General features: G+C 47.3%; 1 protein-coding gene, 2 long non-coding RNA genes and 1 pseudogene across 12 annotated transcripts; 3 read left to right on the forward strand and 1 right to left on the reverse strand.

Moving 5' to 3' along the window:
* The first annotated feature begins 10,702 nt into the window (after positions 1-10,702).
* Positions 10,703-11,678, forward strand: LOC106966562 (proteasome maturation protein-like; annotated as a pseudogene).
* A 17,971-nt stretch (positions 11,679-29,649) lies between these two features.
* SLC25A37 (solute carrier family 25 member 37) lies at positions 29,650-69,977 on the reverse strand. 8 transcript variants are annotated; one of them, XM_027077380.2, is made up of 5 exons: positions 69,602-69,725; positions 63,043-63,163; positions 35,070-35,298; positions 32,922-32,978; positions 29,650-30,829 (listed from the first exon to the last, which is right to left on the reverse strand). In XM_027077380.2, the coding sequence occupies exons 3-5, from the start codon at positions 35,290-35,292 to the stop codon at positions 30,309-30,311; spliced, it is 801 nt and encodes a 266-aa protein (XP_026933181.1). In that variant the 5' UTR covers positions 35,293-35,298; positions 63,043-63,163; positions 69,602-69,725; the 3' UTR covers positions 29,650-30,308. The 8 variants fall into 8 exon arrangements, with proteins under 8 accessions (XP_026933181.1, XP_026933180.1, XP_053072393.1 ...); XM_027077379.2 differs by lacking the exon at positions 63,043-63,163 and having other exon boundaries at positions 69,602-69,977; XM_053216418.1 differs by lacking the exons at positions 63,043-63,163; positions 69,602-69,725 and adding an exon at positions 61,433-61,455.
* Positions 69,978-70,189: 212 nt separating this feature from the next.
* On the forward strand, positions 70,190-98,001 carry LOC106981105 (uncharacterized). 2 transcript variants are annotated; one of them, XR_008295949.1, is made up of 4 exons: positions 70,190-73,231; positions 80,014-80,129; positions 83,912-84,024; positions 96,751-98,001. It is a non-coding gene; the product is annotated as an uncharacterized LOC106981105 (long non-coding RNA). The 2 variants fall into 2 exon arrangements; XR_008295948.1 differs by lacking the exon at positions 96,751-98,001 and adding an exon at positions 87,377-87,543 and having other exon boundaries at positions 70,191-73,231.
* Positions 98,002-100,454: 2,453 nt separating this feature from the next.
* On the forward strand, positions 100,455-104,863 carry LOC113604719 (uncharacterized). 2 transcript variants are annotated; one of them, XR_003426744.2, is made up of 3 exons: positions 100,455-100,635; positions 101,429-101,603; positions 104,750-104,863. It is a non-coding gene; the product is annotated as an uncharacterized LOC113604719 (long non-coding RNA). The 2 variants fall into 2 exon arrangements; XR_003426745.2 differs by having other exon boundaries at positions 100,455-100,631.
* Positions 104,864-112,044: the final 7,181 nt, after the last annotated feature.

The following is a 112,044-nucleotide window of genomic DNA, read 5'->3' on the forward strand; positions in this document are numbered from 1 at the left end:
GGTATTCACATGGAGCAGAGAGCTTCGCAGTCCCATCAAGTTCAAGGTTGTAAAGGTAGACGGTGGGTTCCACGCTTGCATTCACCTGTTGGAGCACTGAATGAAAGTGCAGCAAGGCCACGAGAATGCAGAGACCGTTGGTAGCCCCTCGAGATCTGGGGACCCAGCATCACCACAGGACTTTGGGGTAGGTATTCTGGCAGAGAGGATGAAAGCTGCTCTATGAGGTCAGGGCTACTGACAAGGAGGATAAGATGAGCAAATCCAGATGGCCATTCTTGAACCATTTAAAATCCTAGGAATTCTGAAGGACCAAAGGAAGGCGTGAGGGGTTAGAATACCCAAAGTTTTGGGGCTCCTGGGTGGCTCAGTCGGTTAAGCGTCCAACTTCGGCTCAGGTCATGATCTTACAGTTCATGGGTTCGAGCCCCACATCGGGCTCTGTGCTGACAGTGCAGACCCTGGAGCCTGCTTCGGCTTCTGTGTTTCCCTCTCTCTCTGCTCCTCCCCCGCTTATGCTCTGTCTCTCTCTGTGTCTCAAAAATAAATACATGTTAAAAAAAAAATTAAAAAAAGAATACCCAAAGTTTTGAGGAGGAGATTAAGTTAAAGAAATATTGATTTGTTGCAAATATGATGCCTCTGCTGGACACCCCCAACACCAGCTGGTCATTCTTGGGAAACACTGGTGTGTGTGTATATGACTGGATTTACTGAGTTTATAAGGAGGACACATTCACATCTGGACAGCTGGAAATCCCACTCCTGACTGCTTACATCTTGAGTGTTTTTTAGACAGTGGAGAGAGACGTAGACAGTTTGCTCATCACGGGAACACTCATCAGCTACATTTGGAGAGAAGTTTCACTGATGGAGGAAGTTTCACATCCTGGGGGTTCTGGTCCTGATGACATCCAGAATACCCAGCTTGATGCAGAAGTGACATGAGAACCTTCAGGAAGGCAGAGTAAATGGGTGTTGACGTGATCAGAGGTTCCGAGTTCTCAGGGAGCATCCCAGGATTTAGAAACATTTCTTTCATGTATGCCCCTGACAGAGGTATCTGGGGTCTGAAATCCTGCCGTTACAGCCACACTCTATGGGTCTTCAATGCTGTTTGTGACATTTTAGAGTATTTTTCTGGGTGGAGGTTGTTTCTAATAGGTACTGCATCCGCATGGCTGGGAGCTATAGATGTAACCTCTTAATTGATACACATGAAAGTCTCCCTCCCTCCCCCGACTCCGCACCCCACCCCAGTTGTTGTTGGTTCACGCCACCGTTGTCCCTCATATTCTGTGTATCCTTCTACCTTCTCTTTTCACACAAACAAGCGATATAAATGCGCATTCTCACCTCCCTCTTATACTCAAAAGTAACATATTGTAGCACTTTGCTTTCTTTTATTTTTGTTTATTAGTGTGGTTTTTAAAATTAAAACATCTTTTTTCTTAAAAATGGGTGTCTGACCCACTTCCGTATCAGAAGTTTCCCTATTAGCAAACAGCTAGATGATATTCCATTGTATGAATGTACCACGATTTTTAAAACAGTTTCCTATAATTGTCATTTAGGTTGTATAAAATATCTTGCTGTTACAAATAACTTGCAGGGCACCTGGGCGGTACAGTCGGTTAAGCAACCAACTCTTGATCTCAGCTCAGGTCATGATCTCACAGTTCGTGAGTTCAAGCCCCGCATCGGGCTCTGTGCTGTCAGTGTGGAGCCTGCTTGGGGTTCTCTCTCTCCCTCTCTTTCTGCGCCTCCCCTGTTCACGTCCCATCTCTCTCAAAATAAATAAATAAACTTAAAAAAGTTAAAAAATAATAACTGGGCAAGAATGAGTCCAGGAGAAGCTTGTCACAATGGTCATCCTGCATGTAGATCTGAAAAGCAAATTCTCAGAAGTAGATTTGTAATTCTGATAGATATTGTGTGTCTGTGGCGACTTTTTATTTTGGAATCACTTTAGATTTCTAGAGAAGTTACAAAGATAACAGAGTTCCCCTGCTCTTAACAATACTCCATATGTTTACATACAGACATTGAAAATTTTTTATGTAGTCACCTCTATCTATCTTTGGCTTGTTGTACCAACTTCTGCAGAAAAAAAAAAAACTATCTCGTTGACTTATTTTTCAGTTGCCTCTTTTACACTGAATTCTTTAATTCATCTGAATTTATTTTGGTATATGATATGGAGAGTGATACCTCACTATTTAAAAATTTAATTTTTCCTTTTTTATGAGCATTTCCAAATATCCTAGCATCTTTCATTGGCTAATTCTTCCCTTAATCTTGGTATGCAATTCTGCTTTTATTATATATGAAATTTTTATTCATACTTGGGTTTATTTGTGGGCTTTCTATTCTGTTACACTGATCTGCTTTTAAGCATTGGTACTTTGGGGACAATTTCATATTTTAATTAACAATTTTTTTTCACTGATGTTTTTAGCTGATATTCTTGGGTTCCTAGGGAAGCAATTATGTTTGCTTTGTGTTTCTTAATAGTGGTAATTTTGTCTCCTTTTTAAAGAATATTTGTTGTGGTGCCTGGCTGGCTCAGTCGGTGGACCATGCAACTCTTGATCTTGGGGCTGTAAGTTTGAGCCCCATGTTGGGTGTAGAGATTACTTAAAAAATAAAATATTTAGAAAGAGGGGCGCCTGGGTGGCTCAGTCGGTTGGGCGTCTGACTTCAGCTCAGGTCATGATCTCGCGGTCCGTGAGTTCAAGCCCCGCGTCAGGCTCTGGGCTGATAGCTCAGAGCCTGGAGCCTGTTTCAGATTCTGTGTCTCCCTCTCTCTCTGACCTTCCCCCATTCATACTCTCTCTCTGTCTCAAAAATAAATAAACGTTAAAAAAAAAAAAAGAAAGAGTATTTATTGCTCTTACTTTCATCCTTTGTTTTATTCCATTGGCCAGAAATGAGAAGGTAGAAAAAACATGGAATCAAGTGCACAAACACCGGGGCTTCACCTCAGAAGGAAAGAAGGCCCCTTTCCTTGGGGGCAACAAGGAAGGACAAATAGGTTCAGAGAAGTAGCAAATGAGAAGGCAGGGAGTTGAAGGCCTTCTCCTATGATGGTTCATATCTCTGTGGAGTGGGAGGCAAGACTGTCTTCTTAGAGAGTGTGGATGGTGAGGTAAAGGAAGAGGATGATTGAACATTCTGGGGAGGATGGCAGGGGCATAAGTGTTCTCAGGTTAAGAGCCAGGTTTTAGTTAAAGATGAGATGATAAAAGCACCTATGTGAGAAGAGACGGGACATAAGAGCATGTGTTCTAAACGGGCACTGTAGAAATCTTTAGGAGTGAGAGATGCCATAGAAGTTTGGGGCATGGAAAAGAGGCTCCCACCACTATGGGCATGAGAGCATCGGAGAGGGTAAGTGGTCAGGGAAGTCTCCAACTGGGACCCGGCCAAGGATGACAGGGCTATGCGACATGGACATGTTAGTTGGTGCAAAGTTTCCAAAAGGAGCAAGGTCAGAGTCCCAAGGTGTACAGGCAAGTGTGGAGCTGGAGAGGAGTTGCCGCAACAGGAATTGGTTATTCTTCTAAGGGGGTCCCCATCCAGGAGGCTCAAAAGCAATAAGTCCCTCTTTGTGTGTTAAAATTCAGCAACCCAAGGACTTCCAGTGCTGGCCAAAATGCAGTGTGCTCACTACAGTCTTTCTACTCTACTGATTACAACAAAAATTCTAGACAAAATAGAAAAAGCAAATACCTGAGGGCTCTGAAAAGGAAATTGTATCAGGCAGATTGGGGAGGGAAGTCCAGACTTAAATGACAGTGACTTTACCGGGTTTTTGTTTGCTCTGTTTTGTTTTCTCCTTCGTCCCCTGGCTTTGACCTGAGGGTGGTCAGAGTTGCTTAAGCTGCACAGCAGGTACAGTTAGCAGAAGTTCTGAGAGAAATTCCCTTTTTCTGGCCATCAGACCAGGGAATAGGGCCCCGTGGCCCAGAAAGGGTGGAAGAAACTCTCATTGCTTTCACGTTCTTCTTTCCCTCTCTTTCCTACCCTCATTGCAGAGACAGGACTGGTATGGACAAGAAAACTGGAGAAAGAAGCTTTTCTGATCCTAAGATTGGGACCAAAAAAAGTAGGGACAATCCCTACTATTATCTCCTCTCTTTTCTCTTGCCACGTTTCCCTTACGGTGGCCTCATGACATAGAACTGTGAGCCAGCACAGACGCATTGGGAAGGGGTGTACTAAAACTCTTAGAGACACCTATATTTCTGAGCTACACATGTCTGGAACAGACCAAAAGAAACAGAAAAAGCTTTTAGAACTGAATTATGACATAGACACTAAGTACCAGACTAAACTCTGAGGAGCATATGCATGGGGAAGAGTCACATAGCACAGCAAAGGCTTTGAATAGCAAACTAACATTGGACCCATCACCTGAAGTAGTTGAAAGTGAACTTACAGTCTGAACATAATCAGGTTGATTACCCGTTGAAACAAAATAAATGTTCTTCAGGAGATTTTAATAGGACTCAGAGTCTCACAATATAATATTTAAAGTGTTCAGAATACAATCTGAAATTACCCAACATGCCAACAATCAGGAAAATATGGCAAATTCTTAAGAAAATATAATTAATGGATGCCAATCCTCAAATGATTGAAATGTTAGAATGATCAGACAAAAACTTGAAAGCAGTCTAATAACTATACTTCATGAGATACAGGTATACAGGTTTGAAAAGAACATAAGATAGACATTCTGTCAGAGGAAAAAACCCACTTTTTTAAGAGCCGGAAAGTTTTAGTGTAGGACTAAAAGAAAATAATATCTGAAACAAAGAATTCACTGGATGGGCTCAATAGCAGAATAAAGATGACAAAGGAAAAAGTGAGTGAACGTGAAAATAAATCAATAGTAATTTTCTGATCTTAACAGAAAACATTGTAAAACAAACAAATTGAGCTTTAGGTACTTATGGGATATTAAAAGTTCTACATGTAAATCATTGGAATCTCAGAATGAGGGGAGATCAATGCAGAAACAATATTTGAAGAAATAAGGGTGAAAATTTTCTAGATTTTGTGAAAGATATATATTTACACATTCAAAAACATCAGTGGGGGCGCCTGGGTGGCTCAGTCGGTTAAGCGTCCGACTTTGGCTCAGGTCATGATCTCGCAGTCTGTGAGTTTGAACCCCGCGTTGGGCTCTGTGCTGACAGCTCAGGGCCTGGAGCCTACTTTGGATTCTGTGTCTCCCTCTCTCTGCCCCTCCCCCACTCATGATCTGTTTCTCTCTCTCTCTCTCTCTCTCTCTCTCTCTCTCTCTCAAAAATAAACATTAAAAAAATTCTTAAAAAAAAAAAATCAGTGAATCCCAAGCAAGACGAAGACAAACTCAATGAAAACCAACAAATCATAGGGGTGCCTGGGTGGCTCAGTCAGTTAAGCGGCCGACTTCGGCTCAGGTCATGATCTCGCGGTCCGTGAGTTCAAGCCCCGCGTCGGGCTCTGTGCTTACAGCTCAGATCCTGGAGCCTGTTTCAGATTCTGTGTCTCCCTCTCTCTGACCCTTCCCCGTTCACGCTCTGTCTCTCTCTGTCTCAAAAATAAATAAACGTTAAAAAAAAAATTAAAAAAAAAAAAGAAAACCAACAAATCATAATCAAACAGACAAAAACAAAATACCAAAAAAAAAAAAAAATCTTGAAAACAGCCAGAGAAAATGGCATATTGTGTATATGAGACACGAGTCAAAGACTGCAGATATCTCACTAGGAACCTCGGAGGCCAGAAGACAAGGGAACAGAGAAATGTTCAAAGAGAAGAATTGTCAACCAGGCTCTATGTACATTGAATATATCCCTCAAAGCAAAATAGAGACATTTTCAAATGAAGGAAAACTAAGAATTTGTCACCAGAGGATCTGCTCCACAAGAAATGCTAAAGGAAGTTCTTCCAACTGAAGGGAAATGATAGTGGGGCGCTTGGGTGGCTCCGTCAGTTGAGCTTCCGACTTTGGCTCAGGTCATGACCTTGCGGTCCGTGAGTTCGAGCCCCGCGACAGGCTCTGTGCTGACAGCTCAGACCCTGGAGCCTGTTTCCGGTTCTGTGTCTCCCTCTCTCTCTCTGCCCGTCCCCCACTTGCACTCTGTCTTCTCTGTCTCTCTCTTTCAAAACATAAATAAAAATCGAAAAAAATGACTGTGAAGGGAAATAATATTAAAGGGAAACCTAGAACTTTGGAAATGAAAAAAAGATGAAGAGCCACAGAAATTCTAATAATCTAGATAAACAGACTATTTTTCTTGTCTTAAGTTCTTAAAAATATGTATGACCATTGACAGCAAAAACCATTTCATATTGTTTAGTGCAACTGGAATTGGTGGGGATAGAAATGATGCAGCTCTTTGAGAGAACCATCCAACAGTTTCTTCAAAAGTCAACCATATGTGTACCACAAACCCCAGCAATCCTGTTCCAAAATATTTACCCTAGGGAAATGAAAACTGTTGAGTATGTAAAAATAATGTGTTGAGTGGTTTTACTTCTAATCACCCAAAACTAAAAGCAATCCAAATGTCCTTCAATTGGCAAGTGGATACAGGAAGCACAGTACATCCATACGGTAGACAATAGTCTACAATTTATATGACACTCTGGAAAACACAAAACTGTAGAGATGAAGAAGTGTGTCAAGGGTTAGGGGTGGAGGGAGAAGTCGAATGACAAAAGGGCAGCACAAGGGAATTTGGGGGAGCAATGGAACTATTCTGTATCTTGATCATGATGGTGATTACAGGACTCTATGCGTTTCTCAAAACTCGGAACGGAACACCAAGACATTTCATTATCCTTTATGTAAAGTTGTAAATACATTTAAAAAAATTAGCAGTCTGTTAATGCCTTCTATTTCTAAAGTCTCTCCCTTAAGTCAACATACATATTTCTAAAAGCTGAATGCAGATTGGACTCTTGTAAATTTAAATATGTAAAAATTCACTAAGGGAGCTCCCTTTCAATAAGAATCTTAGTGTGAAATCTTCTGCAAAGTAAACTTGGTAATCTGATACTCAGTATTATCTATGGGAACCAAAGTTCTGAGTTTCATCATCTGATTAAAGGGAGGTAAGTGTGTAACACCAAGTCCATCAACAGATGAATGGATAAAGAAGATGTGGTATATACATACAATGGAGTATTACTCAGCAATCAAAAAGAATGAAATCTTGCCATTTGCAACTACATGGATGGAACTGGAGGGTATTCTGCTAAGCAAATTAGTCAGAGAAAGACAAAAATCATATGACTTCACTCATATGAGGACTTTAAGATACAAAACAGATGAACATAAGGGAAGGGAAGCAAAAATAATATAAAAGCAGGGAGGAGGACAAAACAGAAGAGACTCATAAATATGGAGAACAAACTGAGGGTGGCTGGAGGGTTGTGGGAGGGGGGATGGGCTAAATGGGTAAGGGGCACTAAGGAATCTATTCCTGAAATCATTGTTGCACTATATGCTAACTAACTTGGATGTAAATTAAAAAAATAAATAAGTTTTTAAGAAATATGTAACACCAAGATTTTTCAGGATCTTCTTTCTTTCTCTATAGTTCTGACCAAGAGTGGGTTGGGTGAGTTATTCTCATAGCCTTTCCCAATGTCACGACTGGAAGAAAGAGAGCGCACTCAGGCAGTTCATATTCCCCCAGGACCTGCCACTGGAGAAACCCATGCTGTTAACTTACGAAAGAGGACACCAGAAGGAGGGGCCCAGGGGGCCCAGGGGGCCAGGACTCGTCCTTTGTTAAACGGTGCTTGCAGCCAAAGGTCACTGGGGCCTGAGCCCCATTGAGCCGGATCACTCACGGCCACATCCCTGCTCTCACTGTGCCAGCTTCAGAACGCCCAGATATCAAGTGCAAACAGCAACACCATGAGAAGGAGGAAGTCCCCTTTGTCTCAGCTTGGTGGTTAGTGATGTATGTCAGAGATGACACCTGTTCAACAAACCAGGTAAACTTTGCGCACCTTGTTCTGGCTGCCTTCGAGCCTCACAGTTAGCTCAGGTGCTCTGCCCTCCCATTGCACATCCTGGTCACATTTGCTCGGGTCTCACTTTCCCAAGCTGAGTTTCAGGTTCAGTGGTCTTTCAAAAAACTCGGACAGCTCTGCCGTTGCCCCCACTTGGAAAGTGTTCCTCACTTGGCTCAACAATTTCCTGAAAAAACAATGGATGCAAATCTCATTGTTACCAATCATGGAGCACGAGAAATGCCTAGGGGAGTTCCCTATAGAGTAAGCCCAGTGTGGCTCCTTCTACAAATTGAAGTCTCCTTTTGTAAAGGAGCGAATCCACCCCTCTACACACACACACACACACACACACACACACACACACACACACACCAATTTCTCTAGCTACTAAATCCTTACTGGCACCAAGTGGGGTTTTTATCTGTGGGGAGTCTCATGGTCACTCTCCTGGCTTCTTAAACTTACCTATGATTTAATACAGTGATTCTGGGAGGCATAAGCCTGAACTGAACTGCTGGATATGAAAACCACTCCCGGGAGCTCCAAGCTCCTGGCAGAAGTATTTCTTCTTCTCTCTGCAGCACACAGCTGCTGCTGCTGGTCTCCTGGCCCCGTCCAGCAGCTCCCACTTCCACAGAAGAAGGTAGTGGCATAACGAAGGAGGGCATACTAAGTAAAGCGTGCAGTTAGTAAATAAGAAGACACCGATTGTAATATAAGTGCCCTCTCATTGAACCAAAACACAACTAGAGTTTTTCTGGGGCTCTCACTCCAACTGGAAGGGGTAACTGAACACAGCTAAAACGTTAAAATAAAGTCCAGTATAAGTCCAATTTAATTCGTTAATCATCTTATTATTGGCAAGCCAAAGAGTATCCGCTACAAAGGAAGGTCCAACCCATTCCTCATCTTGTTCCGGGCTCACCCTATGCTATCTGATCTACCCATTGAAGGGGGGTAACAGGTCAGGAGGGCTCATTAACATCTGCAGACCCTGCTTCATCTGGCTGCCGAGCCAGGCTCATCCTTAAAGACCCCATGGCTGGGGCGCCTGGGTGGCGCAGTCGGTTAAGCGTCCGACTTCAGCCAGGTCACGATCTCGCGGTCCGTGAGTTCGAGCCCCGCGTCAGGCTCTGGGCTGATGGCTCAGAGCCTGGAGCCTGTTTCCGATTCTGTGTCTCCCTCTCTCTGCCCCTCCTCCGTTCATACTCTGTCTCTCTGTCCCCCAAAAAATAAATAAACGTTGAAAAAAAAAATTTTTTTAAAAAGACCCCGTGACTGCACCAGCCGTAGGAGCAGACCGGCTTGAACACCTTTATAGGCCGGACTTCCTGTGTCCTCATCCTACATCGAATCGAACATTTTAAATTTACCCACATCCCACACTATATAGGACTTCCACATGGTCACACAAGAGCTAGAAGCAGTTAACTCATTGATACAATGTTTTATAGACATGTAATGAAGCAGCCACTTTTGAGTTGGTGTTTTTCTGGTCACAGTTTGAAACGAACACATTTCTTTTTGGGTTCCAAACATTCCCACTGTCCCTTACAAAGCCGGTCCTCTGAACGCAGTGTGTTTAATGCAGACAATGCCTTGCACAGAGGAACACAGAAATGGCAGCGCTGGGCCAAATATGTGGTATGTCCAGCTCAAGATGTCTTCACCAACCATGGGCCAAAATGTTTGAAATGAGGAAGACATCCGATTTCTAACACCTACTGGCCGTCAGTTTAATTTATATTATCTATTCCGTTTTCACAACACTCTTTTGTGTTTAGAATTATCATTCTCCTGTAAAGAGAGGGAAAATAAAACCCAAAGGTTCTTAGTGACTTGTCCAAGGTCCCAAGGCCACAGAGCAGACTTTTGAACCCAGGGCGCATGGCCCCCAAATCCAGTTTCTGAGTCCCATCTCCTGCAGAAAGTCACAGCTTGTCCTTCCTGACATTTAAAGTTAGAGAAGTGTTGCCAATTTTAAAGATTACTTAATACTCTGTCCTTCGGAGATCTGCTTACATTGTTTAAAAGCTAAGTCATTCATCTTTTTCCTGTCTTTATCTTTTTGTCCAAAATGACTTTGTTAAGCTCTAAAAGGTACTCCTAATACAAGGGTTGTTTGTTTTTGTTTTGTTTTGTTTTGTTTTGTTTTGTTTTAAGGGGCTGGATTCCAATCACCTTCTCTTCTGTCTCTCAGCCTTACCTCTTATGAGGAATTTCTCCACTGGATGCTTACATCACACACCATCTGTTGAACTCGTTTGTCACTTGGACCCCAGGGGTCTTATGCTTCTTGCTGTCTCCCTTAGCAGGGGGTCTAGTGGTAAGTTAGCCCTGGTTTCCAATTCCCTCTGCAAAGCTAACCAGTTATGTCACCTTGGGAAAGTCACCCAACTTCCACGTCTATTTATAACATGGAAACAATAGTTGCCCTGCTTAGCTAAAGATGAGAAAGCAAGCTGATGCACACGTAAGTGCTTTGCAATCTAGCAAGTACTACGCACGCATGCAGGGTGGGTGATTAGCCAAAAGTATTGCTGACTGACGCTGACAGGAAAAGCAGGTTCCTGGGGTTGTTTGCCAAACTGAGAAAGTTCATAGACTCTAACAATTTGACTACTACTGTGCTGGGCTTCCCAAGATCACAGCAGGTGAGTGAGCCAATGGATCAGCTATGATGCGACAGCCAGGTCAGTAATTGGGTCCCAGGAGAGCAAGGAAAAAATGTCAGGCGGTTGCACCCTTGTGAGACCCTTGTGAGCCTCCTGGCCCTCTCAAGAAATGAGATTGGAACTCAACCCCTGAGTGGTACTGTCTGATTGCCAAGCACCTAGAATGTTCTGAGAGGTATTGCCAACACTCAGGCACCTTGCCCTCAGCACTTACCTTAAGAAGGCATCACAGGTGCAGACACAGATGCCAATACACTAAGAGGGCATTTTGCCGAATCCTTTCTGAAAGCCCCACATTGTCTGAATGAAGAAAGGACTAACGCACGATGAAAACTGGAGGAAATTGAGACAGGGGAACCTGACAGGGAAGGAGGCTCCTCGGCCAGAAGGAAGGGACAGGAAGGGAAAAATCAGATTCTCCAACTAGTAAATCTGGGCTTAACAATTCACCAGGAAAAGGTGAGCAGTGGGGCCGGGCTGAGAGGCTGTTCACAGAGCAAGTTGAAGATAAATGCCAGAGAACTTGGATCTCTGCTAAAGGACAGTATTCCAGTCACTGAACTCTCAGCAAGTGGACCTTTGGAAAGTCATGATCATCTTCGAAAAGGTCTTCCTTGTGTGAAAAGTGAACTTTTGCCTTGTCATCCTCTTGAATGATCAGGAAAAGAAATTTCCAGCTCAACCAAGATAAAATGAATTTTTCCCCCCTGAGGATCATCCAGGGTCTGTTTGCTCTGCTCGAATTACAAACGGAATTCCAGGCAATGTAGCAGGTTCAGCGTCTTCCATTTCCTCCAAGCTCACACCTCTCACTGGATATTTTGAGGGGTAATTATGAGACTATCAGATTTGAAGATATTCTTAATGACCCGTCACAAGGTAAACTAATGGGAGAGCCACACTTGATGGTGGAATCTAAACTGGGTTCACTGTAACCTGTTGGGCTGTGCATGAAAATAGAGGGACAGCACCTTGTTTATAGTCATCTTGTTACTATGATTTGATGCACACAACATTAAAAGTACTGACACATGAGAAAAAAAAAAAAATTCACCAGGAAAATGTTTGCAATGGAAAAAGAATTCCCTCCGCAGCCTGACTCCAAATAAAAGCATTGCCACCACCTGTAATAGAATCGCGAGCAAAGAAAGCCACCTGCGCTCAAGGCCCAACACAGCCACACCCCAGTCTGCCCCCCCGTCTAAAACCCACCTCTTTGGGGCGCCTGGGTGGCTCAGTCGGTTGAGCGTCTGACTTCGGCTCAGGTCATGATCTCACAGCTCTGTGGGTTGGAGCCCCACATCGGACTCTGTGCTGACGGTTCGGAGCCTGGAGCCTGCTTCGGATTCTGTGTCTCCCTCTCTCTCTGCCCCTAGCCCACTCGCATTCTGTCTCTCTCTCTCAAAAATAAATAAACATTTTAAAAAATTAAAAAATAAATAAATAAATAAAATAAAACCCATCTCCTTGCCCTAGTCTACCTTCTACTCCAGCCAAGCAGCCCTCTTTTGGCTCTTTTCCAAACCTGCAGCTCCAGCTCACCATGGTCCCAGGTCTCCTAGAATGGCCTTCCCTTGACCCGCCCCCCTCAAAGCCAGTGTGCCCCCCAGTGGACAGTGGAAGAAAGAAAAGCAGCCAAGGACGCATTATAAACCTCACACCCACGGGGACCCTCTGAGGAACCACGGAGTGCGTGCCGAGCATTGTCCTAATAAAGAGGAGAGGCTGGGGCCTGTGGCCAAGGAGTCCTGTCTCCTTGGAGGCTTCAACTCCCCCACCTTTGTCCTCCAGGCCATACCTGTCACAGCCGAGTGACCTTCTTCGGCTTCAGAGAAAGCCCTGAGGTAGCTAAGGGTTGTCTCTTTTTTGGTACCATGCATCCCAGGTCATAAGATCTGCCACAATGAGCATGAGTGTGCTTTCCCTATGCAACTAGACTGCAAGCTCCTTGAGTGCAAAGATCCTAAAAGGGGAATAAAAATGATGTAAATGGTTCCGATTGTAAATTAACATGATCTTGACTAAAAAACTTTGAGATCGTTTCCTCTTTGTTGTTTTAACTTGATGGCATTTTACCAATTTTTTACGCCTATGCTCTCATTGAAAAATAAAACCCTTGGACCATATATGGCAAAAACATCAGGGCAAAAACATCATGCATGAGTCTATTACTGCCTTTGGGCTGTAATAAGACAGAAAGAGAAGTGGGGAAATCTTACTTTGGTCTATCAGATTCTTGCTAACTCTCACTTTGCCCCTCCTTCAATACGCAGGGTCAGAGCAGAGGGCCAAGTGACCTTGGGCAAGTCATTTCACCTCTCTGAGCCTCAACTTCCCCATCTGTAAAGCAGAGATACTAACTGCGCTGACATCACAGGGATATTGTCAGTATTAAACGTGCTGGTGTTTGAAAAGACGCTTGGTAAACTGGAAAAGGCTATTCAAATATCGGGCATGATTGGAGCAGGCCTTACTAAGGGACCCTGGTGTGATCAGCCAGGTGGATGGCTTCCTGCTCTGAAAGACCCAGTCAGGCTCTATACCACCTAAGTAAGGCCAGGTGTCCCATATTGCCTGGTATTGTTATCTACATAGGCACCAGGGGTCTTTCTCGGTGTCCTCTCCATGTCCCGCCGTGTACTTTGCATTTTGATAGTCCATTAAAAATGGTTCTCAACATCCCCCCGGAGAAGGCACGGCCCTCAGCAGGGCCCCAGTGGTCGTGCTGACTCCCCAAGTCGCAACACACATCCCCACCTTGACTTTCTCCATCCGACCTATGCTCATAGTTTAGAGTCAGCTTCACTCCAACTCTTCCATAAAACACTTTTCGGGTTTCTTCGCCCAAGCATTCCATAAGTTTTGTTGTTGTTTTTTGTTGGTTGGTTGGTTTTGAGCACCTACTAGGAGTTAGTACTGGGAGAGGTAAAGGGGGAGCAATGGTGAACCTATCAGGCTTGATCCCTCCCCTCGTGGATCTAGAGACCTTACTCATAATAATGGTCTGGAACATAGACAGTTGGTCTTGTGAGTTTTTCCTTTACGGTTATTTCTTGCATGTACCTTGTATAGACCCAGCTTGAAAGGTAGATTTGAGTAGGCCTTTTTCGTACCCTCCTTCTCATAAGCAAAATGGTATGTGTGTGGCACATAGGTCAAAATACTTCGTGCCTCCTCTCTTGGCTGAAAGGCAAAGAAAGACATGGGGAAAGTTCCCAATCTACAATAGGTACTCAACCCAATGATCAATTGCAAAACTTAAATGCACGAGCACACCTTGATTCAGATACGACTTACCAGATAAAAAAAGGTTTGCTTCGAGTCCCCTAGACAAACATAAGTTAATGCAATTTCCTTTAGAGATGCTGCCATTTGAAAAATGTTCTGGTACAATAAGCTTCCAGAGGCTGAGCCAGAGGCGGGTTTCCAGTGTGAGGGGTGAGAGGAGATGTGGGATTCCTGCATTAATGAAAATCAGATGCCACCTTGTGGCCAGAAATAAAAATTCAAGAATTCCGTTGGGCAAAAGAACGGATTGCTCTGGGAATCAAATATAGAATTGCATTCTTCAAGAAATCTGCTCTGTCCCAGTAGGGCTAGTGTGTTCCCACATTAACCCACAAAGCACTTCTTTGCTCTAATCTATGATGTCTTACAGCCACAGTGCTTAATCATACACATCTGACAACTGCAAGCCTCCTAAAGCCCTCCTGCTGGGCTGTTATTTATTTTCTATTATTATCATTATTTTTTTAATCGAGCTGGCTGTCACCTCACCCAAACTCCAGTGTTGGTTAACCCCTGAAAAACTCTCAGGAAAATTCTGGGATCTGAGGAGTAAAGATGACACAGAAGATATTTTCAAGGATATTAGGTGAAAGACCATTTTGTGAGCAAATAAAATTTCAGTAACAAGGGAATGAACGCTTTGCCAAAAGTTGTCTACATAGGAAGCAATTTTTAAATGTTTTATAATTTATAATATTTATTTTTGTGATACTTTATAAATTAAATATTTACATTTTGTGACATTATTTTAAATTATTTTTCTTTTGTAAAATTGATCGTTTGTGATGGTCTTTAGCCACATATAAGTGACCGATTGTGACAGCATTGCAAAGTTCAGAATTTCTCTAAACTAAGAATTATTCAATAGAAAAAATCAATATAAAATAATCATGCCTTGTTGCAAATATCATTTGGATGACTTTTTTAAGTTTAGAAATGTGTCAATTACAGGGGCACCTGAGTGGCTCAGTCAGTTAAGCGTCCGACTTCGCCTCAGGTCATGAGCTCCTAGTTCGTGAGTTTGAGCCTCATGTTGGGCTCAGTGCTAACAGCTCAGAGCCTGGAGCCCGCTTAGGATTCTGTGTCTCCCTCTCTCTCTGCCCCTTTCCCACTCACACTGTGTCTTTGTTTCTCTGTCTCTCTGTCTCTCTCTCTCAAAAATAAAGAAACATTTAAAAAATTGAAAAAGAAATGCACCAATTACAAAACAGAGACTGTCAGAGTAGATCAAAAACAAGACTCAATTGTATGTTGTCTACAAGCAACCCACTTTACATATACACATATAGATTAAAAGTAAACAGATGGAGAAAGATATACTGTGCAAAATTAATCAAAAGAATAAAGAAATAGCTATATTAATTTCAGGCAGACAGGACTTCAGAGCAAGGAAAGTTATCAGTCATAAAGAGGGGCATTACAAAATGATTAAGGGATCAGTTTTCCAAGAAGAGAAAACAATCCTTAATGTATGTGTACCTAACAACAGAGCATCAAAGTACATAAGGCAAAAACTGAAAACGAGAGGAGAGATAGATAGATTCCCCTACTAAAAAACTGAAAACGAGAGGAGAGATAGATAGATCCCCTACTACGGTTCGCGGTTTCAGTACCCCCTACCAGAAATAGATCTAGCAAGCAGAAAATCAGTAAGGACATAGTTGAACTCAACAACACCATCAACTGGATATAATGTGCATCTATAGACTAGTTCAGCCAACAACAACAGAATGCACATTCTTCTCAAGCTCACATAGAACATTTACCTAAAGTAGAACACATCCTGGGCCATAAAGCACATTTTCACAGAACTGTAAGAACAGAAATCACACAATGTCTGCTCTCAGACCATAGTGGAATTACCTTAGAAATCAATGACAGAAAGATAGCTGGAAAATACTTGGAGGTTAGACAACACATTTCTAAACAACACATGGGCCAAAGAAGAAATCTAAGAGAAATTTTAAAATATTTTGAACTAAATGAAGATTAATTAAAACAATTTATCAAAATTTGTGAGATGGAGTTACAAGAGATCTTATTATACAACATCTGATAAAAGTCTCCATTCAGATAGAGCTGAAAGAAAGTTAGAAGAAACTTCTCTTCCTCATGGCTCTGGGAGGCCCTGCCTGCCAGATCTTAGCTATAGCAGGAGTTGGCACCCTTCACAAGGTGGCTGATTCTCACAAAGTGCATCATGAGCAGGATGATGCTGGGGCTTTTCCAAGGGGTTCTGCAGACCAGAGAGCAGGAGCAGAACAGATAGAAACAAGACACACCACACCATGGACCTCTCTGATGCAGGACAGAAACTCCACAAAGGCAATGTGCTTCCCAAAGACTTCTACAATGACCACCACACCCCAATCAGGTACTACTCACTACCTATGATGCAAAAGTTCTCATCACAACCACTGAGCCTCTGATAACACTAAATCATTACTGAGTGCTTAAGAAGTATTCCAAACTTGAAACTCCTAATTTCCCATTGCATCACATTTTCCTCCCTTTTCCCCAGCTTTATCGAGGTATGTTCAGCAAATAAAAATTGTATATATTTAAGGTGAAAAAAAGTAATGGGATGCAGCAAAAGCAGTGTCTAGGGGGAAATTTATAGCACTGGATGCATCTGTTAGAAATAAAGAAACTTCTAAAACCAATCATCTAAGTTTCTACCTTAGGAAACTAAAAAAATAAGAGCAAATTAAATCCAAAGTAAGCAGAAGAAAAGAAATAATAAAAATTAAAGTATAATTCAATGAAATAAACAAATCAATAAATAAGAATAGATGAAACTAAAAGCTAGTTCTTTGGAAATTAAGTCTCTAACCAGGTCAACTAAGAAAAAGAGAGAGGACATAGATTACTAATATCGTAAAAGAAAGAGGAAACATCACTACAGATCCCATGGACATTAAAAGAATAATAAAGCATTACTATGAAAAACTGCATCTCCATAAATTTGATAACCTAGATAAAATGGGCCATTTCCTTGAAAGACACAATCTACCAAAACCCACACAAGAAGAAATAGACTATTTGAATAGACCAAATCTACCAAAGAAATTAAATCAATAATTAATAACTTTCCAACACAGAAAATACCAGATCCAGGTGGGATTGCTAGTGAATTTAACCAAACCTTTAAGGAATAAATTAAACCAGTTCTCTACCATCTCTCCTAGAAGATAGAAGCAGAGGGAATTCTTCCTAATTCATTCTGTGAGGCCAGTAGTACCCTAATACTAAAACCAGACAAAGATATCCCAAGAAAGGAAACTACAGATTAATGTCTCTCATGAACATAGATGCAAAAATCCTCAACAAAAGTTTAGAAAATAAAATCCAACAATGTATAAAAATAATTGTAAACCATGACCAAGCTGGTTCAACATGTGAAAATCAATTAATGTAATATATCACATTACCAGGCTAAAAAAGAAAAATCCCACTGATCATATCAATAGATGCAGAAAAAGCATTTGACAAAATCCAACATTCATTTGTAATAAAAACTCTCAGTTAACAAGGAATAGAGGGGAACTTCCTCCACTTAATGAAGAATATCTACAAAAAACCTCCAGCTAATCTCATAATTAATGGTGAGAAACCTGAAGCTTTCCCAATAAGATCAGGATCAAGGCAAAGATGTCTCCTACCACCACTCCTTTATAATATTGTGCTAGAAGTCCTAGCTAATGCAATAAGAGAAGAAAAAGAAATAAAAGCTACACTGATTGGGAAGGAAGGAATAAAAGTGTCTATGTTCACAGATGATGTTACTGCTTGTGCAAAAAATCTGAAAGAATTGATTTTTTAAAACTCCTGGAACTAATAAGTGAGAGAAAGGTTGCAGGGATACATGGTTAATATACAAAAGTCCATCACCTCCCTATATACCAGCAATGAAAAAAAAGGAATCTGAAATTCAAAACACAATATCATTTACATTAGCAACCCCCAAAATGAAATACTTAGGCCTAAATCTAACAAAATATGTACAAGACCTATCTGAGTTAAACTACAAAACCCTGATGAAGGAAATCAGAGAATTGAATAAGTGGAAGGATATTCTATATTCATGGATAGGAGGATTCAATACTGTTAAGATGTCAGCTTTTCCCAATGTGATCTATAGATTCAATGCAATTTCAATCAAAATCCCAAGAAGTTATTTTGTGATATCAACATACTAATTCTGAAGTTCATAGAGACAGGCAAACCCCAGAATAGCCAATTCAGTATTGAAGGAGAAGAAAGAACAAAGCCAAATGATTGACATGACAAGATTTACTATAAAGCTACAGTAATCAAGACAGTGTAGTATTGATGAAAGAATACGCAAGTAGGTCAATGAAATGGAATAGGGAGCCCAGAAACAAAACCACTTAAATATAGTCACCTGATCTTTGGCAAAAGCACAAAGGCAGTACAATGGAAAAAAAAGACAGTCTGTTCAACAATGGTACTAGAACAACTGGACATCCATATGCCCCAAAAGTTATCTAGACACAGACTATACACCCCACCCTTCACAAAAATTAGCTCAAAATGGACCATAGGCCTAAATATAAAATGGAAAACTCCAAGGTTACATAGGAGAAAACCTAGATGACACTGGGTTTGATGATGACTTTTCAGATGTGACACCAAAGGCACAATCCATGAAAGAAATAGTCAATAAACTGGACTTTATTAAAATTAAAAATTTCTGGGGCGCCTGGGTGGCGCAGTTGGTTAAGCATCCGACCTCAGCCAGGTCACGATCTCGCGGTCCGTGAGTTCGAGCCCCGCGTCAGGCTCTGGGCTGATGGCTCAGAGCCTGGAGCCTGTTTCCGATTCTGTGTCTCCCTCTCTCTCTGCCCCTCCCCCGTTCATGCTCTGTCTCTCTGTCCCAAAAATAAATAAATGTTGAAAAAAAAAAGAAAATTAAAAATGTCTGCTCGGAGAAGGATGCTTTCAAGAGAATGAAAAGACTAGTCATTGACTGGGAGAAAATATTTCAAAAGACATATCTGACAAATGACTGTTATTCAAAATATACAAAGAGCCCACACAATTCAACACTGAGAAAATAAACAGCCCCGTTAAGAAATAGCCCTCAGACCTTAACAGCTCATCAAAAAAAAAAAAAAAAAAAAGATACACAGATAGCAAACAAGTGTATGAAGAGACGCTCCAGATCATGCCATCAGAGAAGTGCAAATGAAGACGAGGTACAAATACACACCCATTGAAATGGCCAAGATCCAGAATACTGACAAGGATGTAAAAGCAGCAGTAACTCTCCTTCACTGGTGGAAATGCAAAATGGTACAGCGGGGCGGTTCTTTTGGAGGACAGCTGGGCTGTTCCTCACAAAACGAAACATACTCTTACCAAACAATCCAGCAGTCACGTTCTTTTCAGACCAAAAGAGTGAAAAACTATTTCTTTTATTTTTTCAGTTTATTTATTTATTTTGAGAGAGAAAGCACGAGTGGGGGAGGGGCAGAGAGAGAAACTGGGGGGGGGGGGGGGAGAGAGAATCCCAAGCAGGCTCCAGGGTGCCAGCACAGTGAGATCATGACCTGAGCTGAAACCAAGAATCAGACGCTTAACCGACTGAGCCAATCAGGTGCCCGTGAAGTTATTTCTACACAGAACACTGCACATGATGTTTATAGCGGCTTTATTTGGAAGCAACCAAGATGTTTTTCAGTTGGTGAATGGATACATAAACTGTGGTACGTCCAGACAATGGAGTATTATTCAGCATTAAAAAGAATGAGACATCAAAGCCATGCAAATAAATGGAGGAAACTTACATGTATATGAACTAAGTGAAAGAAGCCTCTCTGAAAAGACTACACACTTGACTCCAAGTATAGGACATTGTAAAAAACGGCAAACTATGGGAACAGTAAATAGATCAGTAGTTGCCAGGGGTTAGGGGAAGGGAGGGGTAAACAGGCAGAGCACACCAGATTTTAGACCAACAAGACTACCCCACATGATACTATAACAATGGACACACGTCATTATGTCTGTCCAAACCCATGCTCAACGCCAAACATGATGTAAATAAACTAAAGTCTTTGGGAGATATTGATGTGTCAGTGTAGGTTCATCAATTGTAACAAATGCACCACTCTGGTGGGATGTTAATAATGAGGGAGGCTGTGCATGGGCAGGGGCAGTTGGTAGATGAAACTCTGTCCTTTCCTCACAATTTTACTGTGAACCTAAAACTATTCTAAAAAATTAAGTATACAGATACATAAAATTTTAAGTTTAAACGTATAGTCTCTGCAATAAAAAAGAAGCCACAGAAAACCCACATGGTGCCTTCCTAGTCATACACTAGGTGAAAACAAGGGTATTACTACTATCACATTCCCCAAGCTGCAGGCACTTGATACATTATGACCTATTTTGTTTCAAGCATTGTGCTGAGCCTAGAGTTCAACACACAGCAACAGTCCTCAGAATTTAGGTAGACATATAGGCAATTAAATTATTTAATTCCAGTTGTCCAGAGATGTAGCCATTGAAAGCATATGAAAGAGAAGGATGCGAAGTACACTTACATCCATCCTTTTCCGACACCAAGTTCCTGGATTTCTGTATTTTATTTGTACAGGAAATGAGAAGCAAATGGTGGTAAAGAAAAATGATAATGAATGATTCTTTGTGGCAGGTGGGCTAAAAGGTCGGTGAAGATCCTCTTTCCAATCTCATATAAAAAGCATGTAATCATACTTTAATTACAGACTTAGAGACTGCTTAGAGCCCATATGATATGAATATAAACTGTTGCAGCTTAAGGAACTATTACAGGACATCTGGCCCAACCCTTTCATTTTGCAGATGAGGAAACTGTAGACCGGAGAGATTAAATGATTTGCCCAAAGCCCCTCAAGATTGCCCAACCAGTCAGCGACCTGCAGGACTGGTGTCCAGGCCTTTACACATGCTGACCCATCTACTGTGTGCGCAATGGTTAAAATGCACCAGACCAAATAAATTACTTCATTATAGCAACAAATAAAATTAACCGCGTATTAGCATTCACTACAAGATAATTGTATGCTTTTCACGTATGTTTTTTTTAACTTGCTGATCTTAAAAACAAAAGAGTTCTAGAGGCCAAGGTGGAAACCCAAGACAGCTTCATAAACACAAAGGTTTTGATCTAAGTCATACCAGCAAAAAGTAATCTCTTCAAAATAGGAAGCTGGATCAGATGAAGCATGACGGTAAGACTCTAAGAACATTTGCATATGAGTGCTCTTGGCAACCCTCCCTCATTGGAACACCACCATGAGGCTTAGAACCTCAGCCTCCATTCTGTGTGAAGGAAGTTTTTCTACCATGTGAATAATGGGCTCAGGGTCTGGTGTAGTCTTTCCATCTAGAACATTCTTTTTTCCTGGCTGCTCCTCTCAGTATGATTGCTGTTTCAGTACCATTTACCATGAACCCCTTAATGTATAATTTAACCAGATTAAGAGATGAGGTCATACACATACAACTGCCTGAAGATTGTGAATTGACCATAAAGTTTCACTATTATGGACGTAAACTAAACCATGAATAGGATCGTTGGAAATGCTAGAACATGAGCAAGAACCAAAGGAAGCTGTTGGCACTTGGGTCTTACCAGCTTCTAGGCTGGTGATGTTTTATCAGTCTTGGGCCCAAGGCAATTGAAATTTGGACATTGCCTTCAATCCTTGGGTATTTTTGTTGCCTGGGACTCTCATGATTGGAAGCACGTACCATAAAGTGGTACTCCTTAAAACCTCGTGAAGCCCAGTGCTACACAAAATTAGGGCATTATGGGTTTTTCAGTAAAGTTTGCACATTATTTTATTACAACACAGTTACAATTAGGGAAAGGGAGAGAATTTGCTGAAATATTTCACTCACGTGGTTACATTAAGCTCAGAATATGAATCTTGGGATAATACTTGTCGCCTGTCAACCTAAGCTAAAGGCATCCACCAAGAAAATATTCTCACTATTCAGCAGAAAGCCAGAAAGCCAGAATCCACTTCCACAAATCCATAGACAGATGAGAGCATATGTTCACAGTATTACTCTTCATTTCTTCTTCTTAAGCTACCTCTTCCCTAAAGGCAGCCACCACAAGGGCCAGTATGACAATAATGAGGAACCCAGATATCCACGGTGCCTCCCTCTGTGGCTCTGGGCCTCATGAAGCTTCAGCTACGTTCTGCTTCATTCAGGAAGAGCTTTCAGCAGCGAGTCCTTCACAACAACAGAAAGTCATGAGGACTCGAAAGCAATGACAGGCTTCAATGGCCATGGGTCAAGGACAAAAAACACTGCCAGTATCATCTGGATTTATATTTTTTCTTCTCATAGAGGAGTTTCAGTAAACAGTGAACACGGGCTGGGCTGTCCCTCCTACCATGGCACGTGTGTTCTCTTAGCCCATGGTTCCCCCCAGGTTCCCCACCAACAATGGAAAACGCAAGGTCATGACTGCCACGGGTAAATAAGAACATAAGCAAAGAGCTTCCTTACGAAGCTTTGTCAACAGAAACCTGGAATTCTCAAGTGTCACCTCATATCCACATGTTCACCAAAGAAAGCACACATGTTCCCCCAAATAATACTACTTTTAGGAGGCAAGGCTAGAAAAGTAAGCTTGGAATTATTCTCAAATTGTATACACATACTGGGGGGTCCGAATTTTAAGTGTCTGGCTGGAGACCCTTCATGAATTTTCCTTCCTTCCCACTAAACTACTAGGATAGCCCGAATGTTCTGCAAATCATTTAACTTCTTGATAGATAGATATCCAGTTTGTTTCCAGCTTTTGACTTTCATGAATAATCCTGGGAAGTGCATTTTAGTGTCCTTCTCTGCTTATCACCTTGGGAGGCTACTGGAATTTTTTTTTTTTTTTTTTTTTTTTACATTTACTCATTTTTGAGAGACGGAGACAAAGCATGAGTTGGGGAGGGGCAGAGAGAGAGGGAGACACAGAATCCGATGCAGCCTCCAGGCTCTGAGCTGTCAGTACAAACTGACTCGAGGCTCGAACTCATGATATGTGATCATGACTGGAGCTGAAGTCGGATGCTCAGCTGACTGAGCCACCCAGGTGCCCCATGGCTACTGGAATATTGTGTCAGATACATTAGGAACGGCGGTGGGAGGGAAAGCAGCTTAACTGCAAAGGTGGGGTTTAGAAGGGAACCAGAGAAGGCAAAAGTAAGGAGGGGAAAATAAACCAAGGACAAAGAGGACAAGAGCAAGGAGAAAAATCTGGGAATTTTTAAAAATGGTTTTAGCTATTTTTACATTACAAAGAAACAGGTAGAACCGATGACCCCTCCCCCTTCGTGGAAGCCTCACCTCTTGGCAACCTTTATCATGTTCTGACCACTCCAGTGTCTCCCAGTTCCTATTTCTCTCATGATTACATTTTTTTTTTTAATGTTTTATTTTTGAGAAAAAGAGTGCAAGCCGGGGAGGGGCAGAGACAGGGGAGGGACAGAGGATCTAAAGTGGGCTCCGTGCTGACAGCAGTGAGCATGATGTGGGGCTCAAACTCCCAAACCGTGAGATCATGACCTGAACCAAAGTCGGACGCTCAACCAATGGAGCCACCCAGGTGCGCCTACTTCTCTCATCATTAAATATGAGCATTCCACAAGGTTCTTGTTCTCTCTCCGGGCTCTCATCTGTGTGCATGGCTTCTTCAGCCATCATACCCCTTCAGGTAATGGTCGAATCCTTAGCCCGGGTTCCAGTTTTTCTCCTGAGCACTGTAATTAATTCTGGGTAGGTATCTCCGCCTCTGATGTCCCACAGGCCTTCCAAACTCAACAGGACTTCAGAAGCTTGCTAAATACAATTAACAATGATGGTTGCTCTTATGCAGAATGGGGGAAATGTTAGTTTGGGGGGCTATGGAGACAAGAGTGAATGAACAGCAGTCTCAGTTCTCATGGGGCACCCATTCCGGACAGACGGTAACAAAAGTGCAAAGTGAGGTAGGCCCCAGCGCTCTAGGCCAGGTGCTGATGAGAAAGAGAGAGATCACATTTGATACAAGAATCAGGATGGACCGCAATGGGGTAGTAAGTGCCATCTTCAGGGCACCTTAAAGATAGGACTTGGATGGGCAGAGAAGGGAAGTGGGGAAGAAGCAGGAGAGGGAGGAGGACGTTCCAATGAGAACAAAGTTCTGGAAGGAAGGTAGCACTGACCTGTTCAGGAGATTGAGACCTAGGATCTCAAACATCCATCCTGCTATCCTATCCCGTTTCTCTTTATTCCTTTACACAGGAAGCTAAATCGGACACTGGCATATGTTGGGGAGCCTATTCTTAAGTTCAACAGGCCACGGGGAACCCTCAAAGGTTTTGAGCAAGTGAGTAGCATGGTAAGCCTCTGGTGGCAGGAGAAAGGAGTCTCTTGGGGCTGGGGAACAAGTACTAAGATCTGAGAGATCTCCAGTAGGCACCTGGACATTGGGATCTGGAGTTCAGGAGAGAAGTCGGGGTGCTATATCCCATATCTGGGAGTCATCTTTCCAGAGGGCCCAGCTGAAGCCGTGAAAGCAGACCAGCACCAAACAGGGATGGAGAGACAGGAGGCCCAAAGGCAGGAGCTTCCCGAGTAGCCATCCCTAGGTGGCCCAGAAAGGAACCGAAGCTGGTAAGGGGAGCCAGAGATGGTAGTAAAGGTGGGTGGCCGGGAGGAAGGCAGGGAAACAGAAGCCAAGAGAGGGAAGCTAAAGAAGCAGCTGTTAGCCAAGAGCTCGGAGCCATGGGCTCGCACATGCCCAAGGAGAACCAGGACTAGGAGAGCCGGGTGGATGTCGAGACAAGGCACCAGCTCGGCCACCACCTGATATTTCTCCCAGCCAGTTCTCCCTCTCGACACCACCGCTGCTCTCAGACAGCAAGTCCTCGTTCTCATCTTGCCCTACAGTCATGCACCTCCCAAGCCCCGCTGATTCCACACTTACCCTCTCATCAGCTGCGCACACTCTGTCCCAGTCGCCCTTGCCTCTTCCCTTCACTATCCCTCTTCTGGGCAATTTCACGGTGGCACCAAAGTGACCGTCTCCTGGCCTCCCCAGTATTCCTTCTCCACTCCATCCTCTCCACTTCCTCCAGATGACTCTTCCTAAAGCCGAGCTCATGGTGTCCTCTGCTCCAAGACCCTTCGTGGCTCCCCGTTACCTACTGACGAAAGGTCAAAGCTGACAGCAGTCAAAGCTCCTATTTGCAATTTACCACTAGGGCACCCTGCACGATGCTCAGATGGCTGCAAACTCAGCTGTTTTCCCTACTTGTCCTCATGATTCTTAAGCCACTCACCGCATTCTGCAATCGAAGAGTTGAAGGCAACTCTTCATTTCCCTGCGAGCAGTACTAGCACTCCCTGCTCCCGGAGGTTGCGTCTCTCTCTTGTACAACTCTGGGCTTGCGACATTCTTCTCTGTTTGTTCATTAAGGTCCCTCTTGTGGGTAGTACTGGCGTCTCTCCCGGAAGGGGCAGCTGACCAACTGGAGGCCACGGGAACTCAGACGGAGACGAGACGTAGGCCCAGCAGGAAAGGGAACCCCCTTCCCTTCATGGCTTTTCTTGGGCTGGAGTGTGAGGAGCGTGGAGGTGCTGGAGAGGACTCCTGAGTGGTGAAGATGGCCTCTGCCACAGGAGGAACCGAGGGGGCCAGCACTAGAAGGCACGCAGGCTGAGCATGACAAGTTTATCTCCTTCCCTTCTCTCGGCACACGTTTACTAAAACACCTGCCACGTGCCAAGAGCTGCGTGCCGGCCGTGGTGGGCTGGGAAGAAAAAGCCCTGATTCATAGCATTTGCCTATTTCTGTGGCTAAACATTCCTACCATTGCTGATTTCAAGCTAGCAACGTGACAGTACTGAAGGCGAAGCTGGGAAGAAACGCACTGTGCGTCACTGGTGGGGACACAGCCGTGAGTAAGAGGCTCAAGTAAGCCTTGGTCGCGGAGTCTGGTCTAACGGCATCTCGTTTCTGTTTTACTTCCACGTCTTCCCTTCTATTCTATGAGCTCAGGCCGGAGAGGGCGGAAGCCACACCTCACGCTTGGCTATTTTCCCCACAGCACCAGGCACGGTGCCCTGCTCGAGGGACACACTGCAGACTGGCGGCAGATGGATGTCGCGGGGGCAGGGAGAGGATTGTCTGCCGAATGGATCCGCATGAGCTGCAAACGCATACCGGCCATACCTGCCCCCCATCCCAGCGGAGTGCAATCACCCACCAGCCACGGGTGAACTTCGAGTTGGCCTTCGGTAAGATTACACAGCTGCAAGTTTATCTCACGCCTTCTGCGCCCTGTGGCCCCTCTTCCCAGCTCCCGCACCCTTGGCCATGGCTGGTTCTCAGGCCTGCCCTCAGTTGGGACCCTCCTCCCTCGCCAAGGCCTTCGGTGGTGGGGCTGCGAGTAGGTTCCCTGACCTTGAAACCGTGTGAACAGTCAAGACGCGTCCCTGGCTTTTCAAAGGGGTCTGAGACCTCTCTCCACCCTCTCCTACCTCCAGAAAGGGTTTAGTTCTTCGGCTTAACCTATGATGTGTAGGAACTACGTGTGGATTCTGGTCACTTTTGGGTCTTCCAGAAAGACGGGAGGTGGGCAGGTGCACGTATCAGGTACCCGGGCTGAGAGAGAGAGACAAAGAGAGACACACACATACCAGGTACAAGGGCAGAGAGAGAAATAGGCACGCGCCAGGTACCAAGGCGGTGCATACCATGTTCTTGCAGCCTGTCACCCTCACACTCCCGCACCAGGAAACAAAACTGCCACCCTCTCCAGCATGGAGAGCAAAGCCAGAGGCAGCTCTTCGCCCTGGCCCCAACATCATAATGTGACCGTCCCTGGGCCAGCCAATGTGGTAATCTGTTTCCATTTCTTTTCTATTGCGATGTTTATTTATTTTTGAGAAAGAGACCCAAGATCCAAAGCAGGCTTCAGGGTCTGAGCTGTCAGCACAGAGCCTGACGTGGGGCTCCAACCCACGAGCAGCGAGATGATGACCTGAGCTGAAGTTGGACGTTTAACCGACTGAGCCACCCAGCGCCCCCGATCTGCCTCCATTTCTAAGCGAGCGGAAATGGCACTTTCTCTCACAGCCACGGGTCCGGTTTTTAATGAGCGGGGCTGGACGAGGCACCAGCCCCATGGATTAGGCTCCTTCTCTCCGTCCATTCTCCTCTTTTTTCAATATTCCCACCACAGAGCCCACAACACTTCAAAGATCAAGACTTTTATTTTCTCTAGCTCCAGTGTCACCACCGTAGCAGCAAGCCCGAAATATCCCCACGCATGAACGTATATTTGTCCCTGCTCCGAGGAGCTGGCAACACGTGCCGGCAGAAACTCTGCTACTTCCTTCAGGCATGTAGGAAACGACACCTGCTCACTCTCACACATGGTGCATCTCACAGGTCAGAAGCAGCAGTACCTTCGCCCGCAACAGACACGACATCCTTAAGTGAAGCTAAATAAAACCTTCCTAGCGTTACAATGGGTTGGAGATGCAGCGTTAGGGGGACGTTGGAGGACAGGGCTTGGAGTAAGGCATCATCGTTAAAAAAAAAAAAAAAAAAAAAAACAGAAACAGAAGACACACAGAAGGATGTAGGCTAGTTAGTCGCTAGATTCGATCCAAAGGTAAGAAGATGTAGTCCTGGATTGAAGCTTTATAGCATCTGAAAAAGATCAACTTTTTAATTCTAAGATAACGCTCTGGTCTACAAATGATTGCATCGCAAGTCACGGTCTGGGCTTTAGCGTTCACACCCGTGTGCACGCACAGTTATCGAGCACTGTACTCAAGTGGCATTGCCTGAGTACAATGTCCAAGCACATGCCGTAATCACGCGAAGGTGGTCGTCACTGGGGTGCAGCGAGAACATTTTCCTATTTACTTCTCAATGTCAAAGTCACAGTCTGCACGGGGCAACAATACAAACTCTGGAGCCCAGGGCAAGGAGGAAAGTCAGTTCCCGCAAAACGCAGCCCACTTCTATTTGTTTAGTGCTTCACAACCTTCAAAACTCAGAAACATGGCTTATCCAGCCTCACAAAGACACAGTGGGGAAGGCACCATTTCCTAGCCAATCCACGTGTACGGTGAGAGGACAGCCACGGGCCGACTTTCCAGCTCAGCCCCCAGAGCGCTCAAACTCCCTTCCTGCCTCTCCTTGCATCCCAAGGAGATCTCCTAGTGAGGGGAACAGTTTCTTTTCTGAATAACATCGGAAACAAAATCCTGCAAGAGATTAAAGAATATTTTGCAGCCTATCTTACGTGGACAAAAAGTGGTTGGATAATTTAGAATTCTCTCTAGTTTTCTTCCTTTTGCAGAACTTAACAGTAATGCACAGCATGTTCACAGAGGATGTGAACACTTCCCACAGCACCGTGGTCTCCGTGGACTTTTTTGCACCCACAGTGGGGCACAGGCTTGCTGCAGCTGGTTTCCAACTGGTGTGGGGGGGGGGGGGTGGGGGGGGGGGTAACTCCAAAGTGGACAGGTCAGCAGCGGAGCCCTCCCAGGCCGGGAACACGGTCCTGTTCATGGGGCACAAGTGGGAGCTCCCCGACAGGGCACTCCCCTGTCCCTGACCTCAAAATTACCCCTGGAGGCAGTGTGCAGCGTCTCCAGAGGAAAACTGTCCCTGACTTCTCGGCAGGAATAAGAGCCTCCAAAGGGGCCTGGGTCTGAGCCTCAGCGAGATGCACTACATCGACCGTGCGGAAGGTGAGGGGCAACGGGGCAAAGGCTGAACATACACGTGCCTCCTGCTCCTTTTTAAAGGGCTCTACAAGGCAACTGCCATCTTCCCTTGGAGAGGGCTGGCAAAGGGCGTGGGTGCAGGAAACAAAGTTGCACTTTCTTAGTGATAATCTGGCTCAGATGCACCATTTCAGAAAACAAGGCAGTGAGGCCTCGAGTTCTCAGCTGATGCAGACTAAGTGAGGCTGAAGATAGTTCTAGAGAGGCATCTTGACGTGTGCATTAGAGTCCAGGCCTCACTTCAGCAGCTGGGTTCAGCCCGAGCTCCTGGCCTCTGTGACTGTGAGGTGAGAGGCTCTGTGACAGGTGAACTAAGGGTGGCGGAAGGATGAACAAATACCATAGACATACTTGCAATGTTTTTAAAAATCCCTAAAATGGCACCAGGAAGCAGATTTAGCCAACACACACACAGACAATATCTGAAGTGCCAGTTAAAGGCTGAAGCAGAAAGAAGTCCCAGGAATATGGGGTAGGATTTATCCCAGCTGCCCGCCCAACAAGTAAAACGTTGGCATTTCAAGAGCTACTGAGTGCTGGCCCAGAGAGGCGTTCCCGTCACTCACCACAAGGAAGGGAATGGTCTCAGTAGGTATAAGACTAGTCATCCTAACCCTATTGGGGACCACGGTCCTCCAGTGTGACCGTGCCACATTATATATGTGCCACCATTATATACGCATGCGTGCGTGCATACAGCAAGACAAAGTGCCCCAGGGCCAGATCTTTGGTCCTGGAATTTTTAGCACAAAGGTGACTGACTGAACAAAAGGAGAAAAAAAGTAGCTGGAAGTAATAGCTCATGATTTCATTTTCCACGTACCTTTTTCCCCCATGAAAAGAGAAATTCAAAATATAAACTTTATTATTTTACATTCAAGTGAAACTTCCATCTGGGGGGCTCCGCACAATTTTAGGCCGCATTCAGCAATTTACCACTTCGGTGCCTTTTTAACTTAACCCGATGGAAGCCTTCAGCCCTCTATTTTTTTTAAAAACAGCTTCATAGTCCCAGCTGTAACACCTATCTGTACACACACACAGGCACACACACAAATCCAAAAACGTCTACGTAGAAAAATAAAGGATAAACATTATCCATCTATTTTATACTGTGTGCTGGAACTTTTATATACAGAACTCTCTTTTTTTTCTTTAATGTTTTCAGTCACTGCACATTTTCTCCCCTCTCGTGCGAACTGTGAGCCTAGGGCAGGAGACTGCTACAGTGAGGCAGAAAAGCTACATTCTTGCCAGAGGAAGGGAGACAAAAAGCCATTTCTCCCTTCCCTTCCAGTCTTTCCCCACCTACCACCTCGGATGTCCCTGCGGACGGCCTTCCAGTAAGCGGCTGTCCCCTCCCTCTAAGGCATCAGGGGAGCGGAGGACTCATCCTGCAAACACCCCGCCAAAATCACCTCGGTGCGAGGACAAGGGAACGGAGGCAGGCAGGGAAAGCCTTTTAAAAATAAAAGATTCTGGAACCACTGCCCACAGCCCATTCCTTTAGTATGGAGTTCGATTCTCCAGCTTGTGCTTGGTGAGGAAGTACTTGAAGAACTCATAGACGGACCAGGAAATGGCAGTGGAGGGCATCTGGTAGATGACGCGGGCCTGCATGCCCTTGAAGTAGCCGGGCAGGCCATTGAGCTGGTACACCATCCGGAAGGCGTTGGCCATGCCCGACAGCCGGCCGCTGATGTTGGCCAGGTTGAGGGCCATGTTCTCCTGCGTGTTGAGGAGGGTCTTGCAGACGTCCAGGGGAGTGGTGGCGGCTGCGGCGAGGGCCCCGGCCAGCCCACCTGAGATGATGTGGGACTGCGGGTTGTAGCCCCGGTGAGGGTTGACTTGCTCCTGCAGGAACTCATAGGTGATGAAGTGGATGGACTGGAAGGGAATGTTCATGGTCAGCTGAGTGGTGTAGCTCCGGTAGAAGGCCCCCAAGCCCTCGGTCCTCCACACCGTCCAGACGCAGCTGAGGGCCGACCGGTGTGGCGAGTTGTACATCTGCATGCGCTGCTTCACGACTGTGGTCGGGGCCGCGGGCAGGCAATGGGTTGGGATCGGCCCCACCCCAGGTCGCAGTGAAATGGGAAGCCAGGCCATAAAGAGAAACAAGCAAGTTTAGACACACTGGTAACAGGTCACGGAGAGCTAGCACACACGCAGCCCCCAGCCTGAGGACCCAGAGCCAGCTCCGGGCACTCCCCGTTTCCAAAGGTGGCCCCAGGCCCCAGCGCCTGGTTTCTCCCGCCTGAATCCTGTTCAGGGTGGTCCCCAAACAAGGCAGCCACTTCAGACTAGATTCACTGATCTGATTCCCCCCAGAGCCCGCGGGCCTCCAGCATCACATCCACCACAAAACCGAATCCTGCCCCCAGGTCTCTCCGCCCTCCTCCCTCCTGGCTGCTCCCGCGTCCTGTCCTTTATTCTCTGTATGTGGTCCGGACTCAGCGTTTCTAGCTTCTGTGTGTCACAGCGCTCTTGGAAGACACACTGGAATTATGTCAGCCCAAATTCAATGACAAAGTCCAATGAAGACCCGGGCAGCTGCTGGTTCAAAGGATGAAGCCAATGAGGGCCAGCTGTGGTCCCTCAGGCCTAAGGGTCTGAATAGCCCCCCACGCACCACCAAATGAACACATACAGTGTGCTGGCTTTACTTTGAAAGAAATGAAGTCCTTAAACCATTATGTCAAAGAGGAGAGAGGGTGCTGAACCTCACTTGTTCCTCCTTTAAAAGTAGAAACAAAATTCTTGCCGGGATGACATGGTCTAGTTAACCGGTCACTCACCAGGTCCCTGTCCACACTGCTTTAAACACATAAAAACAGAAGCCCACCTCCCAGTCTGACCCATCTAGTCCCTGAAGGTCAGAACAAGGAGTCCCTGTCTGCCCCGGCATGGGAGGCAGCAGAGAGCAAATAAGAAATTTCAACCTTAAGAGACAAAAACAGACAAACTCGGAACACAAGACGTGAAAGGCTGACATTTTACCTCTGATTTTTCCCTTCTGGCAAGGGACCATTTTCAGATGGGGGGAAAGGTGGAGAGACTCATACATGTCACACAGAGAACAGCCCAGCTGAGAAGTGGCCCAATACCAGGTCCCAAATCTCCTCGCTGTGCGGACCCGAGTCGGCTAAGGGCTCAAGTCCCCACAGCCGACAACTGTTTCATAGTTTTATAGTGCTCCCAAAATTCAAAATAAAAAAAGATAACGTGGGAGGAGTTGGCTAAGACAAGATGGCCAAAGGTTAATTCACAAAGTAGAGTGATGTGCACGTGGTCGTTCCTAACACTCTTCTCTCTACACTTGTGTTACGTTTCAAAGTGTCCATAATAATTCCAAATCTCTTTTTAAAAAGTAAATTGAACCAAAGCCCGCATGATGGCCTTTGATGGGTTCCCCTTAAATCTGCCTAGGGTTAATAAAGGTTAACAAGGGCCAGAGGGTGGGTGTGTGTGTGTGTGTGTGTGTGTGTGTGTGCATGTGCGCCCGCATGCACCTGTGCGCACGTGCACACATACACGTACACACAGGTTTTAGAGGAGTGCAAAAGGATCGCCCAGAGAGCTTGTTAAGACAGATTCTCTGGGGCGCCTGGGTGGCTCAGTCGGTTGAGGGCCTGACTTCAGCTCAGGTCATGATCTCACGGTTTGTGGGTTTGGGCCCCATGTTGGGCTCCGTGCTGACAGCTCAGAGCAGCAGCCTGGAGCCTGCTTCAGATTCTGTGTCTCCCCCTCTCTCTCCTCCTCCCCACCTCATGCTCTGTCACTCTCTCTCAAACAAAATTTTTTAACTTAAGAAATTAAAAAAAACAGACTTTGTCTATACCCCCAGAGATTCGGATTTAGCAGGTCTGAGATGGGACTAGAATTGGCATTCCTAACATGGTCCACGGATCACAGTCCCAGTAGCTCTGTTTAAGAGGAACACCATAAGCTCAAATGCTTGCCTCTTTTCAAGGCCTTTGCTAACATGGTAAAGAATTCTCCTACTTATTCTGACTGGAGGCTGGAAGTCCCCTTGCCCGACCTTCTGTCCCCACCACCACCTTTTTTTCCTGCCCCTTTGCACATCCCCTTCTGCCATTCCCTGGGACCATGAAGCATTACCTTCTGCTGGATTCATTACCGCATCGTGGAGCAGGGTGGCCATACTCCCAGCTATCCCTGCAAAACAAACTCCAGAAAATTACCCTCAGGGACCAGGTGTTCTGAGGAAGTTCCTGGAACCTAAAATCAGATGGAACCCTGCACCGCTTTCTAAGAAGCAAAATCTACAACCAGCTCCACCCAGGTGAGCACAGACTCTTAAAGACATAAAGTGACGATCGAACTGTTGGGGGAAATGGGGAGAAGGTAACACAGGCACAGGTACCCACATTTTCATCTTGCAGATCTGTAGTCAATGCTCGGAAAGGCTAGACCCGCCGATGTTGGATGGTACCCGGAAACCACACTTCGTGGCTTTCTCCAGCAGAAAACTGTCCAGCTTTTAATTCTCCCCTGTCCCTCACCTTTGTCTACAGACTAACCCCCTCTGCCCTTGAGCCAGAGCAATCAAAGGGAATGGTATTATGTACACAGCTAAGAGGGGAGAAGAAGTCAGAAAAGACATTTTTTAAAAAAAAATCCTTAATCAAATCCGGGTGTTTTCAAGAAAACAGGCAGGGGAAGCAGGCATCAGGAAGATCTGCATGCGGCAGATTTCCAGGATTAGTTGGCAAAGCTAGGACTTGTCTCAGGGACGACAGACCCCATCCGAGGCTCCCATCTGGCCTGGCTTCAAGAACCAGGCACTTCCCAAGTCTGATTGGGGCCTGGAACTTTGCTTTTGGCTCTGGGTTTCCTCCCCAGGCAGGTGCCACTGCCCAGCCAATTAAGACGAGCACCCAAAGGTGGGAGGAATGAGAAATAGCGGGATAACGCTTCAGAAATGCATACACAGCCCCCTTCCCCCTCCGCCCACACTTACGATCACCACCAGAAAGGTCAAAATGCAACCCGGCATACGTCGCAGCGAAGCCGTAACAGCGCTGGGCAGAAATGTGTTGCATCAAACCACCGCCACGGGGCTCAGTGACCGAGGGACTAAACATTACACAAGGCAGTTGCAGCAGAAGTCGAACCCCAAGGCCACAGACTCAGGGACGGCATCAGAGTGTGGCCCGCAGCGCCTGTCTTAATAAATGCAACCAGGGGCATCAGAGTGTGGCCCGCAGCGCCTGTCTTAATAAATGCAACCAGGGGCCCGTTTTTAAAAAGCGAAACGAATGTCTGCAAACCAGCCGGGGGGTGGGGGGGGTTGTTATTACCAGGGTTTGCTGATGGGGCACTCTCAGTAGAACAAAACGAGAAGGGGAAAGGTTGGCCGCTGGTCACTCTACCTGTCCACTGTCGAAACACGAATTTTGTTAAAGTACACCTTAGGCTGCTCTCCGCAGTCTCCTTCCCCACCCAAACGAAACCCGACAAAAGCCAAACCCACAGGAAAGGTGAAAAGAGCCGCTGAGCTGGGCCCGGGAAAACACGGCTGTGTAGGAGCCCCGTGCCAACTCGAGCCCCCGCCCGCCTCTTGCCCTCAAAACAACAAAAGAAAACTCCTCCTCCACAGAGATGCCACTGAGACCAACGGAAGAGAATGGGGGTGAAATTCCCAAATCCCCAGAAGCTTAAGGTGGGAAAGGTCGCCTGTGCTGCCGCAAATCCTTTGTCAGCCATAAAACTTCTTGACCTTTTAAAGCTTAGTTAGATCTTGACGTTGTAGAGACCTGTTGAACCAGTTTTTTAAATAGTCTCAAAGAAGCTGTCCAGATAACTTTTTTTTTTTTTTTTTTTGGAATCCAGTATTGAAAAGTTTTGTTTCTAGTCAGGGTTTTTTTTTCCTAGATCTGATCATTAAGTGCTTTTGCGTGTTTAAAAAAAAAAAAAAAAAACCAAACCAAAACAAACAAAAAAAACCAAAACAAAATGGAAAAACCCACACAACAATGAAAACTGAAACACCTCTGTCACCGACTGCCCCCAGGCTTTAGAAAGCGAAGGAGGGGAACAGAAAAAGCGTGTGCGTGTGTGTGTGTGTGTGTGTGTGTGTGCATGTGTCTGGGTGTGTGCGCACACACGACTCTAGAGTTCTTTATTCATAAGCAAGCATGGCGGAGATGAGGCGTCAGGCTGCTGGGTCACAGGGAGGAGAGCCCTGGGGAAGGGTCTGTTGAAGGAGAGAGCTCTCTAACTTCCAGACAAACGCTTTCAAAATACCGTTGGCTAGGTGGCTGTTTCCTTGGTGGTGGAAAACGGCATTTAAAGTCCTTTTCATGTTTTCGTAGCAGGCAAAATACAAGGCGTGGGCCGGCCCCGCACCCATCACCATCACGTTGAGGCCTCGCAGGGGCCTCCAGAAGCCTTCAGTCCGAATGATTTTCTTGAGGGCTCCGTAGACGCTGGTGTACTGTGCTTTGGGATCTGGATTCAAACTCTGCATTCGTGTCTAGGGGAGGGTGAGAAAACAAAACGGTGGAAGTTAACAAGGACGGTGAAGAGGAAAAAGAAGACCCGGGGCGGGGAGAGGGAGAGGAAACGGCCCGTTTTCAGAGTTCCACAGGATTTCTCGGTGAAGAACACATTTATTCCCTCCTTCCGCCTTCACATACACACGTGGATTTCGTTATGCCCAACAAAGGGGGGAAATGGTTGGGGGGGGGGCAGGATTGGGAAGAGGCAGATGGCAAGCTGTGTGACCCCTGAGGAATCCCTTAACCTCTCTGGACCTCGGGACCCCCAATTAAAAAAACAAAAACAAAAACAAAAAACAGGATTCTGGCTAACGTCAAACGAAATCATGTATATGAAACCCTTAACTCAGAGACCTAAGTCAAATGGAAGTATTATTATCCTGTGGTTCCCACTCTGGTCCTAAAGCCTGTGTCCTCACTTATCTGGGACCTCCATGGTCTGAATGCTCCTGCTGTTCAGCCCCAAACAGGAATCTCCCAGGGGCCCTCTGGGCTTCATCCCACATCTCCTCTAAATGCACTTCACATTTTGTCTTCTGAAGTTAGCACATAAATATAAATGGTCTTGTTCATAATTTCTTCCTGTGTATAGCCTTGCCTCCGTGAGGCAGAAGCTCGGCTTTCCCCCATCTTTGTTATCCCTTCAGATTTCCTGGGCACTTGCGTAGGTGTGACAATTAATCTACACGTCCATGTAGCAAGACCACAGTACCCACGCTGGCTCCAACTATAGCAAACAGTACTCTAGATGTCGCTATGGAGGCATTTCTTAGGTGTGATTAACATTGAAACCATTAAATCAGACTGAGCAAAACAGATTACCCTCTGTAATATGGTGGGCCTCATCTAATCAGTTGAAAGCCCGAAGAAGAAAAAACAACCTGTTGTCCCCCAAGGAAGAAAGAATTCTGCCTCCCGAAAGTCTCTGGACTGGAGCTCTTCCCTGAATCTCCAGCTGGCCTGCCTTGCAGATTTCGATTCCCCAAGCCTCCATAATCACATGAGCCAATTCTTTCCACATACACACACACTCTCCCCACCATCGCTCTTATGGCTTGGTCTCTCTGGAGAACCCAGTATCTCCCAGGTGAAAGACCCACCCTGCCTCAGTCCTGCAAAAGCAACAAACAGCACGCCTTCCTCCACTCCCCTCAACACACACACAGCCTAGAGGAAAGGGTCTCCAGTCATTAGCATGGATATCCTTCTACCACACCAAGCAAAATCGTACCCAAACCTAACACGTAAAACTGAAGAATTTCTCTAACTGAGAATGGGGTGAAGGGCCCTGGGCCCATGTCTCAACTCCGAGGCAGAGACACCCCTACCTCCCCACCCAGCAACTCAAGGGCTCAGAGGAACAGCGTGAAAACCAATGATCTAAATTAATGCTCATATGTAGTATTTAAGAAACAAATGAAGGAACAAAGAAAAGAAAACCAGAGAAACAAAAAAGCAGGCTCTTAACTATAAAGAACAAGCTGGTGTGTTCGCCAGAGGGCAGGTGGGCGGAGGGATGGGTGAAGTAAGTGATGGGGATTAAGTGGTACACTTATCGTGCTGGGCATTGAGTAATGTGTGGAAGGGGTGACTCATTATACGGTACACCTGAAACTAACATAACACTGTGTGTTAATTACGCTTGGATTTTAAAACAAAAATCAATAAAATTTTTATTTTAAAACTTAAAAATAGAAAAAATTTTCAAATTCATAGTAATTTTCAGATTTCACCAGCTTAGTAAAAACCACAAAGAAAACGGGCACATCGTGGGCAACTTTTCATTTTGCCAAGAAAGGACATCAAACAGTAATGATGTGAGTGGCAATCACCACTGCCCTCTATTAGGATCATTCTCTATGAGAAAAGACATTTTTAATGCTTAAAGAAAGCAGAAACAAAAACAAAGACTACCTCTGGTCATAAAACTGTTCTTTAAATTAAATTTAGCTTTATCAAAAATGTACCACTTTAGCCCAGTGAAAATACCCCCTGGCCCAGCCAGAGCCATTCCTGGACACTGGGGCCCACACTCCAGGGGAGTGCCGGGTGGGAATGGATGGGGTCAGTGTCCCTGTGCCTTTCTGTTTGTTTCCTATTCTGACATGTTCCCAAAAGTATCTGAAGAGGCTTAATGATGGAGGATACATTATAAGCAAACAAGAGCAGGGGAAGAGACACACACTTGTCAACCAAGAGAGCACCTGACTCGCAGGGGTGAATACTCCCACCTTGCTCGGAATATGCAAAGCGTTTACTCCGGAGGGGGCAGCACTGCTTCTTCAAGGACAACACAGGTTATCTTTTAAATTCTAAAAGACACTTGAAATCGCTCACATTCTAGAGCAAAGAAAGCTTTGCATTCTCCCTGGCTTTTTCTTATCATTGCCCCTGATAAAAAAGCTGGAGTACAATGCAGGAGGTGGTATAGAGAGAACAGGGATGGGATTCAGATTCTATCACTTCCGTGTGACCCTGGGCAAGATGGTTAACCTCTCCAAGCTTTAGTTTCCTCTTCTGACAGAATGGTTAAGAAAATTAGAGGTCTAGGACCATCATTACTGTAATAACAAAGGAGGCACCAAGAGGCTACGTAATATGATTCTAGTATATAACCTGCAGACGTCTAAGTTCCATGGAGGGGGGTGCTGCAACACCTATTCTGGTGTCTAACTCACACTGGGGGCCCAACAAATATTTGTTGAACAAATGGATGAACAAACAAATGTGTGCAAGTAAGGGTACCAACTGGGGCAACGGGATATGTCGCTTATTTCACTTCCCCCTAAAACATGAGTAGCTTTCCTGGAGTTACCTTTTCCTCCTATCGTCCGTTCCCTATTTCCTGTTTTTTTTTCCTTTTTTAATTTTAGATGGGGGGGGGGGCAGCACAAGTTGGGGAGAGGGGCAGAGGGAGGACAGAGAGAAAGAGAAAGAGAGAATGAATCCCAAGCAAGCGCCACACTCAGCGCGGAGCCCAACACATGGCTCGATCCCATGAACCCTGAAATCCTGAACGGAGTCAAAATCAAGAGTCAGACACTCAACCGACTGAGCCACCCAGGTGCTCCCATCCTTTCCCTATTGATAACAAGCCCTCATTTTGCTGCATTTCTCAAGCCCAGGTGTGATCTGTTGAGCCACAGGCAGACCAGAAGCAGCCAGTCCCAGGGGCCTGTCAATAAAGGGTGGCTCCTGTCACTCCCATACCCAGAGGAGAGGTCCTTGGGGATCCAGAAGTCCATTCTCCCCCTTCCCCCACCACCACTCCTAATTTCTGGCCTTGGGCAGCAAGGCTAGCCTATGGTGAAGCTCCTTGGGTCCTAGTGGGTAGCCCCTTGTAAGCGGGGGTGGCAGTGTGAGAAACACACAGGACCCAGAGGGAGAGCTGAGAGGCTGGATTCTGGGCTTGACACGGGCTCCAATGGGGCCAAGTGGCCTTGGCTATGGCATCTCATCTTCTGGTCCTCAGGGTCCTCAACTGGAAAATGCAGGACAGGGTCAGAATAGTGACTGATTACCAGAATCACCAGGAAATGTTTTAAAATGTCTTTCCGGGCACCACTCCAATACACTGATTCAAAACTTTTTTTTTTTTTTAACTCCCCAGATGATTCTGATCATCACGCAGTTTGGAGAACCACTAAATAAAGGGCCCGCTCAACTCCAGCACTTTCTAGAAACATTCTGTGTCCAGCCTCGGTGGAAAGGCAGGCACTTGGGTTAAGTGAGGAGGGGGTGGCCGGGGAGGCAGTGTGTACAGAGGGGAGCAGAGGCAGGAAGCTTCAGGGCCAGCCAATGTGACGTTGTTGGTCTGAACTCCAGCTCTGGGACCTCAAGCGGGTTCCTTAACGTTGCGGCGTGGAATAATCCTCCGGGGAGCTGTTGGCAGACGGGGTGAGGTAACTGTGGGAAAGACCCAGCCCGGGTTGGCAGGCAACCGTGACCGTCCCTTCTCCCATCCACCCCTTCCATACACGATGATGTCGGGCAGGTTCCTCCCTTTCAAAGCCACTCACAGAGGCCAGCCCTCGTAGACTTGCAAGGGAAACTCGAGGTTGATTTCTCCCCTCTCCCTTTTTAAGGGGGCGAGGCAGCTGAGGAAGCAGTACTGAACCAAAATGCACCACCCCCTGTGGAAAAGAAAAGGGCAACTGGGTATCTCTGCTCAAGCAGCAGACTTCTCTGTCCCCGGGGCCCAGGGGTCTACTCAAAAAGGCCACGTTTAATGACACATACTTGGGACAGAGACAAGTGGCCCCTGAGCATGGAGGAGGACCCAGTCAAGGCCTCTCTGGGCCCACCGTGGCCAAGTTCCGGGCCAGAGCCACTTCAGTCCTACGGCACCTTCATTTCTTCAACCTGCCCACAGGGAGAGCCCACCCTCGACGGGCACCAGGATGCAGAGAGGAAAAACTGACGGGGAAGTCAATAACAAAGAATGCAAGGGGCGCCTGGGGGTGGCTCAGTCGGTTAAGCTCTGACTTCGGCTCAGGTCACGATCTCACGGTTCGCCTGTCTGAGCCCCGCGTCGAGCTCTGTGCTGACAGCTCGGAGCCTGGAGCCTGCTTCGGATCCTGTGTCTCCCTCTCTCTCTCCCCTTCTCCCGCTCGTGTGCACCCCACCCCTCTCGAAAATAAAGAAACTTAAAAAAAAATAACTAGGAACGTGGGAGATGAGGGGAGAATGACCCATACTGACCGTCCAGGTGCCACGAGGGGGCTCAGGGAAGAGGGAGGAGTGGCCAGCGTGCACCAGTATGGTCTCCGGAGCCCCCTCACAAGGGAGGCTGACGGAAGCCAAGGTGGCCAGGCAGTGGCCAGAGTGGGGGCGACCACCAGTGTAGCCTCTCTTTCTTCTCCAGTGACTCTACTTGTAAAATGTACAACTGCGAGCCAGGCACTATTTTAGCTTCCTGGGGACCAGAGGAGAAGTTGGGGGTGAGTGGAGACAACCCAAGCACCCCTCGATGGATGGATGGATAAACAAGTGGTCCACACAGACAACGGAACAGTACTCAGCCTTAAAAGGGAAGGACATTCCTGACACTGGCTCCATTAATGCTGAGGGAAATAAGCCTGTCCCTCTCTCTCTCTCTCTCTCTCTCTCTCTCCCTCTCTCTCTCTCTCTCTCTCTCTCTCTCTCACACACACACACACACACACACACACACACAATACTGTATGATTCCACATAACAGGAGGTACCTGGACTTGTCAAAACCATAGAAACAGAAAGTAGAATGGTGGTTGCCAGGGGCGGGGGGGGGGGGGGGGGAGGGGAAGGGGGTTGTTCAACGGGCACAGCGTTTCACTTTTGCAAGATGTACACACTTGTGCGAACGTACTTTAATGCCAGTGAACTGTATACGCTCAGAAATGGTCAGGATGGTACTTTCACTGTCTGTCACATGTGTTTCACCGCAATGTTTTCTTAAGTCAGGGTGTGAGGGTGGAGAGAAGGAAAATGAATGCTGTAGGATCCACAGAGAAAGGACAGAGATTAAAAAAACGCAACCAAAACAAAGCAAGAAGACGGAGACGGAGAATTTCACCAACTGCCTTTCCTGCCCCGGGTTTCAGTTCCTGCTCAGGCCTGGCTGCGAGGCTCTCCCTTTCTTTATAATAAATCCCCATCCTGCGCATTTTAATTCTCCACACCCTTGGAAGTTCAGAATGCATATGAGCAGATTAAAGGCTCTGGGAAGTCCTTCAGGAAAGCAGCCAGTGGATTCTGTTCCACAAGGCACTTCTTAAACGTTTGTCTTGGGCAACAGAAACCTTATCTCGCAGAATAACCAGTTCCATCTTGGGGAACACACGTTGAGAAAACAGCTGTAGCTGGCGGGGGCCCTGGAAGCAGGAAGCACAGAGATCTGATCCGGGGGTCGGCAGGACCTCCGGGGGCCCAGGCCCAGAGTGGCTGGCAGGAGTAGGCTGGAAGACGGGCCTGAGAGGGGAGCAGCAAGGAAAAAGAGCCCGATGAGCCTCTGGGCCTGTTACTCCAGCACCCCAGCCAGAAATCAGGAGACCTGGGTCTCTGGCCTGGTTCTGCCACTCACTGTGTGACCTGAGCAAGTCTCCCAGAGCTCTAGAAGGGCAATTCTAGATCAGACTCCATACCAATGACACAATGTCTGTATTTGCATTAAACCAGCTCCATACGCTTCCGGAAAGGCCAGAATGGAGCGAGGGGTCAAGCCCCTTGCCCCAACTACCCCCTAATGAGACAAATCAGGACGAGCCTGCCTTGTTGGCCTGTTCTCTTCTTGAGAGGAGGCAGGTGGAGAGAGAGCAGAAAATGTGTGCTCTGCCCCAGGTGAGCTCACAGGATCATATGACAGGAGCTGCAGGGGCCCTGGGCAGAGGGCACACGGAGCTCAGCACCTGCCTTTTCAGACAGGAAACTGGCACCCAGCAAGAAAAGCAAAGCGGGCAAGCTGGGCCTGGCAGGGAGACCTCTGCCCTCCCTGGGTCTCCTGCAGAGGATGGCCCAACCCGAGGACCTGTAGCATCACTCGGCCACTGTCCTCCCACCTGCCCCAGATTCCGAGTCCTCCTTCCCACCTGCCCCGGATTCCGAGTCCTCCTTTCTCGGTATTTCTCAACAATAAGGAACAAGTGGGGGGCCCCTGGGAGGCTCAGGCGGTAGAGCATGTGACTCTTGATCTCAGGGTCCTGGGTTCAAGACCCACACTGGGCACAGAGCTTACTTTAACAAGAAGGAAGGAGGGAAGGAAGGAAGGAAGGAAGGAAGGAAGGAAGGAAGGAAGGAAGGAAGGAAGGAAGGAAGGAAGGAAGGAAGGAAGGAAGGAAGGAGAAAGAAAGAAAGAAAGAAAGAAAGAAAGAAAGAAAGAATATAAAAAAAAGCCCGCATCGAAAAACATGCACTTTCAGGATCAGTAGAAGATAATGCGAAATCTACCCATTCATCCATTCAAAAGCGTCTGCCAAGCTCCTACTCTGAGGCAGGTGCAGAGACACCGCAGCAACGGGCATGTGAGGGGCTCCCAAGTTCATGGTGTGAACATCACAGCACAACGGGTGGGCACAATGCCCAGACCAGGGCTGCGCCCCAAAAGGCTACGCAGGGGTCTCTGTTCCAGACTTTTCCCAGAGAAAGGAAATTCAGTTCAGGCACCCACTGAATGCCAGGAAAATGCCAAATAGTAATAGCGTCTGCCACCCGGTGTCTGTTGCAGAATCAGCAATCAAACCCGTAAATTTAACTCTATCCCATGCGCCAACTGTTCCCAAGTCGCATGGATAGTCACTAAGTAGAAGCACAGGGAAATGCCTAGGCCAGACTGCAGGTCCCAACCGCAGCCCCCTCCCTATCTTCCAAGCCGCACAGCCAGCCTGCCACAGGTGCACGGCCTCACCCTCCGGCCCAAGGCCTAAATCTCTCCCACTGGCACCCCCTGCCCATCTATGGTACTGTGTACCCCCTGCACTGGGGCCCGCTGATGCCACTCCAGCTTCCCGTCCACAACTACACAGGGCAGAGAGTGTCAGGCCAGGAGCCTCTTCCCATGCAGGCACACAGATCCCCGCAGGCAGCCGGGAGAGAGAGGCCTTTTTGGCACAGTGCTTTGTCGGGAAAGAACTGCCTTCCGGAATGAAGCCACGGACCTCATCAAGGGCCTAGAGAGTCCTATCCTCACCTGCCAGAATCCTTAGGAGGCATGCACAACAGAGAAGAAACCCAAACCACATCAAGGAGAACCATGCACACACAGTAAAACCTTCAGCACAATTGAGTTCAAGACTGCCAGCATTCCGACTCAGAATCTGGGTCCCAACTCGGAATGTCGTCCTTCCATGTTTGACACAGAAGGCGGATGATTGTGCCCCGGCCCTTTGAAAAACACTGTCAAAATCGTAACAAAAATGAGACATGACGATGGCCCTCAGTACCATTCCCACGCACACACTAACCAGGAACAGAGCACTGCGGGAAATGCTTTACAGAGAACCACGCTGTTAGTGACAAGCAGAGGCACATCGAAGTTTATTCTCCAGTTCAAGATTCCAAATCATGTCTTTTTAAATCTCCCAAACTGGCAAAGGTGTCCACATGAAGAGAATATACCTTGTCTCTCTCTTTTGTTAATCAAAAGGAAAGCTTGATCCTCTTAAGTTTTTTAACATTTTTCATTTTTGAGAGAGAGAGACAGGGCATGAGCAGGGGAGGGGCAGACAGAGAAAGGGAGACACAGCATCTGAACCAGGTTCCAGGTTCTGAGCCGTCAGCACACAGCCCCACACGGGGCTCGAACCCACGGACCATGGGATCATGACCTGAGCCGAAGCCCAGGCGTGCCCAACCGACTGAGCCACCCAGGCGTCTGTCCCCTTGATCTCTTCAAGTTTAGGAACCAGCAGGAGAAAAATGACTCCTTCAAAGAAGTCCTTGCCTCCGTCTCCCTTCCCCCCAGATAAAAGGGGGGAAGGGGGGAAGGAGAAAGAAGCATGTGGTGGCGTGGTGATGGGGAGTTCCAGGCACATACATTCCGAAAGCCCCTGGTGAAAACCAGCATTTTAGAGCAAGAAAAAGGGCTAGTTCATTGTGCCATCGGTCAGAAGAGCGGTACCAAGACGAGGCGGAAAGATGAGAGTGGGCAGGAACACGCGTCTGCATCCATTTCCCTGCCCCCACTATGGGAAGGTCCAGACTCCCCTCAGCTCCAGGCCACCCAGATGCTCAGGGGAGGCGGGGAGGGAGCAGGCTCGCTCTCGCTCTCTCTCTCTCTCTCTCTCTCTCACACACACACACACACACACACACACGCACACGACAACAAACCAGCGAGGTGGCTGCTCTGCCTTTTGGCTTACGCCCCACAGGAGGCCCGTTTTCAGAACAGCCACACACCAACGTTCCTGGTTACCTGCTGCCTCTAAAGTGTGGAGCCTGGCCTGCGGAGCGTTTGAGACATCTCTCATTCATACTCGCCAGACGAAATCCTGAAACCTTCAGGGCCCATGAGGGGTGTGCTTCAGGGTCACTGCTGTTTCTAGGGATAAAATGACTCAGTATTCGGTAGAAAATACAAATTCCACCAAGACCACCAAAACCAAGTTCCTTGGCCTTCCAGGGAAGGAGCCCCAGCACTTCTCCTGAGAACAGGCCACAGTGTGAGGAGTCAGACCCAGAGCACATCCAACTCAGAAAGAGTGGCCCAAGAGGGGCCATGGGACCTGTACCTAGAGAGAAGAACGGTACCTCAACTGCTGAAAAAAAAATGGAGCTGTCTTTACGATCCCTTCTATTACGATTTGACTTTTTGACTTCGTGTATGTGCTACTTTGATTGCAAAATAAAAGGCAAACAGGGCAGGGAGAGGAAGTGAACAATTCTGCCAAGGGGGACGCGACTGTGCAGTGGCTCTGGGAAACGGGAAGGTATGGCCCAAGGCTATGTTCAAGGGTAAATGCAGAGGTAAGGTGCAGGTGGAGAGGTCGCTCTGGACTCAGGAGGGTGGCTGGGCGCTAGACAATCAATAAACGTTTGCTGAGAGAAAGGCAGGTTGGGGCTGGACGATGGGAACGGCTTGCTCAGGAGCTTGGAATTTACTTTACAGTCAAGTGTTTTCCATGGTTACGTATTGCGCGTGACGGCAGCTACGGAGAGGCACGCAGTAAGCAGTACAGATGGGGTCTCTCGCAGCCGGAGCAGGGATCAGGCCCAGGCAACGGAAGCCCTCCCTACCAGGTCTCATCACAGGCTGGCCTCTCTCCGCTCTCTCCAAAGCCACGGCCACAGGCAAGGCCACCACAAGGCCACCTCACACCCACTGGCAGCGGCGCACCGCATTCCCACATCCCTTCGTCCTAGGAGCTAACCCTGGTCACTCCTGCCCTTCTCTAGAAAACTCTCCAGCAGATGGAGGCAGGGATGAGAGAATCCATGCCTGGCTCAGACCCAATATACCCAGGAAATACTCAAAACATCCAGTTTGTGGCCAGCCCAAAGGATTAAATTATTTCTGCCCTACACGTGGGAAAATTCCCAAGATTCCAGGTAACAGGGCTCGGAGTTCACGGACGGGATGGGTGACCCTAGCAAGACGAGCAGGGGCCCAGGGTCCGGCGTTCTAGTCCTACGCCTGATATTAAGGACTATGGTGGCCTTCAACAAGTCAGCTGGCTTCTCTGAGCCCCCAAGCCTCTATTCACAAGATAATTATAGTAATAAAAGTCATACCAACAACTATCTCCATTTTACAAACAAGGAAACTGAGGCACAGAGGGGATAAGCAACTTGCCCCAAGGTCACAGAGTACACACAGGAATGGAAGCCAGGCAGATGGGCTCCAAAGCCATGCTCTGAACCAGGAGGCCACACGACCTCTCCCTGGGGGGTGGACAGTAGGGATCACAGGTGATCTCTAACTACCTTCCTGTCTCTGATGTGCTCTGTTTCTCCAGTCATTCTAAGTCATAAATGTATACTAGTCCTTATGTGTCCGACTTCTTTGAAGAGGGAATAGTACCCTGACTATGTCAAAGTCACCTAAATCTTCACTGCTTAAGACCGCGATGCTCCTGAGGGATCTGTGTCCAGCCTGCCAGCTTACAGACAGTCACAAGCCCAATCACATGGAGCTCACATAGCTTCCCTGTTTCCCATCGCTGGCCATCAGCCTGGCCGCTGATTCCAAGGGGAACAGGGTAATAGGGGCTCGTTCGATACGAACCTGTTGTCACTCAAAAAGAGCTTGAACCATTTGCCCGCCCAGGTTGTGGCCAGGAGGGGCATCTGGATGGATGAAAGCCTGGCGCTCTCTCAGTATTCAAAGGCTAAGACTGAATATTCCAAAGTTCAGGCCGCTTTCAGGGAAGAATTTAATTCACTGCTATTCCCTGGCCTCCCCGGGGCCTCCCTGACTCAGCAGCCTTGTCTATGTCATTGGCTTATAAACACCCCACCTACAAGTAAGGACAAGATGTCAGAGGCAGAACTGAAGGAACGCCTCATTCTCAAAAGTGTTTTATTTTCCTCGTATAGAGGTAAACTCGCTGAAGCACCCTAACGCCACATCAAAGAACAAATTTAATGCAAGAATCCACATGGAAGTACCCTAGAAGAACACAAAGCCACCCCATGGCACCAGGACGACCTGGGTACAGAAGAACAGGATGCGGCCACTGATTCTCCACATGACCATTCTGGTCCCTGCTCGCTCCTTCAGCCCTGGCCACTCCGCCATTGTGGCCTTGCGTGGTGGGGCTCCCTGTGGGCTTTTGTTTGATTTCAGAGTTCTGCCACCTACCTATCCCCCAACCTCCACTTAGTTTTCCCTAACTAGGAAACAGTTATGGGATTTGCCCAAGCTCCCAGAGCTGGTCACCACTGTGCCAGGACTGGCCAACACTCCCAGACCCAGCCCTGCAACCACACTTCGCTGAAGTTTCCAACTGTGGAAATCTCAAAAATACCTTGTTCACCCACCCGCTGGCTTGATGCTTGGATAGTCTCCTGGGGTGCGGAGTTCATCCATTCAATCAACAATGACATTTTGGGCTTCTACTCTAGGCCTGACTGACTCTGTGATTAGTGCCCGAAGACACAAAGATGTCCCCTGTCCCCGACCACCTCACAATCGAAGTCCTATTCTATTTTTCAGCTGTATGCTCTTCGAGGAAGTTACTCAACTTCTCTGAACTTCGGTTCCCTCATCTGTGAAAACCCCGACGTCACGTGCTTCCTGCAATGGATACGTGAGAAAACTTTTCAGCGCACAGATCACCTAGCACAGTACAGGAGGTGCTCCACAAATGTTTATCATCTTAGTCGTTATTTTTATAAGGGCTCCAGCACATTCCTTAACCACCACCTATGTTAACACAAATGGCTTTGAAATCTTAATAAGAACCACCACCAAAAACTGACCTAATCTTGCCAAGAAGGTGTGAGGCTTTTCCTTCCTTCTGCTTGCTGACAAATGGCTGTTTGGCACGAAGGATCTCATTGCAGGTCTGAACTGAACATCAGATGACAGAGTAGGATAGGCTATAAACCACTCACACAACAGACCCCAGGGTCCCAGAAGGAAGCTGCCAGCCACAGGGCACAGGCGTTGAGGACACCAGGCCACAGTGCCTACGACCACACAAGGTACGGACAGGAGTGAAACCTAACCCCCAGCCCCTCTGATCAGAAAGAGGCTGGGTGGGGGTGCCTGGGTGGCTCAGTCAGTTAAGCATCTGACTCTTCATTTCCGCTCAGGTCATGATCTCACGGGCTTATGAGTTTGAGCCCCACATCAGGCTCTGTACTGGCAACATGCAGCCTGCTTGGAATTCTCTCTCTCTCTCTCTCTCTCTCTCTCTTTCAAAATAAATAAAATGAATAAGCTGAAGGAAGGAAGGAAGGAAAGAAGAAAGAAAGAAAGAAAGAAAGAAAGAAAGAAAGAAAGAAAGAAAGAAAGAAAGAAAGAGAGAGAGGCTGGAAAAAGCAAGGGGCCTACCCATTCCCACTGGCGTCCAGGCCCACAAGGCCAGCACCGCAGACTCGAGGGCCCCGCCTGGGTCTAAACCCCATTCTGCTGCTTCCTTCTCGTACCTTTGCACCTTTGGCAAATTATTTCATTTCTCTGAACCTGTTTCTTTATCTGTGAATGGGAGATCATAATAGCACCTATGTCTAACGTCTCTGTGAGGATTAAAGGAAGTAACAAATGAATGAAAAGCCCTTTGCCTGGGGTCTGGCATACAGATGCTACTGCTCTCATTCATGTCTGGGTTTTTGGATGGTTTTTTTGTTTGGGTTTTGTTTTGTTTTGTTTTGTTTTGTTTTTGGAGAAACAGCAAATTCCTAGGAAGATCTAACTTCTAATTCCTTCTTAAAATTCTCATTCCCTTGGAGCAGGGTGCCCTCAAGATCAGCCCTGGTCAGGAGCAACCCCCTGCCCCCCACAATGACTGCACACTGAGACTAGATTACCTGAGTCATCATCTGGACAGCCCGAGCAGCTTACAGTTCTGCTGCCCTCTTAACTGAAGAGAAACTGAGGACCGGAAAAGCCAGGGGACTTGCCCACAGCACGCACAAGGGACTCTGTCCCTCCCACCCCACTTCCACATTCACCTTTCTTGGCTCTCGGTTTCTAGACTGGACCCGGCTGCTTACATTAATCCTGATTATGTAACAAAGGGAAACTGGGCAGCCTGAAAGGGAGAGGGGAAACCACCAGTGTCAGTTTACAGAGGTGCCAAGGGTCCAAGATGGCAGTGCCTTGGGAGGCTCGCTCACCTGGCCTGGTTACTCAGAAGCAAGGGCGGTTCTGGAGACCTTTAACCAGTGTGAAAGTCCGGGCTGGGCTGAGCAGGAGCCTTAAGTCCCAAGGTTCCCTGACACTGCTGGCTGCAGCCCATTTCCTGGAGGTCACCACTGTGGAAAGGGCCCTCCTGTGCTCAAGGACTTGCTCTTCTCTGAACTGCAGGGAAACAGCCAGATGGGGCCAAGAGGAACCAGAGAACCCTCTGTGGGCTCTGCCCCCTCTCCTGTGGTCCACCGCCACCCTGCAGGACTTGGGCCCCCACCGTGGGTGTGGGCAGGTGCTCAGGTCCCCCGGATTCCGGAGGATACATCCACATGGTGCTACAGGGCACAGATGTCTCCACCGAGGATGTCTCACTTTCCTAAACAGGGGCAATCCTCCCAAACTGTGCATTTAAATGTGAGCATGAAGGGACAGAGCCCTGTTCCAAGAGTCAGAGGACCTAGGCTCCTGCCCAGCCCTGCCCTCAAATCCCTGAGGAACTGGGAGCAATCTAGCTAACTGGGTGTCAAAACAGGTTTCCACCAGAAGGTAAACACCAGAAAGGGTGAGAAATTTCCTCTGTTTTGTTCACGGATCTATTACAATTGCAAATTATCTGTCAAACGGATAAACGGGAGTTAATAGTGATGTCTCTAAGGATGTCCTTTTTGGCTCACATAGTCTAAATCTACGAAACTGGAAAAGAATCCTTTGAAAAACAAACGTGTGCGGGTGTGTTTTACTTGCAGGGAGATAAATCTATATATCTACCTTACTGGCCATCAGGCCTACTTGCAGTGTTAAAACATTTACCTGTATTTGAAAGAAAGAAAGGAAGGAAGGAAGAAAGAAAGAAAGGGAAAGAAAGAAAGAAAGAAAGAAAGAAAGAAAGAAAGAAAGAAAGAAAGAAAGGGGAAAGAGAAAGAAATAAAGAAAGAAAAAGAAAGAAAGAAAGAAAGAAAGGGGAAAGAGAAAGAAATAAAGAAAAAGAAAGAAAGAATGAAAGAAAGAAAAAAGAAAGAGAAAAAGGAAAGAAAGAAAAAGAAAGAAAGAAAGAAGGAAAGAAAGAAAAAGAAAGAGAAAAAGAAAGAAAAAAGAAAGAAAGAGAAAAAGGAAAGAAAGAAAGAAAAAAAGAAAGAAAAAGGAAAGAGAAAGGAAGAGAAAGAAAGAAAGAAAGAAAGAAGAGAAAAAGGAAAGAAAGAAAAAGAAGGAAAAAGAAAGAAAAAGAAAGAAAAAGGAAAGAGAAAGAAAGAAAGAAGGAAAAAAGAAAGAGAAAAAGGAAAGAAAGAAAGAAAAAGAAAGAAAAAGGAAAGAGAAAGAAAGAATGAAAGAAAAAAGAGAAAAAGGAAAGAAAGAAAAAGAAAGAAAGAAAAAAAGAAAGAAAAAGAAAAAGGAAAGAGAAAGAAAGAAAGAAAGAAAGAAAGAAAGAAAGAAAGAAAGAAGAAAGGGAGGGAGGAAAGGGAAGGAAAAGAAACCAAAAAATGAAATGAAACGCAAGAGAAATTGCAAGCCTTGTGTACTGTGGGTAGGAATGTAAAATGGTGCAGCCCCTATGGAAACAGTACAGTGGTTTCCAAAAAAAAAAAAAAAAATTAAAAATAGAATTACCATATGATCCAGCAATCCCACTTCTGGTTTATAACAAAAAAAAATTTTAAAGCAGGGTCCCAAAGACATATTTGCACACCCGTGTGCATAGCAACATTATTCGTAACAGTCAACAGGTAGAAGCCACCCAAACGTCCATCTGTGGGTGAACGGCTGAACAAAATGTAGTATCTTGTACAACACTATCATTCAGCCTTACAAAGGAAGGAACTTCTCACACATGCTACAACATGGATGAACCTTAAGGACACTATGAGACAAGCCAGTCACAAAAAGACAAATACTGTATGATTTCACTTACACGAGGCACCTAGAATAGCCAAATCCAGAGACAGAAAGTGGGATGGGGGCTGCGAAGGGCTGCGCTGGGGTGGGGAATGGGGAGTGGCTGTTTCAAGGGGACAGTTTTACTCTGAGAAGATGAAAACGGTTCTGGAGATTGGTTGCACAACATTGTGAACGGATTCGACATTGCTGAATGACACACTTAAGGGCATTAGGATGGTATCAGACACCTGAAACTAGCATAACACTGTATGGTAACGTCACTGGAATTAAAATTTAAAACTTCATGAAAATGAAAAGAGAGAAAAAACTGTTAAGATGTAAATTTCAGGGGCGCCTGGGTGGCTCGGTCGGTTGAGCGTCCGACTTCGGCTCAGGTCATGATCTCACGGTCCGTGAGTTCGAGCCCCGCGTCGGGCTCTGTGCTGACAGCTCGGAGCCTGGAGCCTGTTTCAGATTCTGTGTCTCCCTCTCTCTCCGCCCCTCCCCTGTTCATGCTCTCTCTCTCTCTGTCTCAAAAATAAATAAATGTTAAAAAAAAAAAAAGATGTAAATTTCACGTTATATGTATTTAACACAACCTTTTTAAAATCCTCAATCTAATCAATAGCTCATTCCACATGCTGTTCACAGTCTGAGAGCCTGTCACAATCATGTAATGCTCTAACACCTTTAACCTTCCTCTAACCCCTGAAATAGTGTTTTTTGGTTTGTTTGATTGCTTGCATGTTTTTGCTAAAGGCAACCAGGGGTCTCAAAGGCACAGCGTGATCCCCTAGACACAGTAATATTTCTGGCTCCAGAGTCCGCCTTGGAAGGAAGCACCCGGAAGGTGAGCCCGGGGACTCCTGGACAGAAGGCAGAAATGGTTAAGATGTAGAATCTGAATCTCCATCCCTTCCCATAGGTGGCCCCCAGCCTCAAGGATGCAGTGGTTCCCTGTTACACTGGCCCATGCCGACCCCAAAAGATAGTATCCCAGGAATCAGTACCCCAACTGCTCAGGCCAAAAACCAGCCAAGTGTTTGTATGTTATGGACCGGGTGACGACACCGATGGCAGTCCATCAGAGCCGGGGAGTTCAGGGGACCCCCTGAGCACCATGGGTGACGGCTCTCCTGGAATCCACTTCCGCAGGCCCAGGGAGCCGGGCACCTTGAAGCCCTGCATACAGTTCTCACGTCAAGTGTGGTCCTGTCAGCTTCTGCAACAGCAGCTTCCACACCCTTCACAGAGGCCACACCTTCTAAAGCATGCCCCACTATTAGCCTATTAGCCACAGGAAGAAAAGACTTCCAAGCAGCCCTGTCGCCAGCCTTCTCTTGCTCATTTCTCTACTTATAATTACATCAGGTGATGTGTCTGCATGCCTGTCTTCCATTAACGTCTAAGGGCATGAAGGAGGGGACAGCCTCGTGGCATTTGTGATCTCAGGGCGCTGGCAGCGTGCTTTATGCAACAGACAATCAATACGCGATTGTCGAGAACTCAGAGGTGCACAAAATTTTACCCGCAGGCACATACAAAGTAGGCACTTGAAACCCTGCCGACAGCTGTCTCCGGGCTGTGTCCTGCTATCCACGTGCTGTGTCCTGCAGCACGATGCACATCATCATCTTCTGGGGCCTGCCACATAGAGGGGCCGCCCCATCAGAGCCGAGCTCCAGAGCGTATCCTCAGCATACGCTGGAGGTCTCAGCAGGGCTTCAGGGGAAACTTCCCAGATGTTACTGAAAGCCAGATTTCACACAAATGCTAAGATCAAATTATCTCCATAATGCTGGATGATTTACAGGTGGGTCGGGTCAGGTCACAGCCGGAGACGATGGTCTCCTGTGCTCTTCACACACCTTGCACACCAGCCAATAACAGAGAAAGAAAACCAAACGCCAGAAACACCAGGCTTGAAGTTCTAAGCGTCTCAGGGGAAAGACACCGAAGGAAACATCCTGAAGATTCACATTCCAGCCTCTGGAACTCACTCACATGCACAAATGTCTGCATGTACAAACTGTTTCATAAGCTTTTGGGGGAGTCATATTTAAGTTTTACTGAATGCCGAAGGGAAGGGCAGGAACCTACAATCATGGGTGAGCTTTCATGCCGACTAAACCCTCATCCTGGAAAAGAGAACTTGGGTGTACGATTTAAACTCGAAGCCATCTTGGGGCGCCTGGGTGGCTCAGGCGGTTAAGCGTCCGACTTCGGCTCAGGTCATGATCTCACGGTTCGTGGGTTCAAGCCCCGTGTCAGGCTCTGTGCTTAGAGCACGGAGCCTGGAGCCTCTTTCGGGTGTCTCCCTTTCTCTCTACCCCTCCCCCACTCGCAATCTCTCTCTCTCTCTCTCTCTCTCTCTCTCAAAAATAAACAAACATTAAAAAAAATGAAAAAAATATAAGCCGAAGCCATCTGATGAGAAGGGTTTCCAGAAGTGAGAGCACAAGACTGGCACGGGGGATGCGAGTGAATGGCCTGAAAGTGGTAAAACAGCAGGGTTTTTCTCCCCACTCCATAAACGTCGTCAGTGTGCCAACAGGGGTCCTGGGGCTGAGTGGTGCAGGGCACCAGGCCCTTGCCTGCAACGAGTCTGTCGTCTAGCAGGCACAGGCAGAGTAAACCAAAAGTCGCACAAATAAAAAATGGCAAAGCCTAAGGACGCTGAAGGAAAGCAAAAGGACAGCAAAGGCACGAGACCTAATTTATACGTGGGGAGCGGTCCTGGAAGTGACTTGGAAGCCAAGAACTGAGGCTGGGTGGGTCAGGCAAGTGGAGCTCAGGACGGAGGGGCTACCTGGGGCACAGGTAGTGCAGGTGGGGGGCGGCCAGAGGCCCTGAGAAGGCTGTGTCACTGGCAGCCTGCTGAGTTCCAGGGGATGAGCCCAGAAAGGCACAGAAGGACACAGAGCCCACGGGTGTCCTGAAAACATCATTTTATCCTTCAGTCTGTTCGGTCCTGACCTCCTGCCATGGATTTGCAAACAGAAGAGGAGGAAGAAAGGAGGTGAAGAACACAGGAGAACGTTTCTCATTGTGAAATCCAAATAGGAGTGCCAACCATGAGGAGCAGAGGTGTTCCTGTCACCAGGAAGGGACACGCCTGACAGCCTCCCAAGTGAGGAACCCCCCCGCAACCTGTCATTCACCACAACGCTCCCCCCAAATGCTTGGGTCATCTGGGCTAACTCATCCGTGCTTCTGGCAATGCTGTGTGACCTTGGCCATGCCAGCTGACCCCTCAATGACTCAGCTTCCTGGTAGTGAACTTGTAAAAGGTCCCCAGCAGGAAGGAGTCAGAGTCATAAACAGGGCCTTCCAGAAGCATCTGCTACATGTCTCCCCTTGATTCCAGGGTGGGGCTGTGACCATTCAGCATTTCTGGAATTGCCCGAATGAATGGTTTGCAGCCTTTAAGCATTGTACTTGGAGGTTTAAGTAAATCAAACAAACTATAATTTCTAGGCAGGCACTCTGGGATGCAGGGACCCCAAATGGTATATTGGCAGCTGACTCTGGTCCCTGCTCCTCAGCCCCCCTAGCATTCCAGGGCAGGGGTCTTCCGGTGTCCTCCTACAAACAGAAGTGCTTGTCCCTCTATACATTCCAAGTCAAAAGGGGGTGCCCAAAAGTAATACTGCCCCATGGAAATAAAGAGTGGAGGGACACCTGGGTGGCTCAGTCGGTGAAGCGTCCGACTTCGGCTCAGGTCATCATCTCACAGTTCGTGGTTTTGAGCCCTGCGTCAGGCTCTGTGCCGAGAGCTCAGAGCCTAGAGCCTGCTTCAGATTCTGGGTCTCCCTCTCTCAGCCCCTTTCCCGCTCACACTCTGTCTCTCTTTCTCAAAAATAAACAAACATTAAAAAAAAAAAAGAAAGAGTGGAAAAAATTTAGAATCTTGCCATTTTACAGATGAAGAAACTGAGACTCGGACAAGTGACATGTTTTTCTCACGGTCACTCAGCTGGTGGGCCCCTGGTTATCTTAAGCTAATTATAATTCACCCTAAAATACAAATGTTTCATGTGCCTGTGTTCACAAAGAAAAGGCTTTTTTGCCTTGCCTTTTTCTCAGTTCGTTCCCTGCCCTCCAAGCTCAAGTCCTGAGTTGACAAAGTTCTCCCTGTCCCTTAAACTGGCTGCTCACAGATCAGAAATCTGTTTTCAATTTAAAGCAGTTCCTGGTAAAAGTCCAGCTTTGCAGTGACTTTCGGTTCTTAGGGTCTAGAAGAGAATTTCAGAAACTTTCTTGTGACTGGATTATCAGAAAATACAAAAGATCCCTGAAAGAGACACCCACGGGAGGTCTGAAACGAGACTTTCCAACTCAGGGTCAGGGGCAGCACCACCAGTGGGCTCAGCAGCCTGTGGAGGGACAGTAATGGAAGGTGCTACCACCTGAGGCCATCCTGGCTACATCGCCATCACCACAAACTGCACGCACTTCAGCCCCTCCTCCACCTCCTTCGGAAACTTGGAAGATTCTTCTAGAAGCACTGAAGAAGCTAGGAGTCTTCCAACGTGTCAATATACTCCTTGTTGTTATTACACTGTTTTTACAGTGAAAAGTCACTTTTGAGGCTGATATTCTTAAAGCTCTAAGTGCCAACCATAAATACTCAGTAATTTGCAAAGCAAGTTCACGTATGCTTCACCCTTCCTGGCCTGCGTGAATACGTGTTCGTTCATTCAGTTTATTATCTGAGAAGCCGGGAAAAAGTTTATTATCAAAGATTCCAGGGGAAAAAAATTAACACAATTACATTAAGAGAGAGCTCTCTAGTCTCACGTACTTTTTAGGATTTTAACCATTTCACTGATGGCTCCTGTCCCAACTGGGCACTTTCTATGGTATAACTTGAACCAGATCAAATCTTGGCTTCTATCCCGACCATTTCTTCTGGATAACAGCTCAGCATTGTCTAACGACACTGAAAAGGCCCACACACGTCCTCCTTCAAAACACTCAGCAAATAGATTTGGTAACAAAGACCTCCTGTGCCAGGGGAATCCGCAGACACAGAAACAGAGGGCTGGCCTCGGGGTCAGCCGATTCTTGTCCATGTCACCGGACTGGCCTTTTACAGAAACAGGACTTGGTTTCCAGAAGCTGCGAGCTCCAGGAGCTTCTGTCTAAACCTGGCCTCATACAGACACCAGGGGAACATTCCTCAAGTTTCAGGCTCTTTATCAAAACTGCCAGAGACTGATGGACGAGCCGAGGGACTGTACTCCGCGTTTTATAGGAAGCACCACCACCACCGGAGCCAGAGAGGCTAAAAAGGAAAGAGAGGACAGGGTAGAGTGTTCAGCTACATAGTTGCCTTTAAAAAGTGCTAAGGAGGGGCGCCTGGGTGGTCAGTAGGTTGAGCGTCCGACTTCAGCCCAGGTCATGATCTCGCGGTCCGTGGGTTCGAGCCCCACATCGGGCTCTGTGCTGACAGTTCGGAGCCCGGAGCCTGTTTCAGATTCTGTGTCTCCCTCTCTCTCTGACCCTCCCCCGTTCATGCTCTGTCTCTTTCTGTCTCAAAAATAAACATTAAAAAAAAATTATTAAAAAGTGCTAAGGAATGACATGAGAAACTGAGTTTCAAGAAAAGGTCCAGGTGCTATGGGGCTCCAGATCAATCTCACTGTTTGTTGAGTCTTTCTCTCATAACCCTACAAACTGTGACCTGTGCCAGTAAAGGTCATTCAGGCAAACCCTAAACCTCCACGAGTCATGTGACTGTATTTAATTTTTAGCCACTTCTCTGGCTGCTGCTGCTGCTGGCATTTGCCACTAATGCTACCCATTAATTATGAACCAATTATGAGCAGAAATGCCTTTGACATGACAGCTTTCCTCCCTTCCTCCTGGTTTCCGCCCTCCTCGGGGCTTTAGCGCTGCGGTAAAAGTTCCTACTCAGGGAGGAAAAGCCACCAGGCAGTCGCTGAGTGGGCCAAACGGAATTAAAATCCCAGAACACGGGGGAGGAAAAGAAGAAATTTCAGAAAACAGGGGGAGAAAATTTCAGAGCGGGGGGGGGGGGGGGGGCAGGTCCCCTGTGGAGGCCCCAGTGTGGTGACCTCAAACCACAAAAACTGTCTCTGCAGATTCTGTAGTCAGGAGGCTCAGGACAGAACCCCAAAATCAGAGTGTCAGAGGGGTGCGAGTGTCCTGCTTATGGCCAGGCACCTCGGGGACAGGAAGTGACAGCCTAGGGGAGAGAATCACATGGTTTTGTTCGAGTATCTCTGTCTCCTTTGGTCTAGATATGGATACTGAGCCATTGCCCCAAGGGGCCCTTTCCTGACCCTTCTGGATGAGGTTCCGGGCCCCTGAGGACAGGCTCAACACCTCCTACAGGAACGACTCATCCATACGTCTGTCCTCCGGGCCACACAGGGACTTCCGTGGGCAGAGACCACAGAGGTGTCTCGAGCCTTCTGGCTCCCTCATGCCCAGCACCCGTGCTCACTCTCCACGTGCCCCCCTCCTTAATTAATTTGGTCACTGATTGAAGTCCAGGGGCCGAAGTTACATTTTTGCAAATGCCTTTCAGCTCTTCCACGTTTCTACGAACCGAGCTGACACAAGCCCACATTTACCAAATAAGCTGTGGAGACAGTGACTAAGGAAAGAGACCGACTCAGTTCTTCAGTTAAAGACATGCCCCGGGTTTGCCACACACGTACACACGCACCGACGTCTTTCCTTTGGGAAGGCTTCCCTGCTCTGGTCGGACTCCTTAGATCTGCTCGTCAGCTCCTTTCGTCCAGGCTCGTGACGGCCCTGGGACATCCCCGGGACATGCCCCGCTCCAGGGGAGTGGAGCAGTGCAAGCCAGAGGCAAGGCCTGGCGCGTCCCCCTCCCGAGCAGGCCTGGCTGGCAAGCTTCCCGCGGGCTGCTGGCGTCTACGGCCAGGCCCCGGGCAAGCGAGGCGCCAGCACTGCCCTCAAAGCGGGCAGCACGAGGAGACGAGGACCGGAGGACCTCGAGACAAAGGCGTCTGTGTCCTACCTCCTTCCCCTCTTACTTTCCTGTGACCACAGTCGTGAACAAACAAGGAAAACCGAGACACGAGGGACCGAGATGGGAAAATCCCCAGCCCCATCTGCCTGGCACGCAAGGGGCGGACTCACTTAAAAAAAAGGACAAGCGAGCACGTAAAATGCAAACCCTCCCGAGATGAACGGGGCCCGACGTCCCCTGCACGTGGCCTGGTCACTCACTAGCCTCAATCTCAGGAGCCACACGCAGCTCCTCTCCGTGCCAGCCCGACGGGAGTCAGTGTTGGGTGCGTTGTTTTGAGCATGCTCGGAGTACTACCCGGGGAAAGAGGCGGGAGCAGGCTCCCGCCTGCTGGTCTTTCCTCAACAGATGGGAGACACTGTGTAAGGAGAGAGGTGAAGTGCCCGCGGCCATGCAGCTGCGGCGAATCCTACAGCGGCTGGAAGAAGAGCCCGTATTTTCCATTGCAGGCAGCAAACCTTACCCCTTTAACAGGATCCCAGTCTGATAATAAATACCATGACCTGGCACCTGCAGACAGCTTTATATCTTTTCAGCAGCAGAAAGGCTCGTTCGCTGCAAGCCTGACCATCCTTTCTTCCTGGATGCACTAAGTAGACCTACCAGGAAGGTAAGTCAGGCATCCCTACTCTTCCCCGTGTAAGGTAAGAAAACTGCTGCCCTAGATCACGGAACTCTGATGTAGAGCTCATCCCAACAGGCCATCTTTATACCATGATTTGCAAAATGATTCTCAGGCCAGTCCAAATTCAAATCACTATACTGAGCCCAACTTTTCAACTCCCGGCTGAAAAGAGAAGGTGCCTCTGCAATTCACTCCAGAGAGTGAAGCCACGACTTACCTACAGCAACAACCATTTGTCATCATCCCCTTGCCCTCTGTACTGGAGTATCTGACCAAAGAACTCCTACGTATGTGTTGGAGCCCTGCATTCCACACCATACTTTCCCTGCTGGCTCTCCCTTAATTCCAATCCCTCCCTCCCAATAACGTGGTTGGGGCCGCATCATCTGCTCCTCTCAGAACCCAGCCCAGGGGCTCTGCTGCCATTAACATGTGAGTCTACTCCCCACCTCACTTGTTGCTCTCACCTGCTCCCTTCCACATTCTCTCCCCTTAGCTCTGGTGTAGCAGAAAATGCTATTTTTCTGAAGCTGAGTTTTCTCATCTGTGAAACGTGAAACAGTTCATGCCTTTTCCCACCTTCAAAGGAGAGCTAAGAGAATCAAAAGACAGAATGCAGATCGAAACAATACAAAAATACTGCAATATACAAGTGCAGAAACGACATACAGGCATAGGCAGGCCTTCAAGTAATAACGCTTTTAGAAACGATATAGGAGCTAAAACGAACTGAGTGCTTACCAGGTACCCGACGCTATTCTTAACACTCTAGGTGTGTCATAATTCAATATCATAATTCTCATAGCAACACTGAGGTGGGTCCTGTTATTATCCCTGTTATTACAGATGAGAAAAATTAGGCACAAAGAGGTTTGTCTGGGCACCGTCCCCAGGCAGTCTGGCCCCAGACCCTGCGCTGTTAACCTGAGCTGCTCTCAATCATTAAGTGTATTGCCTCTGATACGATCTGTCATTATCTGGGCAGGTCAGGGTTTAGAAAAGCTGCTCACAAATGGGATCCCACCTGATCCCAGCCCCGTCAAATAGGGAAACAGCAATGTTAGTCTAAGACTAATATTAGGGGAATCTGGGTGGCTCAGTCAGTTGGTTGACCCTCCAATTCTTGATTTTGGCTCAGGTCATGATCTTACAGTTCCTGAGATTGAGACCTGTGTCCAGCTCTGCGCTGAGAGCTTGGAACCTATTTGGGATTCTCTCTCTCTCTCTCTCTCTCTCTCTCTCTCTCTCTCAATGCCCCTCCCCCACTTGCACATGCACGCTCTCTCAAAATAACTAAACATTTAAAATAAAAAACAGGGGCGCCTGGGTGGCTCAGTTGGTTAAGCATCCAACTTCGGCTGAGGTCATGATCTCATGGTCCGTGAGTTTGAGACCGGTGTCGGACTCCGGCTGATAGCTCAGAGCCTGGAGCCTGCTTTGGATTCTGTGTCTCCCTCTCTCTCCGCCCCTTCCCCGCTCACACTCTGTCTCTCTCTCAAAAATAAATAAACATTAAAAAAAACTGGGGGGGGGGAGGGGCACCTGGGTGGCTCAGTCAGTTAAGCATCCAATGTTGGCTCAGGTCATGATCTCATGGTTCATGGGTTCAAGCCCCACGTTGGACTCTGTGCTGACAGCTCAGAGCCTGGAGCCTGCTTCAGATTCTGTGCCTCCCTCTCTCTCTGCCCCTCCCCTGTTCACATTATGTCTCTCTCTCTCTCTCTCTCTCTCTCAAAAATAAGTATTTAAATTTTTTTTTAATTTCTTAGATAAATAAAATGAAATAAAACATAAAAAGAAAAGACTAGTATTAGTCTATTAGACAAGGAGGCACTAGCCTAGAGAAGTAACTTGGCCAACGTTTCAAAGCTGGCCAATGGCAGGACCAGGACTTAACTTCCTATGGCCTACCCTGCCCCAGTTGGGTGCCCTTTCTAGGGGCCTCAAGGCCAGCACAAGCCTGAACGCACACACACCCCTGCCCAAAGGAGCATCTCAAATGTAGCCCTTATAGCCAGACCAGGGAACAAAAAAGCAGTCACTATGAGAGATCAGGGCAGGGCTTTTGCCAGCCAGACCTCAGGTGCCACTGCTCTGTGTCTCTCGCCCGATGTGTCCCATGGATCCAGAAGCCCCAGAGAAAGTCCCCTCAAGTGACACAAAGCTGCAGCCCCTCAACTTGACCCAACAAGGGCCAGACATTTCTAAAGCTGTTATGCAATTCTTGCTTCAACCAAGCTGCTGCTGGGATCTCTATTTCAACACGTTTTGTTTTCTCTTCAGAGAGAAAGCATGAATGTGAAACCATAACACCTCTTAGTGACCAGACAACGGCCCTTCCCGACCGTCTGGGATTACTGGTAGGGTGGAGGATGTTTTCAGAGTTACCTTCTGGGAGCCGATTTCAGCTTCCAGAATGACTAATGACCTCAGGAGCAAGGAAGAGGACGGGGGGGGGGGGGGGGGGGGCGGGTGGTACAACTGAGGGCCACTGTCTCCTCCAGGGGAAGAAGCCAATTCAAGATTGCTCAGCAAAGAAGCCCAAAACAATGCTTCCCGGCAGGCTCCAGACCTGCAAGATGGCAGCCTGAGGTCCAGAGTCCAGACACCCCAGACCTTGTGCCTATTTGAAAGCAAATACCAAGTTGGGCCATTCTTCTTTTTAGAGAGAGCCAGTCCTGCCACCTTAGCTCAAGGTCTAATTATAGGGAGCAATGCCCTGGGAACAGGGGCTGGGACTTATTTTTGTTGCCTGATGTCTAGCACCGAGCCTGGCAGGGAAGGAGCTCAGTAAGTGGGGAATGAAGTGGGTGGCCAGATGAATTAACAGCCTCACTGGGGGAAACACTGAGACTTGCGAGTTCTACTGCAAAAAAAAAAAAAAAAAAGACAAAAGGGCTGAGAAAGTCTTTCTGTGTATAAGATCCACATGGATTCAAAAACCACACACACACACACACACACAAATAAAAGTAAAGCTAGCATTTTTTAATAGCATATTTCAAAGCACTTTCGTCCCCACGTCTCTGTAAAACAACCGTGCCTGCATCCATTCAACCGGTATTCACAGAACAGAATACCTTTATCTGTCTTGCTCTGGCCAACACGTCAGAGCAGGAGAGGCTCTGGGTATCTGCACACCACTCAAGGTTCAGGCTTTATTCTGAAAGCAGCTAGGACAGCTCGGGGAGTGGGAGGAGAGAGACACCATGTGACATGAGAGGCAGCCGATGGGGCTGGGCCTCAGCCCCCCTTGTGGGCTCTGCGGCACTTGAAGAACAGGCTGGATTTTCCATTCCAATCAGCTAACCTTACCTTTTAACAGGATCCCAGTTTGATAATGTCATGCCCTGGCACCTGCAGAGAGCTTTATACTTTTTAAATTGTGTTCACTGTTTAAGCGCGGTTCACTGCAAATCTGGCTGCATTTTCTTTTTAGAGGCAGTAACTGAACCTGAAAGGTGGGCAGGACGGGCACTGTGACTCTTCCCTGCTTAAGAAAACTGCAGCCTGCCTAGAAGCTGGAGGCCTCAGAGGTGAGGATGACCAGGAGTGACTGACAGTAATTCATTCAACAAATCCTTAACTGAGCACCTACTATGTGCCGGGTGTGGTTTCTGGCAATGGGAACAAACGAGAGAACAAAAGAGCTAAAAGATTCCCGCCCACCGGGAGCTTACATTCAAATAAGGGGAGACGAACCATAAATAACATATGAATAAATGTACAAAGAATACAAATAATAAATAAAAGTAAAGGGCACTGTGTGTTAGAAGGTAACACACGCGGTGAAGAAAAACAGCGGAGCCCGGCAACGGGGAAGTGGGGGCGAGGAGAGGGAGGGCGTACTCAGTCGTGACTCGGGTGGTCAGGGAAGCCATCACTGCAAAGGAGACAGTGAGTCCCCTGAACCGAGGTGGCCCCAGCGGGAGGGAGAAGAACAAATCAAAGAGCTATCACAGATGCAGAAACGGAAGGGTCTTGGAAACATACAGGGGGAGGGGGGAGAGTGGGCAGAGGCGAGAGGAAAGCTGACCACAGTCGCCACGTTCCTGAGGGAGGGGGCCCAGGCGGGAGCGTGGCCATCATGGACACCGAGACAGCCAAGTGTGCGACATGGCTGTGAGGCAACAGGACGGCCGGCTCCAGGGAAGACGGGACCGGAGACACCAGTCCGCCAACTACGAGTTATCAGGACCCAGGCAGAAACGGAGACACGTGTCCTGACGGAAGAAAAGAGGGTGGTGGGCTGGCTTCCAAGGAAGACCAGGCGGCTGCCCCACATCAGAGGGGCCAGGAAAACGACGCCTGGATTTATTAGCAAGGAGATCACCAGCAGCTTCCGTGAGGGTGCAGCAGAGCGGTGGGCACAGAGCCAAAGGCCTGGCCGGTGGGGGAGGGGGGGAGGGGGGGACAGGTGAGGAAGGAGAGGCCGAGTGCCCGCGTTCCTCTCACAACGCTTGTTCCCCTCACAACGCTTGTTATTTTACGGAGAAAAACCCTCGGGGCACATGGGGTCAAGGTGAGATGTCTGGGGTCTGTCTGTTATTTAAGACGGGACAAGTCTGGGCTGTACCGATGCTTTTAGGAGGGAATCGCTGGTCGGGGGGGAGGGCGAAAGATACCGAAACTGAGTTACTCAGGAGACGACCGAAACGACTCCCATCGTGACCATTCATAGAGCACTGGTGCAGCAGACACTGCAGCACGGGCTTTATCTGCACTGCCTCGTTTAAGGCTGTCCCAGCCTTCTGTCCGGGTAGGCCTCGGCATTAACCTCCCCACTCTGCAGACAAGGAGACTGAGCTGAGACAGGCCCCAGGTGCAGAGCCAGGACTGAAACGCAGGTGTATGTGGGAGGTCCCCACACACCCCCTTGCCCTAGGCCCGCTGGTTCATCTTTGACAGAGGAAGGGCCCTCTTACCTTAACGACAGTAGGAAGGTGGGGAACGGCACACTGGTTGGAAGGACAGTGACAGGAAGGTGAGCTTGACTGGGGTCCTGGTTTCTCTATGAACTAGAGCAAGCAAGATGCCACGCAGAGGCTGAAAAAGCAGAGGGATGGGAGTTTGAGAAGCACGAGCATGGTCTGGAACGGCTGTTGAGACCAACCAGAACCCACAGCAGGACAGGCTGAGGGCCCCGGAGGCGTGGGCATACACGGCACCAAAGGAGGCAATATGGGGCTTTTCTCCGGAAGGGCTCGGTTGCCCCGTGGGTCGATGGGTCATCCAAGACTGGGGTGTGGGCAGGCAGGTGCGGGAAGAACCGAAGGCAGGAAACGAGAGGCCCCGGGAGTGGATGCACGGAGTGGGTCATAGGCCCCGGTCTGGATGAAGGCGACAGGGACAGGCTGAGAGGGAAGAGAAGAGGCCGAGACCTAGTCCAGTGTGGCCTGGCTGAGACATCTGGACTCAAGACCTCCAGGTGGAAAAGGTGGGGGTTAGGACGAGGCCCCATGGAGGTAGACGCCATCAGCCTGAGGGGCATAAAGAACGCAGGGATTTGGATGTTAGTCGGGCAGTGGCCAGGAGGGGACATTCTCGGGTGATGACAGCATTCATTCAAGGTGGGAGCAGTCTGTGGGCCAGATGCCAAAGCCCCGGGGGTGGGGGGGAAGGGGCTGCAAAACCACATTGGTGCCTATGACCCCTGGGGAGCACTCACTGCACCGCAGGTACTGTCCTCGGTGCTTTAGGGACTTAACCCTCACAGTCACTCACAGGCAGCAGTACCGCCTGCCTCCTTTTCACAAACAGGGAACACAGCACAGACAGGAGAAGGGACTTGCCCAAGGCCACACTAAGGGGAGCCAGGGCCCAGTCCACACAGTCTGGCTCAAGGGTCCCTGCTCCTCACAAGTCCGCCTCCTGCCCCTCAGCGTAAGTCAGGCTGGAGGCGGAGGCGAGCAGGCGACAGGAGAGAAGAGGGAGGAGAGGAGCATCAAAGGAGGAGAGGCTGATAAGAGGCTGGTGGATAACAGTGCCTGGGTTTGAGCTGATGGGAATCCTACAGGAAGGAGTGGCCTCAGGAGAAGAGCTGAATTTCTCTCAGCTCAGGCAGGCAGAAGGAGCACAGGGTGAGGCTATGAGGGAGTTTGTTACAAGGAACTTCCGTAGGGTCTCACCGATAACGAGGGAAGAAGAAAGCAATGGACAGCTGGGTCAGGAGAAAGAAAGCAGCAAGAAAGTTAGTGTCTGCCTTTTACAAAGAAATGACACCTCAGAGAAGCTAAGTGTCCTGCCCCAACCAGTAAGTCAAAGACTGGGCTCTGAATCTCCCCAGGATAGTTCTCTGAGGGTGAGACATCGGGCTCAGAAAGAGATGGAGGGAAGGCTTATATAGTTAAAGACAAAGGGATGAGATACTTCTCCCCTATGAGAAATGTCAGCCGTGAACACCCCAGGTGGAGGAGGGGAGGGGAAGGGCTGGCTTAGGGCTCACGGTGCTTCCTGAAGCGCCCGGCAAAAAACAGCATGACTGTAGCGATGTGTCTGCAGCCAGCACCCATGAGGCCAGAGGGCTCACTGAGGTTTAAAAAAAGAAAAACTCTCTGAGAAGGAAATGTTGGGTACTAGGAGAGATATGAAGAGAGCCAGAATGTTCTGGGGTTTACGAGAGACTGCCAAAGGCTTCATTCAACACACAGAAGCCAGTTCATCCAGTGGGTTGGGGAAGGGCAGCCCAACTGGAGTTGGAAGGGGGGGTCAAAAACCCATAAAAAAAAAGGGGGGGGGAAAGTGGGACTATAGTTGGTCATTGCTCCAAAGAGCAGATGGGACAAAAGTCCTCATGAATGAGATGGCCAAAGGTGGTGAAAACAGGCCCAAATGAAAACCAGGAAAAGGCAGGGGAAGAACACTCCACAGAGCAACGCCCTCTCTTCCCCTGTGACATGTGCACACCCCTGAGTGCTTTAAAGGACCCAGTCAGTGAAATCCCCCATGAAGCCCCCACTGCCCCTCTCTAGAGGTGAAGGCACCTTCTCTGCCCACTAGAATCCCAGGGGCACCCCCTCGAGCCCTCTGCCCCAGCCCACCCCTCCCCCACTTCCGGGCAGACAGGGCTGGGTCAGATCCGCCCCCTCCTCCAGCAGCAGGCCTGCAAGGTGCAGATCCCGGCTCTGGGCTCTGGGCAGCAGCACGGGTGCTCACGAGGCAGAGAACAGGACCCGAGTTCAAGGGCACTCCTTTCTTGACTCCCTGGCCCTCCCAAATGCACCTTTTAGAAAAGCACCTCCCACTTAAGGACAGAAAAGAACGGAGGGGAGGGACGCGAAGGAGACAAGACAGGAGAAGAGAGACAGAAAAATCATTGTAATTTTCTCGCAAGAACTAGAGCAATTTGGGATTTCACGCCCTTTTGAAGCTGAATGGCATCTACTGAACTGCACTGGGTTTTGAAAGCTCTGACGTGGGTGGGAGGGGACTCTGCCTGAGCACCCTTCCTACCAGTCAGCCTGCACGGCTAGGCCCCGGTGGAGCAAACTCCGGGGTGAGGAATGCGGAGCCCTCCTGGCACCTGCCTGGCTCACTCCTGCTGAGAGCTCAGCAAGGCCAGCGACGCAACCACCCCCCGCCCTCCCCGAGGCCAACCAAGCTTTCCAACGGGCTCAGCACCCACGGGCTCCTAGAGAGAAGCCTGAGCCTCACACCCTCGCCATCAGCGCCACGGGCCCGGCTGGGCAGGAGGCCTTCTCCCAGCAGAGTGAAGGGCAGCATTTCCCTGACTAGCAAAGCAAACGAAGGTCTGAGAAAGGGTCAGCGGAAGTTCCCTCGCTTCAAATCTTTCCTGTTTCCTTTTGCCCCTGCTTTCACCACCACGGGACTCAGCATGGTCTAGAGTGGTGTGCCTAATCTGGATGGAATTTCCTCCTCCACCCACCTGGCATTCTCCCCACGGTCTCGAGCGTTCCCGACCAGGGCTTTTCACCGCCACCCCCACGTGCTGGTCTAGGTGACCATGCCCCTTGCCACTGTGGAGCGCCGGCTAGAGAATCGTGGGGAACCTGCTGCAAAAGTCCCAGTTGGAAAGGAATGAGTCATCGCTACCAGTTGGCAAAAGCCCTGCAGAACCCTCGTGTTCCCTACCTTGGTATGATGCAGGGGCTAAGAACGGATGGGAGGGCAGGGTGGCTGGACCCTTCATGGGTTAGTAAGCACTCACACTCCACCCCTGGGGACTGAGAGAAGAAGGCACAGGAAGAAGCAGTGTAAGTTTGCGGAAGGTCTTCCAAATAATGCTTTAATAATCACAGGCTGTCGCGACTGGAGCTCAAGAGGCATTAGTGCCCATCAGGTTCAGTGTTCTTCATACTTTCTGGGGCCATAAACCCCAGTCGGAAGAGCGTTTTGCACAGCCAGCCAGGGAATACATACACACACACACACACACACACCAATTTCACTAAGCAACACTCTCCTTACTGCATGGCACACGCACTTAAATTCTGAACTCTCACCAATCTTTCTTAAAATGTTGATGCCATTAATGAGTCACAACGCACAGTTTGAAAAACACAGGTCATTAAAATGACACGGGGGGGAGGAGGGGATGGGACTTCATGAGAAGGCATAGTGAACATAATACTTTAAGGCATTAGTAAGGCTGGCCTTCTGCCCCTGTGACCACAAAAGCAAGGAGGACAGGCTCAGTGGTGAAAGCGGCCAGCACCAGGTTCCATGATCCCCACCATCTAGGACAGAAAAACTAGAAAAAGCAGGCCCACTCGATACTCTCACTTAACGTCACATGATCAAAGTTCAAACTGTGTGCCTTATAAAATTAAAGAAAACGTTTTCTTCCAACCTACAGTTCACACTGACTTGGCTTCAACTGTGATAATTATTGGGAATGTCAAGTATCATAAAGGAGGACGATGGGTGTTCTGTGTACATACAAAGGGGGACAGGTTAAGAATGGGGAGACATACTGAACTGGTCCACTGCCCCCACTTTCCAATGACAAAACTAAGGCACAGAACAGTGCCTAAGTCATGAAGCAAGTTAGGGGCAGGGCTGCAAACCCGACCTAGGGCTTCTGACTCCATTACTCACAGTCTCCATCACCCAAAACATTTAAGCACACAGTCGAGGTCTCCCCAAATGGAGCATTTTTCCATGACTGAAGCATGGACGCATCCCTGATAGGTCATGCTGGGCACGGACAATTCTGCTGATCTTGGCAGACCTTGGCACTCTGCTGCAGCCTCCCCTGGGCTCATGCAATGACTCATGCCACTTAACTTTCTCTGTGCCTTTTTTCTCAGCTGAAATATGAAAAGAATAATCCTTGCTACCCGCTTCCGGGAAAGTGGTGGTGAAAAGCGAGGTGCTCTAAAAGCAAACCTGCATGCTAAAAAACAGAAGAACTCCTTAATGATTAGCTAACCCAGGCCTTCAGTTTACAGTCAAGCCAAGTAAGGCGAGTGACTTATCTAGGACAGCCAGACCAGCTCCAGCTACCGCATGCACCCTGTTACCTCTATCCACAGGTGAAAACTGCTAAGTAAAGTAACACTAAGTACACAGTGACATCTGTAGCCAAACAGACAACGTCTACAGGGCAGGAGGAGGGGCAGGGAAAAAACTAAACAGAACACACAACTTAAACATGTAAGACAAATGCTTCTTTAGGGTGTTGAAAAGGGAGTTGAAAAGGCATGACTAATTATTTCTAATCCTAAAGATAAGCTACAGTGATGCGCTAAAGCAAACTCCGCAAAATCTCTGAAACGGTAGAGTTCCTCGATACAACGTTCATCTCTGAGATGCTGTGGGTCTGGTGCCTGCTCCAATAACACCTCCCTGCCCCCAACTTTTTAGATACTCTGTCCAAAGGCACTGGAGACAACAGCTTCAAATATGGGAAATTTTATTACATGTGAGGGATTCTTTGCTATACAAATGCCACCTGGTATCTGTCCAGGGTCTTCCCTGGAGAAGCTTTGAAAGCCTAAGAGGCAAGATCTCCCCGCTGCCCTCCATAACCCTGGCAGCAAGGACCATGCCCTTCATTCCCTGCTAGGATGCTGGACGAGCCAAAGGTGTGATGGCTCAGGCTCAGCGGCACAGTTAAAGGCTTGGACCTCACCTTTCCTCAAAGGCTCACGCTTTCTCTCACTGCATTGGTGTCTATCTGTCCACTGACGGCTAGCTCTAGGAGAGCTGTCCAGTGCAGGGAAAACCCTCTGAGTCAGACATTCTGGTCCTCACACCTCCAGTGTGGGGCCAGCATCAGCAAGAAGATAACAGCTGCAGTGAGGGAGCGCTGTGAGCCCTGCCTTTCAAGATAAGTGCCACCAAAGCACACTGGGGCTGGAGTCCGAGGAGGCAGGTGGAGTATCAGCCTGGCAGGTTAATCAGTTCGCTATCTCTTTGCCTCAGTTTCTTCATCTGTCAATCCCTGGGTTGCTGGATGAATTAGTGGAGTTATGCTTACAAAAGTGCAAGGTGTCAATACCCGTATTACCTTCCTGCCACTCGGTGTCCTGGATAGGCGGACAGAAGGCAGCTCTCGGTCTAACAGGAAAACTCCTGGCTAACGCTGCCTCCTTGCAGAAATGCATGTAAAACTACCTGGGGAAGTGACGGGTAAACCGAGTGCCTATTACACAACCCACAGTAAGAGTGGTAGAGCTCACGCTCTCCTTGCCTGCCCGCCTCCCTGCAACAAAAAGAGAAGGCAAATGTCAACGCAGGGCTCGCTGCCTCTAGGCTGCTCAGCTGCCCGAACTCCTGGGGAAGAGGTGCAGAAACCCCGTGAGAAGGGGATCACCTAAGGGCGTCGCTGAACCGGTATCTCCAAGAGAGCTGCTAAGGACCAAGAGAACCCCTACCACTCCTACGCCTCCCCAGAAACCCGGGGAGCAGGAGCAGGAGCAGAAGCACACTCGGGCCAGAGGGCGCGCGGCCGAGCCGGAGCCACGTTTCTCCGCGCCAGCGTGGTTAGCGCTTCCCGGCGGCAAGCTCCCTCGGAAACTGCGCACGTGTGGGCAGCCTTGGCCGCCGCCCTGCACCGACCAGAGGACACCTCTCGCCGCGGCTCGGACAGGGGGCGCGCCGGCGGGAGCCACGAAGAGCTGGGACCCCCCGAGCCCTACGGTCGCGTGGACAGACGTGGTAAGACTGTGCAGAGCTGCAGCGATCGCTTCCTCGGGCACTCCGCCGCCGCCGCCGAGAGCAGGGGCGCTCGCCAGTTCCCCCCACCGCAGCGCCGCGAGCAGCCCGCGGCGGAGGCTGCGGTGCGGGGCGCCGGCGGGAGCACCCCCGTGGGCAGAGGGGCGCCCCCCGGGGCGCCGGCGCGCGGCGGAAGGAGTGGCGAGCTCGCCGCGAGAGCCGGGGCGCCGGGCCCACGCCCGCCACAGCCCGGAGGAGAGGTGTTTTCGGGGCGCTCCCCCAGGCTGCTCTTGCGCGGGATGCAAACGCACGCGCGCACGCTCCCCTCTCTGCGCCCTCCGTGCCTACAGTCTTCTCGCGCCTCACCTTCACTGAGTCTACCGGGTACATGACCGAGTGCTCCAGGATCCCGGCCATCGCTCCGGCTGTCATGTGGGTGGATAAGGAGGCGCTGGTCGGCAGGTTCTCATAGTCCTCCGACCCGCCGTCCTTGCAGCCGCCGCCGCCGCCGCCATCTCGGCTGTCCCCATCCATCCTGCGCCCCACAGCCTGGCTCCCTACGCCGCCGCGGCGCAGCTCCATCCGCCAGCTCCGCGGGGCGCGGGAGGCTGCAGGAGGTGGGCAGGGAGGGGGAGGGGGCGAAAAACTTCACTTCTTAAAGTGGGAACCACCTCCCCGGTTTTGCGGCGCCTGACGCCATGGCGGGCTGGGGTGGAGCAAAGGGGCCCCAGACACCAATCGCTGGAAAAGAAGAGGCCAGCCGCGGCCCCGCCATTGGTGTACGGGATAGTGGGGACCCGCCTTCCTGTGTGACGTCACTGTCCAGTGCAAATTTCCAAGCAACCGGACGGGGGCGAGAGAAGACATGGGGGTGTCCCGGGAAGTTGTACTACCTCCAGGGTGCTGCTGCTGCTGCTGCTGCTGCTGCCCTTGGGGCGGGCGGGGCGGAGGGGGGCGGGTGGTCACTGGGCAGCGTCAGCCGGACCGCAAGAGGGACGTGCCCAGGGCTGAAGGGAGATCAGGAACAACGGGCAATCTTCCCCCAGAGCCCGGAGTTTTGCAAACAGTGTTACTCAGCACGCGTTGGCATTCCTAAGGCCTGGAGTGGGGGCAGTTCCTGTGGATGCCATCTATGGAGCAGTTATGATGGCCGGATGGGGGAGGGGGGCACCCGGGGCGGGTGTGTGTGTGTGTGGAGTGAAGTTCTAGAAATGAGGACGCACTGCGCGGTGTCACTGGAGCACAACCTCCTTTTGTGCAACACGAGGGCATATACCGTGGAGGTGACAGAGTTTAGACTCAAGGGCCTGTGCTAAGCTGCTTTGTTGGGGAGAGCGCCCATTTCATCAAAAATTTTTCTTTCACTGAAACACGTAATATAGAGGTAAATTTGTTCTCTTATTCTCACGAAGAGGCTAACACCACCTTGCCCTGGACTGATCAAGGCATGGGTAGTCATCAGAACGCCTTTCAGCACGTTTTCCTCAAGACTGACAGGCCTGGAAGGTCTTTAGAGGCTGATCTCTGGGTGGGGTGCAGAGGGGCCCCGAGTAATATCTTGCAGCATCGCGTCTACCTGCCTTTTAAGACTCTGCTCTCCTGGTTCTTAAACTCATCCGAAACGGACTCCTTCAAGTGTAACCAGGCTGCTTTATTTCAACCTAAACAATGTTGTCTTGCTCTGTCTGGGGGAAGGGGAGGAATCAGAGAGTAGGAGAATGACCTGTCTTTGGAAGCCTCCATGAAAGCATGGCATCTGCATATCTAAATGTGCTCATTCTGGGGCTTAAGACCTGGCACTTGTGAAGCACCAGACACCTTATCCCGGGAAGCCTTCTGGTCAGGAAAGCTGTGCCTTGAGAGATAGGAAAGGGTGGGGGAGATCCTGAAGATCTGCACCGACTCTGCCCTCACCCTGGTTCCAAGATTCAGGTCACAGCAACCCAGCCCCCCCCCCCCCCAGGGGTTTTAGGTACAGCGATGTGAGTATTGTCAATTAAGACTTCAAGGCCAAGGGCACCAGTTTCCCATTTTGGGTAGCAGCCAGTAGTAGCCCCCAAGATGAGTGCTAAGGATGTCATAGGTAGAAGAAGCAAGCTCTTTGTTTAGTGATCGCCAGAGAAAAAATTGTTTTTACTGTAGGTGATTTTTAAGAAACGTTCATCAAAAGCTGTTGATACTCATTTAAAAATGATACTTTTGGGGACGCCTGGGTGGCTCAGTCGGTTGAATGACCAACTCTTGATTTCCGCTCAGGTCATGATCCCTGGGTCCGGGGATCGAGCCCCATGTCGGGCTCTGCGCTGTGGAGCCTGCTTAAGGTTCTTTCTCTCTGCTCCTCTCCCCTGCTCGTGTTCTCTCGCGCTCTCTCTCTGAAATAAAATTAATTAATTTTTTTAAAAGAATTTTAAATGATACTTTTTAACCAATACATATTTTTGACCCATTGTCCCTTCTGGCAATGTGCCACAAAAGTTTAAATATGCGTAAGCTCCCCTTCAAAATATTATTTATAGTACTAAATAATTGGAAACAACTGAAATGTTCCACTAGAGAGGAATGGATGAGTAAACTATAATTTGTATCTTAGTGGACTATTATGGGACCATTAAAAATTGTGGTTACATTACACCATAAGATGAGAAGCGATTATGATACAATGTTGAGTGAAGAAACAAAACAAAATTATATAAAGATGACATTTACAAAGATGTAAATATGCACATGGACTGAGTGAAGTGGTCATTGTGATAGTGATGTAGGATTATAGGTATTTTTACTGTATTTTTCAGACCTAAATAATGCTTTTTATTATCTCTATAACTTAAAAAGTGGAAAGAACGAAACTAGATCACTCTTTTTTAGGAGACAGTCTCCTAGTGGATGAGAAGCCTTCTGAACTTGGCAATGGTGATGCTGGTGGAGAGAAGCCACCCTCTGGATGATTAAGAGGAATCTTGGCAAATGTGGACATGCCCATAGTTTTCAGAGACACCAGACTTTTTTTTCTTTGAACTTTTTTTTAATTTTATTTTTTATTTTATTTTATTTTATTAAATTTTTTCAAATGTTTTATTTATTTTTGAGAGAGAGAGAAAGAGAAAGAGAGAGAGAGAGAGACAGAGCATGAGTGGGGGAGGAGCAGAGAGAGAGGGAGACACAGAATCCGAAACAGGCTCCAGGCTCTGAGCTGTCAGCACGGAGCCTGACACGGGGCTCAAACTCACAAACCGTGAGATCATGACCTGAGCCGAAGCTGGACGCTCAGCTGACTGAGCCACCCAGGTGCCCCTATTTTTTATATTTTAAAATTTACATCCAAATTAGTTAGCCTATAGTGAAACAATGATTTGAGGAGTAGATTCCTTAATGCCCCTAACCCATTTAGCCCATCCCCCCTCCCGCAACCCCTCCAGAAACCCTCAGTTTGTTCTCCGTATTTAGGAGTCTCTTCTGTTTTGTCCCCCTCCCTGTTTTTATATTATTTTTGTTTCCCTTCCCTTATGTGCATCAGTTTTGCAGAGACACCAGACTTTTTAAAATGTCATTAAATAAATGTTAAGCTAGAGCCGTTTAGAGAATCTGGAAAATTTACTATAAGTATTCAATACTTTTTCTCATCATGTAAGGAAGATATGGTGGTTTGGCACTTAGCATCCATCTTAAACTCCTTCTTGTACTGCAGTGGCCAGAAATTTTTAAACCACATTTATCAGACCCTTGCAGCTAGGAGGCCAGATGTGAGTTTGATTCTGCTAATTAGATGAACTGGAGAGATCTGGGAGGCAGTAAGGAGACAGAAGTCACCTTCCTGCTTCTTTGATGCTTTCTGATGCCTTGCGAGGTCATAAACGCTCCGGCCAGGAGCAGCCGGGGTGGGCAATGGCTTTCCTCTTGCAACAGCACGCCAGTGTCTGGTCACAGGATCCATGGATGTCAAGAAGCAATTGTGGCAATGGGAGTGGCAGCAGGAATGATCCCTGAACCATAGCTCCCGTAAGTGGCCTTCCTCACTTACCAACACATGGTGGAGATTCCCTTGGGAAGCCAGTTAGGCAATGTGGATCTGAGGGTTCTCCCTGGAGGCCCAGCCTTGGTTTCAGCTCTCACAATATTGTATGTACTAGCAAAAGGGTCTGATAATGAAGGAGCCATTCCTGGATGTCAGAATACAGACACCAGCCCCGGTCCTAGACCGCCGTGAAGGCTTGTTTAGAGGGAGTTGACATCCCAGACGCCATCACCCAGTGCTTTGGCCACCACTGTCAACAAAGAGGGAGCATAGGGACCTGGGAGCAGAGCAGTGATCCTGTCCTGTAGGGTGGGCCTGGAGACTCAAAATGACACGCCGACTCCACTGGATTCTTACATAAAGTTCCTGAGTCTTGAAGTTCTAAGGATGTCATCATACTGCCCTGACCTAACTGGGATCCAAGCTCCATTTAGAAAGGGGAGGCCACAGAGGCTGTATGGTGAAGAGCACATCATGGATCTGTGTGGCTCTTGCCCACTGGTCGGCATGCTTCACGTCTACTTAACACGTGGTGAATGAAACACAGACAAAAATAAAGGGGCACCTGGGGGCTCAGTAGGTTAAGCGTTTGACTCTTGGTTTCAGCTCAGATCACAACCTCACTGTTTCATGGTTTGAGGCCCGCGTCAGGCTCTGTGCTGACAGCCCAGATCCTGCTTGGGATTCCCTCTCTCCTTCTCTCTTTGTCCCTCCCCCACTCACGCTGTCTCTGTCTCTCTCAAAATAAATAAATAAAAACTTAAAAAGAATGCCTGTAAAAAATAAAATCCCATGGCCAAGTATATATAATTTGGGAATACTGAGGGGAAAGAAATGGAAAGGAGTTAACAGTACAGAGGTAAGAGGTCCAGTCTGTCTCCAGAATCTGTCTTTTTTTTTTTTTTCCCACAATAATTGCTCCAGCCCTGGCATCCACCTGCCCACCTATGGAACACACAGACATATTAATGATCCTATCCCGATTTCAGCCAATGCTGTAGCTCCCACCGGGGACACACTTGTCAGGGACGAGGCTCCATGCCTTGGAGTGACCACAGCTGGAGTGATGCGTCCTAGAACACCATGTGGAGCTGGTGTGGTACCAGGATGGGGGGCTGTGCATTTTGTCTTTGTTTTTCTTGATGTACACCCTTCCGTCTATCCGTTCACTTCAAGTCAAGTTTATATGTTGGAAGGGCTGCAAGGGCCTCTAAGTGGAGGGATCCCTCCCTCTTATACATATGTGGCCCCGTATTCCCAGAATCTCTTGCCTTCCCAAGCTCAGCACCGTGTTTCCTAAAAGCTCTATCTGTGATTCGTCCTTTGGGATGAATCTCCCCATAAGATGGGAGAAGAAATGAAGACAAAAAGCTAGCCTTCCTCTACAGCCCCATGTCCAATAAGGAAGGAGTGAGAGAGAGCCATCAGGCCCGGAGAACACAGAGCTGCTTCACTTTACCAGGCTTTTCTTTTCAAAGGATGGCGATGGGCGAGGGTCAGAGCTAGGGGTTGAATCGGCAGGTTGGGAGAGGAGTGTTGACACCTGCTCTACCTCTTGAGAGCCTGCCCTTTGTTCACACTTCTGCAGATTCTACTGCTGGAGTCCACCGGTGATCATCCATGTGATGTGGCTGCGCCCCACCACTGTGGGACAGTCCCCTGACTCCTGTTCTGTGGATGCCTGGGCCATCCTCTTTAGCAGCTGTCCCACGCACTTTCACTGAGGAGACCCAACCATGCCAGCTGCCCCCTCCCCACGTCGCAGGCCACACCGTCTATGCACTGCCCCCATGCCTGCTCTACTCAAGAGCCCATGCCCTAGTGAATGGCTCAGGGCCCCAGAACCGGACAGGGGTTGTGGCAGAGGAGTGCTGAGGCCCCATTGGAAGCAAAGCACTGGCTCAATTCTGGGCGAGAAGTACCACGTCTGTGTGTCCACGTGGGTGGATGCTGGACCATCCATTAGCCGCCCACTGTGATAGCTTCCATCTGTTAGTTTTTCCCTCTCCTCACCTTTCTCCATAAATAGACTCAACTCTCCATGGCTTAAAAAAAAATCCCTCTCCCCTGCTTTACACCTTAAGCGATTGCCCTATCTCTCCCTCCATCCAGAAGTCCTTGAAAGAATAATCTCCCCTTGTGTTTCCATAGTCACAATGCACTCACTCCTGAAGCCTCCACATGGTTTCTAACCCCTGCGGTTTTCCAACAGAGGAGCTCTCGAAAAGGTCACCAGTGACCTCAGTTCCAAATCAGCCTGGTCTAGTCCTGACCTCTTGACTCTGCTTCCTCTAAAATTCCTCCCTCACTTCCTCTCTCTTCTTGCCCTTCCAGCAGTGCCCTCTGCCTCCTCTCTACCTTGCCTTTCTCTCCGCACCCTCTCCTCAGACTTCCTTTCTCCTCTTCCCTGTGGTCCTTTCTTCTATTCCCCCCTTCCCACTCCCAACCCTGGCTCTGTTTTAATCCTGACCATTCCTCTGCACTCAAGCCCCACATTTCCTTGTGTTTCCCAGACAGTGACATCTGAATATCCCACCTGAACCGAAAGCTCGGGAGGTGTATCAGTGTCCCAGGGCTGCCGTAACAAAGTACCTCAAACTGGGTGGCTTAAAATAACAGAACTGTACTCTCTTACGGTTCTGGAGGCTACAAATCCAAAATCAAGATGTTGGCAAAGCCACGCTCCCTCCAAAGCCTCTAAGGGAGGATCCGTCCTTGTCTCTTCCTAGTGTCTGGTGGCTCCCGGCTATGCTTGACCTTCTTTGGCTTCTAGGTGCATCACTTGGATCTCTGCCTCCATCTCACATAGCGTTCTCCCTGTGTTCTCCATGTCTACCATCCAGATTGTCCTCTTCTTATAAGGACTCCTGTCATATTGCATTAGGGGCCCATACTGTGCCAGTATGACATCATCTTAGCTTGATTATATCTGACAAAGACCCCACTTCCTAATAAAGTCACATTCATAGGTTTTCAGCAGACATGAATTTAGGAGGGACACTATTCAACTCAGTACAGTGAGGTAGAGAGAGCTGCAAAGAGGGGCAAGTGACCTAGGTTCCAGTCCTAATGTCCTTTGCTCCATTTCCTTTACCTGTGAAAGGAGGGGTTGGGGTCACTGGTGTGCGGACAACTCTATCTGTCTGATCAAAAACTGAACTCATCATCTTTCCTTCTAGTTGGCCACTCCTTCTGATGCCATTTTTAATCTGTATTTTACCAGGCAACCAGCTGGCAAGCTTAGTCATCCCTGACTCCTCTCTTTTTCTTTCCTTGTTTTAATTGAAGTCTAACTGACATGCGATATCTTACTAGTTTCAGGTGTACGTTATAATGACTTGATATTTTTATACTTTACAAAATGATCCCTACCTTAAGTCTAGTTACCATCAGTCACCACACAAAATTATGACGATATCATTGAGTATATTCCTTCTGCCGTACATGACATCCCGGTAACTTGAATCTTTTATAACTGGAAGTTTGTACCTCTTAATCCCCTTCACCTATGTTGCCTGCTCCCCCACCCCTCCCCACTCTGGTAGTCAACAGTTTGTTTCCTGTGGCTAGGAGTCTGTTTCTGTTTGTTTTGTTTTGTTTTTATTTTTATTTTTTGATACAGTTTTAAAAATTTATTTATTTATTTTGAGATAGAGAGCACGAGCAGGGGAAGGGCAGAGAGAGAGGGAGAGAGGATCTGAAGCAGGCTCCGCACTGTCAGCGCAGAGCCCCATGTGGGTCTCGAACCCACGAACCACGAGATCATGACTAAGCTGAAATCCAGAGTCGGATGCTTAACTGGATGGGCTGCCCAGGTGCCCCTGTTTTGTTTTTTAGATTACACATATACGTGGCCTCTATTATGTTGATGTACCTTCCTTCTATACCCACTTTTTTGAGAGTTTTTAATTAGAAATGGGTGTTGAATTTTGCCAAATGCTTTTTTCTGCAATTATTGAGATGACCATATGATTTTTATCCTTTGTTTTGTTAATGTGGTGTGATTTGTGGATGTGGACCCAACCTTGCATCCCTGGAATAAATCCCTCTTAATCATGGTTTATGATCCTTTCAATGTGTTGTTGAATTCAGTTTGCTAATATTTTGTTAAGGATTTTTGCATCTATGTTCATCAAGGATATTGGCCTGTGATTTTCTTTCTTGTGTGTTGTCTTTGTCTGGCTTTGGTATCAGGGTAATAACTTGCCTTGAAAAATGAGTTTGGAAGCATTCCCTTCTCTTTAATTTTTTGGAATAATTTGAGAAATACATGCACTAACTTCTTTCTTTTTTTTTTTTTTAAGTTTACTTATTTATTTTGAGAGAGGGCGCACGGGCGGGGGAGGGACAGAGAGACATAGAGAGAGAATCCCAAGCAGGCCCCCCTCTGTCGGTGCAGAGCCCGATTTGGGGCTCGAACTCACAAACCGTGAGATCATGACCTGAGCTGAAACCAAGAGTCAGACGCTTAACCAACTGAGTCACCCAGGCACCCCTGTACTAACTTCTTTAAATGTTTGATAGGCCTCACCTGTGAAGCCATCCAGTTCTGGATTTTTGTTTTTGGGGAGTTTCTGATTCAATTTTATTACTTGTGATCAGTCTATTCAGATTTTCCATTTCTTTGTGATTCAATATTGGAGGTTGTATGTTTCCGGGAATTTATCCATTTTTTAAAAATTTTCAAATTTGTTAGCATATCATGGTTCATAGCAGTCTCTTATGATCGTTTGTATTTCTGTGGTGTCAGTTGTAACTTCTCTTTCATTTCTGCTTTTGTTTATTTGGGCCCTCTCTCTTTGTTTCCTGATGAGTCTGGCTAAAAGTGTATCAATTTTTTTATCTTTTCAAAGAACCAGCTTTTAGTTTCATTGCTCTTGCCTATTTTTTTTTTTTTTTTTTAGTTTCTATTTCATTTATTTCCTCTTTTGTCTTTATTATTTCCTTCCTTTTAACTTTGGGTTTTGTTTGTTCTTCTTCTTCTACTTCCTTTAGATTGTTTAATTGGTATTTTTCTTGTCTCTTGAGGTAGGCCTGTATCCTATGAATTTCCCTCTTAGAACTGCTTTTGCTGTACCCCACGGATTTTGAAAAGTTGTATTTTCATTTTCATTTGTTTCAAGGTATTTTCTGACTTCTTTGATTTCTTCAATGACCCACTGGTTGTTTAGTAACACCCCTCTCTTTCTTTCCCTCTCAGATCCTATTAGCCATGTGGATATTTGGCCTCTTAAAGAGTATCACTTATAGCTATGGTGACAATATAGTTTATCATCCAAATTAGATGATTTTTGAGAGCGAAAAGGGGGCGCCATTAACAACTACACCAGGACAGAAAATATAAACTGAAACTGTCTTGGGAAAACTAGGACATATGATCACCCTGTGTATGGCCAGCCCCTGCTTTCCATCCCCAAACCTTGGTCAACCTGTGGCCCCGTCCCTCCTCTTCTAAGGGAAGACTCTCCATGTCTCCACCTGCTGGAACAGTACTCATTTCTCAGCTCAGACAGCTCTGCTTTCATAAAACCTTATCTGACCCGGAAGAAGTGAGCTGAACCCTGTCACTTTCGTGCTTTCTTCATCGCTCTTGCTACCTCTCACTTTTAATGTTTATTTATTTTTGACAGAGAGAGAGAGAGACAGAGTATGAGCTGGGGAGGGGCAGAGAGAGAGGGAGACACAGAATCCGAAATAGGCTCCAGGCTCTGAGCTGTCAGCACAGAGCCCAACGCGGGGCTCGAACTCACAGACCGCGAGATCATGACCTGAGCCAAAGTCGGATGCTCAACCGACTGAGCCACACAGGTGCCCCTCGCTACCTCCCACTTTGCATCGTAGTTCTAGTAGCCATGTCTTAGCTTTCCCCCTACAGTCTAAGTTCTTGACGATGTAAATTGACTAGGCAATCAATATTTGTTAAAGGAGTAAGGGTTTCTTTCAAAAACGTTCCATATTCTTACATAACATGAAAATATTTCAGACACTCATGGTCTCCAGGAAATTAAAGCACATCCTTCACTTCACATGAGCGTAGCTCTGAACACAGTTTGTGAAGAAGAGAAAAAAAACCTGGCATTTCCTTTTCTTCCAAAGGACATGTCACAAATGCTAAATTGGGTCGCTACTTTCCAGGAACATGAAGTTACAAAGCCCAGGAACTGGAAGAGATCAAGAATGGGATGTAGGCCGTAAATCTCATCTCACAGGTAACAAAAGAGATCCAAAAGGTAAAGCAGCTTGTCCCAGGACACAAAAGTGGTTAATGGCAGAACTGGGATCCAAACCCGGGTGTTTCATCCAGTATTCCTTTACTCCACACCTTTGAAATAAACCCTGAGGCTGATAAGATTTACTGCTGCCATTAGTCATATCTCAGACGCCTGTTCTGTAGAAATCAATTGTCATCAGTCCTCCACTCTGGCCAGGTTTGTCTGACACAGCACATTAGCACATGGCCACGTTTGCCAAATTCCACACGTGAGTTTTACGCTGAGCTCTGTACCTCCTGAATAAGAGATCGTGATCCTCTGGACAGTATAGTTACCATTTTCAAAAACCTCGAGTAGACTACTGAGCATAGAAGGGCCTTTAAGGGAATATAGCAGATACAGAAAGCATGTGCTTTGGAGACAGATCAGAATTAATTAAATCGATACCTGCTGCTTCCAAGAATTGTCCTGGAGCAAAGCAGCCCCTTTGCAAATTGGAGCACCAACATTGTGATTTTTCATTTGAGTTTCATATTTGTTTTCTCTGTCCATAGTATCCTGTTATGCACGGCGTGTCTCTCCTGACCTCTAATCACACGTGCGTCTCAAGGGTGGACCTCAGTTTCAGCTGCTGTTGGAGAACACTTGCAGACCAATTGTGAACTTACAGGTGAAAGACACACAAAGGGGCACCTGGCTGGCTCAGCTGGCTGAGTGGTTGAGCATCTGACTCTTGGTTTCAGATCAGGTCATGATCTCGCGGTTCGTAGGTTCTAGCCGCAGGTCACGCTCTGTGCTGACAGTGGGGAGCCTGCTTGGGATTCTCTCTCTCTCCCTTTCCTCTCCGCCCCTCTCCTGCTCATGCTCTAAGTAAGTAAGTAAATAAATAAGTAAATAAATAAGAAAGACACACAAAAGTGCCCTAGTCACTAGTGAACAAAGCAGGGGCTGGGTTAGTACTCGAGTCTCTCAGATCAAGGAGAAGTGTTAACCAAGGATAACCACTGGATTTTCCGTCTCCACAGTCCCCTTCAGAAATGGAGAGTAGAGGGAAAGGGCCCAGTGAGTGGCCTCGGAGAACAGCCAGTCTGAACCCCTCAGCGATCATCTTGGGAGGGGGAGTACCAATATCCGAGGCTCCCAACTTGGTCATGCTTAGAATAACCTGGAAGGTGTGTTTTCCCTAAATTAAAGCTCCGGACTATGGGAAAATCCCACCGCACATAAACGGTGAAGTGTTTCATTTCGCTTTGTTAATTAGTAGTTAATTAATTAATTTGTTAATTAGTAGTAAAAATATGAAACTCTACTAATTAACTCACTTGATATGAGAAAGGCATCCTTCTCAAGTTAGCCCAAATGTAATTCGCAAAGTCTGTCTGGGCCGCAGTAAGCCGTGTAACAGTTTTTCCCAAGAAATCTGCCTACCCAGGACAGGTTATCAAAAACCAGACTATTTGGTCAATATAATCAGAAAGCGTAATTTCAGTCTGGTTTTTAAAACTAACTAAACCGATACAACCAATTTGGAAAACTGTCTGACAGCATCTTCTAAAGCTGAACATACATACACATAACCTTTGACCCAGCAATTCTACTCCTAATATATACCCAGCAGAAATGTATACTTTGAGTACCAAAACGTACAAAATGTGCATGTACCAAATGCTCATGGCAGCACAATTCGCCACACAGCCCCCAAATGGAAACAACTCAGATGTCCATCAACAGCAGAATGGACAAATCAGCTCTAGTGTGTTCACACAATGGAATGTTGGGCAGTGGTAAGAATGGATGAGGTCTAACTTGAATGCCTCATTCTTAGAGAAAACAATCCAAACCAGCCCCCAATCACTTTGTAAAAAATTTATAGCACCCGTTGCTCTGTCAGATTATCTTGTTTGTTTATTTTCTCTCTGCCTTCCCACTATCTCCCTTCTCTCTCTCTCTGTCTCTCTGTCTCTCTCTAACACACACACACACACACACACACACACACACACACACACATACACACACACACACTGTAAGCTTCAGGAGAACAGACACCGGTGTCACATCTTCACAGTTGCATTCCCAGGGCTTATGACTGGCACAGAGTCAGCTATGATATGAATGGTGTGAATGAATAAATTAAAATGTCACTTCTTCCAGGAAGCCTTCCCTGACCCTGACAGCCCACACATACCTCTCTCCACTGAACTTTCCTGGGATTTGTTTGCCACACCACCCACATGACATTTATCCTTTACTACCTTGCACTGTGCTTTGCTTCAGTACACACCTTAGTCCCCTTCTAAAGTCCCTGGAGAGCAGAATTTCTGGCTTATACTCTTTTATATACCCATAAACTAGCCCACAGGAGGCTCCACACACCCTGCTCATAACAGGAGAGCAATAAACATGTGCTCAATCTATTGAAGAGGAAGCAGGGCATAGTAGAAAAGGTGAACTGAGAAGTCAGAAGGCCCGACTAGCACTTATTACCTAGCTATACGTCCTTGGAAAAATTACTTAGCATCTCTGAGTCTAGATTCTCAATTATAAAATGGGCACAGGAATTCCTACATCATAGGATCAAAACAGAAGTTATATAAAGTAGTATGTGTGTGCGTGTGTGTGTGTATGTATTCAAAAATGTCAGTTCCCCTTCAATGTTTGATAAAAGTTTGTCATCTCTTACTGTAACCGTGGACATATTTCATAAATGCTTATGTTTACCAAAGATCTCCTGTCTCTTAGGCAGCAGCTGATTCTGCTTTTTAAGTATTTTCTTCCCCCACCCCCACTAAAATGCAAGTGTATAAAATTTTCATCAGAGTGTTTTTTGATGAATGCAAGTGCATAATAAAATTGGGGCATGAACACAACTTGCTAAATTTAATAGGCTTCATTTCATCATAATACTAAACTGGACCAATTCAAATTCTCACCATTGCTTTCTCACCCACAAAAGTGACTTCAAGAGCAAAGCAGTCTCCCGGAACTCATTAACTTGGTGCAAGCAAGGCATGTTTTACTGCAGCACATTTGAAAAGGTAGAAACCCTCCCATCATCTGCTCTGTGACAGCAGCATGCTCACTTAGCCCCTGTTGTGTCTCCATTCCCAGGGGTTGGTGGCCAAGTCATAGTAAACAATGGCAACTTGTGTCACTCTGGAGAACTTTCCGGCAGTTTTACACATCTTATCTCATTTGATTCTTAGGGCTGTTATTAGGGGGTCAGATGGAGAAGTACGGGCCGTGTAAGATTATCGTGCGGTCGGGTTGATCTGCAGCTGTCCCCCAAGGATTGGTTAAATGGGGCCTGTATCAGCAACAAGGGAGGTGTGACACAGGACTCTGACCTTGACCGGGTTCAATTCAACTATTTTTTAAAGTCAGCTACTAGAAAAAGTCATGGAATACAACAGACTTATCAACCTCTTAGAAGACATAATACCAGGGGAATGGCTTCCCGGAATGCTAACAGTCAAGGTTGTTTTTAAAATCTCTAAAAACGTAAAATGCTGCACTTCAATCCTAAACAGGATGGGTATGCTGAACAGGATAGAGCACCCCTGAACTGCTGAATCTTCACATGACTCTGTAGTTGTCTGTGAACTTGGCACAAGCTCCAGTTTCTAGGGCGTTTTCCCTGGCACGCTTCATTTGGATAGCCTCCACTTGTCCTTCCAGCCCCCCTTTAGATGTCACCTCCTCTGGGAAGCCATCCTGATCCCACACCTTCACCTCTAGTTGCTCAGGCTGAAACCCAGGAGTCATCCCAAAGTCCTCCCTGTCATTTATCTAGAAAACCCTGTCTATCAAGAATCATGCCAGCCTACCTCCCAATAGACAACATAGTTGTATTTATCACTTATTAATGCATAATGTGACTTTTGTTACTTATAGTTTTATTATTATGCTTTTGTCTGTCTCCCTCCAATATCACATATGCTTTTTAAGAGAAAAGCCTTTTTTTTTGGTCCACTGATCATTCTCAAAGTCTACGATAGTACCTAACACATGACAAGAACCTAATAAGTATTTATTTTTAATGAATGAATGAATGAATGAATGAATGAATGAAGGTGAGTTAGGTGCCCCACTTTTGTGCTCCTATATCACCCTGTAATTTTCTCATCATAAGGCTTGATATGCTGTGGGGCAACTGGGATTTATTTCCACTTAAAAAATATATCTTTTAATTATACGTTTGCCCATGAATAAATTCTAGTTGTCATGTAATGGTTTACTTGTCCGACCATTTCACTAGACTACAAACCACAAAAAGCCCATAGCTGGTCTGCCTGGCTGACTGCTGTGCCCCCAGCTCCGGGCATAGTGCCCTGTGCAGAGAAATAGTACATTTATGGAGTGTCAGGCACACTTCGAATGTTTTACATGCACTAATTCACTCAATGAGTACAACAACCCAATGAGGTGGGTTCGATTTTTACTATTTCACAGATAAGGAAACTGAGGCTCCGAGAAATCAAGAAACATGAACGATGGCATCTATGAAGTCTGGCTCTGGAGCTCAAGCTCCAGATGACTGCCCTGAATTGCCTCACCTTTACAAGGTACCCAATAAAACCTGTTCAATAAATGAATCAAGGAAATATGGCTGACCAAAAAAAAAAAAAAAAAGGCAATGTGCTGCTTGGCTGTGTTAGTAAAGGGCGAGATAAGAGAGGTTGTAGTCCTGGAATACAGTTCAGCTCAGGTGAGTTGAGGATAATTCCTGTTTGGAAGCAGATCACTAAATTGAAGTGGGTCTAAAGACCCACACCACAATGGCAAAACATCTGAAAATTATGAAATAGCCAGAGACTGCTTAGCTTTTGAGGAATTGGCAGTGAGGATTCAGGACCTCTCTTCAAATCCAGGGATTCCTGCAGCGCCTGGGTGGCTCAGTCAGTTAGTAATCCGACTTTGGCTCAGGTCATGATCTCGTGGTCCGTGAGTTCGAGCCCTGCATCGGGCTCTGTGCTGATAGCTCGGAGCCTGGAGCCTGTTACGGATTCTGTGTCTCCCTGTCTGTCTGACCCTCCCCCTGTTCGTGCTCTGTCTCTCTCTGTCTCAAAAATAAACAAACGTTAAAAAAAAAAATCCAGGGATTCCTGTGGGCCACTCTCAGGCTGTGGGCCCCAAGGGCAGAGCTGGACGGGTGGGTGGTAGTCACAGAAAGGCAGGTTTTCGCTCGCTCTGTGGAGGAATTGGTAGGAAACATTCAAACCCTGAGGGCCCACCAGCAGGTGAATGGATAAACAAAATGTGGTCCACACATACAAAGGAATATTATTCAGCCTTGAAAAGGAAGGGAATTCTGACACAGGCCACAACACGGGTAAACCTTGAAGACATTACGGTAAGTGAAATAAGCCAGTCACAAAGGACAAAAGGATTCCTGTCATTCGAGATATCTCCGGTAGTCAAAAACCACACAGACCAGAAGAACAGTGGTTACCAGGGCCCAAGGGGACAGGAGCCAGAGGAGTTATCGTCTAAAGAGCACAGAGTTTCCATTTGGGATGATGAGAAATTCTGGAGACAGACAGTGGGAAGGCTGCACAACACAGTGAATATACTTACTGCACTTAAGTGTACTTAATGGTTACTTTGATGTTCTATAAATTTTACCACAACAAAAACAATTAAACTAAAAAACAAACAAGGAGACAGCGAGACATTGAGCCTCCACCACTGGCAGTGAATAAGCAGCGGCTAGCTATCAGAGAAAATATAGGGGCATTTTTTAAAATGCTTATTTATTTATTTATTTATTAATAGATGAAATTTATTGTCAAGTTGGTTTCCATACAACACCCAGTGCTCATCCCAAAAGATGCCCTCTTCAATGCCCATCACCTACCCTCCCCTCCCTCCCACCCTCCATCAACCCTCAGTTTGTTCTCAGTTAAATGTTGATTTATTTTTGGGAGAGAGAGAGAGCGCACATGCATGGGGAAGGAGCAGAAAGAGAGGGAGACAGAGGATCTGAAGCAGGCTCTGCACTGAAGCCCGATGCGGGCCTTGAACTCATTAACCATGAGATCGTGACCTGAGCCGAAGCTGGACACTCAACCAACAGAGCCGCCCAGGCACCCCAAGGGGCTTTCTTGAGTTTGGGTGGGAGTGGGACTGGAGAGCCCTTACAATCCCTCGGTCCTTCAGTTCTTGTGTTTGCTTTAACATTTATGGGGCACTTGCTGTGCACGGATTAGCTTATGGATGCTACACCACTCCATAAGGCATGACTACCGTAGTCTGCACCTTACAAGTGAGGAAACTGAGGCCAAGAGACCTCCAGTCACTTGCTCAAGACTTCCCATGTGCTAAGCATAAGGAAGAAGAGCAGGAATTCCAGAGCCGGCACGTGCTACAGCACATTGACTGCACCACGCGTAGGAAGAAACCTAGAGGGTTTCATGACTTCTCATGCTATCTCAGGCTCTTCCAGTAACTCCATGCTGCCTCGCGCTCTTTCCTGCTCTGCCCTGGACCTCAAGTGCCCGACGTGGGCATCCCCAGTCAGTCACAGAGGGCACGAAGCTGCCCGCAGGAAGGCACAACCTCGAACAGATTCTGAGGGTGTTGCTATGGCCAGGATGTCTTATGACAGACAGAAAGCCTGGACCGGCATTGGCTGTACCATTATTGCCCTTGAAGGGTCAGTTTTCCTGGGAAATGAGCAAGTGACCTTCTTATTTCCCTCCCAATTTCTCATGCCACAACTTCCACGTTCCCTTACTTGAAAGCTGATTGTAAATGAGGGTTTGAGAACAAAAGCTCTTGCGTAGACTCAAAGCCCATTTTAATTTTATGAGCGTTGTGCTTTATACTTGTTACAGTCTTTAAATGCTTTGAAGCAGTGTCTAGACCAGCAGGGCCCAATAAAAATGCAACGCATGCCGCATATGTAATTTCAAATTTTCTGGTAGCCACATTAAGAATGTAAAAAGAGGAGGGGCGCCTGGGTGGCTCAGTCGGTTAAGCGTCCAACTTCGGATCCGGTCATGATCTGGTGGCTCACGAGTTCAAGCGCTGCGTCTGTGCTGACAGCTCAGAGCCTGGAGCCTGTTTCAGAAACTGTCTCCTTCTCTCTCTGCCCCTCTCCTGCTCACACTCTGACGGTCTCTCAAAAAACAAATAAACATTAAAAAAGTTTAAAAAACAGGGTCGCCTGGGTGGCTCAGTCAGTTAAGCGTCTGACTCTTTGATTTCGGCTCAGGTCATGATCTCACAGTTGTGAGATCGAGCCCCGCTGGGTGTGGAGCCTGCTGAAGAGTCTCTTCCACTCTGCCCCTCCCCGCAAAAATTTTAAAAATCTAATCTTGAAAAAAAAATTAAAAAGAGAATGTAAAAAGAAACAGGTGAAACTAATGTTCATAATATGTTTTATTCATCTCAGTTTATCCAAAATCATTATTGATGAGATATTTGACATTCTTTCTCATATTGTCTTTGAAATCGCTGTATGTTTTATACTCCAAGCACATCTCGATTCAGGCTAGGCACCTTTCAAGTGCTTAACAGCTACATGGAGCTGGTGATGACCATTGAGCAGTACAGGTCTAGGCTCTGCTTTTCAAGGGGTTTGATGGTGAAGAGGAAAGAAGGCGTGTTTTAAGGGGAGCTGGACCTACTGAGAGTGTTACTTATTACAGAATTCGTGATCACGTATGTTGACTGTGGGGGAGAGAGAAAGAAACTTAACGTGAAAGCAAAACATCATGGTGCCTCATCCAGGAAAATGCTGCGTGAAACTGGGAATGGAGGAGAGAGCTCAAGGGGCAGTGGGATCAAGGCCCGAAGACAGGGGCAAGCTTTGAGGTTGTTGCTGGTTGGGTTCTTCTGTGATTACTTAAAACCGTTTCAGGGGTCCCTGCGTGGCTCAGTCAGTTAAGCGTCCAACTCTTGATTTCCATTCAGGTCTTGATCTCGGTTCGTGGGATTGAGGCCCGCCTCGGCTCTGCAGTGAGAGCATGGAGCCTGCTTGGGATTCATTCTCTCTCCCTCTCTCTTTCCGTCTCTCCCTCTGCCCTACTCTCGCTCTCTCGTCTCTCTCAAAATGAACATTAAAATCATTTTACTCTTTTTATGATCCCTAAGTGTCACCCTTATTCCCTTCCCACCACCCCCTGCTGCTATTGATTTATCCAGTTGCCACTGTTGTGATATCACAAATGCAGAGCTGAGACTCAAGTCCCTACTCTGCCCCAGGTGCCAGGGCTCTGCTGTGGCACTTGGAACCAATCAGCATTTCCCACCCCCTTCAGTCTCCTCCTTTCTAAAAGGAGCTGGTTGGACTATTCAAGAATTCATTCAGCCAGTCAGTCAACAAATATCCAATAAGTCAACAAGTACCCAATAAGTGCTGATCACTGATCACTGTTCTAGGTGCTTTCTGATCATTGCTTCCTTTTTTTTTTTTTAATGCTTATTTATTTTTAAGAGAGAAAGCACAAGCAGGGGAGGGGCAGAGAGAGAGAGGGAGACACAGAATCCGAAGCAGGCTCCAGGCTCTGGGCTGTCAGCACAGAGCCCCACATGGGGCTCGAACTCACGAACTGTGAGATCATGACCTGAGCCAAAGTCGGACGCTTAACCGACTGAGCCACCCAGGCGCCCCCAGCTTCCTTCTGACTCTAGTTTTTTGTGCCCCGTGATTTTTGGGTGCTGCTTTGTCTGTCACCATGAGGTAGATTTCACAGCCCGAAAATGTCCATTCCCAAGTGACAGCGGAGACTCCTCAGGCTGGTCAGACAGTCCCCAGAGAAAGGGAGAGAAAGTGGCAGAGAAGGGGGGGGGAATGGTCACTAACAGGGTGGGTCAAATCTGTGCCCACTACACTCTTCCACTCTGAGCCCCTACTGAGAGGGATTTCCTCAGCATCAGTGGCCTCCTTAGCTGACATTGGAGGTTCTCACCAACATCCACCTAAGCCCTTGGTACTATACAGCACAGCACTGAGAGGGTCAGCGAGAAGGTAAAACAAAACTCCCTAACCTGATCTATCTAGAAGCCTGATTTACAGCGGCCGTCAGTACCTGGGAGCTTGGTGATCCTCAAGGCTTTGGCAATGAGGGACAGTTCGCTTTCTTCTGAGTGCTAAACTTGAAAATCTACATACAATACGCCGGAGGTGTGCAGTCATTTGAAAGAGAGAAGAGGTTGCCCGGGTCTATAAAATCTGACTGATCATTGGTTGAAAATAGCAATATTTCAATTAAAGAAAAAAAGGGGGCGCCTGGGTGGTTCGTCGGTTAAACATCAGACTCTCGATTTTTGGCTCAGTGCTGAGTGTGGACCCTGCTTGGAATCCCCCCCCACCCCCGTGCCCAAAACGCTCTCTCTCTTTCTCTGTCTCTCTGCCCCTCCCCAACTCAGGCTCGTGCTTTCTCCCTCTCTCAAAAATAAATAAATAAACTTGAAAAAAAAAAGAAAAAGGAATGGACCTTGAGGCCATTATGCTCAGTGAAGTGAGTCAGACACAGGAAGACAAATCCTGTGTGATCTCACTTATAAGCAGAATTCACAGAAAAAGAGACTCGATTTGTGGTTCCCAGAGGCCAGGGTAGGGGGTGGGGAGATTGGAGGAAGATGGTCTGAAGGTACAGGCTTGCAGTTATGAGAGAAATAAGTACTCAGGCTGTCGTACGCAACACGATGGCCATAATGACCGCCGCGTGGTCTATTTGAAAGTTGCTAGTAGAGTAAATCCCAAATGGAAGACACACATTATTTGTAACTATGTGAAATGATGGCTGTTAACTTCTTGTGGTAAACGTTTCATCATATATGTTTGCCAGTCGCTATCTGTATGCCCTAAACTTATACAAGGCCGCGTATCAGTGATAACTCAATAAAGCTAAGGGGGAAAGGAATGGGTTAATCAGAAAGGGTTGTTAAAGTCTAGAAGTAAAAGCAGACTCACAGATGGAAACGTCAGCGGCACTTGTCTGGACAGAGATGAAGAAAAGAAAGAGGGAACAACCTTCAGTGTCCCATCCTTTGCCAGCCTCTCTGATGCCAGGACCCACAGGGCCGTGAATGACGACGGCACACCGCTATTTCTGCCTTTGGTGGGATGGTTCTGTAAAGGCCTGAAACCTATTATGAGGTCAAAAAATGTCTGATTCATCTAAATGCCCTGGTTCTGGCTCTGTGCTCAGCAGGGCACCATCCGGGTCATCGTTGGGTTTCCACAGGGATTGCCTACGGAGTTGGAACGTGCAAGGCCCCCGTGCATTTATTTCTCAGTGTGTAAATTCACGGGTGACCTGGCATCCTCATTCCACACATTAATCTCGAGTGTTTGATAAATATAGAAACACCTGAGGAGTCAGAGTACCCTTGGGGCACCAACAAAAGCGGGTTTCTGAGCCTGGGATTCTGTGGCCCACACCCTGGACTGTGCAGTCAGTCACCACCACCTTAGTATCACCCAGCAGGAAGTGGCCGTGGCTTATGCATTTGACACATCATCTTTGGACACCTTCTTAGTGCTAGGCATGAATGGAGTGTTGGGGACACCGGACCCCTGCGCTCTTAGAGCCTCTGGCATATTTTCTACCACAGCTCTCAGAGAAGTTAAAACCAACAGCCCTTCCTACCTTTTCTCAAGCCAAAACGCTAACTTTCAAAAAATATAATATAAATGCAGACTGCAGGAAACTTCTGCAGGCCTGTCCTGTCCTGCCACACCCTTAGGTACTGCTGACATGAGGTTTGTCTTTTAATGAGTGGTTTCCCCTCATGGGCCCCTTCTTGAAACCTGGCTCTGTCTTTGCTGCGTGCTACCTGGACGGGCAAGCTGGGGAGAGCAGCCAAGGCTGTCTGGAGTCGGGGGGTGGGGTGGGGAAGGGTGGGGAGAGACCTGCTGGGAGACAGACAAGAAGCAGTCAGGTGTATGGGCACCCAAGGAAAATCTTCCCTAAGGTTCAAGCCATTACAGAGTACCCAGGGACCCAGCTGGGTCCCACAGCCTTTCTGCGTGATTGTGTCTGGAAGTGTAGGAACAGCAGGGAAGTTGTACACGGTGCCCTTGGTGGGCCCTCAGTGGAAGCTGCTGGCCTGCCCATCACTTCTTCACATTCCATTTTCAACCTCCCAAGGGGCTCCTACAGGGGAGATCTCAGCTGTATTTATCGCCCGTGGACCTGCCAGGTCCGTTTTGGTTGATTAGGAGAGGGATGGGTTCAGCCCATCAGAAACCATCTGCTGTCAGGCCAGAGACACGTGTGTGAAGCCAGATGTCTCCGAGAGGTGGTGGGTATGCTAAGATAAGCCGGGGGGACCCGCCAAGGCAGGCACACCCGTCCCAGGACCCGGGAGAAGAAAGGCTCTTAAACGCGCCACATGAGGTCTGTGTGTTTCCCGAGTTGCTTTGATTGTTCAGAACATTCCACTGCGTGATTGTGGCTTAAAGGACACAAAGCTAACTGTCACACACGGTGGCTAATTGAGGGCACGGCTTTGTCCAGTGACCACTAGCAGTCTGTGTCCTTTTTGTGTTCTCTCGGAGGCCATTTATAAATGGTAGCTACTCTACATAGATCATTTAGAAGCAACACTTCAAGGTGTTGTTGAAACAAAGCAGGACTGCCTAGGAATCGCTTGGCGCTACCATGCAGATTCCCAGGTCCCACTCTCGGAGATTCTGAATTCAGTGGGTCTCAGGTAGGACCCAGGAATCTCTCAGCAACTCTCCTCTCTACACCCACCATCTCTCCTGTGCCCTCATTTATACACGGGGTGATGTGGACAAGAAATCTCAGAGGACTCCACTTTGAGAAAGTCTGTGAAAAAGACACCGGGCTCATAAAGTGAAGGCCTGGATGTAGGAGTAGCTGTGTAACCTTGCAGAAGTCCCTTCACCTCTCTGTGCCTCCACTGCTGTCTGTAGAATGAGGGAACTGATCTCTCGGGTCCTTTCCAGGGCCAATATTCCACAAATTTAAGCATGCTCACCGTGGCCTCCCAAGGCTGTGGGTGTTCCAAAGCTAGAATGGGCAACCCTCAGGCTGAGCTTTACCCTGAAGAGGACCGGTGAGCAAACCACAGAGCTTTGTCCCGACTTCCCACGCGGGATTAGACCTTTGAGGATACTCCCCTGAACACAATACTCCCCCCAAACACCATCCCCTTCCTCCTCGCGTAATTCTGAGCATGTCCACAGGCATGATTTATTTTCACCTTTCGGGAAGCTAGACTTGAGGCAGGGCAACAGGTGAAGCTCCACTTTGATTGAAGGAAGATTGAGGCACAGAGAGAGGAAGAAGCCGGGAGACCCTGGCGGCCCGTCTGTCCCAGGCTCCCATGCCTTGTCCCGGGGCCATCATCCTCAACATACACGCACAGTGCAACCACACTGGCAAACGGCAAGGGCCAGAAATGAACATCACAGCCCCCGGATGCGACTTGGGAACAGGCCGTCTCCTTGTGGTAGGATTTCTGTGAGTTTCCGTGGCACGGACACATCGCAGGGGCAACGTGCACAGCCCTGCGCTCTTCTGAGTGACAGCACTCCTGAAAGGCACCGGGCACTTTCTCTTACGTGGTTTTATTAGATCTGCTCACCACCAGTGCAGTTAACATCTAATGAGCCATAACTGCCTGCACTCAGAGGGTCGGGATCTAGTGGTGAGTCACCAGCCCTCTGGGTCATAGCAGCATGAAGAAGAAAGAGCAAAGCGCAGAGACCCACACGTTAAGAAAGGTCTCGATCTGTGATACTTGAGCGTGGCGGCCCTGCTTTATGTTCTCTCACCTTCCCCCTGCCGATTTTGCCCAAAGGAGGCCTGAGATTATAGTTCTGCCTCCGCACCACCTCCCGGCTCCCAGTTTTCTCGGCTGCTTCAGGTTGTTTCTGACAAAGACGTCATTAATGATCACTTGCTGTATCTTGGGAAATTCTTGCACCAACCACAGACTCTTACAGCAGATGCTGTGTGACTCCGGTTTCGGTCTCAGTGTAGGGCTTTTTAGACATTTCATCTTTTGGCCTCTCATTTCTGTGGCAAGAACCCTGTGCCAATAGCAAAACCTTTGCCCTTGATGGAGATCACCCTGGCAATGAGTGACACTGTTCTTTTCTCTCCACCTATCCCACCTTCCAGACTTGAAGCCATCACTTGAGAACACCACTGAAAACCAGAAGGAAGTAAAAAACAAAACAAGATAAAATAAAATAAAACTAAAATTAATTTCAGTTAAAAAGATGGCATAAAGTTGGTGCATTCTTTTATTTTAGGGAATCCTCTTAGCGTGAGCCTCTTAGGCTGATTATTTTACAAAGAACTCCAAGAAGTTAACTTCTAAATTCATGGTGGATTAGAAGGAAAGAGGGTGCTATAGACAGAAAACTGACAGGGTAACTCGCAGCAGTCTTGGGAAATGGCAACACTGGGAAAGCTATAACTAGATGTTCTGTGTTCTATTTAAAAAGGCAGAGAAGTAGATAAAATATTCTAGAAACAGTTCTCCTCCAACTCATTACAATACAAAAAAAAAAATGTAAAAGACATTAAAAGGATATGCCCTCAGCCATCTGAGAAAACTCACTCCCAGAAAGTAGCTATGTTTAACTGTAGTTAAATATTTATTGTCAGTAAGTTGTAAGTCAAGTCAAGTCCTTGCAGTGTGCTGGGTAACAGAACATTGGTGATTAGAATGCAAGAGCCATTTGCCTAGAATCTCTTGAACCAGGCTTGGCTAAATGAATCCTAGAACCTTTTGCTATACTTCCAAACTTTGGGATTTTTCTAATTTTGTGATAAAACCTGCCATCCTTCCCAAACACAGTGCTGTGTGTCTAAGTCTGGGGGAGGAGGTTTATAGTTAAAGGTAACCTGGGGCGCCTGGGTGGCTCAGTCAGTTAAGCGTCCGACTTCGGCTCAGGTCATGATCTCACAGTCCATGAGTTCGAGGCCCACGTCGGGGTCTGTGCTGACAGCTCAGAGCCTGGAGCCTGCTTCGGATTCTGTGTCTCCCTCTCTCTCTGCCCCTCCCCCGCTCACACTGTCTGTCTCTTTCACAAATAAACATTAAAAAATTAAAAAAAAAGACAGGTAACCTAAAACTAACTTTTTAAGAATTTTTGAAACTTTCATCAATCTTTGAAAAAAATAACTGTATTTGGGGTGCCTGGCTGGCTCAGTTGGTAGAGCATGTGACTCTTGACCTCGGGGTTGTGAGTTTGAGCCCCATGTTGGATATAGAGATTACTTAAATTTTTTTTTTGTAAAAATAAAAAATGACTGTATTCTTATCACAAATGTGATACATCAACATTGTGGAAATTTTAGAAAATACAGATAAGAAAAAAAAAGAAGTAAAAATCACTTATAGTTTCATTCTAAGAGTTAGGACTGCAAACATGAATCCTTCCAATCTTTTAATTTAATTTAATTTAATCTTTATTTTTTTTGAGAGAGAGGGGGAGGCACAGAGGGAAAGGGAAAAAGAGGGGATCATAAGAAGTCTTCATGCCCAGCTAGGAGCCTGAAGCATGGCTCGATCTCACAACTGTGAGATCATGACCTGAGCTGAAATCAGGAGTCTGTCATTTAACTGACTGAGCCACCCAGGCACCCACCCCCCAATCTTTTATTTTTAATCGAACAAGAGATACATAAATGCAGGCATCTTTTAAAGAAAACCAGAATATCATATATTAAACCAAATCATCCATTGACCACATCTCATAATCCCAGGCCCTTCTCTCTATCTAAGTGACCAGCCACTTTTGGGAGTTCGGTGTGTTTCCTTCCAGAGTTTTATAATTATATATAACATATTTTGTGGATTATTTTTACATAAGAGGCATCATACTGTGCAACTTAGCAATCATCTATTGCAACTTATCGATGTTTTGGAAATCTAACCGCGTTAATTTATGAACCAAACTAATTTCTTTCAACTGCTGAGTGGTATTCCATTGTATGGATATACCATATTTAATCATCCTCTCCGCTTTTAGTAGACCCTTAGGATTGTTAACAATTTTTCACTACCTCAAACAATGTTGCAATAAATGTCTTATATATTTTTTCCCACGTCTCTCTATTTTAAATTTCTACAAGGGGAAATTCTGGATCTGAGACTATGCCCACGTTGCCTCCAAAGTGGCTGTGGGTCATATGAAGTGTCTCAGCAGTCTCAGTGACGCTTTGGCCTCCAGACCTGTCAATGTGGCCAGTTGTAGTAGGCGTAAACCACTGTCTCTTCACTGTTTTAATTAGTATTTGCCTGACAAAAACTGTTTGAGTGTCTTATAGGTTTGTAACTATTCATATTTCCTCTTATGTGAATTGTGTATTCATATCCTTTGCTCATCTTTCTAAAGGTTGGGTTTTTTTTTTTAATATATCTGTTATACTCATTCTTTGTTGCATGTATTGCAAATTTTCTCAGCCTCTGGCTTGCCTTTAATATTGTTTGGGGTATCTTTTGTTATATATTGGAGCTTTGAACAACTCAGGGCTTAGGAGTGAGGACTTCCTCCGTCCCCAGTAGAAAATCTGCATATAGTCTGAATCCCCCAAAACTTAACTACTGATACATAGCCTGTGGGTGACCAGAAGTCTTGCTGATGATGTAAACAGCTGATTAACACATATTTTACGTTTTATTGTTACTACATTCTTACAATAAAGTAAGCTACGGAGAAGAGAGAAAATGTTAGGAAAAATCACAAGAATAAGAAAATACAGGGCCACCTGGGTGGCTCAGTCAGTAAAGCATCCAACTCTTGATTTCAGCTCAGGTCATGATCTCACGGTTCATGAGATCAAGCATGGCATTGGGCTCTGTGCTGACAGCACAAAGCCTGCTTGGGGCTCCCTCTCTCTCTCTCTCTCTCTTTTTCTCGGCTCCTTCCCCTCGCTCATGCTGTCTCTCTCTCTCTCAAAATAAATAAACATTAAAAAAAAAGAAAAAGAAAATACACATATAGTGCTGTACTGTAAGACATCATGTATGAGGGGACCCATGCCGTTCAAATCTGTGTTGTTTAGGGGCCAAGTGCACAGTTCTTTTTCTCGTTTACAAGTTAGGTAGCATTTACTCAAGAACTCAAGTTGTTTAGCGTTTTACTGTTTGAGTTTTGCTTTCCATGGCCTCTTCAAGGTCTCCCTTTTCCTTGGAGTGTAATGATATTTCCCCTTACTTGTTTCCCCTACTACTTTAAAACTTTCATTTCGAGGGTTTAGGTTTTTAATTCATCTAGAGTATAATTTTGTGCATCATCTAAGGTAGAGACTTGCTTTCATTTATTTTGTCTACATATAAATACTGATTTGATACCATTCATTAAATAGTTTACTTTTCCCCAGCGACTTGAAGTGTTGTATCATACACCAACTTGCTGCATTGTTCCTAGATTCTTTTCTGAATCATGTTTTATTGACCTAGTTCTATTCGAGTCTTACCGAAAAATGATACTGATTTACTTGCTCTGCCGCGTGTATGTTTGTTTTACGCCCTGCCTTTTTTTTTTTTACAACCTACTTTTGTCGTACAGCCTGCTTTTTTTACAAAAAAAAAAAATGGCAACAGGAGAATGGATAAGTTCTGATAATCATACCGTGGAATAGTATATAGCAATTTATAGAAACTAAAGCTATACATATCAACATGGATACATTTCCCAAATATGTTGAATTAAAAAAAAAACAACAAGTAAAAAACAGGTTTCCACACAAATACCATAGAGCATATCATTTATAGATAGCTCAAAAATGTGTAAAAGGACACTTGATATCGGTTAGGAGTACATATGTAACAAAAACAGGAAATTCATGGAAATGATGGAAACCGAAATCAAGATTAAAGGTGCATCTACCACAAAGCTTGTGAAGGTTAAGCCCCTCACTTACATGGACTCCTTTTGAAGTCCCGTAGTGAAATTTTATTTCATAATTTTGTGCTTTTTTTTTTTTTTTTTCTTAAAGAGGCTGGCCTTTCCCAAGTCGTGTTAGCTTCAAGCCTATCCTCGGAGTAGGGGAGGGAAGGGGAAGGACGTAGGAAGGGGAGGGGAGGGAGGAGGAAACAGAGTCTCTCCCAAAAGCCTGCTGGCTCCTGGGCGCCTGCCGTTCTGCCACCACCGGCTGGCTTTGGGGCCCCTGGGCCTGGAGGCGTATTTACTGTAAACCAGGTGGTAATTGGATGGGATCTGATGTGCTGTTCAGTGCCTTGCGCAGGGCTCCAGGCCTGGAGACACCTAGCAGCAGCCAGCTGACAGCCAACAGTTCCCAGGAGTCCTGCCCGCTGCCACACCTCACGGATGGGTCCATTTCTTCCAGAGAGAAGCTCTCCAGGCCAGAGGCTGTGTGCTTGAGGCTGTGTCCCGGAGGACGATTTGAGACCCCAAAGCACCCTTGAGCTGCAATTCTGCGCCAGGGCTTGAAGCTTCCAGACTAAGTCTTGCTTCTTGTTCAATTGAAAAAACAAACCGGGGCACCTGGGTGGCTCAGTCGGTTAAGCGTCCGACTTCAGCCCGGGTCATGATCTCGCGGTGAGTTCGAGCCCCGCGTCAGGCTCTGTGCTGACAGCTCGGAGCCTGGAGCCTGTTTCGGATTCTTGTCTCCCTCTCTTTCTGCCCCTCCCCTACTCCTGCTCTGTCTGTCCCTGTCTCAGAAATAAATAAACATTAAAAAAAGTTTTTTTTAAAAAACCGACTAGAACAAAATAAATTTACGGCAGTTATTTCAACAACGGCAACAGAAATACACACTCTGGACATCTTTCCACATGGTGAAATACTCTTCAACAACATCTTTCATGGCTACATAGGACATGTCGCTTATTATTAGATCACTTATTGTTAGATGTTTAGATCCTTTCCAGTTTCTGCTCAGGGTTGGAACAAATGTTCCTACAGCTCACCCCGGGTGTACAGCCTTAATTATGTCTTCAGAAAAAACTCCCATAACTACACTCCCTTGGCCAAGAGTCTGATTATTTTCAAGGCTTTTGAGATATAGTGCCAACTAGACTTCCAAAAATGTTGCATCAGTTCACCCACACGTCAGGATAGGAGAGTTTCCTTGGCAAATTGAAACCAATGCTAATTATTTACCTTAAAAAAATTGTTCAGGGCACCTGGGTGGCTCAGTTGGCTGAGTGTCAGACTTTGGCTCAGGTCATGATCTCACAGTTGGGTTCGTGAGTTCAAGCCCCACCTCGGCTCGCTGTGTCAGCATAGAGGCCATTCCAGATCTTCTGTCTCCCTCTCTCTGCCCTTCCCTCTCTTGCACTCTCTCAAAAAAAAAAAAAAAAAATTGTTGTTCATTGGACAGACAAAAAATGGAACCTCATAGCTTTAATTCGCCATCAGTTACTAGGCTCAATTGCCTTATGACCATTAGATACTGTTTCTTCTGGGTTGATTGACCATTAGGTCATGTGCTTTGTTCTGTCTTCTATTAGGGCACTCCCCTTTTTCTTACTGATTACAGAGAGCTTCTTATTTATTATGATATTGACTCTTTTTCATGTGTGTTTTTAACTCTTTTCTGTTCCGTCATTTGCCTTTAGATTTTCTTATTCTAAGTTTTCTGACATGGGTATTTTTAATTAAATATATTAATTTTCTACTTCAGATTCTATCTTTAGTTTCGTTGTGTTTTTTTTGTAAGAAAGTCTTTCCCCCCAAATTATGTAAATGTTCACCTATATTTTCCCCCAGTGCTTCCCTAGCTTTATTTGGGGAATTTTTCCTAGTCTGAAGGATGAGATGGGACTCTCTTTTTCCTCCCAAAGAGTTAATCATTTCATTAATAAGTCCTCTTTTTCTTACTGATTTTAAATGGGACTTTAATTATATACCGAATTGAGTCTGTTTCTGGACTGTCTTCTGTTTGAATTGATATGTATGTTTCTGGGGCGCCTGAGTGGCTCAGTCGGATGAGCGTCTGGCTCTGGCTCAGGTCATGATCTCACAGTTTGTGGGTTCGAGCCCCGCAGTAGGCTCTGTGCTGACAGCTCGGAGCCTGGAGCCAGCTTGGGATTCTGTGTCTCCTTCTCTCTCTGCCCCTCCCCCGCTCATGGTCTGTCTCTGTCTCTCTCTCTCTTTCTCTCAAAAACAAATAAACATTAAAAAAATTAAAAAATTGATATGTATGCTTTTGCCAGCACTTATGTGAATTATTGTAATTATTGTATATGTCATTTCTAGTATTATGGAAACTCTTCATTTCTTTCTTTTCTTTGTTTCAACATTAGTGTGGTTGTACTTGCCTGTGCATTCCTCCAGAATTAGGGCAGTTCTGCTTCTTTTCCCTTTTCTTATAATATTAAGAGTATTAATGCTTTTTCTTAAACTCAGTCAAGGTTATGACCAGAAGATGTGGTTGGAAAAGAGAGGGAAGTTTAAAGAGACACTTACCAGTCCAGATGAGACATTATAGATTTTTTGCTCTAATCATTTCACAAATAACCAGACCTCGAACTCTTCCAGAATGTTCCAGAGCCCTGCCACTTATGGCATAAATGAAACCTTCTGGGTAAAAGGGAGCCATAGAGAAAATAAAATGACGTATGGGTAGAAGTAAAAGAAAGAAAACAGGACCTGAAATTGAGAGGAACATAAAGGCACGTGACATCAAAATGCTGGATGTAACCAAAAACATTATCCATGGTTTCCATTTGTTCCTCTTCATTCATTTTTCATTTCTGGAAAAGGAAAAAAAAGTCTAGAAGTTTCTAAGCAGCTACTGAAAATTTTTCATATTATCTCCATATCTAATTCATGAAGTATCGAACTTGCATTTCGGACAGTTACAGAAGAACAGAATCTTTGAGTTAATCTGCCCAATGCAGGAATCTCCCTGCAGCACTTCTAGGAGGAGTGGCTGTTCAGCCTCTGCTTGGCTACTGCCTGACGAGGTCCTGACTGCCTCATTGAGCTCTTTCCATGTTTAAAAAGCCTAATTCTTTGAAGGCTCTTGCTGTTATAAGCTCAAAGCCTGTCTCCCGGTATTCCCTCTTCCTTCACCTCGGTTCTGCCTTTTCAAGCCAACAGAGGCCTCGCTGCTTTGAAGGTGCCTCTTCTCCTTCAGTTTTATCTTTCACAGCCTTGTCATTCCTGATTCCTCAAACTAGTCCTTTTAGGACATGGTTCTAGATCTCTCAACATCTTGGTCTTTCCTCTGGAAATGTTGTAAAACAGCCAGCATTTCTTTTACAGGTAAAACACAGGAGTTAACATAATTCTCCAGATTCCATCTGGCCTGTGCAGCAAATTGGGAGCAGCTCATTCCTGACTTGACCTTTTTCTTTTCTTTTCTTTTTTTCTTTTCTTTTCTTTTCTTTTTTTTTTTTTTTAATGAATGCACCTAAGTTACATTCAGGCCTGAGATCACAGACTCAGGCTGGAGCTATTTGGCCTTGTCATCATGAAAATAGCTTAGGCCCTTTGCACATAAGCAAGTGAGCAAATCTCACAGGCGAAGCTGACCCCCTAACGGACTTTGGTGAAATTTGGGAGAGCCAAGAGTAAGGAAAGGAAAGGCCTTGCCATGGAAAAACGGAAGTGTCCAGGTGGTAGAATTGTGGGTTCTGTGCCCAGGGAAGGTGGGTGCCTGCTGGCCCATGAAGAAGCCCCTGGATGAGTCCCTGTTCCTGGCACAGGCCTGTGTGCTGGCAGAGGAGCACTGCATGACTGAGCTTTTGCACTTTTCAGTCTTGCTCCCTGCTGCTCAGGATTGGTTGGGAGCAGGGCGGGCTTACCTTTCCATCTTGTCCGTGGCAGTGCGTGCACTGGGCCTGACCATACAAAGTGGAAATTAATACTCAGGACCCCAGTTACCGAGGGCTTCAGTCAGACCTCCCAGCTGCTTCTCTCTAACCCAAGGGGCACCTAACTCCAGGGATGCCCCTCCTCCCACTGGCCTTTCCGTCCCCAAGAAGACAAGGCCATCAGCGCCCCAGGAGGGCTGGCAGGCGTGGGCAGGAGGGTGCGGTGACTCCACAATTGAGCTGTGCCACATCTGGGAGGGGGCGGGGACAGATCAAGGAACTGGGGGCCAATCTAGCTGCGCAGATTGGCCCTCTGTTGTTGCCTCCAGATCGGAAAAATCAGGCATATTCACAGATGGGCCCTGCCTGAAATCCAGGAGCGGTCTAATTACAGAGCTACGGCTCTCGGTTTTCTCTGTTACCCTAAATCCTGGCATAAACCATAGTGAGTAAGTCAGGAACTAAATAAACACTAGCTTTCAAGGGAGAGAGGCGGCGGTGGAGGACGAGGAGGGTGGGGGAGGGTGGAAGCTCACCGAGCTTCTATTGGTAGAGGAGGATCACGTGATCTGAGGTGCACTAGGATCTTTCTGAGCACACAGAAGTTTCTTCCACTCGCTCATTGTCGGTGGGACCGGCCTCCCTCACCTTTTTTGGGCTTTGTTTCCTATTAATCTGCCTCTTATCATGTCAAATCCATTCGGGAGTAGGTTACATATATCGTCTTACACTACTATTCTTCCTGGCCAATTAAGTCACCGAGGAAATACAAAGCAGCCTGGTTTGTCTTCACTTTTGCCACCCGATGAGGCACCCTATGAGGCCCTGGGCTCACCCTATATTATTCGGAGGTGTTGATGTACAGGTGCTTTCTGTCTCTTTGGTTCAGCCAGCTGGAAAGTACGTCTCCCTTTGCAAAGTGGAGCCCAGGGCCAGTGGTTATAAAATAGAGGGGAGTAGAAAAGCTGACAGCATCCCACGTGCGCCCTCTGCCCCAGGCTCGGCCATGAGCCCCAGGCCCCTTGGACGTGAAGAGAGTGACTGGGGACAAAGAGACGCCCTCTTGGGCTCCCCAGTCCGTGCACCCTTCCTCCCCACCTGGGAACTCTAAGCCCTGGGCAGAGGCATACCACACATGGCCGCCTCCCTGACCCACTGAGCTTCCTGTAAGGTTTGGGGCGTTTGCTGAACTGTTACCTTGTGTCAACTTTTTAATTTGTATATCGCATCTCTGAAACTCAGCTATACCCCTCACGGCTCATCTCTGGGCTCAAGATGAAAAATAACACCTCCTGAATGAATGAATAAACCCGTAATGGTCACTCCCCTGGTCCACAAGGAGGAGCTGGATCCTTAGGGGATGTTTCCATGGACTGATCAACACTGGGGAAGCTTTTCAGAAAGCTGCAGTCAAGAGGTGAGTTTATCTTTATGTTCGACTCTGAATCTTTACACTCTGGGTTGGAATATCCCGCAAAGGTCATTCGTGAACAGTCCAATGATTTGAGATTTATTTTAATTTTAATTTTTATTTTTTTATGAAATTTGTTGTCAAGATGGTTTCCATTAATTTGAGATTTAAAAAAAAAATGTTTTCCTATGACAACTTTCAAGCCAATGCAAGAGTAGAGACAGTTCCCGTGTATCTACCGCTTAGCTTTAACAAAGTCAACTCTTGGCTGATTTTCTATCACTTATCCCCTGTCTGGTCTGTTCGTTGGGCCCTCTCCCCAACCAGGATGACAAACAAAACACCCCAAACAAAACACATCATGTCATTTTGTTCCTAACTATGCAGTGCATATGTCTAGAAGATAACTTTTGTTTGAAATAATCACTTCTGTTCTATCATCAAAGGGCTCTGACCTTTGAGGCAGAGCCTAAAGGCTGATGAGCCCCTTCCGATAAGCCCCTGTGAAGCCCCTATTTACTAGCACATGGGACATCATGAGTGCACCAAAATCTTACATATTGCTGGCCACCCTGCCACTCCTCCTCTTTTCCCAGTCATCCGCTGTCAGGAGGACTGGCTTCTTACAAGAGGTTTACATGTATGGATTTGGGAGCAAGTCTGGCTTAGAATCCCAGCTCCACCATTTCCTTGCTCTGTGACCTTTGACAAAATACTCAACCTTTCTGTGCCTCAATTTCCTCATCTGAAGGCGAAGCCAGTTCATAGTATGTGCATACTTGGTAGAGTTGTAAGGATGAAATATACTAAAGCTTACGTGAAGCTCTTAGAACAGCACCTGGTGCATAGAAAGTGCCATGTGTTTGCTTTTATTATTAGCCTTCACTTAGTGCATGCATCATCTCCACCAACACCGCCTACATCCTGAATTAACTGACAAAGGCAATAACGCGTCGTAGTTATTTCTCAAAGTATTTTCGTACATTTCGTCAGGTGCCGTCCTGCCATAATCTAGGACGGTTCAGGGAATTCGGAGATGTTATTGCAGAACAGGGGAGGGCAAAGATTCAGCCACAATTGGCCCTGTTCATGATGAGGAGAAATTAGAACCAAACAAAGGGCTAACAAAGAGAAAGCTCGTTAAAAAAAAATAAGGCATATTTGTTATAGTCTATCATCATACATGAAAAAGAACATTTAATGACATAAAAATTATTCATGCCGAGTAAAGCGAAAAAGGAGGGGCACCTGGGTGGCTCAGTCAGTTAGGCATCTGACTCCTGTTTTCAGCTCAGGTCATGATCTCACAGCTCGTGAAATTGAGCCCCGCATCAGGCTCTGCACTAACAGAATGGAGCCTGCTTGGGATTCTCTCTCCTTCTCTCTCTGCCTGTCCCCTGTGCTCACTTGTGCTCTCTCTCTCTCCCTCTCTCAAAATAAATAAACTTTTTTTTTAAAAAGGAAAAAACTAAAGTGAAAAAGAAAAGCTACAAAAAGGCATGTAAACTATGAATCCACTATGCTTTTTTTTCCCTTCAGGTATATTAAGCTTGTTTAAAAGACTGGAAAAATATACATCAACATAAATGTTATTTCTCAGTGGAGTAACAAAAAGTCATTTCTCTTTTCTTGGGTTGAAATTTCTTTTTTTAAATAAACAGATAGCCTTTTTTATTATATTGGTAGCATTTACGTTTCTTCGTGGCATCTAATAATAATAATAATAATAATAGATTGTGTTTGAAATTTCTGAATGCTACATAACGAATATGTATTACATTTACAATAAGGAAAGGTTACCATTTAAAAACAGGATAAGTAATTGTACCTGCAACATGGTTCAGTTACGTAGAAGATCTATGAAAACAGCGATGTTAATGGGAGAATTGTGGATAATTTTTTCTTTATATTTTTCAGGTTTTTCCAAAAATTTTATTCTGAGAGCATGATGTTGCTTTTAGGTAGATGGTTCATATAGGGAAACTGAGGCACAGTAGGTGGGCAGGAAGTCTCTCTGGTTTCATACCAGAGCAGGTGTTCAGTCGTTCCCGGAGATGCTCCCTTTTGGGTCTATTCCTGACCTGTGACTTAAGGTCGAGGCTATGACTGTCACATAATAACGGTCTTTAAGCCTCTCCTCTCAGAAGAAATGGGCTGCAGGGCCCTGTGTGTTTGGGGTGTGGGTGGGGAGGCTCAGCACCCCTGAAGCATCACCCTGGCCATCTGTAGGGGCAGGAAGCCAGCCCTTTGCTGGGCCACATGGCAGCTGTGTGTCTCCAGATTCTGAGGCCGCAGCCATCTCCCCGCTCCAGATGCCAGCTGTTAGGGAGGAGTAAGCCTTGCAGGCACATGTGTCCATATGTGATAGCAGCCCACCCAGTCCAAATATTTGGGGGCCTCCCTGATCTACCTCCCCGACAAGTGTGTCTAAACCAACACAAAATAGGAATAAAAACAAATAGAGGTGGGGAAAGAAGAAAAAAATGGGAAAATGAGAGAGAAGTATTTTTCAGATAAAGCAGTTGGATCTGATAACAACCCAGGAAACAGGCAGAAGGGAGGGTGGTGTGGCCCAAAGGGCAAAGGTGTGGGTTAGAAGTCACTGACCAAGAGTGTCTTTCACCCTCTGCCTACCTGTATGGTCCAAGGCATGTCCCCTACCTGGCGGAGTGCCTCTTCTGCAAGAGGCAGATGTCACTAAAGGGTAAGAAGGGTTCCTTGCTCCTGGAAGGGGCGCCCCAAGTGCACGTTTGGCCAAATACCCAGAGGAAGAGTGGTTGGTTCACGGTCTTCCCACACATGCCTATTAGGATTTAGTTGTCATTGCCGGACTCACTGCTTCCAGATGCGTAGGTGAGGAATCAGCCGATGGCACCCTGGGGAGGCTCCCGCTGGGCTAGCAGGCAGCCCCTGGCCCCTATATCACAGACAGCAGCAGGTCTGGACCATCTTCAGGGCAGTCGACTCGAGTGGTTCAGTGGCCCATGGCTGTCCTCCAGCAGGCCCACGCTGCCCAGGAGGACATTCACACACCTGTCCATTGGCCTCAGAGTAAAGTAGTCTTTTGGGCTCCCCACCCCGCCCCAGCCAAGTGGAATGGAAGGGGGAAAAAAAGTAGCAATGGTCTATTTCCATTAAGATGTTATTTACAGTTCTGGCCGTTCTAAAGATGCCCCTGGGTCACTTGCCTGTCTTGGGACAAGAAGAGACTCCAGCAGTGATTTCAAGGCAAGGAAATATGGAAAGAGAGCAACGTTGAAAATGTGGGTAGTAGGAAAGAATCATTCCTCCTTACTCCCTAGCTTCTTAAGTTTTCCTTTAAAATCCCGCCCCCCCTCCCCAACCCTCCCACTGGCATCCGTTTGGCTTTGCAGACTGATTCAGGTTCTAGGACTGGGCATGAGTTGGAGGAGGCTACAACAAAAGAAGAAGACTTGATCCCGGTGACGTCATTCCAGAGGGGGTGACAAAAGCCACTTGGCAGGGTCTTCACTAGAATAGGTCAGACAACAGGTTCTGAACTGAAATATGTTGGTATAGTCTATGAGCATGCTCATTCTGAATTAACACCGACCCCCAACAAAACATATAGACAGAATCCTAAAATGGACCCCTGTGGGTAGCAGCCTGTGCCGTTGATGAAGCTGCTGTAGGGGTGGTCCTGTGCCTTAGGATACAGAAGGTGTAGGATGACCACTCAGCGTCATGTCTGGACATTAAGGTTTGTTAATGTCCATCTCCAAGCAACAGCAGCTAGGCTGTTTCAAAATAAAAGTATCTGGCAGTGTTTGTATATGTCCTACCCTGAGGATAACACGGAGGGAGAGAAGATAGTTACTGGGACCCCAAATTCACTTCAATAGCGTGCAAGCTGCTTCTGGCAGGGTGCACCTGCAAGTCTCAGATAAACCCCCCCGGGTCCACCCCGCATCTGCTGGGTGTATCCTTTTGATTGACTTAAGACTTCTTTCTCTCTTTTAAAGGTCCAGTTTGAGCCTCATATCTCCGCCTCCTTCTCGGTGACATCTCCAATTGCTCTTACAATTCCAAGTCGGTATCATTCGGGTCAAACTAGTTCATGATTGATTAATATTTTGTGTTTCGTATTTATGTTTGTGTTGCAGTTCCGGAGGGTGTAGCCGATGACACTTCTGTCAGCCCCCCCGTGGGGCCTACCCGGAGCTGTCACCAGGAAAATTGTGGCAGACACCGCTCTAAGTATCTAGAGTTTGTCTGTGTTCTGCTGTTTAACTCACTGTAAGTGAGCCCCCGTGAACATCCACTTAGTTGCTTCGGAAAGCGGGCGGGTCACACCTAATGATAACCATGACTTTCACCGTAGCCTATGCCAATTTGATGTTTGAATCACATTGTTCAAGTTCATGTTCATCAGCCAAAGAGTTACAATGAAAACCGTCATGATTACAAATAGTCGTTTGTGCAGTCAGTGGTAACTGCACAAGATACGTGTGACAAACAACATCTCTGTGAATAACACGTACACAAGAACACAAACACATCCACAAACGTGAGGCTGAAATCCACATGCTAGCTCCTTCTGGGAGAAGGAGACGCAAACTGTGAATTTTCTTTATATTTACACACTGGTTCCAAAGCTAATGGTTAATATGTTTGCCTCGTTCTAAGATTTAGAAGTATAAGCTATTATATATCATGCATAGGAAATTGATAAATTACATTATGTGCCAAAAAGCTACATATTTCTATGTAGACACCTCTGTTTCAAACGGAAATGTGTAACTGAACAAATAATTCTTCACCAGAATGGAAGTTAACACATAGGCAAGAGCAGTTAACTTGCTAAGTCTTTCCTCGTGCTAAGAGTATTAGTCTTTGTTTCCTGCGTCCTTAGTATACTTCCTTCCTAGATACATTGAGGGGAGGTCAGTCTGCATTAGAAGTCTGATACAGAGCTTTTAAAACTTTCCTTCAAATACATAAACAAAAGTCCCATACCGCCAATATTAAATTAGGCCTTGTCGAGCCCAGGCCAGTACAGTTTTGCCTTTTACTACTAACTTAAAATGATTTTTAATTCAGGGGCGCCTGGGTGGCTCAGTCAGTTAAGCATCCGACTTCAGTTCAGGTCATGATCTTGTGGTTTGTGAGTTCGAGCCCCGGATCGGGCTCTGTGCTGACCGCTCAGAGCCCGGAGCCTCCTTCAGATTCTGTGTCTCCCTCTCTCTGCCCCCACCCCTCCACCCCCACCCCACTCCCTCATGCTCTGTCTCTTTTTGTCTCTCAAAAATAAACATTAAAAAAAATGTTTTTTAATGATTTTTAATTCAGATATCCAAGAGCCAGTCTTGGCTTTGGCATACAATGAATTGCTATAGATCATTTACATATAAAAGGACACTTTTTAAAGGCTTTAGGTATTCTCTTAAGTGGGTAAGTAGTACTTGTATCAGTTTCCTCTGGATGCTCTAACAAAGGACCACAAAATGGAAGTTTAAAAGAACAAACAGTGTCTTACTGGAGTTTCAGAGGCCAGAAGTCTGAAGTCAGTTTCACTGGACAAGGTGTCGACCTGGAGGGGTCCTTCTGGAGGCTTTCGGGGTGAATGTTTCCTTGCTTTTTCTACCTTCTGCAGGTGACCAGTGTTCCTTTGTCTCCTAGCCCCTTCCCCTCACTTCACCCTCTTGCTTCCCCCCTCACCTCTCCTCCTTCCTCGTCTACCTTCTCACCTCCCCCTGGAAGGAACTTGGGATTACAAGGGTCCACCTGGATAAGTCAGACTGATCTCCCCACCTCAGGGCCCTTTATCCATCACTCTTGCAAGTCCCTGTTACCATATAAAGTCCCAGAGATTGGGACACGGACAGCTTTTGGGGTGGCCTTGTTCTCAGGGCATTTACAGTGAGATGGACCAAGGATACACTTCAAACCGTGGAGCCATATGACATCTGAGCCCCACGTCCTGGAATCAGAGGTGGTGCTGGATTGGCAGTGGGGAGATCTGCCACGGCCACAGAAGGGTAGCTGGGGAACAGATGGGTCTGCTTTGAAATCCTGGATCTGACTTACTAACCGGGTGACCTTGGGCAAGTTGCTTAACCAATCTGAGGAGTAACCACAGCTCCCAGGCAGGGCTGTCCCGGAAAAGAAATGAGTTACTGTACGTGAAGTACCTGGCAGAGGAGGTGTTTGGGAAATAGCTGCCCTCCCTTTTAAACCCTGTTTGGCCTTCCTACCATATCCTCAGTGATGAAATTGCGCCTGTGATTTTTTTTTTTAATTTCTAAAAATTAAAAGCACCTCGCAAATATAGATTCATATGATTATAATAGACAAAGCGAGGTAAGCCTACCCTCCGATCGTCTCTCTCCTAAACTGAGAGCCCAGTGAGGGCATAGAAAGCAATGGCTTTCCATGTCATTAGTTGGAGGGGTGAGTGAAGTCCATGTATAGAAGAGCTCTGGGTATAAAGGGGGCAAAGGGATGAATGAGAAGAAAAAAGAAATATGAGAGAGCGTGGGTTCGCAGGCTCTGAGAAGATAGAAAAGACCATTTGAGCCCACCTTGCCCTGGATATCACACTGGATGATTTAAGCACATCAGTTCCTTGAATTTCAGTGTCCCCACCTGTCAAACGAGCATTATGAAGAGTATCCCACCTCGCTCTAATTATATACCAATAATAATTTACATACAGATTGAGAAAATGTGTGCACAGTGTCATATAAATGGCGTTCTGGCCCACAAATCTAAAGTGGCCTCATACCCCATTGTTACAAGATATGGTCAGGAGGGGCAAAAACTGTCACCCAGGTTCAAAATGTGCCTTCCATGTCAGCATGGGAAAAACAGGCAACACAACTAAGAAAGAAACTTTGCAACAAATCTGTCAACAAGCCACTTATCCCCTTCCTCCATAACCAATGCCAACACTTCCTTGTCTAGGACACACCGCGAGCCGTGGACATTTATACCCAGATGCCTCGCAAGGAAGGCAGCCTGCCAACTGGGCCCCTCCCTTCTAAGGAAAATGGCTTCTAAATGACAGATCTAGAAGCTGACTGCTCTCAGGACACCCTGTAGTACAGGTAGAAGCAAAAGAATCAGAAGCAAGCAGCTTACTTTTCCGTCAGTGCCCAAGAACTAAGGGGAAACCCACATTAGCATGAAGCTCTCTGGTCTTTGTCGGCTACAGAAGCACCCGGAAGCAGTGAGCCTCCTCCCTATACAGGGCCTCCACTGGGTTCATTCTTGGGTGTTAGTCCTATTCTTAGTAACCAGGCAGTTTTCTTCTAAGGATCAAATCTCATGGTTTTCTTTTCTGGCTTTGCTCTAGCTATTTTCCTGGGGACAGTCCTAATCCCTGGGCCCCAGTATCCCCACCTTCTCAATTAGGTGGGCTGTGCTTAGTTGATCACAGATAAGTAGGATTTTGTACTTGGGATCTCCTAGTACAACCAGTTCATTTTGCAGAGAAGAAAACTGAGGCCCCGAGAGAGGAAGTGACTTGGCAAAGGTGGCAAAGAGGTTGGATGTGAATTTCTGGTCTTTGCCTTGTCTCCTTAGCCAGCTCCTCTGGAACGCAGGGGCAGGGGCTATGGCTTCCTGCTTTTTGAGTCCCTCCGGGTGCCCAGGCCCATAGGTGGGTTGGGGGTAGGGGCGGTCGGAATCTGTAGACACGTATCGGTTGGTGGACCTAATTGATGGAACACAGGATTGGTGTATTGAGTTGGGGAGAAATTGCCAAGAGTGATCCAGACTGTGAAGCAGGTCCACATGGTTCTGCACAGCCACTTACCAGCTGGGTGACCTTGGTCAAGTTTCTTGACTTCTCTAAGTCTCCATATCTTCAACTATAAGATGGCGGTGACCATACCCTACTCCGCATGGCTTGAAGATTTACTAAGGCTGATATGCTCAGTAGATAGGAGTTGATTTTTGTTGTGGTTCTTATTATTGTGTGATTACAGTAGGGACAAGCACAGAGTCACTATGGGAGGTGGGGAAACAGCGAAAATGTCATGGAGAGATGTTGGGAAAGCACAAGAAAACCAGTCCCTTGCCACCGCTCCTGAAGTCAGGGAGCACTGCCGGCCTGCAGGAAATTCCGCTGATTCTGGTGGGCGGAGAATGCGAGGCAGGGGGGAAACGAAGTGACTCCCATTCCTGGTGCACAGAAGACCTTCGGCTCATCCACCCACAGGGATCCTGGGAGCCCCACCACGTCACCAGAATGAGTGGGGCCTCCCCTCCGTGTTTCCACTCACGGCCTGAGCGGTAGGTGACCCTTTATAGACAGTTGCGGTCCACCTGGCTTCCCCTGTGACCGGAGGGGCATAATCCAGGCCAGGGCCCACACTCGACGTGACTTCTCCTCCTAGAAATGGCTCCTCCAGCAAAGCACTCGGGAGGATGGCAGGCACACGGAGCTCCAGCTGGGTGGGCCACTCAGCTACACGGAAACGGACAGGATGCAGACACAGCTGTGGGGGCAGAATTCCGCTGTCACCCTGGAAGAAAATGGTGACAGAGAGAGAGATGGCTTCCTAAGGAATTGAGGAAATCTCACCTCGGGGGGCAACACAAAGGTACTAATGCCTGGGTTGGCTCATTTCTGGCAGAATGGCCCTGGCTGACAGGTGTGGTTTGGCATGTATGCGTGGCTCTTCCAGCCCCTGGAGTGAGGCCCTCCCCCAGAGGTCAGTCCTGTGGGCGGTCACAACGTGATCATGTTCTCAGTGAACCTCTGCTTATCACTGCAAAAGTGTTACTGACAATTAAGCAGCGAGATAATGACCAAACCGGAGGGATCTGCCATTTTGTGTTTTAAGTTTTTATTGATTTTGAGATAGGGTAGATCAGGGGAGGTGCAGAGAAAGAGGAAGAGAGAGAATCCCAAGCAGGCTCCACACTGTCCTTGCAGAGCCCGACGTGGGGCTCGAACTCACAAACTGCGAGATCACGACCTGAGCCGAAACCAAGAGTCAGACGCTTAACCAACTGAGCCACCCAGGCGCCCCGGGGTCTGCCATTTTAATGGGGGCAGAGCAAAGAGGGAAACCAGTAAGATGAAGGAAAGTAGCTCTGGAATCCAGAAGACTTGGGTGTGAGCTCCACCTGTACCACTGCCTTGCACAAGCTGTGCTGCTTTGCTGGAACTCAGTTTTCTCATCTGTGACATGGGAATCATAATCTTTCTCATCTGCTGTGGTTGTGGTGAGGTCCGAGTGAGATATTTATCTGTAAAGGTACTTGGTTAACGGTAAATGCTATACTCTTGTAGTAGGACGTTATTGCTAACTGTCCCTCTCGAAGTTTATCTCAAGGACTTTTAAAGTTGGGAAGGGAATTCTCAGCTGTACCTCAGACGACAGAGCTTGGGACAGCCCCGCACCCACCGTGTCGCTTTGGGAGAGTAGGTGCGTCCTCCAGTCTCGGGCCAGGGTAGCCCTTCGGAACTGAACAGCTGTGTGCTTGCTTGAAACCTGAAACCTTCCAACCTGATGGAAATAAAGCCTTTCCATTGAATCAGAGCAAGCCTGCTAAAAACTGCCCCTTTCGGAAGGCAAGGAAGTAACACCTCTGATGGTTGGGTCCCGTGCTGGCCACTGAGCCACTGAGTCATTCCAAAGGTTTCGAGCGGACCCTTTTCCCCCCTGGGTGGCCCGGAGCCTTCAGGACTTCCTGAGTGTGGGAGCAAAATAAGATAATGACTCTACTAGCTTCTTGAGGCTGCCGTGTTGGCATGGCGGTGAGTGTGGCTGAAGGGGAAATGTGTGTGCGCGTGCACGCGTGTGTGCAGGTGGGGGAGAGAGGGCAGGCAAGAGAAGGGAGGAGGGGGATGAGGCTCATTCGGTCTTCCATTCAAGAGTGCTGTTCGGCAGTTGACCGTACATAGGTTCTGTGGTGGATAAGGAAGATGGGGCGAGAGAGAGGGGACATGAGTGGGGGTGGGGGGGGAGGAAAAAGAGCTCAAAAAGGAGGTTATTTGATAGAATATTCTGAGCCGTAGAGTCCTGGGCAAGCGGGCAGGCAGGAGGGCCTTCCCCCAGAGAAATCCTGTCAGGGTCTGTGTGGGAAACCTCTCCTGTCAGGTCATTTTACCCTCCTGGGTTTCTTCAACCAAAGACGAACGTACAAGGCAATTCAAAGAGCTCTTGCCCGAAAAGTAGCAGCAGCCCATTCTGATTCCTGACCCTTCGCAGGTGCTCAGCAAACAGAAATGGAAGGCCAGGCATCAGTCCTCCAGGGGAAGCTGAGTCTGGCTCGGAGCCAGTTTCAGAATCCTGAAGCCCAACTCAGAAGCCTGGGACTAACTCTCAAGCGGGAACCCCTTCTACAGATTCAGGAAGGCACTTTGCACACGGACTCTGCAGTGAGGAGGCAGATAGCACGATCCATTTCAGTAATTTCACAGCAAAATGTTCTTCTCTGAGACGTGTGCAGGGCATGCATTAGGCCTTGCTTC

Source organism: Acinonyx jubatus, chromosome B1 (assembly GCF_027475565.1).
Source record: "Acinonyx jubatus isolate Ajub_Pintada_27869175 chromosome B1, VMU_Ajub_asm_v1.0, whole genome shotgun sequence".
NCBI lineage: Eukaryota > Metazoa > Chordata > Mammalia > Carnivora > Felidae > Acinonyx > Acinonyx jubatus.

Excerpts from the sequence above, each read along its gene's own strand:
- SLC25A37 (XM_027077379.2), bottom strand. The coding sequence starts at position 69,817 with ATGGAGCTGCGCCGCGGCGGCGTAGGGAGCCAGGCTGTGGGGCGCAGG. Across the intron at positions 35,299-69,601 it reads ACCCGGTAGACTCAGTGAAG|ACACGAATGCAGAGTTTGAA; the intron begins GTGAGGCGCGAG and ends ACCCTCCCCTAG. Across the intron at positions 30,830-32,921 it reads GGTAATGAATCCAGCAGAAG|TCGTGAAGCAGCGCATGCAG; the intron begins GTAATGCTTCAT and ends CCCCGACCACAG.